Source organism: Lampris incognitus, chromosome 13 (genome assembly GCF_029633865.1).
Source record: "Lampris incognitus isolate fLamInc1 chromosome 13, fLamInc1.hap2, whole genome shotgun sequence".
Taxonomy (NCBI): domain Eukaryota; kingdom Metazoa; phylum Chordata; class Actinopteri; order Lampriformes; family Lampridae; genus Lampris; species Lampris incognitus.
Genome location: NC_079223.1, coordinates 9,000,761 through 9,142,455, shown reverse-complemented (window position 1 = coordinate 9,142,455; position 141,695 = coordinate 9,000,761). Strand labels below are relative to the sequence as shown.

At 45.0% G+C, this 141,695-nt stretch overlaps 9 protein-coding genes and 1 long non-coding RNA gene across 12 annotated transcripts in view; 7 read left to right on the top strand and 3 right to left on the bottom strand.

Annotated features, from left to right (window-relative positions):
- Positions 1 to 1,664: 1,664 nt before the first annotated feature.
- On the top strand, positions 1,665 to 2,694 carry LOC130122864 (cystatin-like). Its single transcript, XM_056291915.1, has 3 exons — positions 1,665 to 1,870; positions 2,079 to 2,189; positions 2,406 to 2,694. Exons 1-3 carry the CDS (start codon positions 1,667 to 1,669, stop codon positions 2,481 to 2,483), a joined length of 393 nt encoding a protein of 130 aa, XP_056147890.1. The 5' UTR covers positions 1,665 to 1,666; the 3' UTR covers positions 2,484 to 2,694.
- Positions 2,695 to 10,220: 7,526 nt separating this feature from the next.
- On the top strand, positions 10,221 to 11,382 carry LOC130122862 (cystatin-like). The gene is made up of 3 exons (XM_056291914.1): positions 10,221 to 10,472; positions 10,681 to 10,791; positions 11,008 to 11,382. The coding sequence occupies exons 1-3, from the start codon at positions 10,269 to 10,271 to the stop codon at positions 11,083 to 11,085; spliced, it is 393 nt and encodes a 130-aa protein (XP_056147889.1). The 5' UTR covers positions 10,221 to 10,268; the 3' UTR covers positions 11,086 to 11,382.
- Positions 11,383 to 15,736: 4,354 nt separating this feature from the next.
- Positions 15,737 to 16,837, top strand: LOC130122865 (cystatin-like). The gene is made up of 3 exons (XM_056291916.1): positions 15,737 to 15,941; positions 16,167 to 16,277; positions 16,492 to 16,837. The coding sequence occupies exons 1-3, from the start codon at positions 15,741 to 15,743 to the stop codon at positions 16,567 to 16,569; spliced, it is 390 nt and encodes a 129-aa protein (XP_056147891.1). The 5' UTR covers positions 15,737 to 15,740; the 3' UTR covers positions 16,570 to 16,837.
- A 27,341-nt stretch (positions 16,838 to 44,178) lies between these two features.
- LOC130122867 (cystatin-like) lies at positions 44,179 to 45,340 on the top strand. The gene is made up of 3 exons (XM_056291919.1): positions 44,179 to 44,420; positions 44,643 to 44,753; positions 44,937 to 45,340. The coding sequence occupies exons 1-3, from the start codon at positions 44,220 to 44,222 to the stop codon at positions 45,009 to 45,011; spliced, it is 387 nt and encodes a 128-aa protein (XP_056147894.1). The 5' UTR covers positions 44,179 to 44,219; the 3' UTR covers positions 45,012 to 45,340.
- A 1,182-nt stretch (positions 45,341 to 46,522) lies between these two features.
- LOC130122898 (glycine N-acyltransferase-like protein 3) lies at positions 46,523 to 51,374 on the top strand. Its single transcript, XM_056291951.1, has 5 exons — positions 46,523 to 46,685; positions 46,810 to 46,917; positions 47,036 to 47,156; positions 47,819 to 47,951; positions 48,169 to 51,374. The coding sequence occupies exons 1-5, from the start codon at positions 46,611 to 46,613 to the stop codon at positions 48,566 to 48,568; spliced, it is 837 nt and encodes a 278-aa protein (XP_056147926.1). The 5' UTR covers positions 46,523 to 46,610; the 3' UTR covers positions 48,569 to 51,374.
- Positions 51,375 to 54,029: 2,655 nt separating this feature from the next.
- Positions 54,030 to 71,554, bottom strand: rrbp1a (ribosome binding protein 1a). 2 transcript variants are annotated; one of them, XM_056291920.1, is made up of 26 exons: positions 71,388 to 71,554; positions 68,013 to 69,123; positions 66,835 to 66,989; positions 66,541 to 66,663; positions 65,923 to 66,075; positions 65,117 to 65,235; positions 64,697 to 64,850; positions 63,381 to 63,519; positions 62,970 to 63,151; positions 62,844 to 62,878; positions 62,684 to 62,759; positions 62,488 to 62,522; positions 62,322 to 62,403; positions 62,172 to 62,212; positions 61,979 to 62,060; positions 61,803 to 61,892; positions 61,621 to 61,713; positions 61,446 to 61,535; positions 61,193 to 61,285; positions 57,988 to 58,083; positions 57,439 to 57,522; positions 57,120 to 57,197; positions 56,383 to 56,466; positions 56,127 to 56,225; positions 54,681 to 54,824; positions 54,030 to 54,551 (listed from the first exon to the last, which is right to left on the bottom strand). In XM_056291920.1, exons 2-26 carry the CDS (start codon positions 69,103 to 69,105, stop codon positions 54,513 to 54,515), a joined length of 3,459 nt encoding a protein of 1,152 aa, XP_056147895.1. In that variant the 5' UTR covers positions 69,106 to 69,123; positions 71,388 to 71,554; the 3' UTR covers positions 54,030 to 54,512. The 2 variants fall into 2 exon arrangements, with proteins under 2 accessions (XP_056147895.1, XP_056147896.1); XM_056291921.1 differs by lacking the exon at positions 57,120 to 57,197.
- Positions 71,555 to 83,528: 11,974 nt separating this feature from the next.
- LOC130122615 (uncharacterized) lies at positions 83,529 to 86,810 on the top strand. The gene is made up of 3 exons (XR_008811247.1): positions 83,529 to 83,575; positions 83,773 to 83,818; positions 86,709 to 86,810. It is a non-coding gene; the product is annotated as an uncharacterized LOC130122615 (long non-coding RNA).
- Positions 86,811 to 97,978: 11,168 nt separating this feature from the next.
- snx5 (sorting nexin 5) lies at positions 97,979 to 109,946 on the bottom strand. Its single transcript, XM_056291661.1, has 13 exons — positions 109,778 to 109,946; positions 108,523 to 108,627; positions 108,291 to 108,401; positions 107,856 to 107,977; positions 107,566 to 107,689; positions 107,053 to 107,148; positions 106,843 to 106,948; positions 106,635 to 106,710; positions 102,966 to 103,005; positions 102,772 to 102,858; positions 100,317 to 100,476; positions 100,138 to 100,223; positions 97,979 to 99,943 (listed from the first exon to the last, which is right to left on the bottom strand). Exons 1-13 carry the CDS (start codon positions 109,811 to 109,813, stop codon positions 99,893 to 99,895), a joined length of 1,200 nt encoding a protein of 399 aa, XP_056147636.1. The 5' UTR covers positions 109,814 to 109,946; the 3' UTR covers positions 97,979 to 99,892.
- Positions 109,947 to 111,196: 1,250 nt separating this feature from the next.
- On the top strand, positions 111,197 to 113,685 carry mgme1 (mitochondrial genome maintenance exonuclease 1). 2 transcript variants are annotated; one of them, XM_056292111.1, is made up of 5 exons: positions 111,197 to 111,780; positions 111,874 to 112,111; positions 112,198 to 112,330; positions 112,439 to 112,596; positions 113,414 to 113,685. In XM_056292111.1, exons 1-4 carry the CDS (start codon positions 111,237 to 111,239, stop codon positions 112,571 to 112,573), a joined length of 1,050 nt encoding a protein of 349 aa, XP_056148086.1. In that variant the 5' UTR covers positions 111,197 to 111,236; the 3' UTR covers positions 112,574 to 112,596; positions 113,414 to 113,685. The 2 variants fall into 2 exon arrangements, with proteins under 2 accessions (XP_056148086.1, XP_056148085.1); XM_056292110.1 differs by having other exon boundaries at positions 112,439 to 113,685.
- Positions 113,686 to 137,247: 23,562 nt separating this feature from the next.
- cfl1l (cofilin 1 (non-muscle), like) overlaps positions 137,248 to 141,695 on the bottom strand; it is an 8,984-nt gene continuing 4,536 nt past the window's right edge. Inside the window, exon 4 of the mRNA XM_056292207.1 lies at positions 137,248 to 138,056. Within this exon, the coding sequence (XP_056148182.1) occupies positions 137,938 to 138,056 (119 nt within the window). The 3' untranslated portion in view covers positions 137,248 to 137,937. The remainder of the gene's footprint in view (positions 138,057 to 141,695) is intronic.

The following is a 141,695-nucleotide window of genomic DNA, read 5'->3' as shown; positions in this document are numbered from 1 at the left end:
AAACCTCGAGTTTACAATGTTGATCATTGGTGTGCGTGCGTTGTGATGACTGCTTGCTACTTGTTGCAAGTGTCTGCGCTACCTGTGCATCGGTTATGTTGAAAGTGTAGGCCCTATGTATGTTGAGAGCTTGTATACGACGCCATTTAATGTAGCCGACTGAATTTTACTTGATGGGTAAGAGGCCTAGTTACAGATGGACTTTTCTGCCTTTGTCTGGATACAAATAAGGCGCTGTCTATGGTGCTGAAACACTACGACAGGTAGGCCTATCTATAGGTGCTATACAACTACAGGTGAAAGGGGGGGGGGGCTTAAACCTGGCCGATGCCCTGGGCCTTACAGCGTCTTAATCCGGCCCTGCTCCCGACCCTCCCGATGTGGCTGTATGTGGATGAAGTGCACATCTAATCCTGAAATACATGGATGACAATAGACAATAGGTAGGTGAAAATATTTCGCATCTGTAGTGCTCTTTCATGGTATGAAACCATACTGCTGCTCGCTAGTCGTCACCTCGCCTCTTAACCTAGCTTCTCGTACTCTTTCCCACATCTTCATACTGTGGCCGATCAACTTTATACCTCTGTAGTTGCTACAGTTCTGCACATCGCCCGTTCTTGAAAATCGGTACCAGTATGCTTCTTCGCCACTCCTCAGGCATCCTCTCACTTTCCAAGATTGTGTTAAACAATCTGGTTAAAAACCACACTGCCATCTCTCCTAAACATCTCCATACCTCCACAGGTATGTCATCAGGACCAACTGCCTTTCCACTCTTCATCCTCTTCATAGCTGCCCTCACTTCCTCCTTGCTAATCCACAGCACTTCCTGATTCACTAACCTCACATCATCCAAACATCCACATAGACACCAAACAATATTCGAAAAACCTGAAGGCTGTAAAACTATTTTGCTGTATGAACCTCTGTTAACTTTTATTTTACCCCTTATTTACTACGTGTAACCCCTGGACTTGTGTTTTTATTGAAGCTATACTGTTTCATCGGGTGTAATCTTTATGGCATTGTGTGCGATTTGATGATTTTGAATTCGTTCAATTTAAAAGTCAAAGAAAGTTAAATCAGCTCATCTGGATACACCGTTTATTGAGAGATATGTTTGGGTTTTTTGTTTTTTGACGGATGTAGATTATGTCTTCATAATCTTTTTTGTTTTTAAGTTTTGTTTATTGGGTTGTGCAAAAAACACACTTTTGTCATCAGAGGATTAACGAAGAGTAAAATAGTATATATTCCCTCCATAAAGATATTATAAAAAAGTGACAATAACATAAGTTTCATCACTCATCTAAGTGACCTCTTCAGTCTAAACTGACTGCAGGTATCCCCACCCTTAAAAACAACATAGAGGCGTAACGACCGAAAACAATGATCCGATTCAGAGTTATAACGGCCATGTGTGCTATTCAAAGTGGATTTTGGAACGTTTACAATCTAAATAGTGAGCGTGCCAACAAACAAAGTAGTTCGGCTGTCTTCGTATTGATCATGTTGTTTCAGAGACGAGCCTCCACCCCGTCAGCAGTCTGCCTATGGAGAGCAGGAATTAGATGAGAGGTCAGCCCACCCGAAATGGCAGATGACGCTTATATAGTACTTCGTCTTCCAACGCTTAACATTTTGCTCCATTTCCTCAGACAACATGAACCCAAAGCTTGTCTTTCCCGTGCTGGTGGCGTATTTGGCCTTTGGGGCGGCCGACTTGGTAGGAGGTCTGACAGATGCAGACATCAATGATCCAAGAGTACAAGATGCCCTGAAGTTCGCTGTGCTCCAATACAACACGGGAACCTACACCTTGTACCTCATTCAAGTGACCAAAGTGATGAAGGCTCAACAACAACAGGTCAGAGTGACAGAATCCCATACTTGCGCTGATCCTGCTGTTGTAGAACACTAATTAAAATTATGTTTGAAAGTCTGTCTCACGTTTAGGCTCTTAGGTGAATTGATTCTAATTGTAGAGACCGATTCACTTTTTATCACGTCGTGAATCTGGGAGACAATGACGGGCACTTCAGGAGCTCTGATTTGCAAAGGTTTTTTCCCTTTAGGTGGATGATGGCATGATGTACCGTTTCACGGTGCAAATGATGAAGACCCTGTGCAGAAAACCCGGTCCTGACCAGCGATGCCCCGTCTACCAAGACCGTAAAAAGGCTCCGGTAACGATTTGCTCCTAGGCTTTTTTGTTTCCTTTGGAAATGATCGCTTTGGCTAAAAGAGAACCACTAGTTGGTAGAATGGTCACAAGAAGATTTTATTATCAATACAGTCTGTTACAGTAGTTTTATTACATATTGAGATATTTTGTTCTTAAGTGGCTACGAGCCTCCGGATACATTCACTCTTAAAACTTGTGTCTATTCTTTTCCCCTTAGCCTTACCAGTGCACATTTGAGGTGCTGACTCGAGCGTGGTTCCATTTTTATGAGGTGAAAGAAAGCACATGCAACTAACGCGAGAACAACAAGAACCATACGGCAGCAGAAAGAACTACAAAACATCCTCTCGTCTGTTCGACCGGAAGTCTCACTAACCTTTTACTTATGTCTCGTAACTTTTAACAACTGCACATGTCCTATGTAGCTTTACTTTCCGCAGACGTATCAACTAACTATGCAAGACAATGCAGATATTAAACCTATTAATAAAAAGATTACTCATGCATCCCATCTGGTCTTAATCGATTTGCATTTTCAAATGAGTTCTCGTTAATCCTTAAACCCTATCACAAATCGCAAATAGAATTAAAGAGCGATTCTCGCATGAACTGGAGTCTGATGTTTCTTTGCCCTAAACTGTCTCTACAAAGTGAATTTCGTGTCGTGTGTGCTCAGTTTTGCCAGTTTACAAATCAATATTTCTGAAACTTTGACCTAATTAAGTTGTGACCTGGTGTTCTTGGCAAATTGTTCTTGGTGAATTCTGTGCTTTGGCACAATACAAGCTGCGTTTCATTCATCATTGAGTCATTATGTCAATGTTGTATTTGGAAAAACAACATGGTGTTGCAGATTCCAGTGCTATGATGATAAAGCTGGTTAGTGTGTACAAGCTTACTGTGGTTTCATCTGTGCCATGTTGGTGGTGATGACGGAGCCCCAGTCCCCACCCTGCAAGTAGAACTTTCAGAACCCGAGGTGCTCCAACAGTGTCAGGAAAACTCTTGCAGCAGCAAGACTGTCAAATCCTGGAGAGAGATTCAAGAAGCATTCATATAGACAAATGCTATTAAAACCCATACATATACGTTCACGCTCTACTTACCTTGTTTATGTGGCGCCTCTGAGAAACCATAGCTAGGGATGGATGGACATATGACCTCAAATGCAAGGCCAGCTTGGGTATCTGTGAGCAAGGGAAGGATCTTGTAGAATTCAAAGTACGAGCCTGGCCAGCCACGGACAAGCATGAGAGGCAACACCTCCTGACCCTCCCGATGTGGTGGCTGTACGTGGACGAAGTGCACAGAGAAACTTCTCAGGAAATTTGGAAGTGATCTGACTAAGAACAGAAGAACTGCGGAAGAAAACGTTATCTACCAGTTGGCATGTTTTTCTCAACAAGACAATTTATCTGATGATGAGCATAAGGAATATTTGCAATCACAAAATTAATTAGATGATATGTATAAAATTAAAGCAGAAGGAACATTTATTAGATCTAGGAAAAGATGGAGGGGCAACAAAATTCCTCTTAGTTCTTAGATCAATTACTAATAGATAATAACGTAGTTAATGACCCTAGAGGAATTGCTTCTTTCTGTGCCAATTACAGCAATCTCTACAAGGCCCAATACTCTGAAGACGCAGCCACCGCTTTTCTTGACTCTTATCCACAGATGATAGGAATTCATGTAATTCTACAACTGATGTCAAGGGAGTTGAAAAAGTGATAGGCAATCTGAAAAATAAAACATCACCTGGAAATGATGGCTTTACAAAATGTTTGCTGAACAATTATGCCCCTTTTTGGTTAGTGGTTGTTTTTTAGAAAGTATACAAAAAGGAGCTCTCCCACCCACCATGACTCAGGGGATCATTACATTAATTCCAAAACCTAACAAAGATCTGTTATTGTTAGATAACTGGAGCCTTATCCTGCTTCTCAATAATGATTATAAAATAGTACACCCACTGTTTGCTGAAAGGTTAAAAGATGTTTTAGATGAGACAAAATCAAGATTCATGAGAAAGCGACACATCACAAATAACATTGGATTGGTTTCAGATTTGTTTGATTATAATGACCTTGTTGATAGTGATGGCCTCATTCTCTTTCTCGACTTTTATAAAACCTTTGATTCTGTGGAACATGACTTCTTTTATAAAGCCCTATCAAAGCTTGGTTTGAGCGACTTCTTTTGTTAAACTATCAAAACTCTTTATAATAACGGTGGTAACTCAATTAAGTTAAAATATGGTACTTCTCCAAGGTCTAACCTTTATCGCAGAGATAGACAAGGTTGTCCCATCTCCCCTTATCTCTTTTTGATCGCTGCCCAACTTCTTGCTACTTACTTATATTTCCAATAGTGAATTGCAGGGTGTAGTGGTTGCGGACAGACAGGTCTTCATCAGCCAACTGGCAGACGATACAACCCTCTTCTTAAAAGATGCTGCTCAAATTCCTCGTGCCTTGGACCTTATTAAGAATTTTTCCAATGCTTCTGGTTTATGTTTAAATACCAACAAATGTGAATTAATGTCTATCAAGACATGTGAAATGTCATGTATATGTGGTATTCAAATTAAGAATCAAGTTACATATTTGGGTGTAAATATTAAAAAAGATGAATCTTTAAGATGTTCTTTAAATTTTGAGCCAATCATTGAAACGACAAGGAACATTTTTTAACATAGGTTACAGAGAGAGTTATCATTAAGAGGGAGATGTCTTCTCTCAAAAGCTGAAGGCATTCCACCCCTAACCTATGTTGCTCTTTCCGTAGCTGTTGAGAATGGAACTCCAAAAAGATTGACAACCCTTTGTTTAATTTTCTATGGAAGAACAAGACACATTCTGTAAAATGAACTGTTATTATGAATACCACTGATTGTGAAGGATTAAACTTTTGGGGTTTTACAACATTAAACAATACATTTAAGATTAATTGGATAAGACAGTTCATGAAAAACACTGAGGGAACGGAAGAGGTAGGTTGCAGGGTTGTGAGGGTGAAACCGTAACATGGAAGCCATAAGGGAAACGTTTTTAAAACACAAACGATGCATCTTTCCTGCCGTAGTAAGGCAAACAACAAGCTACAACCTAATTTTCACCAAAACGAACCGTCCTCTGATCTGGACAACTAACTTTGGTCTCTATATACAGCCGCCTGTGAGACGAGTATACTGGGACTGTCTAAAAGGCGCAGCACTGAAAAGAGATGCTACTATAATATTCAATAACGTCACTCTTATACAAATTAATGTCCCCAAAATCACTTCACACATCAATGGTCTCCTGTTGGTTACACTACACTTAGTTTGTAAAAAATGTGGGGGGTTTTCTGTCACAAATCACTCATGACACTCTTTTCCACCCACTCCACCCTGCCTGCACTCTCTTCTTCACTCCCCGTTACTTTGGACAGTTGACCCCAAGTATTTAAACTCATATGCCTTCATGACCTCTACTCCTTGCATCCTCACCGTTCCACTGTCCTCCCTCACATTAATGCATGTGTATTCCGTCTTGTTCCCACTGACTTTAATTCCTCTTCTCTCCAGTGCATACCTCCACCTCTCCAGGCTGTCTTCAACCTCCACCCTAATCTCACTACAGATCACAATGTCATCAGCAAATATCATAGTACTCAGAGACTCCTGCCTGACCATGTCCGTCAAAGTGTCCATCACCACTGCAAACAAGAAAGGGCTCAGAGCTGATTCTTGCTGTAATCCCACCTCTACCTTGAACCCATCTGTCATTCCAACTGCACACCTCACCATTGTCACACATCCCACATACATATCCTGCACCATTCTTACATACTTCTCTGCAATTCCCGACTTCCTCGTACAATACCACACCTCCTCTCTTGGCACCCTGTCATATGCTTTCTCGAAATCCACAAAAACACAATCTAACTCTTTCTGGCCTTCTCCATACTTCTCAATCAACATTCTCAAAGCAAACATTGCATCTGTAGTGCTCTTTTGTGGTATGAAACCATACTGCTGCTCGCTAGTCGTCACCTCGCCTCTTAACCTAGCTTCTCGTACTCTTTCCCACATCTTCATGCTGTGGCTGATCAACTTTATACCTCTGTAGTTGCTACAGTTCTGCACATCACCGTTGTTCTTGAAAATCAGTACCAGTATGCTTCTTCGCCACTCCTCAGGCATCATCTCGCTTTCCAAGATTGTGTTAAACAACTTAGTTAAAAACTCCACTGCCATTTCAACTAAACATCTCCATACCTCCACAGGTATGTCATCAGGACCAACTGCCTTTCCACTCTTCATCCTCTTCATAGCTGCCCTCACCTCCTCCTTGCTAATCCACAGCACTTCCTGATTCACTAACCCCACATCATCCAAACATCCACATAGACACCAAACAATATTCGAAAAACCTGAAGGCTGTAAAACTATTTTGCTGTATGAACCTCTGTTAACTTTTATTTTACCTCTTATTTACTACGTGTAACCCCTGGACTTGTGTTTTTATTGAAGCTATGCTGTTTCATCGGGTGTAATCTTTATTGCATTGTGTGCGATTTGATGACTTTGAATTCATTCAATTAAAAAGTCAAAAAAAGTTAAATCAGCTCATCTGGATACACCGTTTATTGAGAGATATGTTTGGGTTTTTTGTTTTTTGACGGATGTAGATTATGTCTTCATAATCTTTTTTGTTTTTAAGTTTTGTTTATTGGGTTGTGCAAAAAACACACTTTTGTCGTCAGAGGATTAACAAAGAGTAAAATAGTATATATTCCCTCCATAAAGATATTATAAAAAAGTGACAATGTGGCGGACACTAGGGGCTATGCCTCTCACTCAGCAGGACTGTGAGCTGGGGGCGTGGTTTACGTTCCCGGGCTCGCCGGTGCAGGGTTGTTCCTGCTGCAGTTGGTTTTTGGAGTTGAGGAATAAACATCAAACTCGCATTGGTCTCCTGTGTTTTTCCTCATTCCTTCCACATTGGTGACCCCGAATTGAACATGTTTGGAGCAGAAGAGGAGTGTGAATCCACTTCGGCCACGCCGCCCCAACTCTCACAGCGGGCCGTTCTCACCGCGGCTGTGAAGCTCCCAGAGTTCTGGCAGAGCGACCCGGCCTCGTGGTTCCAGCATGTCGAGGCGCTTTTCCACCTGCGTGGAATCTCCGCGGACGACTCCAGATGCTATCTGGTCGTCGCTGCGCTGGACCAGCAGTCCACACGCCGGGCCATGCAGCTGTTGCGCGCCCCTCCGCAACACGATAAATACGTCGCCCTCAAACATCTTCTGCTCCGGAGGTACAGCCTATCTACCGCAGAGAGGGCAGATAGAATCCTTTCCATATCCGGTTTGGGCGACAGGACGGCTGTGGATCTCATGGACAATATGCTGTCGCTGCTAGGCTCAGACGAAGGTGGGTTCCTTTTCCCGCACGTTTTCCTGCGCCAGCTCCCGTCTCCTGTGCGCGCGGCTTTGGCTAACTCCCCGTGTCTGGCCGCTGGTGACTGCCGAGGTTTGGCTGAGGAGGCCGATCGGGTCCTGCTGGCTACCAGACGGTTCTCTGTGCAGAGTGTGGCATCGGAGCCTCTGCAGCCGACGTCGGAGGACGCGGACACGGCAGTGGTGGCTGAAGTGACTGCCCCTGCGGCTTAAGAAGGCTAACGACCCTGTCGACTGGACTCCCGAACAGGTCCAGGCCTTTGACGGAGCTAAGTGCGCCCTGGCTAACGCTGCCCTCCTCGCCCATCCCACACCCACGGCGTCCATAGCTTTAACAACCGATGCGTCTGACATAGCCGTGGGGGCTGTGGTTGAACAGCGTGTGGCGAATGCGTGGCAGCCACTCGCATTTTTTAGCCGCAAACTGCGGGATAGCGAGCGCAAGTACAGCGTTTTTGACCGGGAGTTGCTGGCACTGCACCTTGCAACCCGGCATTTCCGCTTCCTGCTGGAGGGTCGCCCATTCACGGCTTATGTGGATCATAAGCCGCTGACTTTTGCCATGTCCAAGGTGACTGAGCCGTGGTCTGCTCGTCAACAGCGCCACCTAGCGGCGACCTCCGAGTTCACAACGGACATTCAGCATGTGGCCGGGAAGTCCATCCCTGTTGCTGACTGTCTGTCGCGTGTGCTTGTGTGTCCTGTGCACCTCGGTGTGGATTTCTCCGCTATGGCTGCCGACCAGTCCAGCGACCCGGACGTCCTTGCCCTAAGGTCAACGCGTACCGGTCTCAAGCTAGAGGATGCTGTGATGCAGGAAGGCAGTCCTGCCCTCCTCTGCGATGTCTGCACCGGCCGTCCCCGCCCCGTTGTTCCAGTGGCCTGGCGCCGTCGAGTTTTCGATTCGATTCACTCCCTCTCGCACCCTGGAGTTCGGGCGTCGGTGAAGTTGGTCGGTTCCAAGTTCGTCTGGCCTGGCCTCCGCAAGGACGTCAAGGGGTGGGCAGCTGCATGTGTAGCGGGCCAGCGCGCTAAGGTCCACCAGCACACTAAATCGCCCCTCGAACCGTTTCCGATCCCGGCCAGACGTTTCGACCACGTGCATGTGGACCTGGTGGGCCCTCTACCTTCTTCACAGGGTTTTACGCACCTGCTCACAATGGTAGATCGGACCACCAGGTGGCCAGAGGCTGTCCCTCTATCCTCCACAACATGCTCGGATGTTGCACGCGCTTTTCTTTCCTCCTGGGTCGCCCGTTTCGGCACTCCATCAGATATCACCTCAGACAGGGGCCCTCAGTTCGTGTCAGAGCTCTGGTCGGCACTTGCGCGATCCTTGGGTGTGCAGGTACACCGCACTACCGCGTATCACCCTCAGGCTAACGGGTTGTGTCAACGTTTTCACCAGTCGCTCAAGGCAGCGCTGCGCTCTCGGATGGTAACTGGGTGGATCGTTTACCTTGGGTTATGCTCGGGTTGCGTTCGGCTCCTAAGGAGGACCTCGACGCGTCACCCGCTGAGCTGGTGCTCGGTCAGCCGCTCCGCGTCCCTGGGGAATTTTTGCCTGGGAGTTCCGCTCCTCGACCCCGTCCGGCCGTTTATCCTTTTTTGTCCGACAGCACTCGGGTTCAAGGGCCCGTTCACCACTGTTTTCCGCGGTCGTTCGTGCCTGCGGAGCTCATGTCGGCTCATTTTGTTTTTGTACGGCATGATGCTCACCGCTCGCCCCTCCAACCCCCATACGATGGCCCATTTCAGGTTCTTGAGACGGGTCCTAAGGGTTTTGTGCTAGATATGGGTGGGCGTAAGGAGCGTGTCACGCTTGATAGGCTTAAACCGGCGCACAGGGTGGCAGGCGAAGTTGTGTTTCCGGCCCAGATTCCCCGTCAGGGTCGTCCTCCTTCCAGGACCCCGGCAGTGTCTTCACGGGTTCAGCGTTCTGCTTCTCAGCCGGCTTTGGACTGTGTTTCACCTACTGTTTCGGCTGAGAGACGGCGCAGCCGTTATGGCAGGCTGCTTAAGCCTCCAGTGAGACACTAATTTTCTTTCCAGGAGTCCCTTCTGGGTGTTCGGGGGGGGGGGGCTGTGTGGCGGACACTAGGGGCTATGCCTCTCACCCAGCAGGACTGTGAGCTGGGGGCGCGGTTTATGTTCCCGGGCTCGCCGGTGCAGGGTTGTTCCTGCTGCAGTTGGTTTTTGGAGTTGAGGAATAAACGTCAAACTCGCCTTGGTCTCCTGTGTTTTTCCTCATTCCTGCCACAACAATAACATAAGTTTCATCACTCATCTAAGTGACCTCTTCAGTCTAAACTGACTGCAGGTATCCCCACCCTTAAAAACAACATAGAGGCGTAACGACCGAAAACAGTGATCCGATTCAGAGCTATAACGGCCATGTGTGCTATTCAAAGTGGATTTTGCAATCTAAATAGTGAGCGTGCCAACAAACAAAGTAGTTCGGCTGTCTTCGTATTGATCACGTTGTTTCAGAGACGAGCCTCCACCCCGTCAGCAATCTGCCTATGGAGAGCAGGAATTAGATGAGAGGTCAGCCTACCCGAAATGGCAGATGACGCTTATATAGTACTTCGTCTTCCAACGCTTAACATTTTGCTCCGTTTCCTCAGACAACATGAACCCAAAGCTTGTCTTTCCCGTGCTGGTGGCGTGTTTGGCCTTTGGTGCGGCCGACTTGGTGGGAGGTCTGACAGATGCAGACATCAATGATCCAAGAGTACAAGATGCCCTGCTGTACTTTGCAGGTAATCACAACAGGAGAAGCAACAGCTTGTTCCTCAGTCAAGTGACCAAAGTGATGAAGGCTCAACAACAACAGGTCAGTGTGACAGAATCCCATACTTGCGCTGATCCTGCTGTTGTAGAACACTAATTAAAATTATGTTTGAAAGTCTGTCTCACGTTTAGGCTCTTAGGTGAATTGATTCTAACTGTAGAGACCGATTCACTTTTTATCACGTCGCGAATCTGGGAGACAATGACGGGCACTTCAGGAGCTCTGATTTGCAAAGGTTTTTTCCCTTTAGGTGGATGATGGCATGATGTACCGTTTCACGGTGCAAATGAGGAAGACCCCGTGCAGAAAAGCCGGTCCTGACCAGCGATGCCCCGTCTACCAAGACCGTAAAAAGGCTCCGGTAACGATTTGCTCCTAGGCTTTTTTGTTTCCTTTGGAAATGATCACTTTGTCTAAAAGAGAACCACTAGTTGGTAGAATGGTCACAAGAAGATTTTATTATCAATACAGTCTGTTACAGTAGTTTTATTAAATATTGAGATATTTTGTTCTGAAGTGGCTACGTGCCTCCGGATACATTCACTCTTAAAACTTGTGTCTATTCTTTTCCCCTTAGCCTTACCAGTGCACATTTGAGGTGCTGACTCGAGTGTGGTACCATTTTTATGAGCTGAAAGAAAGCACGTGCAACTAACGCGAGAACAACAAGAACCATACGGCAGTAGAAAGAACTACACAGCATCCTCTCGTCTGTTCGACCGGAAGTCTCACTAACATTTTAACCTTATGTCTCGTAATTTTTAACAACTGCAAATGTCCTATGTAGCTTTGCTTTGCGCAGACGTATCAACTAACTATGCAAGACAATGCAGATATTAAACCTATTAATAAAAAGATTACTCATGCATCCCATCTGGTCTTAATCGATTTGCATTTTCAAATGAGTTCTCGTTAATCCTTAAACCCTATCACATATCGCAAAAAGAATTAAAGAGCGATTCTCGTATGAACTGGAGTCTGATGTTTCTTTGCCCTAAACTGTCTCTACAAAGTGAATTTCGTGTCGTGTGTGCTCAGTTTTGCCTGTTTACAAATCAATATTTCTGAAACTTTGACCCAATTAAGTTGTGACTTGGTGTTCTTGGCAAATTGTTCTTGGTGAATTCTGTGCTTTGGCACAATACAAGCTGCGTTTCATTCATCATTAAGTCATTATGTCAATGTTGTATTTGGAAAAACAACATGGTGTTGCAGATTCCAGTGCTATGATATAAAGCTGGTTAGTGTGTACAAGCTTACTGTGGTTTCATCTGTGCCATGTTGGTGGTGATGACGGAGCCCCAGTCCCCACCCTGCAAGTAGAACGTTCAGAACCCGAGGTGCTCCAACAGTGTCAGGAAAACTCTTGCAGCAGCAAGACTGTCAAATCCTGGAGAGAGATTCAAGAAGCATTCATATAGACAAATGCTATTAAAACCCATACATATACGTTCACGCTCTACTTACCTTGTTTATGTGGCGCCTCTGAGAAACCATAGCTAGGGATGGATGGACATATGACCTCAAATGCAAGGCCAGCTTGGGTATCTGTGAGCAAGGGAAGGATCTTGTAGAATTCAAAGTACGAGCCTGGCCAGCCACGGACAAGCATGAGAGGCAACACCTCCTGACCCTCCCGATGTGGTGGCTGTACGTGGACGAAGTGCACAGAGAAACTTCTCAGGAAATTTGGAAGTGATCTGACTAAGAACAGAAGAACTGCGGAAGAAAAAGTTATCTACCAGTTGGCATGTTTTTCTCAACAAGACAATTTATCTGATGATGAGCATAAGGAATATTTGCAATTACAAAATTAATTAGATGATACGTATAAAATTAAAGCAGAAGGAACATTTATTAGATCTAGGAAAAGATGGAGGGGCAACAAAATTCCTCTTAGTTCTTAGATCAATTACTAATAGATAATAACGTAGTTAATGACCCTAGAGGAATTGCTTCTTTCTGTGCCAATTACAGCAATCTCTACAAGGCCCAATACTCTGAAGACGCAGCCACCGCTTTTCTTGACTCTTATCCACAGATGACAGGAATTCATGTAATTCTACAACTGATGTCAAGGGAGTTGAAAAAGTGATGGGCAATCTGAAAAATGACACATCACCTGGAAATGATGGCTTTACAAAATGTTTGCTGAACAATTATGCCCCTTTTTGGTTAGTGGTTGTTTTTTAGAAAGTATACAAAAAGGAGCTCTCCCACCCACCATGACTCAGGGGATCATTACATTAATTCCAAAACCTAACAAAGATCTGTTATTGTTAGATAACTGGAGCCTTATCCTGCTTCTCAATAATGATTATAAAATAGTACACCCACTGTTTGCTGAAAGGTTAAAAGATGTTTTAGATGAGACAAAATCAGGATTCATGAGAAATCGACACATCACAAATAACATTGGATTGGTTTCAGATTTGTTTGATTATAATGACCTTGTTGATAGTGACGGCCTCATTCTCTTTCTTGACTTTTATAAAACCTTTGATTCTGTGGAACATGACTTCTTTTATAAAGCCCTATCAAAGCTTGGTTTGAGCGACTTCTTTTGTAAAACTATCAAAACTCTTTATAATAACGGTGGTAACTCAATTAAGTTAAAATATGGTACTTCTCCAAGGTCTAACCTTTATCGCAGAGATAGACAAGGTTGTCCCATCTCCCCTTATCTCTTTTTGATCGCTGCCCAACTTCTTGCTACTTTTATTTCCAATAGTGATTTGCAGGGTGTAGTGGTTGCGGACAGACAGGTCTTCATCAGCCAACTGGCAGACGATACAACCCTCTTCTTAAAAGATGCTGCTCAAATTCCTCGTGCCTTGGACCTTATTAAGAATTTTTCCAATGCTTCTGGTTTATGTTTAAATACCAACAAATGTGAATTAATGTCTATCAAGACATGTGAAATGTCATGTATATGTGGCATTCAAATTAAGAATCAAGTTACATATTTGGGTGTAAATATTACAAAAGATGAATCTTTAAGATGTTCTTTAAATTTTGAGCCAATCATTGAAACGACAAGGAACATTTTTTAACATAGGTTACAGAGAGAGTTATCATGAAGAGGGAGATGTCTTCTCTCAAAAGCTGAAGGCATTCCACCCCTAACCTATGTTGCTCTTTCCGTAGCTGTTGAGAATGGAACTCCAAAAAGATAGGCCAACCCTTTGTTTTCTGTCGCAAATCACTCATGACACTCTTTTCCACCCACTCCACCCTGCCTACACTCTCTTCTTCACTCCCCGTTACTTTGGACAGTTGACCCCAAGTATTTAAACTCATATGCCTTCATGACCTCTACTCCTTGCATCCTCACCATTCCACTGTCCTCCCTCACATTAATGCATGTGTATTCCGTCTTGTTCCCACTGACTTCAATTCCTCTTCTCTCCAGTGCATACCTCCACCTCTACAGGCTGTCTTCAACTTCCACCCTACTCTCACTACAGATCACAATGTCATCAGCAAATATCATAGTACTCAGAGACTCCTGCCTGACCATGTCCGTCAAAGTGTCCATCACCACTGCAAACAAGAAAGGGCTCAGAGCTGATTCTTGCTGTAATCCCACCTCCACCTTGAACCCATCTGTCATTCCAACTGCACACCTCACCATTGTCACACATCCCACATACATATCCTGCACCATTCTTACATACTTCTCTGCAATTCCCGACTTCCTCATACAATACCACACCTCCTCTCTTGGCACCCTGTCATATGCTTTCTCGAAATCCACAAAAACACAATCTAACTCTTTCTGGCCTTCTCCATACTTCTCAATCAACATTCTCAAAGCAAACATTGCATCTGTAGTGCTCTTTTGTGGTATGAAACCATACTGCTGCTCGCTAGTCATCACCTCGCCTCTTAACCTAGCTTCTCGTACTCTTTCCCACATCTTCATGCTGTGGCTGATCAACTTTATACCTCTGTAGTTGCTACAGTTCTGCACATCACCCTTGTTCTTGAAAATCAGTACCAGTATGCTTCTTCTCCACTCCTCAGGCATCCTCTCGCTTTCCAAGATTGTGTTAAACAACCTAGTTAAAAACTCCACTGCCATTTCAACTAAACATCTCCATACCTCCACAGGTATGTCATCAGGACCAACTGCCTTTCCACTCTTCATCCTCTTCATAGCTACCCTCACTTCCTCCTTGCTAATCCACAGCACTTCCTGATTCACTAACCCCACATCATCCAAACATCCACATAGACACCAAACAATATTCGAAAAACCTGAAGGCTGTAAAACTATGCCGCTGTATTGGACCCTTATGGCCTAAAAAGAATGAAATATTAACCTCTGTTAACTTTTATTTTACCTCTTATTTACTACGTGTAACCCCTGGACTTGTGTTTTTATTGAAGCTATGCTGTTTCATCGGGTGTAATCTTTATTGCATTGTGTGCAATTTGATAACTTTGAATTCTTTCAATTAAAAAGTCAAAGAAAGCTAAATCAGCTCATCTGGATACACAGTTTATTGAGAGATATGTTTGGGTTTTTTGTTTGTTTATTTTTTTTTTGACGGATGTAGATTATGTCTTCATAATTTTTTTTTGTGCAAAAACACAACTTTGTCATCAGAGGATTAACAAAGAGTAAAATCGCATATATTCCCTCCATAAAGATATTATAAAAAAGTGACGATGTGGCGGACACTAGGGGCTATGCCTCTCAACCAGCAGGACTGTGAGCTGGGGGCGTGGTTTACGTTCCCGGGCTTGCCGGTGCAGGGTTGTTCCTGCTGCAGTTGGTTTTTGGAGTTGAGGAATAAACATCAAACTCGCCTTGGTCTCCTGTGTTTTTCCTCATTCCTGCCACATTGGTGACCCCGAATTGAACATGTTTGGAGCAGAAGAGGAGTGTGAATCCACTTCGGCCATAACATAAGTTTCATCACTCATCTAAGTGACCTCTTCAGTCTAAACTGACTGCAGGTATCCCCACCCTTAAAAACAACATAGAGGCGTAACGACCGAAAACAATGATCCGATTCAGAGTTATAACGGCCATGTGTGCTATTCAAAGTGGATTTTGGAACGTTTGCAATCTAAATAGTGAGCGTGCCAACAAACAAAGTAGTTTGGCTGTCTTTGTATTGATCATGTTGTTTCAGAGACGAGCCTCCACCCCGTCAGCAGTCTGCCTATGGAGAGCAGGAATTAGATGAGAGGTCAGCCCACCCGAAAGTACAGATGACGTGCTGCATAAGACGAAGTACTATATAAGTATAATACTTCGTCTTCCGACACTCAACATTTTTCTCCGTTTCCTCGGACAACATGAACCCAAAGCTTGTCTTTCCCGTGCTAGCAGCGTTTTTGGCCGTTGGGGCGGCCAACTTGGTGGAAGCTTCGATACACGCAGACATCAATGATCCAAGAGTACAAGAGGCCCTGCAGTTCGCTGTGGTCGAGCACAACAAGGGAACCAAAAGCTTGTTCCTCAGTCAAGTGGCCAAAGTGATTAAGGCTCAACGACAGGTCAGTGTGACAGAATCCCACACTTGCGCTGATCCTGCTGTTGTAGAAAAACTAATTAAAATGTTGTTTTGAGGTCTGTCTCACGTTAGTCTCTTAGGTGAATTGATTCTAATTGCAGACACCGATTCGCTTTTTAATCACGTCGGGGATCTGGGAGACAATGACGGGCACTTCGGGAGCTCTGATTCTCACATGTAAATTCTAAATCCACCATTGTCCCTTTAGGTGATTGCTGGCATTTTTTACCTTTTCACGGTTCAAATGGCGATGACCTCGTGCAGAAAAGACGGTACTGACCAGCTATGCACCGTCTACCAAGACCCTGAAAAGGCTCAGGTAAAGATTTGCTCCTAGGCTTTCTTGTTTCCTTTGGAAATGATCGCTTTGGCTAAAAGAGAACCACTAGCTGGTAGAATGGTCACAAGAACATTTTCTTATCAATACAGTCTGTTACAGTAGTTTTATTAAATACTGATATTTTGTTCTCAAGTGGCCACATGCCTCCTAATACATTCAGTCTTAAAACTTGTGTCTATTCTTTTTCCCTTAGCCTTACCAGTGCACATTTGAGGTGCTGACTAGACCATGGTTAATTCATGAAATTCTGATAGGAGACATATGCTCGTAACGAGAGAACAACAAGGACCATACGGCAGTAGAAAGAACTACACAGCATCCTCTCGTCTGTTCGACCGGAAGTGTCACTAACATTTTAACCTTATGTCTCGTAATTTTTAACAACTGCAAATGTCCTATGTAGCTTTGCTTTGCGCAGACGCATTAACTATGCAAGACAATGCAGAAATTAAACCTAATAATAAAAAGATTACTCATGCATCCCATCTTGTCTTAATTAATTTTGCATTTTCAATCGAGTTCTCGTTGATCCTTAAACCATATCGCACATTGCAAAAAGGATTAAAGAGCAATTCTTGTATGAACTTGAGTCTGATGTTTCTTTGCCGTAAACTAATGATAATAATGCATTTTATGTGTGGATGCCTTTCAAAATACTCAAGGACACCTTACAGAACACCGTTAAAAAAAAGCACTGTATCAGACAGCGTAAAATCAAAACAAAGCAGGGTAGACAATAAAAAGTTAACACAACAGATAAGTATAAAATCAACATCTGCACAAAACTCGGTGAAGCGTGGATCAGACTGAATATGCCAGTTTGAAAAGGTACGTTTTGAGATGGGATTTGAAGGTTGAAAGAGAGTCAATGTTGCGAATTTCTTGTGGGAGAGAGTTTCATAGGTGGGGGGCAGAACGACTGAAGGCTCTAGTCCCCATGGTAGTCAAGCGGGCCGAGTGTGTAGTGCGTTGGAGAGCAGAAGAGGATCTGAGAGTGTGGGAGGGTGTGCGAATATGAAGGAGTTCAGAAAGATACGAAGGAGCTAAGTTATTAAGAGCCTTAAAGGTGAGGATCAGGATCTTGAAGTCAATATGGTATAAAACAGGCAGCCAATGGAGTTGCTGAAGAACAGGAGTGATATGATCTATGGAAGGAGTTCTGGTAATGATACAGGCAGCTGAATTCTGGACCAATTGAAGCTAATGACGACACTTGAGGGGAAGACCAAAGAGGATAGAATTACAGTAGTCAATACGGGATGTAACCAGGGGGTGAGTGAGTATGGCTGTGCTTTTAGGTGTAAGTGACGGCCGAAGATGATTAATATTGCGTAGGTGGAAGTGGAAGTATGCAGACCGAGTAACATTGTTGATGTGGGCTTCAAAAGATAATGTGCTGTCCAGGATGACACCCAGACTCTTAACCTGAGGCGATGGGGGGGGGGGAACTATAGAATTGTCAATAGTAAGAAAAAAAAACTATCAGTTTTGGCCAAAGTAGATTTAGTGCTAACTAAAGGGACCTCAGTTTATCAGGAAGTGGTATGAAAACCAGGATTTAATTTCTAGTAGTAAACAGTCAGAAAGGGATGTGAGCGGAAGAGTGGGGGTAGGTTTGGTGGATAGATAAAGCTGGGTGTAATCAACGTAGCAGTGAAATTGAATGCCAAATTTCCTGAAAATGTAGCCAACAGGTAGTAGGCAAATAATCGATAGGAGGGGTCCCAATACAGAGCCATGGGGAACACCGGTAGTAACAGGAAAGGACTGAGATCTCAAATTTTTAAGTAGGACAAAACAGTGTGGCCAGAGAGATATTATCTAAACCAGTCAAGGGGAGTGCCAGTTATTCCAATTGAAGCTAATCTTTCTAGGAGGATGTTGTGTAAGATGGTATCAAAGGCTGCACTCAGATCAAGGAGGACAAGTATGGTTAAGAGCCCAGAGTCAGCTGCCATCAAAAGATCATTAGTGATTTTCACCAATGCTGCCTCCGTACTGTGCATGGAGCGAAAACCAGACTGGAATTGTTCAAACAGATTGTTGTTAGTCAAGTGAACGTGTACCTGAGATGCAACTGTTCTTTCAAGTGTTTTAGAAAGAAATGGTAAATTTGAGATTGGGCGAAAATTATTCAAATTGTTGGGATCTGCACCACGTTTCTTGAGTATTGGAGTTATTGCAGCTGTTTAGAGAGATGAGGGAACAAGACCAGAGGTAAGGGAGGAATGTATGATATCAGTTATTAAAGAGGATAGAGAAGGTAGACAGGCTTGTACTAAATGAGTAGGAAGGGGGTCTAACTGACAGGTAGATGATTTGGATTTGTGAATAAGACCAGATATTTCTGCAACAGTTGGGAGTTTAAAACTAGATAGTGAAGAACAGAGGGGGACATAGGAGGGTGAATAAGATGAACTCTATGCAGTATTGTTTGACGAGGTCAATTACTGATGAATATTTAAAATTTTGGCATTAAAAAAGGTCATGAAAGCATTACATTGAGCGACTGAATACAGGTGAGGTGCGGGAGTGTCTGGTGGCCGTAAAATATTGTTTACCACGGAAAACAGGGTTCTAGTGTTCCCTTCACCTGATCTAATTAAGTTTGCATAATAAGATGATTTAGCTGTGGACAGAGCCTCCTTATAATTAAGTATGTGGTCATTATACATGTCTTTATGAACAACAAGGCCAGTTTTCGTGTAAATGCGTTCCAGGCGACAGCCTTTAGCTTTAAGCTGGTGTAGTGCAGGTGTAAACCAAGGGGCAGAGTGGGTAAAGGAAACAGAGCTGCTTTTTAAAGGAGCGAGATTGTTTAAAATACTATAAAGGCCATCGTTGTAATGAGAGACCAGTTTGTCTGGGGTGGATAAATTGTCTTTCCTGGGGAGGTTATCAATTTCACTAGTGAGAGTAGATAACTCAATCTACTCATATATTTTCGTAATGTGTGTGGTGTGGTGTTAGTGTGTGTTAGTTAGTGTAGATAGCGGGACCGAAAACTAAAGCACTTATGACCCTAATTCTTTTTGGAGGTGGTAGGTATTGTCTCAGAGAGTAAGGGGAAAATCCCAGAAAATTAAAAGTATGCATAATTCTGCATAAATATGCAAAATATGCATTTTCTAAAAATGTCTAAAAACCACTTTTCTCGGCATTTCAGATAATTCTGAGCATTTGGGGGGAGGGAGTTGGAGTGGGGAGGGGGTTTAGGGGCAGGGGGAAGGCGGTTAGCTGGCAGGATGAAGAGGAGGGAGATTTAGACGGGTGGATAACCAAACCGCTACATTGTAGCGGGGTTCTTCTAGTATTCTTAATATTACGGAACGAGATGGAGCGTGACAAATTTGTTTTGGATACTGTTAAATTAACATCGCAAGACACTAACTTGTGGTCGGAAATGGGCAAATCAGATGCATGCAGTTAAGAGGCGCTACACCACAGCAGCAGATCAGATCAACTATGTGTCCTTTAGAGAGCGTAAGAAACTCAATATATTGCTGTAATCCAAAACTGTCCAGGCAGACAAGGAAGTTTCAAAACTTACAGCGACGAACCAGCAACACTAGCCAAGCAGATATACTTACCTGGAGACAAACGGCAGAACAGATGGATCAAGAATCTGACGGACAAGGTACTTTCCCAATCAGAGAAGGAGGTCTTAGCCAAAGGACTGAACTTCGCCATGACACCCAAACAACTACCTATAGTTGACCTCATCACATCCACAGAATAAGCCATAAGGAAAAACAAGCTAACGGGAAACCGAGGCGGAACAGCTTAGATTAAAGGTATCAGCAGCTCTGTCCAATGCGAAACTCCCTCCTTCCAACCTAACCATGGAGGAAAGGAAAGCCGTGACAGCCCTGAGCAAGGACGAAAACATCACTATCCTTCCAGCAGATAAGGGGAGATGCACGGTTATCCTCAACACAACAGACTACCATGCCAAGACCACGTCATTACCAAGTCCAGTTGCACTTGATTCAACTCCTTTGGATAACCATGACCTGGATGAATGAGAACATTCACAGACATGTCCAGGCATGATGTAAAATCCCTTATGAGAGTATTGTGGACATTGTCCATGTATATATGGTAGCGAATTCGGGGGGCAACGTGACCACAGGAACTGCCGCGGCCGGGACGCGAACCCGTATCGCCCGCACCGCAGGAGACATCGCTAACCGCTAGACTAAAGGGTCAGGCCCGCGAGCCAGCGGCCAGCGTGCCTACTTATCCATGCACGTTACAATATTAAAATCACCCAGCAATATTACATTAGGGGATAAAGAACTGTTGAGTGATATTAAATATAATCCGAGTGTATTTTGTATTACTCTGTATGTAACCAATGTATGTAACCAGAACAGAGGGTGAAGAAGACACATTCATGTAGACCAATATATTACAGGTCTCCCACAAGAATGTGGGTAGGGGAGGGGGTTGCCCTCCCCTGGGGCCTTGGGAGAGACACCGTGTCTGGTACGAGGAGGACCCCCTGCTAAGATCAGTAGGTTGAAACAGGATGAGCACTTCTTAAAGCTCAACCACCAAAAGGTCCTATTGATAGGATAATCAAGACCAGAGGTGTCGTAAAGGAGAAGCAGGGGGGTCTATATAACCCACCAGGACACACAAAGAAGTCAGACACACACGACGGATTGGCAGTGTGTCTCCAGATCTGTACTCAATAAAATTATTTTAATCTCCTAAAACGTAGTGGCTGTTTTCTTCACATCAACGGACCCGGGGACGAGGACCACGAAGGTGATTTCTCAACAAATTGGGGGCTCGTCCGGGATGTGAAGAAGCAGTCCTAATTGGACAGTGTGGCTGCCCGCTGACACCTCCCGAGCTTGGGGTCGACCCATAATACGAATAAGGTAAGCAGAACCTGTTTTAACGAAATCTGCATATTGGACTGAATTACTAAATTGTACTAAGCTCGGGAAGGAGAAGGCGACCAGTTTAACAAAAAAGGAGGGGTTGGAGTCCCCTACGGTAAGAGTAAAAAGGAGATAATTTGTAGAAGAGGTTGGAGTCCTCTGTCTAAGATCCTAGGTAGTGGCGCACCCACTCACTCTCTGACGAGGGGGTGAGATTAAGGCTGGGAAAACTCTCCCGGGGAATTGAGGACCCCCAAAGGAGGGAAGCTTAGAGCTCAGTAAGGGTTGGAGTCCCTGAAAAATTGGTTAAATACAGTAAGGGTTGGAGTCCCTGAAAAATTGGTTAAACAGTAAGGGTTGGAGTCCCTGAACAATTGGTTAAATACAGTAAGGGTTGGAGTCCCTGAAAAATTGGTTAAATATAGTAAGGGTTGGAGTCCCTGAACAATTGGTTAGATAGAGTAAGGGTTGGAGTCCCTGAACAATTGGTTAAATACAGTAAGGGTTGGAGTCCCTGAACAATAGGTTAAATAGAGTAAGGGTTGGAGTCCCTAACAGATAGACAGGAGACGTAAAAGGTAGAATGGAAAAAGAAGAAGGAGAAAAAAGCGGGAGCGGACCGCAGTGGAAGTCCCTGCAGAAGCAGAGCGACATACTGATACAAATGATGACGGACCAAAAAAATGAGGGTGCCAGGGCAAAGGCAAGACGAGGGGAGGAAGAACAAAGGAGGTTAGAAGAAGCTATTATATTGGGAGAGAGAGAAAGGCGGAGGATGCCGTTCCGTTGGGAAGGTATTTGTGACGGGTGAAAAGGGTGAAGAGAAGCCCCGGTGGAAGTCCTTACGGGAACAAATAGATGTACTGGTCGGAATAATGTTGAATACTCGGAAAAGAAAGAGTGTGAAAGCAGGGAAAGAAAAAGCTACAGAGGACTATGACACAAAACCATTGGTACCAAACCGCGCCTTGACTGACCCTGACTGACTTTTGTGTTTGACATGACTTGTCTGTGTGTGTGTTCATAGTTTGTTCCGTGGTGTTTGTCCGTCTGGCCATTTTGTGTTGTTTAGAAGTTGCAAGTCCTTGAGAGTGGCTTAAAAGGGGATATAAAAGCTGGGGGAGGTTTTGTTTTGGCTTTTCCAAACCTTTTGTTTTCCTGACAATTGGGGTGTGAGAGGAATCTTCAGAGACCACCTCGTTCAGCATCCTTATCAGACCCAACCCGGCTTTTGTTCTTGTGTGACAAACAACTGGCTTTAGAAAGTCACCAACCTGAAGCATTAATTATTTAAATCCTTTCAAGAAATCTATTTCTTTTCTTTCTGAGGTACCTCATATAAAATGTGATATATCCATTTTGGTTTTTGTTTTTTGTTTTTGTTGCATTGAAAGTTTTTGTGGTGTATTTTTCACGTTAACTTGATCCTGTCCTCACTTCTTTTAGGATTCCCCTAAACTGAAGAAATTCCTGTCCCTGTTTCATTTCCTGAATTGTTAAGCAGAACTCTGTTACGTCCAACGCCACAGCTGCAATATTTTTAATTTTACCTATTCTGTTTTTCTTTCTGTTACTGGGATTTTTTTTAAAAGGATAACTGGGGGGAACCAACTGCCTACCCGCTTCACACCTTGGGGGGATGGATGGGGGGGTTGCCTTGAGAGTAACAGGGACAATGTAAACCACAGTTATGTTGTTTTAAGCTGTTGTTGTTTTCCTTTCCATTAGAAGACACCCATTGGTTTATTTGTTTTTATGTTGACTTTCCTCTGTGTTAAATTGAACTTGTTTTGTTTTTCAACACTAAGGTGTGTATTTTATGATGTTGTTCTTTTTTTTAAAAGAGGGTATTCATTTCTTTGACAATTTCTTGTGAGGAGGACGATTACATTTTATTTGGATATGAATGAAACCTACTGAGTCCTGCGTTTTAAAGGTCTATGCTATGGCCATGTTTATGTTATTTTTACCATGAGTTTGAGCCTCCTCATAAGACTCCTTTTTGGTTTGATTTATTTGGTTTTAACTGATTACATCAATTTCTTTGTATTGTTAATTGAGCATTTCTTTTCTTTGAAACCCCACCTCCCTCTTTTTGGGGCCTTGAAAAGGGGCTTCTTGTTGTTTCATTTGGTTAAGGTGGGGGGCATTTGTTTCTTGTCTTCAAACAGCTCATTGTTTTATTGATTTACAAGATACCTTATGGTTTTATTCATTTAGGTTTATATTTGAACGTTCAGGATCTGAGACAACTATCCTTATCATCCCTCATCTGTTTTAGTTTTAAAGACAATTTATTTCAGAGAAGTACAACATTACAGACTTCAGAACATTTGTAAACAGCTTGGATGAAATGAAAGTCCGATTCATTCGACTGCATGAAATTGTTTTTGGTTTATTAACAACTAACACACAAACTGATCATGTCATACTTTCATTTTTGTCCTTCATGGTTAAATGGGTTGACACAATGTGTTCTTTTCTTGTGTAAAACGAGGGGTAGTGGGAATGAGGAATTGAAATGTGGGAATGAGGAATTGAAATTTAGAATGGTTGTGAGCCTTCTTCTGTACAGTTTTCTTTGATTTTTTTACTTCATAAGAAACAAACGGATACAAACTTAGATCATAGCGGAAGTATCTGAAGAACACTGAATCAAGTTGACTACAAATCTTCAGAATCCTAGAATGACAGTGTTTTCAGTGTTGTGCAGTTTCTCTCTGAAAGTTTTTCCCTGCAGATATTGTCACCACCTGCTCCTCCCCCTCCTCCAGACGGGCTGAGTAACACCCCCACTCCCGTGGTACCGGGTCCAGGGGCCCGGGGTATGCTCCACGGGAAGACAACCTCCCGGCTGGACAGAACTAAGAGCAACCCGCCACATAACGTGGCTGTAGGAGCTGTGTCTGTGTAAGGGTGGTCTCCATGGTGTCCCGGTTAGCTTCCGGGTGAGAGAGGAGGTGAGGGTGGTCTGCTCCTGGCCCAGCCAATCCCCCCACACATGAAGACCCCTCTGGTTGTCTAGATGAGACTACCACCAACTAGCTAGCTCTGGAGACCATAGACTTGGGTTTGGCTTTGAGAGTCCGAAATCGCCTTGCCTCTGTGGAGTCTGTAACCAGTGACAACTTTGAACGTTTAACTGCAGCTGAGTCCACCATCAAAATGGTCCGAACCCAAAACCGGTCTCTGCAGGACCGAATTGACGACCTCGAGAACCGATCTCGGAGGGCCAATCTCCATGTACTGAACATTTTTGAAGGTAGTGAGGCCGGTAGAGATCCGGTGCAGTTCATGTCGGAGATGCTGATGCAAATAATGGGTCCTGATGTCTTTAACTCGCCGAGTCATAGCAGCATCACTTTTCCTGGGTGTCCTGCTACTCCTCACCTGCTGCATCGTGCCCATAGTTCGGCGTTTGATACACGGCCTCATTGCTACTCAGCTCGTGTATTATCACCTCCTTGCCCAACAGGAAGGGGACCTTGTTTCATCTTCCCCTTCTATGTTACCTTTGGGTGTTCAATGATGAACAAAAGGGGGAATTGTGGAGTACAAATAGTACTCCATGTGCACTCCGTAGGTACTCTGTAGTTTTCCACTTCTCTGTGTGTATGAAACTTCTCATACACTGCAGACGACAAATGGTCACTAACACATGAGGGCCTCCCCAGCCTTGGGCAGTAAAGATAACAACAAGGGGTCACTAAAACATGAGGGCCACTCCGGCCTGGGGCAGTAAAAGAATAAATCTACAGACACTCACCAGGCACAGAACATGACTGATGTTTTCCTGCATTCCTTTGTAAGACAACACCTTGGTTAATGCAGGAAACATAGGGTATGACACGACGGACTGTGCTAGAAAACCCCTATCTCCAGTATAGGGGCGGAGCTTATCCTCACAGACTGACTTCTGTGATTATATGATTCTCCATCTGCAGATGCATTAGAGATTTTCTGTTTGCTCCAATATTTGTCCAATGATTGTTCGTCCCAGAGGTTGCTGGGGCAAGAGCCCATTAAGAGGATAAGAAAATCCACAATTTGGTGTCAGAAGTGGGATCTCACGTCGCTCGCCAAACGGACAACCGGCGGACTGATCTTCTCGGGACAAGAACATAGTTACCGATCTCCCAATAACCTAAGAAAGAGAGAGGCGGGTGGTCCATTTGGTCGGTGTCGCTGAGATTCCTCAGCAAAACCCTGGGAGATTCGTCGCACGCATAAGATCATTTAAAAACGCACATGAGGTCGTGCACTGACAATAATGCGGCTGTTTACCCTCGGTCTCGCACTAATAAGAGTGCTGGTAGGATTAAGTGAAAAAAGAAGAAGAAAAAAACAAGGAAAAAAAAGAGTAACCATATACTCAGACTCGGAATAGGGCATGTAGGGGCTGTTCAGATGAATCGAAATCTTTGCCATTGGTGGCATCCTTTTTTGACCGACATGACTAAATACCACGTCAAGAGTTGCCCCATTTGCACTCAGTATAATTCACGCCCCACCATAAAACCTGAGATGGGGGGATTTCCCCTGATCTCTTGTCCAGGACAAGAGGTGGTATTGAATTATATGGATATGGGGGAAGCCAAGAGGGTGAAAGGATACCAGTATTTGTTGGTGTGTGTGGATCAATTGACAGGGTGGCCGGAGGGATGGCCGGCAAAAAAGGAAGATAGCGCCACTGTTATAAAATGCTTGATTAACCATTACATTCCTCGACATGGATTCCCCTCCAAAATCCGCTCCGACAAAGGATCTCATTTCAAGGGGGGCCGACCTCAGAAAGGTCGAGAGCCTATTAGGACTGAAACACGCCTTTGTGACCGTATACCATCCACAGTCCCAGGGCAAGGTAGAAAGAATGAATCAAAACCTCAAACAAAAACTGGCTAAGATTTGTGCTCAAACTAAAATGAATTGGGTTGAGGCCCTTCCCTTGGCACTAATGACGATTAGGTCATCAATCAGGGGACCGGGTTCACCCCATATGAATTAATGACGGGGCGACAGTTTCCGGGGCCAGGGGCGGCCTCAACGGAGGGACTAGAGTCAATGGGGGGAACTAAAAGCACATGTTTTAAAGAATTACAGGCTTTGGTTTCAGATATCTCCCGACAGGTTGGCGAAAGACGCACGCCAGCACCGGAATCCATCCTCCCCCAGGCGCAGTGGATCCTGTTGCGAGCCATTAAGCGGAAGTGGGCGGAGCCCCGGTGGACCGGACCCTACGAGGTGGTAGAGAGGACGTCTCACGCAGTCCGGCTGAAAGGGAAAGGAGAAGTCTGGTACCACTGGAGCAAGTGTGCTGTCGCGGAGGAGCCCGGACGGACCCTAGACGCTATACCAGAGGGCCTACAGGAGGCAACGTCCCCCCAGGAAGCGAGACCAGATTCCAGCAAAGCACCAAACCACACTGTTAGTTTGGAACAGGGTGAGAGTGCTGGTAACCTCTCCCCTAGGTCATAGAGGAGCCCGGCCGGACGATCACAAACCCGGCTAGAAGAAGCCGATTTGGGAGGAATGGTCCAGCAGATCGGCGACCCAGCAGCCTGCGCCATGACGGTCAAAAGAATTCACCATCATGTAGAAACTAGATTTGCGGTTGGGGCTCTGGCCGTGGTGATGTGGCTGACCATGTGCGTCTGGGCTTTTGATTTAACCCAGAGCCGGGCAAAGAGGGACGAGGTAAAAAGGGGGTGTTTGCTCTATGTTTGGGGACCAGTGTTGTACTTTCATTCCCAATAACACCGCCCCAGATGGATCTGTTACACGAGCCCTCGAGGGTCTGAGGGCATTATCGCAGACCATGCATGAGCACTCTGGGATTACCAACCCGTTTGAAAGATGGCTCGCTTCCCTATTTGGCAAGTGGAAGGGTGTTGTAATGTCCCTCCTTCCTTCCCTCGCCATATTTCTGGCTATACTAGTAACTTGCGGTTGCTGCTTCATACCCTGCCTGCGTTCCCTGGTAAACCGGCTCATCATCACAGCTATCGACCGCAAAGACGGGAACTACCGCCCCCTATGATGCCCCTGTTTGTCCTGAACCCCTTAGATCAGGAGTTAGAAGCCTTTTAGTGATCTCCTTAGAGGAGATCAAAAGGGGGAATTGTTGAGTGATATTAAATATAATCCGAGTGTATTTTGTATTACTCTGTATGTAACCAATGTATGTAACCAGAACAGAGGGTGAAGAAGACACATTCATGTAGACCAATATATTACAGGTCTCCCACAAGAATGTGGGTAGGGGAGGGGGTTGCCCTCCCCTGGGGCCTTGGGAGAGACACCGTGTCTGGTACGAGGAGGACCCCCTGCTAAGATCAGTAGGTTGAAACAGGATGAGCACTTCTTAAAGCTCAACCACCAAAAGGTCCTATTGATAGGATAATCAAGACCAGAGGTGTCGTAAAGGAGAAGCAGGGGGGTCTATATAACCCACCAGGACACACAAAGAAGTCAGACACACACGACGGATTGGCAGTGTGTCTCCAGATCTGTACTCAATAAAATTATTTTAATCTCCTAAAACGTAGTGGCTGTTTTCTTCACATCAACGGACCCGGGGACGAGGACCACGAAGGTGATTTCTCAACAGAACATAAGAAGGTTAGAAAGACAGAAAATTCATTTAAGAAATTGTTATTGGGCTTCGGTGGTTGATAAACAGTGGCTAGTATGGTAGTGTAAACTACTAATGTAGCTCCACTCAGTAATCGCAACAAAGCAAGTCTTGGACAGTAACGGGGTTTATTCTTCGGGAACAGGCCAACCCGTGAGACTGGGTTGAGAGCAAATAAAAATAAAAATAAAATGCATACATGTACGTCAATTCTCAATAACTGCACAGATAGTTAACACATTAGCAAATTAGCTAGCATAACAGACAATTAGCAACACAACGTTACCTCGTCAGCTGCTTAGTACTGAGAGGGGCTAAATTCTTCACTTCGTCTGGTCTCCGTCTAGATTATCTTCTTTCCTCAGGTCTCACAGGTAAGTATACAATTAAATCTTCTTGTTATCTTAACTTGTCTTTCTCTTAATTAGCTTTGTCTTGTGTGCTGCTATTTTCTTGTTGTCGCTGTTAGTGCTATTATTTTTGGCGCTTGACATCGAGGTACTACATTCTTAAATTGCCGGTAACAATAGAGCCGCGGAGATTAGTTCCGCCCTCCGTACTACAATATACCATATACAGGTGAGAAGTAGGAACCAAAATTATAATGCAGAAAACAAAACTAAAAACTTAACTGACACTGTCTGCAGTTACACTCCCACCAAATCATTAGTGATTTCTTAGAACGACAGACTTTGAAAGACGTCACGTTGCATAGAAACATGTTGTGTAGTCGGTTCATTCATTGTTCATGCATTGCAATACCACCACGCCACCAGAGGGCGCAGTAGTCTAATGATTGTTGCTGAGTAGTACGGTGCTGAGGGTGATGAAGAAGTGAGATAAAAAAGAAAGGAGTTGAAAACGTACGGTGCTCGTCTCTTGCCTCGTTATTATTTTACAGCTATACTAATGTGATAAAGTCTAGTATAGGACAAAACATTAACTTAAAAAATATACTATGAACCACCTGAACTACTGGTGGAGGGATTGGAGATAAAGACAGCTTTAGAAATGATTATTATACTGTCAACTTAATTCACAATTCTTATCTTTAATTAAGCTGTTAACTACTAGCTTCTACTGTATTTGTATTGGTCTTTAGATATACTAAAGCCTTCAGTCTTCAGCTTCCAACAGTGTAACTGTCTTCTGGATAGGCCTCTCCATGTGAACTGGCTTGGAGATGCGCTTTCCTTTAGAATCCAGAGTTGAATCACTGATGAGCAACTTGAGTCTCCTGACTCTTCCATCCTTTCCTGGGTTCACTTCGATAACCTTTGCCAACTTCCACTGGTTTCGTGGTGTAGCATCCTCTTTCAGCAGAACAATGTCGTTGATCCTTGCGCTTTTGCGGTCTTTAGTCCACTTCTGCCTTTGCTGGAGGTTTAGGAGATACTCCTTTTTCCACCGTGCCCAGAAACTGTTGGCTAAGAGTTGCACTCGGCGCCATCGCTTGCGGAGGTAAAGATCTTCCTTGACGAACTTTCCAGGAGGTGGGGCAAGGATCGTGGATTTCATGGTGAGTATGTGGTTGGGTGTCAAGGGTTCTGGACTAGATGAATCGTTCAGATAATCAGTGGTTAGAGGTCTGCTATTTACAACTGCCATGACTTCGTACAGGAACGTTCGCAGAGAGGAGCAGTCAAGCTGCTTGGCTGACTGTTCTAGGGTGGACGCCAGGACATTTCTGATGGTGCGTATTTGTCGTTCCCAGACACCACCCATATGACTTGAAGCTGGGCTGTTCATGAGGAACTCGCATCCCAATTCCTTGAGTTCTTCTTGATCCATCTCTTTCAGTACCTCAACAAACTCACGTCTAGCACCGACGAAGTTTGTCCCTTGATCACATCTTATCTGGCGGACTGAACCACGAATGGCGATGAATGAACGCAGAGCATTGATGAAGGCATCTGAGGTCAAGTTGTCAAGCGTCTCGATGTGTACTGCTCTGGAACACATACAGGTAAGTAACAATCCATAACGCGTTAACTCTTTCCTCCCTTCCTTGACGTAGAATGGTCCAAAACAGTCGATTCCACAGTAAGGGAATGGAGGCGTGGTCTCCATCCGCTCTTCCGGGAGGTCTGCCATCCTTTGTTGTTCTGTGCTTCTCCTGAGTTTCCTACGGGGTGTACTGCACCACAAGGCAACATCACTAACCGCTCGGCTAAAGGGTCAGACCCGTTAGCTAGGGGCTAACGTGTCTTATTAGTAGTCTACATTAGCCTATCATTATCCATTTCATGCTGAAGCTCACCTAGTCGGTTTTCCTTACTTTCATCGATCTCCTTTAATTCCTGCCTGTATTGTATCAGACCCAAGCATGAGACAGGTTGAGGTAGACTGAACAACGTTTACTTACTCGACTGTGGTATATCGGTACAGTGTGGGGTTCTCAAGGTTACAACGTCACTTAGAGGTACTCTCCAGTACTACAACTTCAATACATCACACTGCCTAAACATGTCTTCACATTCCCCTTGATGCAGTAAACTTCTACTTTCTTGTATTTCCGTTTGTAGCCTATTTATCTGCTCCGTACTGTCATCCATTTTGCGTGTGGCTGTATGCTGTCCTTACCGTCTCCCTTGACCGTCACACAACGTGCTGCAACTCACTGCACTTCAACTGATGATTTTTCATTTATTTAAAAACTCCAAACCACCGTAAGAGCTAGATATAAAGCACAAACAGAAATACATTCACTACACAGCCATGTAGCTTCAAGCGTTAGCCTAGCTTAACATTAGCTCACATCTGTTAACCGATACTCAACTGAGAAGAGCTATGAGGTTCCTTAAGGCTTCAAAATTACACCAAAGCACAAAAACACACAACACAATACAAAGAACACCAACCTTGTGCCTCTTCGGAGGGTGCTAATACAATAAAATTCGACTTAATGAGATTTCATTTCACCGTTAATGTTCCTTCTTTCGTTGGCGATAGGAAATACTAAGAATTGTAAACTACTAATAAGACACGTTAGCCCCTAGCTAAGGGGTCTGACCCTTTAGCCGAGCGGTTAGTGATGCCGCCTTGTGGTGCAGTACACCCCGTATCGAATCCCGCACCGGGCAAGAAAATAACCGGTTACATTGGTGGCAGCGGTGGGATCCGGAAGTGTGCAGATCCTCAGAAGTCTCTTCGGAGCGCGGGAATAATAAAGCGCGAGGGCGCGCTTCCGGGGAGGGAGACGACTGTAAACTACTAATAAGACACGTTAGCCCCTAGCTAACGGGTCTGACTCTTTAGCCGAGCGGTTAGTGATGTCGCCTTGTGGTGCAGTACACCCCGTATCGAATCCCGCACCGGGCAAGAAAATAACCGGCTACAGAATCAATTCGCAATTTCAGAATAAAAGTCCCTCAAAGCAAACAAAACAGGAAATACTGCAATACATATTTAAAACATTAGACGTGCAATAATGTGAATAAGTAGTTGTTCAGCAGGGAAATCTCTTTAGAATTAAACTTGGAATTGGGTTAGCTACACATTCCACTCCTCGTTATTATGTTGTGGAGGGGCCACATGGCACCATCAGGTGGAACAGACGCCCTCTGATCCCCATGCAAGTGTCGGACAGCAGCGCTGAAGCGCCCAGTGTGCTCGACCCATCACCCGAGGATGTACCTGAGACAACAAAGACTGATCAACATCCAGCAGAGACATGGTCTACCCTACCCTCTCACCTGCTGGGATCAGAACCAGGTCAAGGGTTGTTACTAAGCCTCAAAGACTGGACTTGTGAAAAGTTAACTGAAATAAAGAACGATTCCATGCTGATGATATTGTACAAATACTAGTGGTTAAATGGGAAAGTTGTTATACATGGGGAAAATGACAGATACGATGTTATGTCCATAAGGTTAACTGAAAGAGGATGTTCATATGTTAACAAAGCAAGTTTCCTTGTGAGAAGGAAGGTGATTCAAACTGTTTCTGTTTCTGTTTTTTAAACGAGGGCGATGTGGCGTATTGCAATACATGCAGTTGTGAATTGTGACAGTACGCCAGTAGATGGCACTAGAGGCTCAGTTACAGAGCCGTGGTTAACGGACGCACTGGAGAAGAAGAGTACCTTTCGACAGGCGGTTGAAGAACCTTCACCAGAGATGTACGCAATCTTTCAATAAAGCAGCCGTTAATGAGATCCCTACTGCCGTGGTGAATTGTGTTAGTATAAAACACAACACCTAGGCCATCACATGTTGAAACTCTCTCATAACGACAGCTGTCTCTCCCTCTATGTTTAAACTCTACAAGGATATATATCGGGTAGGTAGGGCCTATAACTTCAGGTCATGCCGCGTGTGGCGTGGAGTGGTACTGCAGATACGTATTTTAACCAATCAATCAATCATTCAATCAATCAGTCAAGTTGCATTTTACATTGCGCTTTTCTAGCTGCAACAGCCACTCAAAACGCTTTACGTGTCTGCTATTGTAACAGGATATCACACTCCATAGCGAAGAAATCTGCCAAACAGCAACTGGCTCTTGCTTCCCGAACTTTTTGAAGACGAGATGAACACAATCGATGGTGATCACTCATACCCATGGCCTAAAAGCCCACAACTGGCTCTTGACACACCATTAAAAAGTCCAGAGATGAAGAAAAACCAAAACTGAACCTACGCTGCTCGAGCTACAGAACAGCGTACTGAGCATCTTGCCGGTCATTCGTACAATTTGTCTAATTTAAAGTAAAATTTCGTGGTGTTGAGCGTCCTCTAGTGGTCATTGTTAATTTACATAAAAGTCTGTTGCGCCGGTCACCAATTTAGTTGTTGCAAAGCTGGAGTGTGCAGTTTAGCATTTTCTCTCGGTGAAGTTTTGAGAATGTGAGTTTGCCTGTGAGCATCACACAACTTGATTTGTTGTACACTGATGATAGTTGGATGACAGCTGTATCGTTTTTTAGTTTTTTTTCTGCAAATATTTTAATATGTTTGGCAGAGCTAATATCTTGCTTATTCATGCTAGACTGTTTAGTTAGCGAAGTACCCTAGCTCAGTGTTTCTCAACCGGGGGTCCGCGGACCCCTAGTGGTCCGTGGTGTAATTGCAAGGGGTCCGTGAAAATAAAATATCTTTTAAAAAAAAGATCCTATGACATTTATAGAAATAGGATTATTTTACTCAAATGTGACTGAGACTTTTATCTACCTAAACTATAAAGGGTAACAGGACTTTTTTCTCTAATTACATCTGTTTCACAAGTGTAATTTATTTTATTTTAATAAGAGATCTCGCTCCCGTTTGCGTTGTTAAAAGTTACTGCATACATATTCTGTTGTTACATATATCTGAAAGTTACTGAATACATATTCTGTTTTGTTACATATATCTGAAAGTTAATGAATACATATTCTGTTTTGTTACATATATCTGAAAGTTACTGAATACATATTCTGTTTTGTTACATATATCTGAAAGTTACTGAATACATATTCTGTTTTGTTACATATATCTGAAAGTTACTGCATAAGAATTCTGTTTTGTCAACTATATCTAAGTTACAACTGAAAGCTCTTATTTTTGCCCCAAAGAGTGAATAAATGCTATAATGCAATTTAAAATGCAGTTTCTACTGTTTCTATCAAATTGCAACCCCCCTCCCCCAAGATCAGGTGGAGGGGTCCTCAGGGTAGATCAAAAATACGCAGGGGGGTCCAGGACCCCAAAAAGGTTGAGAACCACTGCCCTAGCTGGTTAGCTGGTCATGAACTTCAAATTGAACTGATATTATCTGCCTGAAAATACTGCGTTTCATTGTTTTAATATTTTACAGGGTTTTTTTTTTATTTGACAATGTGGTTGCTATAGAAATGTCCTGGAGAATATATTATTTCTTTGTGAATGTACACTTTGCTACAGTGTACCTGTAACATGGAAGCAAATAACCACATGTACAACTAATTGTAATCAGAAGTATTTTGTTTCTATATTTTGTTTCAGTTTTACAAAGAAAGGATTCAGTGAGAAAGCTGGATAAACAAGGAAACTAAGTAGAGAACTTAAACTTATTCAAGCCTTAAGTCTTTATTGGATCAACCATGTTACCTATCTGCCTAGTGTGATACTGGAACGTTAGATGAGGACAGAATAGTAAAAAAGCATATTAGCAACAACTCCACCTACACAAGAGCGACTACAACTGCAAGCGTCATGTCTTTTTCATCCACTTGCCATACACATGAGATGCTATGACAAGAGGACACAGACGACCAGAAATCAGTGGCAACAAGATCCCGCTGCCCAGGCTCCAAATCTTCCAAGACTTACTAGTAGGTCTTCTGTCAGTGCCGCAACAATTAAAGCACGAGTTCGAGCGGAGGCTGCGCGGGCTGAAGCGTCCTATGCTGCAAAAGAAGCTAGTGTGCTGAAAGGCACGCCTTGCAGCAGATTCAGCTTGTAAAGATGCAGAGCCACAGGCTGAGCTGCATGCTTTAAACTTGGAGAGAAAAGCAGCGGCTGCCGTTTTGGAGGCTGCTATAGAAGATGAAAAACCATACTTGCAAAGAAGACAATATTCCAGTTCCCTGCTACAGTCCAACTGTTACACAACGCTTTTTCTTTTTTTTAATCTTATGTATTTCATAGCTGAAGACCAGGGGCATGCAGATGACAAAGATGGCCCACATCTCATCACACCTGCAAGGTCTCTGCAGTGGATCACGGGCCAAGGTCACATCCCACTTCTTCCCCCAGAGAAGAAGGATTCTGCTGTAACGATCAAGTTTAACCATGACTGCAGTACAGACTTCGGGCATCACGAAGTCCGTTACCCTGTTGTGTCAGCATGTGCCAAGACTGTTGTGCCACCTGTAAGACGTATGAGGTCGTGTGACCAATTCAAAGAGGTTCTAATGGAGGCTTTTCATCTAGGCCAAGAATTCAACAATGTGTAATGCCATTAACCGCCTGCATTCCGATGTTAAATTACTACCTATAAGTGTTTACTTGATAAATGTTGAGCGCCAACTGCTACCGGATCTTGCCATATTTGGAAAGAGAATTTAGTCAAGTAAACAAAGCCACTGTAACATTGTCTCACCAACATCTTGCTACCCAGAACTTTGGGAAGCCATTTGAGATTATTTTTTTTTACCATGTGGCTTCACTATTGTCAGTAAAAACAAATAATTTTTTTTAAACACATTCATTGTAAACGTGTTGGTGTTAATCTGGTTAAACCCTTGAAAGACACATTTGCATCTAGGGTACAGGATTTAGCACATAGTTCAATACAGCTAAATAAATGTCTCGGCTGTATAGGACTCAGGTGGTCTTGTAACATCAATAGTGGCTCTAAGGCCTGCACATCCTGCTCACAGACAGACAGACAGACAGACAGACAGACAGACAGACAACAGGTGGAAGAATCACTCCAGAACTGGTTGCATCTAGCTCACCGGCAGTGTTGAAATCTGCATCCTCGATTTCCTACATTTAAAAAAAAAGTAGATTTCAAAATAAAAATGTGTCATATAGAAATCAGGGGACATAAAGTAAAACTATAAAGGCAAGCAAGCAGAGTTTAAGTCAGACCAACATGTGAACAGAAGTGACACTATGCTGATGCAAGTATCAACATAAATTCATTTGTTTTTTCAACCTGCCCAAAGTAATACAGGCCTCATTCAGCTTTTGTCCAGTTCACCTCTCAAACAAGGTTATTTAGAGGTTGGCATATTTAATGTAAGTTATATGCTGTGCATTTAACTTACATTATGAAGAGTGAATTTACATACTTACATACTTCAATGGGAGTGATGAAGAAGGACAGGATTAGGAACGAGTATATTAGAGGGACAGCTCAGGTTGGACGGTTTGGAGACAAAGCAAGAGAGGCAAGATTGAGATGGTTTGGACATGTGTGGAGGAGAGATGCTGGGTATACTGGGAGAAGGACGCTGAATATGGAGCTGCCAGGGGAGAGGAGAAGAGGAAGACCAAAGAGGAGGTTTATGGATGTGGTGAGGGAGGACATGCAGGTGGCTGGTGTGACAGAGGAAGATGCAGAGGACAGGAAGAGATGGAAACGGATGATCCGCTGTGGCGCCCCCTAACGGGAGCAGTTAGTAAGCATCTTTTTGAAGTTCTCTGCCATTTGAATTTGGACAAGATTATCTCATTCGTTTATCGGATGCCGATGATTGGAAACCACTTTGAAACATGTTTTTTTTATATGACATAAAATAATAATTAAAAAAAAAACATTAAATTTCCTACCCCAATTTTTAATTACTAGTGTAATATACAGTGAAAAATACATTTGTACCTCCAAGTTTTTTTCATGGTATAACTTTTGAGGGCTTCCTTTACGGTGTTGTAAAGCTGTTTTAAGCCCAATGCTTGTGTCTAAAATCTTTCCAATGAAATGGTGTGAGCATCATTATTCTGATATAGGAACACTGGCCAAAACCTCGGCAGTTGATACCATGTCCGGAGCATCAATAGGATTCTGGAGGAGTCCAGTTGTCCACAGTTGCTGTGGAGACGGGTTTTGCTCTGTTCTTAGAGGATGATTACCCCCACCCACCCTGAAGACATCGAGATCCTTCTGCAGACATGGAAGAAATACATACTGGGCACAGAACAGGTGGATGCTGTCAGAAGGCTCTAGAAGACCTTCATCCTCAAGGCTGTGAAGAATCTCACAGCGCACGTTTGAAACACTCGTCCAAACATCTCGCCAAACACTCTATTCTGTTAAAACATCAAATTACCCTCAAGTTTGTACAGTATATCTGAACTTTCACAAACTATGCGGAAGGCAACATCTGACACGATTAAAGCTACAGAATATTATTAAAAAATAATACCTTTGATTGCGCACACTCTTTCCTGACAGGAAACTTCCCCATCCACAGCCCATGATGGTGAACATGCTTCGGGCTATGCCAACATTTTCCACTCCTTGGTCACCACTCACTCTAAAGAGAATATCACACACATAAAGAAAAAGAATTTATAAGTTGGCCATTTAAGTTTTCCTACATGTGGTGTAGGATGCACATCTATCCTACATGTGGTGTCCTGACCTTCACTGACCTCACCAAATTGTCCAGTTGTTCATCAGTTAGGGTTACTGCATTATGGATAGGCCATTGTCTTGCATGCTCCGTTCCACTGTCCTCTCAGATACACCCAGAACTTTTGCAATGCATGACACTGGTAGGGACATTTCTATCAAGCTCTGTAGTTGCTGAAGAGGCACGTCATATTTTGGCCGTCCCATTTCTCCTTGTAACACTGGCACCTGGCTAGGGGTCAGATTAGAGTTGTCCTCCATATTGACGAGCGTCGACGGCACAGTCAAAGCACTGATGACATCCTGTGGCATCTCAACCTGGCCCGACAGCGACCTAAAAAGAATTATCTCCTGGCTGACCACAAACCGCATAGTCCACATCTAGGGGCAGTCTTTGCGTGACCTGGAAAACTTTCGTCAATAGTCTCTGAAGAAAGTCCCTTCTCAGTTGCTCCTAGAATAAACAAACATCCCTTTACATTATCGTACTAGCTTGATTAAGTTATTTAAGTTACACACACATAACATACATATAACAAACAAACAGCATGCAAGTTATCACATAAGACATGTGAGCAAACTTGGAAGGCGTCTACCATAACCAGGGGTAGACAGTAACAAAGTACATTTACTTGAGTACTGTACTTAAGTACATTTTTCAGTACCTGTACTTTACTTGATTTTGGAAACTTGTGACTTTTACGCCAATATATTTGAAAGACAGATATTGCACGTTTGACTCCATTAAATCTCTGAGGGTTCCCATAAAAATTTTTAAAACAATAATGACTGTCCTGTCAATTCAGTTGTGTTTCCATAGGCATTTCTATAGGCTTTGTATCATAGTCTACAAGCTTTTTACTCTGCAGGTTCTACAAGCAAGTCAGTGTATTCGGTAGGTTGTTTCAGAGTCATTAGGTTCTGTCAATGCATTGTCGCAACAATACAACAATGCATTGACATTAAAAAGAAAATGTATTTTTGAACATTTAAGTATTTTTAAAAGCAAGTACTTCAGTACTTTAACTCAAGTAAAATTTGGACTGAACTACTTCAGAATCAGTAACGATTTACTGTCATCTCAGTCATGCACTTTCATACACAAAAGAGACGAAATTTCGTTTCTCCCAGCCCACAGCAGTGCAACACAAAAGACAAAAAACACATAGCCAAAAGAAAACGACACCACCAAAAACACACAAAAACGGAGAACAAAGAAGAAGAAAAGAAATCACAGTCAACAACACAGTCCATTCAGTAAATATGCAACATGGTTCAAAAATGTCACTGTCCAGAGAACGAACGCCAGCCAGGATGACTGTCGGAACCGCATGGGCTAGCAGTTAGCCTAGCCTGCCCCGCTTCCACGTTCAGTCAGACCACCCTCGGTGTTTCCTCTTTGGGCGCAGCTCCAGGCGGGGGCCGTGGTCCCTGGGCCCACAGGACGCAGCAGACCAGGCTCCCTCAGCCGATCCAACGCCAGTTCCCCCAGCCAGACACCTCCCCCATACTCCACACAACGACACAAACGCAGACAAAAACACTGCACAGTTGACGCCAGGCGAAGCCGCCGCCAGACCGCCCTCGGTGTAATCGGAACTGCCGGTCTGCGTGGGCTAGCAGCTAGCTTAGCCTGCCCTGCATCTGCGTCCTGTCAGACCGCCCTCTGTGTTTCCTCTTCGTGCGAAGCTCCAGGCAGGGCCGGGGTCCCTCGGCCCACAGGACGCAGCAGACCAAGCTCTCCCACCCATCAAACGAAGTTGACGATCACAGGCACAAAATTCTTCACACGATGAATCAAACTCAGACGCAGAGGTAGACATGGATCAGGGTAGTCGGAACTGGGGGAGGCCACCGCAAACGTGAGTTCGCAACACCATTTCCCCACACCTTGCACTTGTATTGTAGTAATATTTGACTAGGAGTATCTATACTTTAACTCAAGTAATGGAGTTGTGTACTTTGTCCACCACTGACCATAACCTAACTTATGTAACGCATTGTAGCGTGCATGGATAAGTAGACACGTTGGTCCTTGACTAACGGGTCGGACCCTTTAGTCGACTGGTTAACGTTGTCACTTGCGGAGTGGGAGACACGGGTTCGCGTCCCGGCTGTCGCATAGATGGCTTCCTTCACCCCTCTTTTAAACCATCTATCTTCTCTGTCCAAAATGTGTACGTTGCTGTCCTCGAAGGAGTGTGTCTTCTCCTTTAGGTGCAGATAGACTGCTGAGTCTTGTCCTGAGGAGTTTGGCCTTCTGTGTTGGGCCATCCGTTTGTGTAGTGGTTGTTTGGTTTCTCCTATGTATAGGTCAGTGCAATCCTCATTGCATTGTACAGCATACACCAGATTGCTTTTTTGGGGTGTGTGGTACACGGTCTTTGGGATGAACCAGTCTTTGTCGGAGTGTGTTGCTGGGTTTGAAGTATACCGGGATGTGGTCTTTGTTAAAAATTCTCCTGAGTTTCTCGGAGACCCCGGAAACATACGGGATGACTGTGCTCTTCCTTCTGTTAATTTTCTCCCTGTCGCTCCCCTGGTTGGTCTTTCTGGAACGTGTTGCAGTTTTCACAAAGGTCCAACTGGGGTAGCCGCAGGTTTTTAAAGCTCCCCTCAGGTGATTGTGTTCTTCCCGTTGGGCCTGAGAGCTGCTGGGCACATTGTCAGCTCTGTGTTGCAAAGTTCTGATGACGCTCAGTTTGTGTTCCAGAGGGTGGTGTGAGTCGAAAAGTAGATATTGGTCTGTGTGTGTAGGTTTCCTGTAAACCCCAATGTGGAGGCTCCTGTCTTCCCCAATGTGGACGTCACAGTCCAAGAAGGGCAAACTGTTGTTCTTTACGTCTTCCCTTGTGGACTTAATGTTCTTGTCCACTGAGTTGATGTGTTTGGTAAACGCTTGCACTTCTTGTGTTTGGATTTTGACCCATTGTGTCGTCCACATATCTGAACCAGTGGCTCGGAGGTGTTCCTCTGAAGGAGTTCAGGGCCCTGTGTTCTACCTCTTCCATACATACGTTGGCTACAATGGGCGATACCGGTGAGCCCATTGCACAGCCGTGTTTCTGTCTGTAAAACTGGCCCCTGAATTAGAAATATGTAGTGTTCAAGCAAAGGTCCAGCAGTTGGCAAATCTGGTCTGGTCTGAGGTTGGTCCTATTGTGGAGGGTGTCGTCCCGTAGCAAACGTTGCCTCACAGTTTCCAAAGCCTCCATGGTTGGGATGCAGGTCAATAACGACGTCACGTCGTAGGATACCATGGTTTCATCCGGTTCCAGTTTTATGCCTTGGACTTTGTCCAGGAAGTCAATGGAGTTTTGGATATGGTGAGGTGTTTCGCCCACTAAAGGGGTCAAGATGTTGGCTATATGTTTGGCAATGTTGTACGTGACCGAGTTTATGCTGCTGACGATGGGCCTGAGGGGGGTTCCATCTTTATGGATCTTAGGGAGTCCATATAGGCATGGAATGTTGTCTTGTGGGTAGAGACGGTGGTATTGTATCCGATCAATGGTTCCTCCTTTCTGTAGTTTCTGTAGGTACTCTATTATTCTCCTCTTGTAACCACTAGTTGGATCACGTCTCAGAGGTTCATCATAGGTGTCGGTGTCGCTGAGTAATGACGTGGTCTTGGCATGGTAGTCTGTTGTGTTGAGGATAACCGTGCATCTCCCCTTATCTGCTGGAAGGATAGTGATGTTTTCATCCTTGCTCAGGGCTGTCACGGCTTTCCTTTCCTCCATGGTTAGGTTGGAAAGAGGGAGTTTCGCATTGGACAGAGCTGCTGATACCTTTAACCTAAGATGTTCCGCCTCAATTTCTGTTAGATTGTTTTTCCTTATGGCTGATTCTGTGGATATGATGAGGTCAACTATAGGTAGTTGTTTGGGTGTCATGGCGAAGTTCAGTCCTTTGGCTAAGACCTCCTTCTCTGATTGGGAAAGTACCTTGTTAGACAGATCCTTGATCCATCTGTTCTGCGTTCCGTTTTGTGTGGGATGTTCTGTCTTTTGTCTCCAGGTAAGTATATCTGCTTGGCTAGTGTTGCTGGTTCGTCGCTGTACGTTTTGAAACTTCCTTGTCTGCCTTTCCTTGATTTCGTTGTGTTGAGATAGTTGGGCTTTCTTGGTGAAATTAGTGATCCTCTCCAAGACTGCACCAGAAAAGTGGGATGTTATTTGCTGGAGTAGTTGGTCAGATTTCTCCTTCAGCCCTTCAATAGTGAAATGGACCTGTCTCACTCTTTCATTCAGGAGTTGATTCTGTGGCATCTCTAGGATTCTGTCTGCTCTATGTCCTTTCATTGTGGTACACAGGCGCAGGCTAGTGGGTATGAGCCTGTGTTGTCTGCATCTCAGATTGAATCCCAAGTGGTTTCTGTAGTCTGCAATCTTCCGAGCCATCCTTTCATATTCCCTCACCATTTTAAGGGTGTCAGACCCAAATTGTTCCGCAACATGTCTGTGAATGTTCTCATTCATCCAGGTCATGACCTGGATGAATGAGAACATTCACAGACATGTAAGGAGTGTCCAGCTCATCTTTTTCAACTCATCTTTTTGCCTTAGCTTACAATTAGTTGCCTTTACGTTGAGTGCTTCACGACCTGTACTGCATGGCGGGTCGGTTTTCTGCCTGAATGAATTTACCAACTACTGTTCTGCCGACGAGATTATAGAGTATAGATTATGATTAATTGATGACTTAATTGATTATGACTAATGACTATTGCAAATGATGTCTTCTCCTTTCTCTTTTTCTGTGTGAATGGTGTCATGTGAGTCTCCCTGGTGTGGACGTGTAACCGCTGGGTTTAGTTAGGTGGAGTGGGTGTGACTGGGCCTATCTCCTATGATAAATAACCTACCGGTCATAGGTGTTGATCTGGCTTCCTGCCTATTCCGCTGTTCCCACTTTATTTGATTGCTCATGGCCACTTCCTGAGTTGAGGCCGACGCCCTGGTGTGCGGTGACTTTGAGAGCATCGGTCTGGCTGGCTGGTTGCGACAGGATCCGCAGGTGTTGCTACAGCCAAGAACATACCGCGGAATATTGTCACTGCATCTTTGCCTGTTTAGAATTTGCACAGAAACTACTGTAGTTTACATGGTTTTAGTGGGCGCTGTCCCTTACATGGTCAGGTTTAAATCTTGCTGTCCTGGGCTCTAAATTGAGGGCTGCTATTATAGTGACAGACGGTCTAACCTCTCTAGTTGGTGGACACATCCAACTTGGGGTATGGGAGTACCTTTAAAACAAGTGATTGTGTGTTTCTTTCATTTGCATGCATTTCATTTCGTGTGGTTTTCCTAATTTTGTGCGATTTATCATTTGTATTAGGTGCCCCTGGTAGTAGGTGGTTGTGGCTGCCCTGGTGGACCTATATAGTAGCCTCTCTTCAGGTTTTATTATTAAATACGGCAGACTTGATGTTTTACAAGATATTGTTCCTCCCTATGATAGATCTATTGCTCAAGTGGTAAATAAGCCAGATCTGTCATATTTACGAAAAACCTCGTCTCTGACTGTTTGTGGTCTGCCTGCACTGAGGGAAACCCCTGTTTAACGGTCAACTTAGCCATTTGGCTTGTACAATACTAAAGGTGTCATCCTTAGGTGAAAGTCCTGAGGTGGCGTTGTCCTTTAAGTATTTCTAACTTAAGGCCCCTGTTGGCCCTGTTACAAACTGGCGTTGTTGGCAGGATCCACAGTCAGAGCCTTGTATTTAATTAGGGGGTGTTTTCTCAAGTTATCTGAGTAGTGTGTTAAGGCAAAGCAGCAGTTGGCACCACGAGGGACGTGTCCATCTGGTTGAGGCCTTCCAGCATCAAGTGCCCAGCTGTTGTACTGAACCATGGCGCTGATCCTGCTACAGATTCGGCAAGACATGTTTCCCCTCAATGTATGGCCCTATGTCATTATAATAATTAGGATGATTTCCCACAGTATCCATTCAAAACATTTCTTACCTGCGCACTGGAGCCAGCAGGTTGTCCCGCTGGAGCAGACGCCCATGTGATCGCATCACAAGGGGATACCACGCTGCGTTCACAGTGCTATGTAGAAGTGGGGAATGTCAACATTAATTGGCCCTTTCACACTTTTGGACTTTCCAGAAAAGTCCAAACCAGATTGCCAGGTGTGAAACCTCTTGGACCAGGGTACAGGGATCAAAGACTCGGTCTTTGGTCCAAGCTCAGGAGGTAGTCTCGGTTCAGACCAAGGTTCATGAATGTCTAATGTGAAATCAAAGGTTCGGACTTTCGGATTAATCATAGCAAGTGATAAAACAAACACAAACAGTAACACCTAGCAACAGCGAGCGCGCCTGGCAACAACGAGCGCACCTGGCGGTGACTACGAGCCAAAAGTTCAAGTCAAGGTTGTTGCATGTGTAGGTGCATATAAATAACAGGTCCGCTGGCATGAAAGCAAAAGTCCTGAACCTAATGACTATAAAGTAACAGATGTGAAAGCACCAGAACCAGACTCTGGTTCAGACCTTGGTTTGGACTTACAAGTGTGAAAGGGACCTTAAAGTGCGGCTGTTGAACTGCATAGTCTGGCATAGTTTATTGCTTTTATATTGCGACTGGTGCCAAGTACGGTCTAAAACAGCTTGCTAAACACAGCTTTGTCACTGGCGTCAGTTTTTTCACTGCCATGAGTAGGGTGTATAGAAAGTGTTGGGTCTTACTTCTCAAAGGTCTAGGTTCCCCGAAGACAACCTGATTGAGGTAGGTCCTCGGCCCTCTTTGCTATGCTGCCACTCATGATTCCACACCCCTCTCAATCGATGCCACGCCCCCCACGCCAGATCAATCAAAATCAATCAATCAATGAAGTTGCATTTTTTATAGCGCTTTTCTAGCTGCAGCGGCCACTCAGATCAGGGCCAAATGTCTGAAACTGAAAAAAAGACGGAAACTTAAAAAATAAGATTTGAAACTAAAAAAAAAAAATTTTTTTTGAATCTGAAAACATAAAATCTTGCAACTGAAAAAAGCGAAGTCCTCAAAAGTTGGAGAAAAACATTTTTGAACTTTTAAAGTTTCAAATGTCGGTTTTTCAACCGCCATTTTATTTTTCCGAGTTATCAAAAAACATCTGGCCCGGGTTTCGCTCCACCACCGCGAGCGCCCCGACCGACGAACCCCGCTCGGCCGGCTTCGTGTTGATCACGTGGTTTCCCAGACCAGCCTCCACCCCGGAAACAAACAACCACGTGATCTAATCTGCCTATGGCGAGCAGGGCTTAGAGGAGCCGTCAACGCCCACCCGGGGCTGCGGATGACGTATATATAGTAGTCGCTCCTCCGACAGTAAACATCTCTCTCTCCGCCTCCTCGGACAAACATGAACCCGAAGCTCGTCTTTCCCCTGCTGGCGGCGCTTGTGGCCGTCGGGGCGGCCGGCTTGGTGGGAGCTCCGATGGACGCAGACATCAACGACCCGAGCGTACAAGAGGCCCTGCGGTTCGCTGTGGTCCAGCACAACCAGTTAACCAACAGCCTGTACCTCAGTCAGGTGGCCAAAGTGATCAAGGCTCAACAACAGGTCAGTGTGAGGACCCCCCCCCACCCCCACACACACTTGCGCGGATCCTGCTGCGCATAAAAACGTCCCGTCTCACGTTTAGTCTCTTAGCTGCACTGATTCTGTGCGCAGACACGGATTCACCCCTGTGAGCTTTTTATCACGTCATCTGAGAGGCAACGACGGGGGGGGGGAGCTCTTGATTCCCGCATGTAAATCCTAAACCCAACATTTCCCCTTTAGGTGGTCGCTGGCCTGAAGTACCGTTTCACGGTGCAAATGGCGAAGACCCCGTGCAAGAAAAGCGGCACCGACCAGCTGTGCGCCATCCACCAAGACCCCGAGAAGGCTCAGGTGAAGATTTGCTCCTGTTTTTGTTTGTTTCCCTTCGGAAATGATGGCTTTGGCTAAAAGAGGCCCCGCTGTTTGGTCTCCCAGTGGTTTTATTAAGTATCTAAATGTTTCGTTCTTAAGTGGCTACGTGCCTCCTGGCACGTTTAGTCTTAACACTCGTGTCTCCCCCCCCCTCCCCCTCAGCCTTACCAGTGCACGTTCGAGGTGGTCAGTCAGCCGTGGCTGAACGTGATCGAGCTGACGAAGCACACGTGCTAGCGAGGAGAGGACAACACGGACCACGCGGCAGCAGGGAGAACTACAACAGCGTCCTGTCGTGCGTTCGACCGGAAGTCTCGCTAAACGCTTCAAGGCGCTCGTCGCGTGAGCGAGCAGGCGAGACGAGCGCAGATGTCTCGCGCGTCGCTTTGCTGCACGCACACGCGCCCACTAACTGTGCAGGACAACGCAGATATTAAACCCACTAATAAAAGCATTACTCACCCCATCCCCAGCTTGTCTTCATTTTGCATTTTCACACCGGCTCTCGTGAACCCCTAAACCCTGTCGCACATGGCAAAAAGAATGAATAAAGAGCGATTCTTGTATGGACTGGAGTCTGGTGTTTCTTTGCCCCAAGCTGCCTCTGCGAGGTGGGTGTGGTGTCGTGTCGTGTGTGTGCTCTCTCACTTCTGCCTGTTTACAAGTCAACGTTTCTGGAAGGGCTGCGGTCCCAAACATTTCTCCAGTAATAACAACCTGGTTTATCCCTCTGGGTCAGGTTGCATCGTACTGCCGGTCTTCTTTTACCGTGGTATAGGAAACACTCCCCGGTCTCTTGTCAACCGGCTGGACCGGGCAGGGTGTGTGCTCGACTCCAAATAGTCTGCACCCTTTCGCGTGGGTGCTGACTATTTACTGGAGAGCCGACGGCACGCGTTGTTGGGGCGGTAGAGCGGCTCGTCAAGTAACCGGAAGGTCGCTGGTTCGATCCCCGGTTCCTCCAGAGAGCGTGTCGAAGTGTCCTTGAGCGAGACACTGAACCCCGCCCCCCCCCCCAACTGCTCCTGGTGTGCAGGTTGGTGCCTTGCACTGCAGCCTCCCGGTACGCGTTGTTGGGGCGGTAGAGCGGCTCGTCAAGTAACCGGAAGGTCGCTGGTTCGATCCCCGGTTCCTCCGGAGAGCGTGTCGAAGTGTCCTTGAGCGAGACACTGAACCCCGCCCCCCCTAACTGCTCCTGGTGTGCAGGTTGGTGCCTTGCACTGCAGCCTCCCCCATCAGTGTATAGGGTGAATGTGAGGCCTACACTCTTAAAGCACTTCGGGTGGATGGTTGGTGGAGTAGAGACGCGCTGTATAGGTGCGGACCACGGGGTCATTTATCTAGGCCCAGGTAACTGACGTCAACAGGCCTTCTCCCTGGCTCCTACATCCCAGAGTACCGGGACGCTGCTCGGCTGCAACGCTGACCGATGGTTCAACAGACTCGTGGCATAAAAAAACAAATATAAAATCTGACGGTTTACACTTTTAACGTTATACACGACCTCTTGTCAACTCGGGTCACACAAGACACAAACTGGGAGCCACATACGTGGCAAGTGATGCGTCCGGTTTGGAAAACAGGAAGTGGGGCACAAACAGGAAGTGGGACGCAAGACAGCTGGGGAACGTTTTGCTTTGGCCCCAAAACTGGATCAAAGTTTAAAGTCCACCCTTTGTCAACAGTTCTCCTTTCCATGTTCGCTCTGAAAGAAAGGGGGGGGGGAGAGAAATCACTGTCGGGATCTTTAGTTGCACCACATTAAAAGCATAATAATAACAACTGAGTTTGTCCACCGGATCCCCTCGTCAAGAGAGTCGAGCCGCGGACCCAAGCATGAAGGTTTTGAGCGTCGGTGAGCTGCACAGCGCCGAGAAGCGTCTCAAGAGGCTCATCCCGGAGAGCCTGACGGTAAACGGACCCGTCGGTCCCCAGAGACCGCCGCACTTCTTTCTCCAGTTTGCAGCCAAAAGCGCGGCACTTTCGTTCTCCAGGACTCAGCTGATGTGATTTTTTTTTTTGGGGGGGGTTTTAGGTTTATGGATTCCTGTACGGTATAAACCGAAACAAGCCGAGCACGCTGGAAGTGGTCGTTGACGCCTGGCCCGACTTTAAGGTCATCATTTGCCGACCCGATTCCAGGGTGAGTTGGCACATTTGCGTTGGAGACATAATGGGGGGGAGGGGGGGGTTCCGATCGTCTTGACCGTGTCTGCCAAACTGTCCCCCTCGTCAGCTACTGCCTGGGTTTTGCTTCACAGAAGAAGGGCGCTCTGGACCACAGGAAACGGGTGACCGTCTACAGCACGGACGCGCAGATCCTGCGGCGCGTGTTGGCCGAGGAGAACGCCATCGACTGGAGCATCCGTTCCTTCCTCGGAGGTGCGTGCGGGGCCGCCGTTTAGTCACGTGGCGCCACCCAGAACACGCGCCACGATGGACGAACGATGATTTTTATATCCGAACACCCCCCGCGGAGTCCCTCTCCATCTTGAAGAAGCCACAAAAAACAACCCCCAGCTCTTTCTCGAACACCTCCACACCTGGTGGGGTTCATATTAAAGACATAAACAGGTAGAATCGTTTCTGTGCACCGCCCGTTGACACCTACGTCCTACCGGACTCGAACCTCGTTTTGTGGCTCTTCCTTGCGTTGTTGCCCCCCCCCCCGACTAGATCCTCGCTTGTACTGTGTATTAACTCTCAGATGTGTAATGAAAGCGTCTGCTGAACGAACCCGCAACACTGGGTTTCCAACACCTAAATGAGCAGCACACGACACACAGATAAGGCCATCACCTCCTCTTAGGTTAATTAGCTACTCTACATGTCAAAGCCGACCCCCCACCGCGCCGTGTAGTGCAACTTCGGTGCAAGTTGCGCTGCGCAATACAAACCCAGCTACTGTGAACAATAGGGGGGTGATTACGTCAAACGTTGACGTCATCTTTTAGCAATTTGTAACCATAACCGCTGTTATTTCAAATAACCACTGAAACTTAAACGGTGTTTTGACAATGGGGTTTTTTTTTTCCTGCCCACAGGATTCAACACTCGCCATGCTCCCATCTTAAAACAAGTGGCCTCTGCCAGAGGCATCGGGGTCAGGTGGTTTACCAACGCGCACCTTATGTATCTGCCGGACTGCAGCCTTCTCCCCTCATCAGAAGTGGACAGGTATATACTATAGAAGCAGACATAGTATATATATATATATATATATATATATATATATATATATACTGTGTGTACCTGTCCTGTGTATGGCCTGCCTCTGCTCATGAAATCATGTCGGCTAAATGGGATCCAACTTGCAGTGACCATCACTTTCACAGAGCCCTTCTCTCTCTCCCTCCCTCTTTCTCTCCCTCTCATCTTTTTCCAAATTCAACAGCGAGACTGAGTCGAGGATATCGCCGCTGAACATTTCCCACGTCGAATTGGTGAACAAAACTTGGAAGTTCGGAGGAGACGAAAACGGGTACAGAACTATCGAAAACCTCATAAGCAACTTTCCTTCGTGCTGCATCACCGACGGCCAGGGCCGGCCCGTGTCCTGGATCCTGGTCTACGACTACTGTGCCATGGGCATGCTGCACACTCTGCCAGAGCACAGAGGGAAAGGCTACGCCAAGGTTCTGATTTGCAGCATGGCCAAGAAACTCCAGGCTCTGGGTTATCCGGTGTACTGCTTCGTAGAGGAGGAGAACGCGGTGTCGCACAGGCTGTTTACAAAACTGGGCTTCATCGAAGACCCCTCTTACAGGGCTACCTGGTTTGAATTCAACTTCTAGCACTTTTTCTTTTTAATGTTGCTTCATGACGGGCAATGCAATTCCAGTGTGTCGATTTCAAGTATGTCCCGGTGTGTCTGAAGCTTGCCGTCTTGTCATAATCAGCCCACGCAGGGCAAGTCGGAAAGTGGAAGGCCGAGGGAGGGAGCTCGGCCTCAGCAAACCCGACAACCGAGCGGCCTGCCGTGCTCTTTCAAGCCAACCCGCATTTTCAGACGGCCGATATGAAAACCCACCAGTCTTCCTAGAACCTGCCTTAGATGATTTATACCCACCTGCAGGAGGACAGGTAGCTCATGCAGTCCAACAGAAACAAAAGCTTAGTCACACACGCCGTGTTCTTAAAAACGTCTTTTCTGTAACTCCGCACACTTTGCAATGCCTCCGTTTCTTTATTCGTAAAAGAAAATGGTGAGTTTCATTAATATTCAATTCCACAATTATAAAACTACCCAGTGCCGGACAGCTGTTGTAATACTGTAAAACAAGAATGTGAAGGAACCATTCTCAGAATGGGAAGTAACAAGTCTCAGAATGTGAAGGAACAGGTGTTACCAAAAATATAACCTTTCCTGATAGGAGTCATGTCAGAACCATGATTCATTTCCATGAATTAAGAGGTTTGCGTTTACTTTTCGTATGGATCACTCGTTAATTATAGGTTTGTAGTCACGCTTTAATGACAGTGATCCAGAGAAAGAAACCCAAAACATTGCAAATATCACCGAGGTCTTGCAAACGACGAAGCTTTTGAGGTTTTACAAATTTGACTTCGGTCCCCGTCACGTCTCCCGCGGTCTCCCGAGTGGGACTCAGCCCAAATCAGCCGACCGCACCTTAATACGTGGGAATAACGGTAGATTTCAGTACTCGGGTATTCCCACGCCCAGGCCTAGAACCCTTCAGTCTGCACTGGCTGACGTGCACAACCAACTGCTCTACTGCAAGAGAGGCGCGAGAAGGACTTTGTCTCAGTAAAAAGAGGCCACGATCGACAAAAGGTGCGACGTTCGGAGGCAGGGATGATTTCAAGTTGTCCATCTGCAATGAGGAAACCCCCTGTATTTAATTAAAAATGGCCAGTTTATGTGACTACAAGGAGTGCAAAAAAAAGAAAAAGAAAAGCTGGACGGTGTATATTGTTGGTTTTGGTAAAGACAAAAGGTGGACAGGGAGTGTCCGAGACACCTGGCTTCAACCTTTCAACCGGCGTGTCAAGCTGCCTCGACACCTCATCATGCAGTACTCCCAACACACTGGCCACATTCACAACACTACGCCGTGTGTGTAATAAGAAATAGATGGAGGTTTTCTTTTTTGGGTGCTCAACCTTTTCGGGGATTGGCACCTATGACACGTCATAGATGCCATAGTGGATGGCGGTGCAAATTTACGTTTGCGGCAGCCTCACCCAGTACCGTCCACGCAGTGTCTTTGTCCACATCTAAGTTTTGTCTTCGTTTGACGATTGGGACAGCTGGCGCTGGATTGGCTGGGAGAGCCTGGTCTGCTGCATCCTGAGGGCCCAGGGACCACGGCCCTGCCTGGAGCTGCGCCCGAAGAGGAAACACCGAGGGCGGCCTGACAGGACGCAGAAGCGGGGCAGGCTAAGCTAACTGCTAGCCCATGCAGACCAGACGTTCCGACAGTCATCCTGGCTGGCGTTCACTCTCCTGGACAGTGATTTTTTTGTTGTTGTTTAGTTTAGAGATATGTGTTCTTGTAGTGTTTCGATGTGTTCTTGTCTGTGTGTTGCACTGCTGTGTGCTGGGGAAAAGACATTTCGTTTCAGGTGCCCAAGTGCATGAAATGAAACGACATACCAAGTGTTACTGATTCAAAGTTGCATGACAGCCGTTTCTCACTAACCCACCTATTGTATGTTAAGGGTTGCCGATTTCTACGGCAACCTCACAGATGAGGAACTCGGTAATGCTGCCAGGAAGTTACAGCGCATGTTCCCGAATTCTGGATACCGCGTGATGCAGGGTTATCTGCAAGCAAGAGGCATCAGGGTTCAAGGTAGTAAAAATAAAATGAACGCATGTGTCCATAAACTGTTTAGTCTTACATATGTCGTGTTTTACCTGTACATGCAGAGACAAAGGGAAAGGTTCACATATCCCCACCCTGATAAACAACACGGCAGCATAATCATCACTGGTTTTGGTTGTTCTGCCACTTTGTTTATTTACAAGGGGGAGGATACCTGCAGAGGTCACTTAGATGAGTGATGCAATGTGTCAATAAACGTCGTGTCCAGATGAACTGACTCGCCTCGGAGCTAGTTAATCTTTTTTTAAAGAAAAGTTTCCCGAGCAGATTGAGTTCTCTTAAGTTTATGCATCACTTTGCAACGCTTTCGAGCCAGCGTGCAAAAACTCGGGTTCTCCAGAGTGTTGATAGCGGTTGATACCCTGCTGGGCCTGTTGGTAAGTAATGCCAGTGAGAAACAGAAAAATAAACTTGGACAAAAGAGTTCAAATTCCCTAAAACCACCACCAGACTAAAGTGAATGAACAGGCCAGTGATCGCATATCCCTTGGAGGCGGTTTTCTTCTCGCCATCAGTTTTAAATTAAACTTGACTAGTGATCAAAAGTTTCTGTCTAATCATGTGGATAATGCACAGACGTTAATTAAACGAATAAACAAATAGTTGGAGACTATTACCAGGCAGATTTCCATAGCTTGTATTATTTCCAATGTTGCCAGAAGGCATTTTTATGATTTTGGCCTATTGAGTATCGTGCTGGCTGAAAGCCACTGTTGTTCTCCAGTTTTCTCTGTAAAACTTGGACCCTCACTAGTTTCACACACTTAAACAGTAAAGAATTAACTGTATGTTGCTACAAAGCCAGCCTCCAAGTCTTTTAATTTCCCCTCGGGGATGAATAAAGTATTCTGATCCTTTACAGCAATAATTTTAAATTAATCATGTTACAATTTAATTTAGCAGACGCTTTTATCCACAGTGACGCACATCAGAGTTAATACAACACAAGCAAGTATCTAGTCAGGAGGTGACAACACAAGTAAATCTAGGTTCAGCTCCGACAGGACATAGTAGGTGTCAACAGGCAGTGCACAAAGGCAGTGTACAGGGTGCATAGAAGCGAATCCCCCCCCCCCTTTTTTGTATTTTTATTAATACCATCAGGTGTGGAGGTGTTCGAGAAAGAGCTGGTCTTAGCTTCTTCTTAAAGATGGAGAGGGACTCAGCGGATCGAATGGAGTTTGGTAACTCGTTCCAACACCGGGGAACTACAGAAAAGAAGAGTCTGGCTAGTGACTTAGGGCCATGTTGTGGCGGAAGTGCCAGGAGTCTTTCATTGGCAGAGCGTAGTGAGCGGGACTGAGTGTGGACCCGAATGAGGGAGTTCAGGTAGGTGGGAGCCATTTTAGTTGTCGTTTTGTAAGCGAGCATTGAGGTTTTAAATTTGATGCAGGCAGCAACTAGGAGCCAGTGGAGGGATATGAATAGCGGAGTGACATGTGCTGTTTTGAGTTGGTTGAAGACCAGATGTGCCGCCACGCTCTGGATCGTCTGCAGAGGTTTGAAAATGCATGCTGGGAGACCTGCCAGTAAGGCGTTGCAGTAGTCACTGCGTGACATAACAAGAGCCTGTGCCAGGAGTTGTGCTGCATGCTCAGACAGGTAGGGTCTAATTTTCCTGTTGTTGTTCAGGGCAAATCGGCATGACAGAGCAATCGAGGCCACAAGAGCTGGTCATCAATCATGATTATTAACAATGATTATCTCATTACAATGGCGCCTATCAAGGGGTGGGATATATTAGCCAGCAAGGGAAGTTGGTTCTTGAAATTGTGTTGGAAGCAGGAAAAATGGGCAAGCATAAGGATCTGAGTGACTTTGATTTGGGCTGAATAAGATGGCTAGACGACTGGGGGAGCATCTCCAAAACGGCAGGTCTTGTGGGGTGTTCCCAGTATGCAGTGGTTAGTACCTGCCAAAAGTGGTCCAAGGAAGGACAACCGGTGAACCGGCGATAGGGTCATGGGCGCCCAAGGCTCATTGACGTGTGTGGGGAGTGAAGGCTAGCCCGTCTGGTCTGATCCCACAGAACAGCTGCTGTAGCTCCCAATTGCTAAAAAAAAAGTTAATGCTGGCTATGATTGACAGGTGTCAGAACACCGTGCATCACAGCTTGCTGTATATGGGGCTGTGTAGACGCAGACCAGTCAGAGTGCCCAAGAAGACCCGTCCACCGCTAAAAGCGTCTACAATGGGCACGCGAGTGTCAGAACTGGACCATGGAGCAATGCAAAATGGCCTGGTCTGACGAATCATGTTTTCTTTTACATCGTGTGGGTGCGTGCGCGTCAGTTACCAGGGGAAGTGATGGCACCAGGACGCACTATGAGAAGGCGGCAAGCTGGCGGAGGCAACGTGATGCTCTTGACAATGTTCTGCTGGGGAAACCTTTGGGCCTGGCATTCACATGGATGTTACTTTGACATGTGCCACCTACCTAAACATTGTTGCGGACCTAACTACACCCCTTTATGGCAACGGTTTCCCTGATGGCAGTGGCCTCTTTCAGCAGGATTATGCACACTGCAAAAATTGTTCAAAAATGGTTTACGGAACACGACCGACAGTTCAAGATGTTACCTTGGCCCCAGATCTCAATCTAAATCCCCCAGATAGCAATCCTATCACGCATCTGTGGGATGTGCTGGAAAAACAAGTTCCAACCATGGAGGCCCCACCCTACAACTTACAGGACTTAAAGGATCTGCTGCTGACGTCTTGGTGCCAGATACCAGAGGACAACTTCAGATGGGTCAGCTGTTTTGGTATATTAGAGGCAGGTGGTTTTAATGTTTTGGCTGATCAGCATGTGTTTGTAATATATATATAAAACTTAGTGAATCTGATGAATTACAGGAACATATTTGAGGGCTGATAGTGAGGAATTTGCATACTTAATCCCTCAACCAGGTGTTGAAAGGATCTTAAATATTTAGGACCAACAATATTTTCTGGAGAATTTTGCTACGTTCAGTTAAACAAAGCTCCAAATGACGCATCATCTAAGAGTGGATAGTTGCAGTTACCTTGTTTGTGCTTTGGAAGTAATTCTAATCGGGTACCAAATTCATCCCCTATATTCCAAATTTGGACTGATTTGTGCAAAAAGGGTGTTGGTGTGACAGAACAGAAAAAGGGGAGAAAAACAGGCGTTTTTTTTTCTTTACCTTCATTTCTCTTTGTCTTCATTGCGATACAAGCAAAAGTACCCAGTGTCAAGTGAAGACGAGAGAGTAGCTTCTGTTTGCTAAATTGATATGGACACACACCAGCAGTTGCATCTGAAACAGCTCCCTCAAATGAAATTCCCAGTACAGAACTTCCAGTTTAGCCAACGACTCGTGCCTATACGTGTACGACAGCAGTCTGAATGTAAATACAGCAAAATCATTGACATGTTATCACGTATAGCTACACTGTAGTTTATTCATTCATAAAAATTCAAATTTTAACAGTTTTGTTGGAAGCCCGCCACAGAAGGTAGCAGGCCCTAATTGCATCGCTGTACCATAAAATGTTCCCATCATTCAACCACATACAAAAGACACATAAAAAGTAATTGCACAGGTTGATGTACGTTTGACGTACAATCAGTTTCCCTTTTAACACTGAACCATGGGGAAATTTTTGGAATATAAGGCAGGGGAGACTCATATCTTCTGACATAGCCAGAAATGTTGATGGAATGTGGACTTCAATAGTTTAGAGCATGATTTCTCCTCTAATTTTACAATGAAATGTTCATAATATCAAATAATTGATTAATTAAGTTGCAACAATTGCAATCAACTACAGTACAAGTAAGAAACGATAGTTTTGGAATGCATAACTAGGGTAATCATAAGGCATATTTGGCAGTTTTGTCTAGTGTCCTCAGTCAGCTTCAGTCTTACACCGATGTTCCTTCCTTCAGTTCCACATACTCTCCCTTGCAAAAAAAAAAAACAAAAAAACAAAAAAAAACAAAGAAATACCGAGTTATGTGTCAAACAGATAAGCAAACCAGATTAATTTAAATGTGGATATTTTTAAGCTGCTATAGAGTCGGACCCCTTACCTTGCTATCCAGGTGCTCCTGTAGTGTTCTGACTGTGTCTCTCTCTTTGGTCAGCTGCTCCTGAGTAACTTGGAGAAGCTGTTGCAGCTTGGTGGCTGCCTGGCCCAGGTCTTTGGACAGCTTCTTCTCCTTCTCCAGACGCTCCTATTTCCAGGAGGAGTAATAAGTCCAAATCAGCTTTGTAAACCAGCCATTCCAAATGGTTCAGAAAATATTTGGACATTAGGGCTGTCAATGAATATCAATCAATATTCTGATTTCGAATCTATAACCAAATTGTAAAAAAAAAAAAAAAAAAAGTGTGAGAATTAATATTCATTTGTGAAAAAAAAAAAAAAAAAAAAACAGCACTACCACGGCTGTCTACTCACAAATTCTAACAAGGGCCTTGGCCACTGCACTGAATACGCTACATGATGGACAGGAGTCACACAACGTCACTTTCACTGGTTGAAAATGAAATTTAGGTCAAGCTGAAAGGAGCGAATAATTCAACAACAACCGTGTGGTAAAGATGGCAGCGAGTTCACAACCCAACTCGGCTGCAGAGAGAGTGATTTTCACTCCAATCAATCTAAAAAGCCCAGTTTGGGAATACTTAAGATTTTGGTCAGAAAACTGAAAAAGTGTGGAACCTCGAGATAGTCGTATGCAAGTTATGTAAGCTACAGTTAGCTTACCATCCCACCACTAGTAACCTGAGGGCAAATCTCGAAAATATGCACCCAAATGAGCATGGCCTGATGTCCAGAACTCCACCCAAACAGCCACGTCTCAACTCATTTTACACCACCCACCACAAGCTCGCTATCTGGAGCACAAGAGGCTTGCACGAAGAAACTGACTTTGTGCAAGGACATGCGGTCCATCAGTATAGCTGATGGGCTGGGCTGTAGCGAGTTCTGTCAGGAATTGGTACCATGGTATTTTGTAATGCTTAGTAGGTATGTAGATCTTTTAAAAGACATGTTTATGTTGAAATAAATATACCTATACAAGTAGTTATGGCTCTTGTATTGGTTTGCCCTCTTATGGACATACATGAATGGGTTTGAACCTTTTTTTTTTATAGAAAGAACAATCGAACATAATTTTGGCCAATTTTGCCAGCCAGATTGGATATGCTAAGAGATAGCCAAGCGATTGTGACCTCTGTTTATAGTCACTTGCATATTCCCATTTGCCCAGTATCAAAACATTCTCTCCCACCTCTTACCATCAGCTTTAACATGATCTTAATAAATAAATATTCTGCAGTAAGTGGACTACCAACTCTATCGAAAAGAAACAATTTGGGCAAGGGCAAACAGCACATGTTAAAGGTAATTCCAATCAGCTCTTAACTAAAACGAACTGTTAGTTAAACATGCCCAGCTAAGCGAGGATGATGCTATTGATTTGACCAGAGGCTTCCAATATCCTAAGGGGTGTTAACCGTTATGGTACCTTAAGCTGGGCGACATCTTCAGTGTCAGCCTGTGGAGCATCTCCAGCAGCCTTCAGGAGATCCAGCTGAGCCTGAAGTTCTGAGACGGTCTTTTGGACCTGGATAATGTGAAGCATTGATTCACATTACAAAATGACTGTTTTCTTTCAAATTTGTTCTTATATTCGTAACTAATGTAAACATGAAACAAGGCCGACTTGGATCTTAACGCGAATTCGCCTAGCGGGAGCTACGAAAGGTAGTAGACTCAGTTACCTGTTCAAATTCTTCACAGACTTGCTGTCTTCGAGCCTCCTCCCCATGGAGCTTATCTGTTGTCTGACTCAACTGACACTGGACCTGATGATACAAACATACGGTCACATGAAATAAAAAGACAAACAAATGCTAAGTAAAAATATGTCTGGATGCAGGCGCTCCTGGCAAATCACTTATCTTACACACAAACAAAAATGCTGTTCAATCTGTGTGCTGTGTTAGTTTTCATTTAAACACATCAGGCAATTTTTTTTAGCTGTTTAGTATTATTTAGAATACATATCTGGGAACTGAAGAGCAGAAGTGAGCATGCCAAGAAAGATGGGAAGCAGTGGTTAGGATCATGTGGAGCACGCTTGGTCAATGCAAACAGTGGTTAGAATAAACAGCTGCTAGGTCTGGGAAGTACTGGACAGATCGGAAATACCACACTATCATCGTACTCTGGCAACTTCCTTGGTGTAGGTCAGTTTTGACCAAGGCTTAAATACAAATGCATGTGGCTGTGCGGCACCTAGTGGAGGATGCATGCAGTTGCAGATCTTTTTGAGGAAAAAAAAAAATGCTTATTAACAATCGAGTCATTCTGAGGGTTTACTGCACATGGACAGTGGTCCAACTTAGTCCTTATGATTGAGAGCAGAACTTTCAGTGCATGCCCTAGTCAATGGCATTCACTGTCCAGTAATCCCTGACCGGAAGTTAAGGGTGCCCTGCGACCTGTGCACCCTGACCTGACTGGGTTGAGCCTCAGCTGGGCCGTTGTGCTCCTGCTGAGCGTGCTTCATGACCTCGCCCAGCTGCTCCCTGACCTGAAAAGGGAAGCCGTTGCTCATCACTGGTTATACAACCTCAATCCTTCCATGAATCCCCGTTGCCTTACGTCTCACTGTTTACCTTACCTAACTTGGCTGTGTCCAGTAAGGAGACATTCCTCCAAACTCCTTACAAAGCCACTTCTATAAACATTCACTTGTACTTTCAAAGATGATCCCAGATGCATGAATACCAACACTTCAGAAGAGGGAAATGAGAGCAGATATGTTGATTCACCTGTGCTAGCTCCTCCTTGTGTGCCTGAGCCTCCTTCTGGGCCGAGTCCAGCTGGCCCTGACACTCAGTCAGCAGCGTTCGCAACTGCATAGAGTCCAAAACAAGGGCAAATATCACCAATGGGTTGACTTTAGTTTTAAATATTCTTCAATATCTGTTCAAAGATTCTACAAAAACGGTAAAACATTGATCATTTGACATCAAATTTATTAAATACTCAAACCCATTCTTCAAATCGACAGCTTTTTTCCAAACCATAACAGATATTATAGAGAGTCAAATCTTTTGACTGTGACTGACCATTGTGACTGCCTATGTATCTCTGAACTACTGCCCTGAAATATTCCTACAAAAACATTTAAATCAAATCCTTTTAACAGCTTATTTGCTGCTGAAATAAAAAAAAGAAAAAAAAATGTCTGGCTTCATAACAAGAGGGCACATGAACACACGTTCAAGTGCAAACCCAAAGACACCATGTTCAAGTATGGCAGAAACTCTGTCCAAAGTTGGTTTTGCCTACAGATGGCCCAGAAACAGTGTACGTACCTGTGTCATCTCCTCTGAGCTCCCCTGGCTGTCTGAGGCAGCAGAGTCGGACTGCTTCTCCAGCTGAGCCTCCAGAAGCATAATCTGCTCCTTAGACTGTAGGAGAAAGAAAAAAAAAGAAGCCACAAAAGAGATGTTTTTACAAACAAAACCTCCACATCTTATTGTCATTACTCCTATGGGTAACATGTGTTAATAATGCCTCCATGAGATTTTAAAAGCCAGTTGTTTTCCCAAGCGAAATCTTTGGCAACATATTCTTCCTCATTGTCCCTCATTTTCTTGCCATCAACAGTGGATGAAAACTTTGCATTAGTTTTTCCTGCCCTCATTTTAATTTAATAGGGAAAAATGGGGGGGGGGGACTTTATAAAGAGGTTAACTTTTTTTTTTTTTTAGCTGAAAACATGTTGGCATGACTATGTGGTGGTAGAAACAATTGCCCCTGTAATAAAGTCAACAAAAGAGACAGCATGACGCTGTTGCTTTGAGGGAGAAAAAGAGAAGTGTGTGTCTTGGTCTCATCTTTCAGGTAAAGCTGCTATGAGAGGTTTTGCAGTTTTGGATTTCTCTTGACTTTGTGCACCCATGTGGACAAAAAAAAAAAAAAAGGAAGAGTTTTGGGGAAGAATAACTTCACTTCCCATTAGCATTGCCTCTTGCTGTACAGATCTACATTCAACCTCGAGTGCTCAAGCATTTTATCTCATGAGAAGAGTGAGAGATTTAGTGCCGTTTTGTCAAAATAGCTGTTTAAAAGACATAGTGATGAGGTAATGTATCTCCAAGGCTCAGCGTTTTTGGTTTTTACCGATTTTCAACGAAAAATACCCAGATTTTTAAACTGATTTTTCACCCAGATTTTATGTTTCCACAGATCAAAAAGTTGTTCCTGTTCGTGTGAGGTTATGTAACAGTGTCCTCTTGTGGCGAAATTCGGCATGCTGGATGGATTTGAAAAATAAAAACCGAAAACACTAAGCCTCATGTCTGTCTAATTGTGGCTATGAGACATAAATCATTTGGTCAGATTTTGCAAGGGAACGCAACCTGAAGGAATTTTTCTTTGGAATAATTAATGGCAACATCTAATCGTCTTGCTGATAGTCTCATGTCATGTCTGTAAATTGCTCCATGGAGAAGTTCCACACCCTTTGGAAGTAGACCAGCCATTAAATAACTGCCTCCGAGCAGGTGGAGTTGACAAATCTGAGAAGACTGCCTGACCCAACATCTACCTTTGACGCAGTAACAAGGGTCACTAAGATAAACCTTACAGACCTGTGCACAGAGTCAGGGCTGCCTTTGGACATTTTGCAGGCGGAGGACAATTGCTACGATGGAACAATGCAACAATTTCTGCAAATTTGATGACCAAAATCTTATTAACTGAAAGATGGCATGTCGGGTGGCTGCTGGATTGCTGAACGCAACAATCAAAATGATCCATCCACACCTGTGCTATAATCAAAGGATGTGCCGTTCCACTCAAGTTTAAGCTGTGCCATCTGAGAGAAGAGGGCAGGAAAGACCACATAAAGCTCCCGCTCTCGTCAAAATGCCCCACTCCCAGTGAAGAGGCTAATCGGGTTCTAGCACCTGGCAATCGTCCCCTGAAACCTGCCTGTACAGCTGAGGGGAACTATTTCTTTTTTTGCATTTGAATGAGTCACAGACTGGTGATGCAGTCAAATGTGTTTGCACAAAGTGGCTGAATACTTGAAGCCACAACCTGAAATGGAGAGCCTGAACATGTTTCAAAGACTGAAGAGGGTTTCATTACAGCACAGCAATGCTGTCTAGTGCTCCAGCAGGGAGACTATAACAGCAGTTCAACATCTGCATTTGAACAGTGGAAGCCGCAAAGCTGCCTGGCACCACTCCTGCCTGCAACTATCTGCCATTTGTGTGCATGTCATCTTGTCCACAGAAGTACAGGGGGTGGCCGTTATAACATAAACACCTAACAATATATCAATGTCAAATGCTAATAGGACCAGGTGTACTTTATGGTGCAAACACTGTTCCCTCATCATGTTCACATATTCCAAGACAATAATGCTCCCATACACACTTCTAAACCAAGTAAAGGGGGGTTTCATGAGCACTAGGATAAAGCCAAATGGGTTCCATGACCTCACCTGTCACCAGGTCTAAACATCCCTGAACATTTATGGAACAAAATATTGAGATTTCCACTTCCTTCATCGTTCAAAGAACTGGAGGTTTTTTTGTTTTTCTTGAAGAATGGTCCCGTATCCCACTACACACAGTTCAAAACTTGCAGAAAAGCATTCCATGGACTGAAAGTAATCTGAATGCAAAGGGTGGCCCTTCTTCTGTAAAGTGGCCTCATGTTCTTTGGCCGTTATACAACCAAGCAGCCATCGAACCCGATGACTCAAAGATGGTAGCCCAACCCATTACAGATCAAACAACGGATAGTCTGGATGTAGGAAAACCGTTAAATACAAGTCATCTGACCATATTACTTTTTTTGCATTGCTCAGAAGGTCTAATTTTTGTGCGACTGGGTACAAGTTATTTCTGAATGACAGCCCTACCACAAATTCTAGCCTTGTGAAGCTTGCGACGTAGTTTGTTGGGGCCGAGTCTGAGAGGTGTCAATTTAATTCTGTGGTAATTTGAGGGTGTAGTTTTCTGATGTTAAGTTAACTATTTTATCTGTCTGTACATCCCTGTCCCTAAGCTTTGACATAATCACTCTGTGAAATGGCAAAAAATAAGAACAAAGAATTTTGCGTCCCAGTTACTTAATCTTCACATTTCCTCCTGGAGGACAACTTTCAGCATGATAGCATACAGTTTGCAAATCAAAAGGTAATTTAACTAGTTATATAACACAACCAACATAATTTAGTGGTACATTAAACTATAACACATAATATCTAACGTATTACTATTTAAATCTTAACTACTCCAACACTGACACCCACCCAACACTTAAGAAAAGCTTCCTCTAGGGGGCAATTACAACCACAAGGCAAAAACCCCACCTGCTGTATGCTTAGGCTATCTGACCTCTTTCCTCCAAACTGAGCCCTCTCCACGGTCTAATAGTGTGTGAGTGAGAGGGTCTACGGTTAGACCGAGGCAGGTGGGCCACCTACAGCGTTGTGTCCAAAGAGGAAACTAAGTCAATACCGCTTATTTTCCAGTGAACATTATGATACACAGTGCTCACCGCCCTCAACTGCTGCTCAGCATCAGCCATCTTGGACTTCCATACTAGCTCCTCCTCCTCCACACTCTTCTGCAGGTCTTTCAGCATCCCTTCCTAAAGGACAGGAGGACCAGATCAGATCAAAATGAGGCAAATAAACTATCCCTGTATATATAGTGAGCAAAACAATGCATATATGCTATTAATGCAACAATTGTAGAAAGAATGCTGAATATATTCTTTCAAATGTCCTAATTGTTTGAAAGTGTCTCACCGTTTCAGCCAGGACTGTCCTGTACTGTTCACACTCAGCCTGCAGTGAGCTGTGGCTCTCCTCAGCCTCTTTCAGCTTCTCAAGTAACTCCTGAAAATAATAAAGTCCATGAGAAACTTTTCCCCCCCCCGCAATTGTACAACCAACTAGTTTACACCATCTTGGATTGGCTCACAGGCAAATCTGTGCTTGTTTGAGTGTCCTGGCTTTGTTGAAGGTGACTGAGAGTCTCATTGGCTTCCTGTGTAAAGACTTGTAACCAGTTGGACTGAAAGGGAAAAACAAACATGCAAATTAGCATCAATGTATTCTAAATATTGTCCTTCTCACTTGTTAAACGCTACACGGGTTTCTTACCTGCTCTGTCTCTATGGAAATGTGTGGGAAAAGAGTCTGCAGGTTTTCTTTGGTTTCAGTTTTAAATGCCGTCAGCTTTGCCGCCAATTCCTAAGATAATAACAAAAAACAATGCATAAACCCCAACTGTACAATCAGACAACAGCGAACAATAAGGGACACTCTACAAGCCTTACATCGTTGACAGCCTTTGATTTTTCCCTGGCCTCTGTCAAGTCTTCTTGCAGTGATGTGAGCAGGTCATCCTTCTGAGTCAGACTGATCAAAAAACAAATAGGACTCAACAGGTAAGACACCAAATCCAGTTGATGCAACACCAACTGATAAAATGTGAAACTGTCAATTTAAATAAGGGGCTGAACTACTTACCTGCTTTGTAGTAGTGCCAGCTCTGCAGAGCTGTCTGAATGCTAAAACAGAAATAAAGTGCAGTCAGTCAGGTCAGCTTTAAATTGAGACAGACACGTTGCTTTGCTGCAGATGTCTGTAATGGCAGAGGCTATGCTAAATCAAGCTTACTGGTGTTTTCTTAAGTAGCTCCATCTCCTCTTTGAGATTTTTAAGTTCATCTTGAAGTGATGCTATAAGGCTGCTGTCCTCACTGAATGGACAAGAGAAACAGTTTGAGTAAAGCGCTGACAAGTCTGAAAAATCAGAATTTGAACAAGTTAGTCATCGACGGTACCTGTTGTTTCTTTGCTCTGGATCGACAGAATTATTCTGCTTGGACAGCAAATAACGTGTGGTTAGCAGGGAAAATGCCCACAGATTTGTAAAAGGGCTTCATCATAAGAAAAGGAAAATCTCCAAGATAATCAGTAGGTGGTACTATTTGAAACTTATCTTTGTGGCAATAATAGAGTAGTTCTTGTGGCACTTACAGCAGCCTCCTGCGTCATCTTTAGCTGTTTCAATTGCTCATCCAGTGAAGCTAATTGGCTGTCCCTCTCCTGGAGGCTGAAATAAGAGGTAAGATTTTAACCAAGAACTGGAATGATTCTGGATCCGAGAACTGTCAAGAAGGGGATATTGCACACTTACCTGAGCTTCAGCTGTTCAAGTTCTGCAGTATTTCCCTGCCAAGTCACAAGCGACAGAGTTCTTTATAAATGCAACCCATGGTCAAGTCAGCCATCAATGGCCATGTTATTGTCTTGAGTCTCTCACCTGGTTGTCGTGCTCCTCCTTTTTGCTCTGACTGGCCTCTAGAAGGGAATTGATGGAGGCCACCTGCTGTTCCATCTGGCTCTTCTCCACCTGTGTTTGCTCTAGCTGGGAAGTGAGGTTGTCCACCTGGACAGAGCGCTCCTTGAGCTCAGCCTCCATGCTGCCCATACGCACCTGGAGTTCTGTGGGGAAAAGGCTTCAGTTAGTATATGAGTATAAATGTATTTGGTATTTACTGTCACCTGCTACACTAAGCTAACAGCCAATCTTTGCAAAATTCTTAACATACTAGTTGAAAAATACTATTCACTACTGAGAGTATAATCAATTTCCTCCCAGTAATGATGTGCCTAAACATCAATCCAAGTCCTGTTCCACTGGGGGTAGTTATCATGCTCCCACTGTCCTGACCTGAGAGGTTGCTGCTGTCCTGTTTGGCTTTCTCCATGCTGGCCTGCAGGCTACCGTTTGTGCTCTGTGCTGTCCTGAGCTCCTCACACACCTCCTCCAGTCTCTTCTGTAATGCCTGCTCGCTCTCTGCGTGGCTGGCCTGATATGGAAATGCACAGATTTTTGTCAATCAACAGGGGGCAGCAGAAGCTTGACAGATTATCCCATCATGTGTCAGCGGTGCAACAGACTGCTTTTGTTTCCTTTGGGAATTGATAAAAAAGCATTTTTTCCCCATTTAGACAAAACAAAAGGACTAAGCATAGTGCTTTACTGTATCCAGTTTTTCTTCCATGCGAGTCATTTGGCTTGAGGGTGATGTGTCTGAGAATGCATAGTTCAGTTTTTTGCACACCAAAGCAATGTCCCCAGGCTGGCCCGATAATCCTAACATGTTTGATTTAAATTGATTTTAGACAACATAGCCATGAGTTGCTGGACTTGTCTGTAAGACTGATTCCCCTAGCAATACCAACGGTTAAACATTGCTGGCGATTACCAGTCTTGGCATGATTACCAGACAGTCCAGCTACATATTCCAATTCAATCTAGGCAACTTCCCCTCTAATGAAAAAGAACTATCCAATTGTAAAAAAGAACAATCAACTTTCAAGCCTGGAACACGTGTCTATTGACCAATAGCCCAAACCATTGCATAACATGTTGATAAGGCCCTAAACCCTTGGAAGAGTTGTGAGTAAATGATTAGACAGACGAGCGCTTGACTGTCAGGTAGTGCTGACTCACTCACTCCACACTAACCAGCAGTTCAGGCGAACAGCGTCAGTGGTGACCATGAAGGCTACAAAGAGACAACAAGGGTTGGGTCATCTATGGCAAATTAATCGATTATGTGACAAAGGCGTATACTTAAATGTCCGGAGGCCATGCGTCAGACCAGATGTGTCAGTGTGTGCCTGCCATTTTACAGACAATTATGAAGGGCTATAGATTCGTGATGCTCGGGCACGTACACATTCCACTTGCCGCTGAAATGCATTTCCTCCCCGAGCCCCATTATTGTGTGGCTGCATTCCAGCCCAGTCAAGGCCTCTGTGATTACAAGGCTATCAAACTTCCCATAACACAGCATTAGAGGGCTGGGGTACAGGTGGGAAAGCCTCGACTTGCCATTTAGAGACTGAACAACTGGCTGTCCAGAAAATACTGGGGAATTCTACTTATGCTGTATTAAAAAGGATGATTTCCAAAGCGAATTCTCATGTACAAAGTAATAGTAATAAATATGATGTTGGGATCCCATGAGCCAACCTTACCTGCAGCAGAGAGAGCTGCTTCTCAGTGGCAGAAACCTTGGCCTCCAAACTCCTCTTGATGTGCTCATCAGCCTGTAGACCCTCATTCTTCTCTTCAAGCTCTTTGGTCAGCTTGACACAGTCCTGACGCAACTTGGCCAATTCTGCGTTTTGTCTTAGGAAGCCAAGGAGAGGAAGTCAGAAATGTCACAGAGTTAATTTAGGCCCCCGGTCAGATTTCACAGCGTCACCATTGAGTTGGTAATGGCACATAAATACAAAAACACCTTTTCTACTGACAAAGCTTCAAACAAATCTCATTATTAAGAACTAAAGTATGTTGTCACAGATCCATTGGCTCTCCTAGTTACTTTCATTTTCCCCCTTCCACACCAATCCAAACATCCTGCACTGTATGTAGACGGGCCAGAAGTCACTCACTTGCTCTCAGTCTGACTTGTGGCTTGGTTAAGAGCGTCGCGGAGAATGGAGTTCTCCTGCTGCAGACGGGCCAGTTGAGCACTTGGGCCTTTCTCAAGCTGGTCCTGCAGGCTAAGGATCTGATGGAGTATTTTGAAGGAAATCAGTAACTAGCCAGCAGAGTGAGTATTCTAGAGACATGAGATTTTTTCCCACATATTTGTTCCAAGTGATTCAGTATCAGTAATTTACATTTTTTTTTACTAACCATATCCTAATTATGCACCTTGAAATGTTGTTTAAATCTGATTATTTCACAGTGACCAATGACTCCATTATTGACTATCTGACTATCTTTTTGACTCATCCTTATCAATACAGATTTAATAGATTTTTTTTATGAATTGGATTGCATTTATATAGTGCTTTTCTAGTTACAACAGCGTCTCAAGCACTTATCAATGAATGAATGCCTCACATTCACCAAACGCACACAACGTACTCCTACACCAATGGTGGTGTCAGGTATGCAAGGTGCCAACCAGCTCATCGGGAGCAGTTTAGGGGTTAGGTGTCTTGCTCAAAGACACTGATATTTTTGCAAGGAGGAGCCGAGGATCAAATCGGCAACCCTTCAGTTATCAGATGACCTGCTCTACCTCCTGAGCTACTGCATTAGCCATCACCTAAACAGACATCCCAATAAGGCGAACAGCTCCCAAATGATTACCTACATACAAACATCAAAACAAAAGCAGGACAACTTATGCACCAGATCTGGATTACATGATGGAAATAAATGACCATATTTGTGTATATGAACTGACCTTTGCATTGAGCCTCTGGGTCTGGGCCACGTGGTCCTGGTAGCTGGCCTGCATGCGCGCTTGCAGAGCAATCATCTCTTGTTCTCGCTTGCTCAGTTGGGAGCTGAGCCTCGTCTCCACACTGGCCACCTTGGACTTTTCGGCGGATAGCTCCTGATTGACAGCAAGAAAGGGGCCGTCAGAAATAAAGCATCAAGTTTCCCTAGTCTCCATTGTTGGGAGCAGAGAAGTGACCTTTAGTCAGTTTGACATGTGCAATCAGGGCCTGCAGCTGGTAAGCTCTGTGCAAGAAACACCAATCATCATTTTGTTCGCTTTAGATTACAAAACTGTGACTGTCTACATGGAAAAAGGCCCTCTGGCAGTTTCAGATTTAAACCATGCTTTTAACTGCTCTTCGACTTCTGCTTCATTCAAGTCCTGTGCAGCTGTTGGAGAGTCGGCAGCCTGATGCCACAATAGCCCAGGTTTGACTGTGATTCACAGTCATGGGTATTCTGTTTGATACGTTTAGTGACTAGGTTTACAACTGTGTAAAGAAGTCAGTGAATTTCAGTCCAGGTTCAAATAAGGTTCACCTTTAATTGACTTAGTTAAACAGAGACAGTGGTTTCTAACCTTGGTAATTTCTCTTAGACGATTCTTGGCTGCAGTAGCATCCTCTTGTTCAGCCACCAGTTGTCTCTCCTTCTCATCCAGCTGCTTCTTCATCATGGCCACTGGGTCTCCTTTCTGTGTGGCCTGAAAATCATTCATACAAATAGAAACAGTCACACATGCAGAGAAGACACAGGCCCGATGGAGACAATCACCCCCTCATGTTTCGTTTCAGTCCACATGCCTGGACATTTTAGCTGGTTTTCAAAGTGCAACAGACACTTTCTCCTTGGAGCTCATAGCAATCTTCCATACCATGTGCCAGGTGTCCTGAATGATGCCAGCATTTTCAGAGAGGATCTCTATGAGCCTCTGGGCCTCTCCCTCGCTGAACACCATGTTACTGACGGTGGACACCAGCGCCTTGTAAGGAAGGTACAATGGGGCATCGGCAGAATCCACCACGGCAGCTAGACAGAAAGACAGCATTTCAATGAAACATGGCACAACACAGCAATACAAACTGACACTAGCAAAAAGAATAAACAAACTCTCATTCAAAGTCTAGGCAGGTTTGACTTTATTTCATGAAGATACTGAACAGAAAAAAATGTTTCTGAGGGTCTCATTAGATGGCCTGCCTTCAGAATAAATTGCCACATTGCCTCTGGAAATGTCCAGATTGCAAGTTCTCCTCTAAGGATGGGGTGCTGGGCTTCTTCGGCTGGCAAAGTGATGGGGCACTGAGGCACCAGGCAGAGACGGCCCTCAGGCAGGAGAAACCCGCCCATTGTTGGGACACTGAGAGGCTTTGTTAGCTAACTAAACACGGCAGTGGTGTTTGGACAGGCCAGCGTGCTCTATGCCCTCCAGAGTTGGAGTGCCAGACGTTAACCACCTCTGCCCACGGGTGCTATTTCCCATGGACACTGCTGGAGGTTCATCAGTGCCAACAGTGCCTCTTAGATTCTGCATAAGCACTTTTCAATTCTATGTGCCATCACTCCCAACTTGAGACGCTTTTTAATCTGAGAACTATACCACCACTGGTGTTATGGCTGATCCACTTCCTGCCTAGACAACCATTTCCTTCAATTCAAAAGGGGAGAGCTAATTTTATCTATAATCATTTAACTTTAGAGTCACGTGAATATCTTGTTGGGGTACTTTAACTATTACACTCCCTTTTAGTTTCCTGCAATCATACTGAGCTTGAGCATTATTTGAGGTTCTTTGTCCTAAATGTCTCTTATATAGTGTTAGAAAAAAGTTTATTGTGTTTCCTTCCATAAACTTGTCCCAACTAGGAACTTCATTAAAAACTCAATCCTGGTGGCCACACTGAGCAGTTCCAACAGTTGCAGGTTCAACACCTCAAAATTTTTACTAACACCCTTTTAGTCACAATTATATTTGTAATAACCATTAGAATCCCTGTCCACGTTATGCTTGTGCCATGCCAACACCAGGTGTTGCTTAAACAATCCACTTACCAGGTTCAGGTTTTTTCTTGGAGGCCTTCTTTTTGGGTTCCTGTGCTTTTGCTGGGGCCACAGGTGCAGAGCCCACCGGGGGCACTGCCATCACTGGGACCTCTTTGGTAACAGTCTCCAGCACTGGGGCAGACTTAGCAGACGCAGCAGACTTGGAAGGAGCTGCGGACGTCTTGGCTGGAGGATGAGAGGACTTGGTCTGGGATGGAGCAGATTTGGTCTGCGATGGAGCAGGGGCTGATTTAACAGCACCAGTAGAGGCTGACTTGGCAAGGGCAGGAGCAGATTTGGCAGGGTCAGAGGCAGACTTGGCAGGAACAGGGGCAGATTTGGCTGTGGCAGGAGCAGATTTGGCAGGGGCAGACTTAGTTGCGGTGGGGGCAGGAGCAGACTTATTTGGGGTGGGGGAAGACTTGGCAGGGGCAGGAGCAGACTTAGTTGTGGCAGGGGCAGGGGCAGCTTTAGTTGTGGCGGGGGCAGGAGCAGCTTTAGCTGGTGCAGGGGCAGGAGCAGCTTTAGCTGGTACAGGGGAAGACTTGGCTGGGACAGGGGCAGGAGAAGAATTGGCAGGGGTGGGAGCAGACTTAGAGGTTGGCTGCGTAGAGGCTGGCTCTACCTTGGCTACCTTTTTCTTCTTCTTTTCTTTCGGGGATGGAGCAGGTGAGGATTCAGCAGGTGCGGAGATTTGGGCAGCAACAGGTGCTTGAGTTGGAATTGATTTAGGCTCAGAGGCAGGGACAGGTTCAGGGGCAGCAGGGGCAGCAGGGGCAGCTACGACTGGGGCAGAAGGAAGCTCAGGTGGTAGGTCAGCCACAGGGGCCTCAAGTATACTCTCTGGCTCGGGGATCTTTCCATTGGGCTTTTCCTCTTTTTTCTTCCCTCGATTCTTCTTCTCAGATGCTTTATCCTTCTTCTTCTTCTCCGAGCGAGCTGGCTGCATCCTGCCCAGCTCTTGACGTTGCTTGGCGAGCGCCTCCTCATAAGAGGTTTCCTTCATGGAGAAGGTGGAGACCAATACAATGCCAAGGGCAGAGATCACCATGAATCCACCAAACACCATAATCCCAAGGGTCTGGGGGTCGTAGATATCCATTGTTGAGTTTTGGTTAACCTGTCAACAGAAAAATATCATTACCAGATTTGGCAATACAATATGGACAGTGCAACAACATCTTACTTTCGTAATAGACAAATGCAGATTATCCGAGACATGATACAGATTAATAATTTACAGATAAAATCTGTTTATTCCCCCCATTCTAATGCCAAATAGAGAAAAACTTCTAAAAGCAAAGTACACCAATACTCGTGGCAAAGAAGTCCTGGTGAAAATGCTGTTACCTAACCCTAAAGGTCTTCCTAATTCTGTGTTTGCTTCAGGTTGTTTCCCAAGAGCAAAGAAAATCCAGGCAATTCATAGGTGGAAAGACTGCAAAACACACTCCAGAAGTAAGCTATTCCAAGAGCCATTATATTACTTGTGTTTCTCTGCTAGTGCAAAATAAAACAGTGAATGCTATGTACCTATTTCAACAGATACAAGATAACACTATGGAGGGCCAGAACAGCCGTTGTGGCAAACGTAATGGCCTCAAGGTGTCGCTGTTATCCCTCTGCATATACTTGCACCTTGTGTTAGACCATACAACAGAGGAAGTCTTGACAGCATAACGTGGCAAAAAGTGGCTGCCTCTCAGAGTGAAAGCCAGCTGTCGGTGTCTCAGGACTTTTAACTACGTTAAACAAGGAGAACACGGCTGAATACAAACAAGCACTGCAGAGTATTTACTCAATATTTACGTTAATGGTTGCATACAGCATACTATGATTGATTGATTGATTATATAAAACATTTACAGTGAATTTGGCCTTCTTTCCCAGTTTGGAAACCACGTATAGCCTAAAAGCTTAGATTTAACTAAACATTATTACTGAGACTAGAATCCAACTATTTCAACATAATGAGGGACAAACTAATAAGACTGTTGGGCCCACATTTCTTTATTATAAGTACTAAAAATAGTTCAGTATGTACGGTTAGGCATGCGGGTGAACATTATCAACTTGATTAGATCTTGAAGTGTGTGCGTTATCTGCTGGCCAGTCACAAACGGATAAGAAAAGAAGCAATTGTCGGTTTTACTGCATATGAGAGTGATTAAAAGCTCTGCAGCGTAAAAGAAAGAAAAGCAAAGCCAATGAAGACTGGCAGCCAGAGCTGAGTTTCTCGTCGTGCAAAAGGGCCCCTTTTTTAAAACGCATCTCACACACGGCAGAGAGTCTGCGCCTGCGGGGGAAGAAAGCTGGCGGAGGGCGAATAGGAAACAACTCGGGACTCGGCACCAGAAACCCCTTTCGCTCCACTCGTACAGCCATGCAGAACTCTAAATAGGGGGGGGGGGGCACGTGACAATAAATCGCTTCAGGTTTTCGAACAACAAACACGTACGTGCGAATGGACACATTGTTTCTTTTTATTATAAACTGTAACCGGGGCGCAAACAATCGAACAACTTTCTCATTCATTACGTGTCAAGGCAGGGAGGAGAACTGTCCCGCCTGCTGATGCGAGATGCCCCCCCCCCTCCTCAGACCGACTTTCTAAAGAGGGGAGGGAGGGGGGGGGGCACAGCTCCTGGTGCTGGTCTCGGATAACGCTCGTCCGCCGTGTAAAAGGCTTCCACGCGAACGCTCGGCCGAGTCGGCAAAGTCCGCGTCTCCCGCGCCCGCCGACGGAGCACTTCCAGCGGCTTGCCTCGCCGACAGGAAACCGCTGCGAACTGCTGGGTTTCTCCACCCTCGGAGGAACAAACTTGCCCAGGACCGAAGCGTTATCTTCGCCTCCTTTCGTCTCCGACCGTCCCCCCCTTTCCCACCAGGGGGGTTGCCGGCTTAACGAGGCTCGATAGTCCCAAGTGTTGAGGTTACATATGGAAGAAGGACGGAAGGGACGAGAGGTTCGGTTGACTCAAGAAAGGGGCCCGACAATACCACGTAGCTCGTTAGGAACGCGGCCGTCTGGGTCGGTACCACACACCCGAGATGCCCCATAGGAGCGCGCGCGGGGTTATTTTGGTTTTTTTTAACACAAATCTTTGATCCGGTTGCTAAGTTCGGTACTCTATCGCAGCTGGATCGCTTAACACGACCCCCATCATCCGACCCAGCTAACCGCCGTCCCCGCACGTTATACGCACCGCGACGCCCCAAAGCTGCGGAAAAGTACACGGCGGACGACGTTTTTAGGCGACTTTAAAACGGCCCCGGCCGAATTACAACTGCCCGCAGTTAGCGGCTGTTAGCTTACCGCGCTAGCTGGCGACGGGGCTAACCGAGCGAAGAAAGAACTCCCATATCCCCGCACTCCCCACCTACCTCCCGGCTGCTGTGCTTAGCTACGAGCGCTTTTTCCAGATGGGGGGGACGAAGAGAGGAGGGAGACAAAGCTTTTTCGGGCTTGGTTGGTGAAGCGGCTCTGTCCTAGTTCTCCGCCGATCCTTGCTCACTCTCGTCCGTCTTCCGAGCCGTGCGGGTCCGGAGGGGAGTCCGGTGCGCTGTGAAGTCGTGGCACTTCGAGCTGGCTAGACGTCGCTGGCCCCGTGCCCCAAATAGCGACCATTATTCAAAGCGGCCGTCCCATTGGCTGATGTGCGTCCAATCAGGACGCGCGGCCGACGGGAGTTGTAGTTCCCTGACGGCGGCGCACGGTTTGAGGCGGATTTACAGAATCCCGTTTGATTCAAACCGCCCGCCCGTGGTTGGATCAACGTTATCTGCTCGGCATAGGCGTTTCTAGCCCATTTTTTTTTGGGGGGGGGGCGCTGCAGCACCCCTACGTTGAACCCCAGCACCCCTAAAATTGAAGAGATTTTTTTTTTTTTACTGTACGTCCACGTTCGATAAACTGAAGAAATGTCAAAACCGTATCCAGTATATGGTTTAAACGTAATGTCACCGGTTATTTTCTTGCCCGGTGCGGGATTCGATACGAGATATACCGCACCACTAACCGCTCGGCTAAAGGGGTCTTATTAGTAGTTTACAGTCGTCACCCTCCCCGGAAGCGCGCCCTCGCGCTTTGTCATTCCGCGCTCTGAAGAGACTTCTGAGGATCTGCACACTTCCGGATCCCACCGCCGCCACCAATGTAACCGGTTATTTTCATGCCCGGTGCGGGATTCGATACGAGGTGTACTGCACCACAAGGCGACGTCGCTAACCGCTCGGCTAAAGGGTCAGACCCGTTAGCTAGGGGCTAACGGGTCTTATTAGTAGTTTACAGTAATATTTTAACAACAAAAATACAGCACACCCCCCCATGCTTCGAAAACGGTTTGATCCACCCACCCCCCCAAATTTATCTTGCCTGGCCGGCCAGCACTCTGGGTGCTCTGCACCCCTAAAGCTCTGATCCTAGAGTCGCCCCTGCTATTCAGTATGAATTCCTTAACCCATCAATATTAATATGTAGCCTATAATGTTGTTTGACTGTTTGACATGCCTGTGTATGCTGTCACACAGGAAGGGGGGCTCTTGGCCACTGGATATTTTGTTCATACAAGATCTGGGGTCAGACCCTCTTTTTACTCTGCAGATAGGCCTACTACCAATTTGTGGCAACAGGTCATTTCACATTGTTTACTTCAAATCATACTAGTCAGTATGCAACCACCCACACCTGCTGAATGTGTAAAAAATGTCACCTGCAGCTCTATCAGAATCAGAAATTCGTTAATTGCCATATGCTTTACATGCACTAGGAATTTAACTTGGCGTTGTTGGTACAGAGAATAAGATCAAATAAAATAAAATAAGTATGTGAAAGTATACACACATGCACACGCGCGCACACACACGCACACACACACACACACACACACACACACACACACACATATAAATATATATATATAAAACCCAGCCACTGAGGATGCACAAGCCAGTGTATTCTAAGTGCCGGTCCCAAGCTCGGACAAATGGGGAAGGTTGCGTCAGGAAGGGCATCCGGCATAAAATCTTTGCCAAATCAAATATGTAAATAAGATTTCCATACCGGAAAGGCCCAGGTTACCGACGATCACCACCAGAACTGTTAACTAGCAGGGTGCCGGTGGAAACTATGCTACTGTTGGGCGAAAGAGAAGGAGAGGGGGAAGGCATGTCCAGAGGCAGCTAGAGAGGAGGAAAGGTAGGCGTGTGGAGGTGAGAGTTGGAACTCTGAATGTTGGCACTATGACTGGTAAAGGGAGAGAGCTGGCTGATATGATGCAAAGAAGAAAGGTAGGCATACTGTGTGTGCAAGAGACCAGGTGGAAGGGGAGTAAGGTCAAGAGTATCAGAGGTGGGTTCAAACTCTTCTACCCTGGTGCGAATGGGAGGAAAAATGGGGTAGGGGTAATTCTGAAGGAAGAGTATGTCAAGAGCGTGCTGGAGGTGAGGAGAGTGTCAGACAGAGTGATGAGTATGAAGCTGGAAATCGAAGGTGTATTGCTGAATGTTATCAGCGCATATGCCCCGCAAGTTGGGTGTGAGACAGACGAGAAAGAAGAATTCTGGAGTGAGTTGGACGACATGGTGGAGAGGGTACCCAAGGAGGAGAGAGTGGTGATTGGAGCGGACTTCAATGGACATGTTGATGAAGGGAACAGAGGTGATGAGGAGGTGATTGGAAGGTATGGAGTCAAGGAGAGAAATGTGGAAGGACAGATGGTGGTGGATTTTGTGAAAAGGATGGAAATGGCTGTGGTGAATACATATTTCAAGAAGAGGGAGGAACACAGGGTGACGTACAAGAGTGGAGGAAAGTGCACACAGGTGGACTATATCTTATGTAGAAGGCGTGATCTAAAAGGGATTGGAGACTGCAAGGTGGTGACAGGGGAGAACGTAGCTAGGCAGCATCGGATGGTGGTCTGTAGGATGACTTTGGAGACCAAGAAGAGGAAGCGAGTGAAGACACAGCCGAAGATCAAATGGTGGAAGTTGAAGAAGGAAGACTGTTGTGTAGAGTTCAGGGAGGAGTTAAGACAGGCGCTGGGTGGTAGTGAAGAGCTGCCAGATGGCTGGACAACCAGGGAGACAGCTAGGAAGGTACTGGGTGTGTCATCAGGACAGAGGAAGGAAGACAAGGAGACTTGGTGGTGGAATGAGGAAGTACAGCAAAGTATACACAGGAAGAGGTTGGCAAAGAAGAAGTGGGATAGTCAGAGAGATGAAGAAAGTAGACAGGAGTACAAGGAGATGCAGCGTAAAGCAAAGAGAGAGGTGGCAAAGGCAAAGGAAAAGGCGTATGGTGAGTTGTATGACAGGTTAGACACTAAGGAAGGAGAAAAGGACTGGTACCGATTGGCTAGACAGAGGGACCGAGCTGCAAATGATGTGCAGAAAGTTAGGGCGATCAAGGATAGAGATGGAAATGTGCTGACAAGTGAAGAGAGTGTGCTGAGAAGGTGGAAGGCGTACTTTGATGGGCTGATGAATAAAGAAAATGAGAGAGAGAAGGTTGGATAATGGAGGGATAGATAGTGAATCAAGAAGTGCTGTGGATTAGCAAGGAGGAAGTGAGGGCAGCTATGAAGAGGATGAAGAGTGGAAAGGCAGTTGGTCCTGATGACATACCTGTGGAGGCATGGAGGTGTTTAGGAGAGATGACAGTGGAGTTTTTAACTAGATTGTTTAACACAATCTTGGAAAGTGAGAGGATGCCTGAGGAGTGGAGAAGAAGCATACTGGTACCGATTTTCAAGAACAAGGGCGATTTGCAGAACTGTAGCAACTACAGAGGCATAAAGTTGATCAGCAACAGCATGAAGATATGGGAAAGAGTAATAGAAGCTAGGTTAAGAGGAGAGGTGACAATTAGCGAGCAGCAGTATGGTTTCATGCCACGAAGAGCACCACAGATGCGATGTTTGCTTTGAGAATGTTGATGGAGAAGTATAGAGAAGGCCAGAAAGAGTTGCATTGTGTCTTTATAGATTTAGAGAAAGCATACGGCAGGGTGCCAAGAGAGGAGGTGTGGTATTGTATGAGGAAGTCGGGAGTTGCAGAGAAGTATGTAGGAGTGGTGCAGCATACGTATGAGGGAAGTGTGACAGTGGTGAGGTGTGCGGTTGGAATGACAGATGGGTTCAAGTTGGAGGTGGGATTACATCAAGGATCGGCTCTGAGCCCTTTCTTGTTTGCAATGGTGATGGACAGGTTGACGGACGAGATCAGGCAGAAGTCTCCATGGACGATGATGTTCGCGGATGACATTGTGATCTGTAGCAAGAGTAGGGTGCAGGTGGAGGGGAGCCTGGAGAGGTGGAGGTATGCGCTGGAGAGAAGACGAATGAAAGTCAGTAGGAGCAAGACGGAATACATATGCGTGAATGAGAGAGAGGACAGTGGAATGGTGAGGATGCAAGGAGTGGAGGTGATCAAGGCATATGAGTTTAAGTACTTGGGGTCAACTGTCCAAAGTAACGGGACGTGCAGGAGAGAGGTGAAGACGAGAGTGCAGGCAGGGTGGAGTGGGTGGAGAAGAGTGTCAGGAGTGATTTGCGATAGAAGGGTACCAGCAAGAGTTAAAGGGAAGGTTTACAAGATGGTTGTGAGACCAGCTATGTTGTATGGTTTGGAGACAGTGGCACTGACGAAAAGACAGGAGGTGGAGTTGGAGGTGGCAGAGTTGAAGATGATAAGATTTTCACTGGGAGTAACGAAGAAGGACAGGATTAGGAACGATTATATTAGAGGGACTGCTCAGGTTGGACGGTTTGGAGACAAAGCAAGAGAGGCAAGACTGAGATGGTTTGGACATGTGTGGTGGCTGGTGTGACAGAGGAAGATGCAGAGGACAGGAAGAGATGGAAACGGATGATCCGCTGTGGCGCCCCCTAACGGGAGCAGCCAAAAGTAGTAGTAGTAGAATATATACGTATGTATATATATATATCACATTGGCAGCTGATAATAATAATAATGATAGATTTTATTTGTGGGTGCCTTTCAAAGCACTCAATGACACCTTACAGAACACAGTAAAAAACAAGTAGCACTGTATCAGACAGCGTAAAATCAAAACAAAGCAGGTAGACAATAAAAAGTTAGTACAACAGATAAGTATAAAATCATCATCTGCACAAAACTCAATGAAGCAGGTATCAGACTGAATATGCCAGTTTGAAAAGGTACGTTTTGAGATGGGATTTGAAGGTTGAAAGAGAGTCAATGTTGCACATTTCTTGTGGGAGAGTTTCATAGGCGAGGAGCAGAATGAGTGCGTGACCCGTGAAACAAGCTTGTACTGAAATGCATTAAAGTTTTTTTTCCTACATCCATCCAAATATTCTGCTCCTCGTTTGTTGAGCACTTTTATCTACACCATTGATGGTTTCCGGAAAAAAATGCTACATATAGTATATAGTATGTGTGTGTGTGTGTGTGTGTGTGTGTGTGTGTGTGTGTGTGTGTGTGTGTGTGTGTGTGTGTGTGTGTATGTGTTTATATATATATATATATATATATCAACACGATACAGGAAAAAAGATTTTAATGCATAGAAGTACAGGCCTGTTTCGTGCATCTCGCATTCCGCTCCTCATTAGTCAAGCACTCAACACCATTGATGGTTTCGGAAAAAAAAAATGCTATATATATATATATATATATATATATATATATATATATATATATATATATATATATATATATATATATATATACACTCACTGGCCACTTTATTAGGTACACCTTGCTAGTACCGGGTTGGACCCCCTTTTGCCTTCAGAACTGCCTTAATCCTTCGTGATATAGATTCAACAAGGTACTGGAAACATTCCTCAGAGAGTTTGGTCCATATTGACATGATAGCATCACGCAGTTGCTGCAGATTTGTCGGCTGCACATCCATGATGCGAATCTCCCGGTCCACCACATCCCAAAGGTGCTCTATTGGATTGAGGTCTGGTGACTGTGGAGGCCATTTGAGTACAGTGAACTCATTGTCATGTTCAAGAAACCAGTCTGAGATGATTCGAACTTTATGACATGGCGCGTTATCCTGCTGGAAGTAGCCATCAGAAGATGGGAACACTGTGGTCATAATGGGATGGACATGGTCAGCAACAATACTCAGGTAGGCTGTGGCGTTGACACGATGCTCAATTGGTACTAAGGGGCCCAAAGTGTGCCAAGAAAATATCCCCCACACCATTACACCACCACCACCAGCCTGAACCGTTGATACAAGGCAGGATGGATCCATGCTTTCATGTTGTTGACGCCAAATTCTGACCCTACCATCCGAATGTTGCAGCAGAAATCGAGACTCATCAGACCAGGCAACGTTTTTCCAATCTTCTATTGTCCAATCTTGGTGAGCCTGTGCGAATTGTGGCCTCAGTTTTCTGTTCTTAGCTGACAGGAGTGGCACCCGGTGTGGTCTTCTGCTGCTGTAGCCCATCTGCCTCAAGGTTCGACGTGTTGTGCGTTCAGAGATGCTCTTCTGCATACCCCGGTTGTAATGAGTGGTTATTTGAGTTACTGTTGCCTTTCTATCAGCTCGAACCAGTCTGGCCATTCTCCTCTGACCTCCGGCATCAACAAGGCATTTTCGCCCACAGAACTGCCGCTCACTGGATATTTTCTCTTTTTCGGACCATTCTCTGTAAACCCTAGAGATGGTTGTGTGTGAAAATCCCAGTAGATCAGCAGTTTCTGAAATACTCAGACCAGCCCGTCTGGCACCAACAACCATGCCACGTTCAAAGTCACTTAAATCACCTTTCTTCCCCATTCTGATGCTCGGTTTGAACTGCAGCAGATCGTCTTGACCATGTCTACATGACTAAATGCATTGAGTTGCTGCCATGTGATTGGCTGATTAGAAATTTGCGTTAATGAGCAGTTGGACAGGTGTGCCTAATAAAGTGGCCGGTGAGTGTATATACACACACACACACTCGGACGTCACCCGGGTCAACAAGGTTAGCGTTAGGTGTTGGGGAACCAGGGCACCCTGATGAGAAATAGGCTACTGGAACAAGACATTCATAGACAAGGGCCGAGAACCTGGAATTGATGGAATGCTACCATAATAGCAGACCCCTGGAGAGGGGTTATATGAAGCGTATGTGGGAACTGTGGACCAGTAGGAGATCTACTTCCAGACTGACTTAGAAGCAGCTAGTGGCTCAATGCTCAGACATCAATAGAAGGAAGGTACTGTCATGACCTGAGATGGAGGGACTCCTTGAACAGGATGACCACACAGTTCAGCACCCCGAATGGCCACCCAGTAGGCAGGATATACATGAGGACAGACCCCAACCAGCTGAAAAAAATCCTACCAGCCATGACAGCTGAAGCCACTGAGGTTCAAATGAGAATCATGGCCAGACTAAAGACAGTCAACCCCCGGACACGGCTTCTATGACTCAGTGACAAAGTACCATCACAAAGTCTGCTTGCGGATGTGAACACAGCCTTACGCAACATCTCAACTGCCACCATAACAGAGACCAATAAGCTTGTATATGCTCAGGATTATACTGCAACTATAATCCTGGAGAAGCCTGGGTACAGGATTTGGAACACGGGTCACCAACAGTACCCTCCATGGAAGAGAAGGCTGGAAGCCAAGCTCAAAGTAGCATGGAGAGATGTTAGCCAGTTAACAGAGGTGCAGAAAGTTGTGATGAAAGACAGGCCCTGGATGAAGAAGTAGAGCAAGCTGTCTATAAGTGAGGCCCTGGAAACTGCCAAACAAAGACTCACAGCTCTGGCCACCAGGCTGAAGAGATATGCTAGAGAAGCAGAAGCCAAAAGAGTAAATGGTCTGTTCCTCAAAGAACCATCCAAAGTGTACTCTCAGCTGCAGAATAACAAGGGAAAAACATCAGACCCACCCAGAGCAGAGACTGAGTGATACTGCAAGGATATATATGGGAAAAGGAGACATTACACAACACCAATGCCCAGTGGCTGGTGGGCCTAAGAGAAGACCACATCAATATCCCAGAACAGGAACCAGTTATCATTACAGTGGCTGACATCCAATGACGAGTCTCAAACATGAAGAGGTGGACTGCGCAGGGCCCTAACGTGATTCACACCTACTGGCTGAAGAAGCTAACGGCACTCCATGAAGGCCTGTCAACACAGTTGAACCAGCTGCTAACATCAGGGTCTCACCCTGACTGGCTAACACAGGGCAAAACAATACTGATCACGAAGGATCCCCACAAAGGTACAACACCTTCAAACTACTGGCCGATAACCTGCCTCTCCACAACATGGAAGATCCTGTCAGGCATCATAACAGCTAAGCTGAAGGGGCACATGGGTCAATACATGAGCAAAACTCAAAGGAATTGGGATCAACACCAGAGGTTCAAAGCATCAGCTACTGGTTGATAGAGCATTCACCCAAGACTCTACCAGACAGACCAACCTAAGCACAGCCTGGATTGACTACAAGAATGCATACGATGCAATGTCCCACACCTGGTTACTGGAGTGCTTGGCACTATACAAAGCCAACAGCACACTAAAAGCTTTCATTAAGAACTCAATGTGGCAGTGGAAAACAACACTAGAGGCCAACTCAAAGACAATCACACAGGTAACCATCAAATATGGCATATACCAAGGTGATGCATTGTCTCTGCTGCTGTTCTGCATAGGCCTGAGCCCCCCCTTAGTCAGATCATCACAAAGAGTGGATATGGATACAGCCAGGTTCAGAAGTGGAGTTAACATCAGCCACCTCCTATGGATGACATCCAGCTGTATGCCAGGAATGAGCGAGACATTGACTCGCTGAGCCACCTCGCCAGGATCTATAGTGACAACATCGAGATGTCATTCGGACTGGACAAGTGCGGTCAAATGGTGGCAAAAAGATTAAAGGTGGTGAGCACTGAAGGGGTTGAATTACCAGATGGCAGGATAACAGACATACAGGAAAGTTACAAGTACCTGGGTATTCCACAGGCAAATGGAAATCAAGAGGAGGCAGCAAGAAGGTCAGCTACAGCCAAATACCTACAGAGATTGAGGCAGGTCCTGAGGAGCCAGCTCAATGGGAAGAATAAGATCCAAGCCATCGACACATATGCCCTACCAGTCATCAGATACCCAGCTGGAATAATAAGCTGGCCAAAGGAGGAGATAAAGGTCACAGATGTCAGGACATGGAAACCCCTCACAATGCATGGAGGGTTCCACCCGAAGTCCAGCAGCCTGCAACTGTACGATAAGCGAAAAGATGGGGGCTGAGGGTTAGTGGGTGTTAGGGCCACTATCCAGGATGAAACAAGGAACATCCATGAGTACATTAGAAAGATGCCCCCCCCAGGATGAACTGCCGAGGTGAGTACCTCAGGCAGCAGAAGACAGCGAGTGCAGAAGAAGAAGGAGGAGGAGGGGGGGGGGTATCATGGAAGATCAAGCCCCTCCATGGGATGTACCATCGACAGACAGAAGATGTAGCCGATATTGAAAAATCCTACCAGTGGCAAGAAAAGGCTGGACTGAAGCACAACACAGAGGTGCTGATCATAGCAGCACAAGAACAGGAACTCAGCACCAGATCGGTTGAGGCTGGGGTCTAACACACCAGACAAGACCCAAGATGCAGGCTGTGCAAAGACGCCCTGAGACAGTCCAGCACTAAGTAGCAGGGTGTAAAATGCTAGCTGGGAAAGCGTACACTGAAAGGCATAACCCAGTGGCTGGACTAGTGTACAGGAATATCTGATCTGAATACAGACTGGAAGTCCCCAAGTCCAAATGGGAGACACTGCCAAAGGCGGATGAGAATGGCAGAGTTGAACTTCAAATTTCAGACTGACAAGCAGATGCTGGCTGACCAACCCAACCAGACATTGGAGAGAGGCGAGATTTTTTCTATAAAACAAATATATACAAATACATGCTATATATATAGAAAAAAATAAAAACACAAAAAGTAAGTCTGCCAGTGGGGGGGGGGGCTGCCAAGCTGTGACAGCTTCATTTCTGCTTCAGGTAATATCTTCAATATGATACAATATCATCCTTCCTATAAGCAAAACCTGCACAAGACAAGTCTTTATGCATGCTCAATAATCCAGGTAAGAAAATCACAGAAAGTTGAACCAGTTCATCGTTTGAATGGGGAGTCAAAATGGCCATCTATGTGACGAGGGGACAACCATCCCTCACCCGCGGGGGGGGGGCTAGTTTATTTTTTCTCTTTTACAATAGTCCTTTATCTATGACGCGCTTTGAGATCCGTCCCCGCAGACGAGAAGGGCTATACAAACCCTATTATTATTATTATTATTACATCTGTCGCCATTTTACAATCACTTTTATGCTTTGTGAGTCTTTGTGGACCATCCTACAGGAAGAGCCGAACTTTATTTGGGCTGTGTTGCTGTAAAGCCCCTTGAGGCAAATTTGTAATTTGTGTTATTGGGCTATACAAACAAAATTGACTTGACATAATCACAGTCACTGTCATGATGGTAGAGGGGGTGGAGTAGCGACCGGGATAGCTCGGAAGAGTGGGGTAATTGGACAGGTACAACTGGGGAGAAGAAGGGCAGGGGGGGATTCTGATAAAGACATATTGCTATGTCAAACATCACATTTGTGTAAGCTGTCCTGGTGATTAGTTAATGAAAAGGCAGTTCTTCAATTATTATGGTACTTCCCATATTCATTGGGAAAGATAGGATATCATTACTTGTTACTGCAATGAAAAGTTAACGTCAAATCCTTGGTCGATGAAACACCACGTGTAGGTGGCTTACCTACTTGAGCAGCATCACATTCCTGTGTTGTGGTCAGGAGTGGTCAGTACTGTGTTTGTGAGGGTCCTTGACACTGATTTTCCACAAGCTGCCTAAACAAAAAAAACAAACAGGTTTCTTAAGTGAAGGTAATGGAGAAGACTTCTAAGTTGTTCTCAAAGCCATGCAACTACATCTCATGCATCTTATTTATATTGCTTTAGCCTTATTTCACACGAAACGTACCTCAACGTCATGCACTCAAAGTGGATGTAAAAAGTCTCCACCCTCCTGGTAAGATGGCAGGCTTCTGTGATATGAAAAAAAAATGAAACCAAGGTAAATAATGACAGAACTTTATGTTTTGCACTTTTTTTTGGACATTGCAACCCATAAAATGTGAACAAAAATTTTAAGCAGAAAAAAAAATGAAACGTACAAAACTTACAATAACCTGGTTGCAGAAGTGTGCACACCCCTACTTTTGCGGAAGCACCTTTTGATTTGATTACGGCACTCAGTCTTTTTGGGCAAGTCTATCAGCACGGCACATCTTGGCTTGGCAATATGTTCCCACTCTTCTTTGCAAAAACGTTCTAGATCTGTCAGATAGCGAGGTCGCCTCCTGTGCACAGCCCTCCTCAGATCACCCCACAGATGTTCTCTCGGGTTCATGTCTGGGCTCTGGCTGGGCCATGCCAAAACGTTGATGGTCTTTTGGTGAAGCCAAATGGACGTATGCTTTGGGTCGTTATCGTACTGAAAGGTGAAATTCCTCTTCATCTCCAGCTTTCCAGCAGACGCCTGAAGGTTTTGCTCCAAAATTTGGGGCTATTCCTGATTCCGTCCACCTTGACTAAAGCTGAAGGAAAGCGACCCCAAAGACTGATGCTGCCACCGCCATGCTGTTCTTCTGGTGATGTGCTGTGTTGTTTTTGCGCCAAACATACCTTTTGGAATTATGGCCAAGACCATTACACATTTTCCCACATGGTTTTGGGAAACCGGATGTATCTTTTTTGTTTTTTGTTTTTGTTTTTTCACATGAAAAGGCTTCCATCTTGCCACCCTACCCCATAGCCCAAACATGAGGAATACAGGAGACTGTGGTCACATGTAGGGAACAACCGATACTTGCCAGAAATTCCTGCAGCTGCTTTAATGTTGCCATTGGCCTCTTGGCAGCCTCCCCGACCAGTTTTCTCTCGGTCTTATCAATTCTGGAGGGACATCCTGTTCTTGGTAATGTCACTGTTGTGCCAAATTTCCTCCACTTGTTGATGACAGTCTTCACTGTTCTGTGGTTTATAGAACAGAAGAACAGAAAACACTTTGTACATACACACCATGAATTAATTCTTGCATTGAACTCATCCTAGCTGTGTAGCTAGGAGTAGTGGGCAGCCACCATGCAGCACCCGGGGACCAACTCCAGTTATTTCTTCCTATTGCCTTGCTCAGTGGCACAGACAGGAGTATTACCCCTAACACACATGTCTTTGATGGTGGGAGGAAACCGGAGCACCCCGAGGAAACCCGCGCAGGCACGGGGACAACGCGCAAACTCCACACAGAAAGGAACGTCTTGCTGTGAGGCAGCAGTGCCAACCACTGGAACCACCGTGCCGACCCTATCTAATGCCTTGGAAATGCTCTCGTACGCCTCTCCTGATCGATACCTTTCAACACTGAGATCCCGTTCATGCTTTGTGAGCTCTTTGTGGACGATGGCTTTTACAGTTGCATGCAGCCAAGAAGATGTCAGGAAAATCCTACAGGGACAGCTGAACTTTATTTGAGGTTAGTCACAGTCACATTAATTGATGGCAGGCGTATACTAACTACTATTTAATATGAGCTTGAATGTGATTGGTTAATTCTGAACACAGCCACATTCTCAGTTATAAAAGGATGTGCGCAATTCTGCAACCAGGTTATTCTAAGTTTTGTATTTGCCCCCATCCATCCGTTATCTGAACCGCTTATCCTGCTCTCAGGGTCGCGAGGATACTGGAGCCTATCCCAGCAGTCGTTGGGCGGCAGGTGGGGAGATACCGTGGGCAGGCCGCCAGGCCATCACAGGGCCCACACACACACACACACACACACACACACACACACACATTCGTACCTAGGGGCAATTTAGTATGGCCGATTCACCTGACCCATTCACCTAATTTTTTCCCTAAAATGAAATGTTTCTGTTTGATTTTCACTTTATATTTATAGGCTGCAATTTCAAAAAAAAGGTGGAAAAAGTTCTGACACGATTTACCTCGGTTTAAATTTTTACGTCACAAAACTTGTCATTTTAACAGGGGTGTGCAGACTTTTTATATCCACCGTATGTCACTTATGACCACAACAAAGAAACCAAATCATTGTTGTCATGATGGTAGGTCCTGGGTTTGAACCCCGGGGTAGTCCAACCTTTGGGGTCATCCTGGGTCGTCCTCTGTGTGGAGTTTGCATGTTCTCCCTGTGTCTGCACGGGTTTCCTCCGGGTGCTCCGGTTTCCTTACACAGTCCAAAGACATGTAGGTCAGGTGAATCGGCCGGACTAAATTGTCCCTTGGTGTGTGTGTGGGGCCTGGTGGCCTGTCCAGGGTGTCTCCCCGCCTGCCACCCAATGACTGCTGGGCTAGGCTCCAGCATCCCGCGACCCGAATTTGGATAAGTGGCTTGGATAATGGATGGATTATGAGGTAGAAATGAAAAAGATAGATCAAATCAAAGAAGGTTGAATTTGTTAATCTGGATACAATGTGACCATTAACGAGAGTTACAATGGCCATGTGTACTATTCACAGAGGGTTAGGGAATAGTTGCAATCACAGCATTGTAAGATGGTGACAGATGTACTCTTAGCGCCCCCCCAGTTCAGGGATGGTCGTTCCCTTTTTACATGGCCTCTTTGACTCCCCGTTCAAACCAGTGTTCCTCCCTATCAAGGATGTGCACGTCCTCATCCTTGAAAGAGTGGCACTGGCCGGTAGATGGTGTAGACTGTGGAGTCCTGGCCTGACGTGTTAGCTCTCCTGTGTTGTCTCATCCTCTTGGCCAGTGTCTGTTTAGTTTCCCCAATCTACAAGTCACAGCAATCCTCCTGGCACTTATCAGCGTACACTATATCGCATCATCTGTCACCATCTTACAATGCTGTGAGTGCAACCATTTCCAAATCCTCTGTGAATAGTACACATGGCCATTGTAACTCTAGTTAATGGTCACACCCATATTTGTATATGAAACTAATCGTTGACACGCCCCAAATATAGCAATTTTTAAATATAGGTTAAAAAATTATAAACTTGTTTTTTCTTGATTAATATGATTATATGAGCCAAAAAAAAGAAGTTTTTAACAACGTTCATAGCCAGGGTTCCCCATTGTCAGGTACAGAGTTTGTACAGTGTAAATGGATGTCTATTGATCCTTTAATGGGATGAGCTACGGTATCATTGGTGAATTAACTGTGAAGCACTTTGCGTGGCTGTTGCAGCTAGAAAAGCGCTATATAAAACGCAACTTGGCTGACTGACTGGAAAAACATGTCTTTTTTTTGTGCCTATGATTGAGTATTAAAACTTGCACCTTATTCCTTCTGCACGTTCATTCTGGAAGTAGATCTCTACTCACTCCCGGCGGGGAAGGGACTATGTTTTTATTCTATTTTCGTTTTTCTACTTTGCATTGCCTGTCTTTTAATTATATTACTCTTTTTAATTACTATTTCAAAGTACATTTTATGTACTTTGTAATCTTTTAATTATATTTCATATGTTTTTTCCTATTTGTTTTTATTTACTCTCTCTTAATGATAGTTTATATATTCCTTTTCTGTTTTTATGTGTGTAAAGCACACTGCATTGCCCTGTGTACGAAATGTGCTGCATAAATAAACTTGCTTGCTTGTTGGTGTGGGTCGTTATGCCACTGTCTTGCTTATAAGGGTGGGGACACCTAAGGTCCGCTGAGATGAAGAGGTCACTTAGACCAGTGGTTCTCAACCTTTTTGGGGTCCTGGACCCCCTGCGTATTTTTGATCTACCCTGAGGACCCCTCCACCTGATCTTGGGGGAGGGGGGTTGCAATTTGATAGAAACAGTAGAAACTGCATTTTAAATTGCATTATAGCATTTACTCACTCTTTGGGGCAAAAATAAGAGCTTTCAGTTGTAACTTAGATATAGTTAACAAAACAGAATTCTTATGCAGTAACTTTCAGATATATGTAACAAAACAGAATATGTATTCAGTAACTTTCAGATATATGTAACAAAACAGAATTCTTATGCAGTAACTTTCAGATATATGTAACAACACAGAATATGTATTCAGTAACTTTCAGATATATGTAACAACACAGAATATGTATTCAGTAACTTTCAGATATATGTAACAAAACAGAATATGTATTCAGTAACTTTCAGATATATGTAACAAAACAGAATATGTATTCAGTAACTTTCAGATATATGTAACAACAGAATTTTTATGCAGTAACTTTTAACAATGCAAACGGGAGCGAGATCTCTTATTAAAATACAATAAATTACACTTGTGAAACAGATGTAATTAGAGAAAAAAGTCCTGTTACCCTTTATAGTTTAGGTAGATAAAGGTCTCAGTCACATTTGAGTAAAATAATCCTATTTCTATAAATGTCACAGGATCTTTTTTAAAAGATATTTTATTTTCACGGACCCCTTGCAATTACACCACGGACCACTAGGGGTCCGCGGACCCCCGGTTGAGAAACACTGACTTAGACGACTGATGACGCGTATCTGTCAGTAAATGTCACTTGGGAACGAAGTCTGCCTTTTTCTCACGTGTTTCGCAGATCGACGTTCAACCAATGATACGCCTTCTCCCCATGAACTGAGTAACGCCCTGCATGCCTTTTCCCGATTATCTTGATTGTGCCCAGGTGTAGTAAATTGAGAGACTCCTTTAAATGAGGAGACCAAGCAAAGCATCCACCCGACGAGGGACGATTAATCCAACGAACGGGAAGGCGCTCCCTGAAGAGGAGACCAGATGCCTCGGACTGATAGAACTGGGATGAGTAGCCTACATGGAATATAGGAATCCTTGCAGCATTGGATTATAGGAACTTTTTGGACTACGGATCCAGAAACACTGTTTGGAATGTTTTGTAGCCTATAGGAAAGCCACAAAAGATACTATTTTTATGGACGTATTTCAATGGACAATTCTTTTAAACGGTTTTTCTACTTTTTCCTTAAATAAATTGCTATCTCAAGAAATACCTGTTGTCGGTCGTCTGTCCTGAAATTGCACTGGGGCGCAAAAGAACTTGAGCACATCGATTGTGACATTCGGCGTTGCGTCGGCAGGACGCGCGGTGCTTTTCAGGAAGATAGGTAATCAGGAAGGACAAAACATTGCAGCTCCCCAAACAAATACAGTGTTAATGCCATGGATGATGGGAGCACCATGGGTGCCTAAATTTAAAGGGGTAGACAATGCCGCTTCTTATGCTGAATGGCAAGACCAAATTCAATTTCTGATTCCATCACAAATGTTAAATCCAGAACAACAGCTGGATTGTGTGTTGCATGCCTTAGAAGGTGAGTCGAAAAGGGAGATCCTGATTCTACCTGCTGTTGACAGAGCTAATGTGACTCAAATTTTTAAGTTTCTCCAAGAACTGTGTGGGCCAGGTATACCAGCAGCTTGGCTGAGGACCCGTTTTTTTTTTTTGGATGCAAACAAGGGGAAATGGAGGCCATTCACAGCTATACTCTTAGACTGAAGGAGCTGGCAAAGAGAGTAGAGCAGAACACAGGTGAAACATTAACGGACACTGTTCTACTTGAGACTTGGCTACAGGGGTTGGTGGCAAGCTCGGTCAGCCAAGAACTTTACAAACAACTTCGCCGTGCCCCTAACATTTAATTTGCCGAGGCTACTCGGGAGGGCCAGGCCTTGGAAGGAAGTGGCCGGACATCTAAGGGGGGAAGCACAGTGTGCTGCGACTGGCTACCAAGCACCTCCCAGGCCTATCGACATGGAGAAGTGGAAGAGGGAAGTACGAGCGGAACGACTGACCGAAATGCGAGGTGAAATGAAAACCTTAACTGACACCTTGTCCGCAGAGATTCGTACCCAATTACAGGCTGTCCAAGTACCCAATAGACTACTAGGAGAGCGTGGTACTCCAAGGTGGGGTGACAGAGCTGCCCCAAATTACCAGTGGGACCAGAGGGGCCGCCCTATCTGCTATCTTTGTGGGAGAAGTGGTCACATTACAGCACGCTGTCGTCAAGGTGAGCATGCACCGGCTTTAAACTATCTCCCCCAGCCACTGTAGGGCAAGTGGCTGGGCCCTGTCCTTCACCCCAACCCCCACCATTATCCTCAACTCTAGTTGGAAACTGCCCATCAGTAGAAATAGGAGGTGTCACTATCCCATGTCTATTAGACACAGGATCTCAAGTAACTTTGTTTAGTGAATCTTTCTTTCGGAAGTGGATTCAAAACCAGACACGATACGACCCAAAAGACGTTGACTGGCTTACTTTGAAAGCTGCTAATGGGCTGTCGATCCCATATGTAGGATACGCTGTCTTGGATTTTGAGGTAGGGGGAATAAAGATCCCCCAAAGGGGAGTGGTTCTAGTAAGAGATGATTGTCTGGGAAGCGATCAGGGAGTGTTTGGAATGAATGTGATCACTGCCTGTTGGCAAAAACTCTTTGGAGCTATTCCCCTTTAACATGTTAAGTTTCAGACCACCATGAGATCTGAGGCCCGGAAGGAGTGGGAGAAGGCATTTACCCTCTGCAACAAAGTTCAGGAAGCTGCAAGAGGGGAAGAAGTACGCCGTACCGTCCGCCTCCGGCCACAATCACCAGTCCTTATCCCCCCCGGAAAGCGAGATGGTGGTATGGACTGAGGTACGTGGCCCTGCTGTAAAACAACCATTTTGTGGCTTAGTGGAAGGGATGCAGGATGAAGCGGAATGGCAGGTTGCTCGGGCCTTGGTCCATATTGAAGGGCATCATTGTCTGGTTAGAGAAATGTTAACCTGTATACTGTGGAGCTCCCTCAGGGCCAGCCCCTGGCTACCATCTATTCCATCGATCCAAAAGACATTAGAGGAGAAAAGGACATTACCCTCAACCTAAAAGAGCCCCACACCATGGAGGTGGGAGTGACCAGTACGACCCCCAAAGCAGCCAAATCAGCAGACACCGTACCAGCGGAAGTCCTGAAGGGGGAGGATCTGACCCCAGCTCAGGCTGAACAACTCTCGGACCTGCTAAAGAGATGGGCCAAGGTGTTTGTGTGCCATGAGGAAGACTTTGGCCGTACAGATGCAGTACTCCACAACATCCCCACAGACACTGCCCCACCTATTAGAGAGAGGTTTCGCCCGATTCCTCCAGCCCTCAATCAGGAACTGCGCAGCCTTCTGAAACAGATGCTGGATGGAGGAGTAGTGCATGAGAGCGCCAATCCGTGGGCTGTGCCTATTGTCCTAGTAAAAAAAGAAGAATGGTACGTGGCGTTTCTGCGTCGACTACAGAAAGCTCAATGCAGTGACCCACAAAGATGCCTATCCCCTCCCCCGGATTGAGGAGTCCTTAACCACCCTAAAAGGGGCTGCCTGGTACTCCACATTGGACCTTGCTAGTGGTTACTGGCAAATGGAAGTCGAGACCGTGAGAAAACGGCTTTCACCACTCCACTTGGGCTGTTTGAGTTTGAGCGGATGCCATTTGGACTCTGTAATGCCCCAGACACATTCCAGAGACTAATGCAAAGGTGTTTGGGGAACCAGGTAGGAGAATCGCTGCTCATTTACCTTGATGATGTGATTTTCTATTCCCTAGATTTTGAAACTCGTCTAACTCATTTGGAAGAGGTGTTTGAGCGTCTCTGGAGCCACGGATTGAAACTACAACCCTTGAAGTGTCACCTGTTCAAAAAACAGGTGTCTTACCTTGGGCATCTGGTGGGCAGTCAAGGGATCACACCAGACCCTGGTAAAGTCAATGCAGTAAAGGACTGGGTGACCCCTACCACTGTCAGTCAGGTAAAGTCATTCCTTGGCTTTGTAGGGTATTACCGGAGATTCATCCCCAAGTTTTCCATGATTGCTGCACCGCTCCTTGAAGGCCAAAATTCCAGCTCGAGAAAAACCAGTGTCCCTGTCCAGTGGTCCCTAGAATGTCAGACAGCTTTTGATACAAGGAAGAGTAACCTTTTGCAACATCCTGTTTTAGCGTATGCGTACTTCTCTCTCCCCTTTAGACTCATGGTAGATGCTAGCGTCCGTGGGCTGGGGGCAGTATTGTCTCAAGTCCAGGATGGAGTGGAAAGGGTCATCGCCTACGGTAGCCTGATCCCGACAGAGCGAAATGACCAAAACTACAGCTCATTTAAGCTGGAACTGCTGGGACTAAAATGGGCAGTAACTGAGAAATTTAAACCTTACCTGTGGGGCTCCAAGTTCAGTGTATACAGACAATAATCCGCTTGTCCATTTGCATATAGCTAACCTTGGGGCAATTGAGCAGCGTTGGGCTGCAAAGTTGGCAAATTTCCAGTTCGACATAAAGTACCGGCCGGGAGCTCACAACATCAACGCCGACGTCCTCTCCAGGCTCCCAGAGCAAGAGGGCGAAGAGATCCAGGTCCATGCTGTTGGAGGGACCTTAGTAGACAGGCTTTGTGAACAAAGTGAAGAGACACCCATAGCCCAGGCTGAGGGAGGGATGGTAGTAGAAAAGGACCCCCCAAACCTATGGCCCTGGAGCATTTGGCAACAAGCCGATGAGGCGACACTACCACCAAGCACTACAACACATGGGGGCAGAGAAGACCCTATCTGCATTACAGCGGGCTTTCTTTTGGCCAAAAATGAGAGCAGATATCCAAGAATAGACTGGCCAATTTCAACAATGTGTGGTGAGTAAACCTGGGCCCTCGACTCATGTGCCCATGATGCCAGTAATCACTAGTACCCCGATGGAAATGGTGGCTATTGATTACCTGTCCCTGGGTCGCCCAGGTGATGCATGTCCCTACTTATTGGTGATGGTCGATGTATTCTCCAGATATGCCTGGGCAGTGCCAACAAAGGACCAGACGGCTCACACCACAGCTCGGGTACTATGGAAACATCTCTTCCAAACTTTCGGCTGCCCATAGTGTCTCCATAGTGACAGAGGGGACTTTTGAGTCAGCGGTGGTCAAGCAGCTTTGTGAACTATATGGGGGTACAAAAACCAGAACTAGCCCATACTGGCCACAAGGGAATGGGGCTTGTGACAGGATGAACCAGACACTATTGACTCTGTTAAATACATTGAGCATTGAAGGGTGGAACACTGGGAGGAACAATTACTCGCTATTCGACAGGCCTATAATAATGTCCGGCACAGTGGCAAACGCCTGTCGGGGAGGAGCCAGACCAGGAAAACACGGCCACGCCCTGGGCTGGATGGGAGTGGTTCAAACAACCTTAGGTTGCACATCGAGTGGTTCAACCATTAGAGGTGACACCCCTGCTTCCCCCGGATATAGAACCAGGAGTGCCCCCCACTCGCCCTGAAGTGGCCGAGGACAGTCCCAGCGGTCCACTAGAGGGCAAAGACCGCTAAAGTACCAATCATAGAACGCTAACTTAGGTTGCCGGGACGTCAACTCTCAAAAGGGAGAGGAGTCTCACTTGGTGACGAAGTCTGCCTTTTTCTCACGTGTTTCGCAGATCGACGTTCAACCAATGATACGCCTTCTCCCCCATGAACTGAGTAACGCCCTGCATGCCTTTTCTCGATTATCTTGATTGTGCCCAGGTGTAGTAAATTGAGAGACTCCTTTAAATGAGGAGACCAAGCAGGACCTGGTAAGAACGAGAGCAGCCACGGTTGGCTGTCGCAACCGCCTACCCGGAATCCCGCATCCACCCGACGAGGGACGATTAATCCAACGAACGGGAAGGCGCTCCCTGAAGAGGAGACCAGATACCTCGGACTGATACAATTGGGATGAGTAGCCTACATGGAATATAGGAATCCTTGCAGTATTGGCTTATAGGAACCTTTTGGACTACGGATCACCGAGCATGAACCAAGACAGATCAAACACGTTTTACTGCATTGCATAGTGAGTATGTAACCCGGAGAGAGAGCGAGCGTGTGCGTGTCTGACATCCTGCAAACACGAACCCCCTTGTCTGGTCTCTCACTTTACCAGTGTTTAAGCCGTGTACCTCATCTACTACAAACAGACCAGTCAGTAATTTGACCATCATTTGCATTTCCGTGTAGTATATTCATTCTTGTTTCTCACATCTGAACCACACATTCTCACTCAACACACCATATGACTCATTTTGAGCTACTGAAAGTTAAACATTCACCGCAGTTCAGTCCATAAACCCTTGTTAAGCTTGTTATGAACCCTTCCAACATCCTGTCGTTAGACAGGATGTTGTGTTGCTGTAAAGCCCCCCGAGGCAAATTTGTAATTTTTGATGTTGGGCTACACAAATAAAATTGACTTGACTCCAGAAAATGCATTAACCCACTGGCATTGTTTCTGTTGGGAGCTCACCTTGGCAGGATAGATAGCCATACGTTGGACATATTGATATCTGCTGGTGACCTATAAAACCTAACATTACAACGGTATACTGTCAGCAAATGGGACATTACAATTGCCCTAAAGAATTTCACTTCATGCAGAATTATCCAACAAACAATGGAATTCATCAAGGGGGCGGATTACTTTCGTAAGAATCTGACCAGTTTTAGGGCTTGTGATATGGAGTAAACCCTCTATTCGATATGGGATACGCTACAACGAAAGAGAAGGTCGTTTTATGGGATGCATCAGCATTTGCAAATTATGCCCCAGGTTTTACGAGCACCTGGGAAAAGCCTTTTTGCTCTGTTCTCCTGCAGCTGACCTGCAGGTGCATCTTCTCAGCGTTTCCCACAGACGATGCACAGTTTCTGTTTGAGCAAGTATTCACGCTCTCGCCTCTGGGCGTCTTCGGGGGGGGGGGGGGGTTGTGTGCATCCAGCCTTTACTTCCCAGCTCAACAGCCTGCTGGTGTCTGAGGTACAGTGACGGGCACAGTCACAGGGATGCAGCGGCTGTACGGGACTCAATTTTCAACACCAGAAGATCTATGTTTTTGGTGGTACGAGTATCTGCACGCTGAACTAATCTGAAATCTGTGGATCCTTTTCAAACGGAACCAGAGCTACCAGCGCCGATGCGTCGCCACCACAGCTGAGCTTTAGCCAGTGATGTCGTACGATCTGTAGGCTTAGGCCCTCTACGCGCTCGGGCCGCAAGTTCCCAATCGTACTTGGCCAATCAGCCAATCACGCCCCTCTTCCGAGCCGTCCCGGTCGCTGCTCCACCCCCTCTGCCGATCCGGGAAGGGCTGCGGGCTACCACATGCCTCCTTTTCACCTGACGGTGGGGAGTTTCACCAGAGGGACGTAGCGCGCGGGAAGATCACGCTCCCCCCAGTTCCCCCTCCCCCCTGAACAGGCGCCCCGACCGACCAGAGGAGGCGCTAGTGCAGCGACCAGGACACATACCCACATCCGGCTAGTGCGTCTGTAGGGACGCCCGACCAAGCCGGAGGTAACGCGGGGATTCAAACCGGCGATCCCCGTGTTGGTAGGCAACGGAATAGACCGCTACGCTACCCGGATGCCCTTGGGCAACGTAACTTTAACCAAAACCCATTTTATTGGTCAAAGGAAGTTGACTCAGCTCATCCGGACAACAAACGTTGTGTCCGGGTGAGCTGATGCAACTTTCTTTGATTTTCTTACCTGGATTATGGAGCATGCGTAAAGACGCTTTTATTGGTCCAAAAAAGAAAAGAAAAGAAAGGTCACACTGATGTTACACAACACGACCCTGGAGAGAAACAGAGAATGTTGAATTGAGGATATTTTCATAACTTTTGCTCTCAGGCCTTATTTGCTGTGATAGCTATGCACCTTCTGTTTGGAATAACCAGTGTAAACTACTAATAAGACACGTTAGCCCCTATCTAGCGGGTCTGACCCTTTAGCCGAGCGGTTAGTGATGCCGCCTTGTGGTGCAGTACACCTCGTATCGAATCCCGCACCGGGCAAGAAAATAACCGGTTACATTGGTGGCAGCGGTGGGATCCGGAAGTGTGCAGATCCTCAGAAGTCTCTTCGGAGCGCGGGAATGACAAAGCGCGAGGGCGCGCTTCCGGGGAGGGTGACGACTGTAAACTACTAATAAAGACACGTTAGTCCCTAGCTAACGGGTCTGACCCTTTAGCCGAGCGGTTAGTGATGTCGCCTTGTGGTGCAGTACACCCCGTATCGAATCCCGCACCGGGCAAGAAAATACCCGGTTACACCAGCTTGGGTCTGAGAGAGTGTGTGTGTTCGTCCGTATGACACTGGCGTTTGCATGCGTGTATACATGTGTGTTAAACATTGAGAGAGCCTGACATGTACTATCAGACAAACACAGCAAAGGAAGAACAGGTTAATTATTGATGAGCAGCTGCTAATAATGTCTTCAAAAGCACCGAAAATGCACAGGACTGTTCTTCTCACCAGATAACCAGCGCACACAAATCAGTACAGTGTGCCCGGGGGTCGATAACGTATCTACAGATTAAGCAAAATAAGTCTTTCAAATAAACTGATAAAGTGTATATAGGAGACTATAACTCTATTTCAAAGACAGCTTTTCTCTTTATTTATATTTTATTATTTATAAGTAATTCTATATTGTATGTTACTATATATTTATATTATTTTGTTATTTATATTATATAATTACATATATTATATTGATATAATTAGATAAATTATATTTAATTATTATGGAAACAATAGTGTTATATTTGAATCACAGAACTAAACCAATTTTATTATAAAATTGACTCGACTGGACTCTTTGGTTTTATTTCTGTGATTCGGAGGTAACGATATTATTGTCATTATAATTAAAACAGCAGCCACCTAAAGAAAAACAAAGGTGTGTCAAAACTGAGCGCCAATATTTTTCTGGTCGACGCGGCTGTACGTGAGACAGGCAGCGGGACACACCAAGACACCGGTGTACTGATCGAAACAGTTCCCCGTGGTGAGTTAATGCTTGGTACGCGGATGTACACGAGTAGTAGGGGAACCGTAACAGGCCAGCACGTAGCAGCAATTAGTTTGTGGAATGCTGTCAGACGCATTGGTTGGCTTAATGGGCGATGGCAGAGTAACCCATCCACTCTGTGTGATGTGTCAGGAGTTCATTGGTCCTACCTAGTCTGCGATCTCAACCAGTCACTGAATTCACAGAACCTGGAGGTCACCTTGACAGGCTGTGCAGTATTGACATTATTGACAAACCAAGCAAACACGCACGGGTTACGCGGCGTGTACACTTAATACCCATCCTCAGACTTTGTGCTCGGACTTCCCACCGAGTCCAAGTGAACATTTAAGGTGTTCACCTTCAGTAATGTGAGGACTGAATCCGTGACGTAGTGGCAAACGGTTGATAAATGCCGAACTCCCCTCAGTGGGCCCAGTGACTGCAAATGTGCACAGAAAGACGTGGCAGCAGCCCAGCAAACAACAGAACGTCCCCAGCACGTCCTCCCCGAACGTCCGACAAATGTCAGTGTAGGGTTTTCATTACGTCACGGGGACGTTATCGCGGGACGTCCCCGTGACGTCGCGAGGACATTACAGGGACGTCAGGGGAAAGCCCTCTAGACGTCCCCGCGACGTCCTGGGAACGTTATTGCGCGACGTTCAGGGAACGTCCCGGGAACATTACAGGGACGTCAGGGGAAAGCCCTCTACGTCTCTGTGACGTCCCGGGGACGTTATTGCGCGACGTTCAGGGAACATTACAAGGACGTCAGGGGAAAGCCCTCTAGACGTCTCTGTGACGTCCCGGGGACGTTATTGCGCGACGTTCAGGGAACATTACAAGGACATCAGGGGAAAGCCCTCTAGACGTCTCGGGGATGTTATTGCGCGACGTTCAGGGAACATTACAAGGACGTCAGGGGAAAGCCCTCTAGACGTCTCTGACGTCCCGGGGACGTTATTGCGCGACGTTCAGGGAACATTACAGGGACGTCAGGGGAAAGCCCTCTAGACGTCTCTGTGACGTCCCGGGGACGTTATTGCGCGACGTTCAGGGAACATTACAGGGACGTCAGGGGAAAGCCCTCTAGACGTCTCTGTGACGTCCCGGGGACGTTATTGCGCGACGTTCAGGGAACATTACAAGGACGTCAGGGGAAAGCCCTCTAGACGTCTCTGTGACGTCCCGCGGACGTTATTGCGCGACGTTCAGGGAACATTACAGGGACGTCAGGGGAAAGCTCTCGTCCAGCGACGCCCCGGCCGGGGACGTTACTGTGGGATGTTATTGCAGGGACCTTAGGGAAAAGGTCTACTAGACGTTCTTGGGACGTCACGGGGATCTCACAATAACGTCCCCGTGACGTAATGAAACCCCTACACAATGACATTTACTGGACGTCGGAGAGGACCTTCAGGGACGTGCGTGGGACGTTCTTTTGTTTGCTGGGATGGTGGTTTGGAGATAAGCACCGTCACTGTACCTCACCTCAAAAGGGTCGTAGATAGGAACCCAGGCTGAGTGTGTGTGTGTGTGTGTGTAAACGGCCAGGTTCAAACCCCATGCCACCACCCCCTTGAGGAATTGAGCCCTTGAGGAATTGAACACCTGCCAACTTCAGAGAAGGTGTTTTGTTGGGAACCTTGTGTTCGTACCTCCATGAGGGCGGCAAAGGGAAAGGATGACCAAGAGCATCACACGTCCAAGCTGGGCAGCACTACCTACTGAGCCTGGAATTTTAGCATTGTAGCTAAGACGGCCAACGGTACTCACAGGCAGGGATTATTTTTTTTAACCTTGATTTACCCAGGGTATTATGCAAACCATGTGTGCCGTTTTTTCAGCAACGCCCTGCACATTCACACTGCTGCATACATCCACACCTGGGAGCTGCCCAGTACGACCACAATCTTCACTGTTGAGTTGGTTGAGGGTGAAGTGCCTTGCTCAAGGGCACATCAGCCGTGGGTATTGAGTCGTGGGTTCGTTCATTCCCTCCCCCCACCAACATTTTCGGCCAATTACCCCACTCTTCCGAGCCGTTCCGGTTGCTGCTCCACCCCCTCCGCCGATCCGGGGAGGGCTGCAGCCTACCACATGCCTCCTCCCATACATGGGGTGTCGCCAGCCGCTTCTTTTCACCCGACAGTGAGGAGTTTCGCCAGGGGGACGTAGCGCGTGGGAGGATCACGCTATTGCCCCCAGTCCCCCCCCCCCCCAAACAGGCGCCCCGACCGATCAGAGGAGGCCCTAGCGCAGCGAACAGGACACATACCCACATCCGGCTTCCCACCCGTGGACACGGCCAACTGTGTCTGTGGGGACGCCCGACCAAGCCGGAGGTAACATGGGGGGATTCGATCCGGCGGTCCCTGTGTTGGTAGTCAGGCTGCCCTGATTTTTAACTGCAACACCAGATGTCAAAACATTAGTATGAAATGTCCTTCTATGAAACGCATATTCAGCATTTCCTTTGGTATGCCCTTAGACACAAGAATAAAAGAAGTTTAAGGGGTTTGTGTTTTGATGTCACCTATTAAGTGTACAGAACATGAGTACTCAGCAAGTACTCTAGGAAAATCCATCATTCAGTGTTGAAAATCAGTCTTTTGGTGCAATTCCGTGTTTGCCCATGGCAAACACAACGTCAGAAGCAAACAAGATACACACTCAACATGTATAATGATAACTGCTTCCAAGTGTATTCTTTTAATGGACGAGTAGGCACGTGTTTGTTTCAGGACGTGCTGCTCGTGAGGCGGATGACGTGGTGCGGATTTTGCTGGTGGCAAATCCCACGGGCATTCTGGCATTTCCTCTTAGCCTACCTGATATAACAAATGTCCCATCACAGGATCCGTGAGGGTCAATGGATTTACCACAGATCCATACGCACCACATTTAAACAGTCCAACCAAGAGACAGGACTCGGATGCAATACACAACATCACCACCGCCACCTAGTGGTATGAAGACTCCCCTTCACTGGGGTATTTTGTTGATACAGCCAAAGTCAAGTCAATTTATTTGTATAGCCCAATATCACAAATTATAAATCTGCCTCAAGGGGCTTTACGGCAACACAACATCCTGTCCTTAGACCCTCGCATCACATAAGGAACAACTCCCTAAAAAAAAACCTTTAACTGAAAACAAACAAAAAGATATAAACAAAACAAAAACTCACGTCTGGCGGAAACGCTCCGCAACCCCACAAAACAAATACAGACCGACAAAGAGACGTGGGAAAGTAGGTTTTATTCAATGTCATTACTACAAATTTATAAAATGCTAATCTTCAATAAGAAAAACATTATGTCAAATCAATCACACGGCTGGGGTCCATTAGAAATACATTCAATTATACAAAAACTATTTCATTTTAACCCTCCGCTGAGTTTGGTAATGATTGCCAAGTTTTTTTCTTTTTAAATCTTAGTGTATTGCATCTTAAGTCTTTTATATTCAAAAAGGAAACACGGTTGAAATATCACAGATAAGTTTTCTCGCAGACAAACAGACCAGCAACAGAAAGGCAATTTTCAGCAAAATAACAACGCCAACAGCTTGTAATTGTCCACTAATGAATGTATGGAAGAAGGTGATTGGTAGAGTTGTGGTGAGTAAAGGAGCTGGTTGAGGCCGAGTGTGTGTCACACCGCACCACACCGAAAAGCTCGTCAATGCAAAGGCCTTACGGCTGCAGCAAGACAGCCCAAATCTAAGACTCCAATACCACAGACTGCAGAAATGTAGACTTATCTCATCCATTAAGTCTTTTTTTTCTTTTCAATATGCTAGTCGGTACAATTGTCCATGCCAATAAGCTCCAGTAACTGTCTTGCTCACTAGTTCTGTAGTAATGTGTACGCAACATCAATGTCAACATACAGCATGACAGCAACCCAGGCTGCAGACCACTAATGGTTATTAAACAAGCTTTAAAGTGATGAACGACACCGGTCAGGGCTGAGGAAAACCATGAATTTCTCCATGCATCAGCAGTGATCTTGTCAGTATTTTCTTGTGTAAATCTTTCAAGAAAAGTGTTTCTGAACTTGGTTGTTACCAACTACCAGGAATGTATGGACAAATCCAAGTGCTCATTCCTGAGGCACAATGCAGCGTTTTTGAATACACAAGAATCTTTCTGTTTTTTCAATGTCAGTGAAGAGCCCTTCACAAGTGGTTTAGAAAAGTCTGGCCTGGTTGGACACCAATCTCAGAGTCCAGGAATGCAGAACATGAGGACATTTTTTCCAGGCACTAGATTTTCCCCTTGTACACTGCATATCTTCTATCCAAAACAGTTCCATATGGGAAACTGTTCCCTACCAAAAAAAGGGGGGGAACAAAAGGCTAGAAGAAAATCATAAACAAGATTATGGCTAAGGAATAAGGGAAAACACATTCTCTTTGCCCATAAAAAAGTAATGCAAACACATTCAAAATGAAGCCAATTCAAATGGATTAGGCTCTAATGCTACTAATATCTGCACTTAACCTTTTGTGAAAAAGCGAGAGATTAAAACACACCTTTATACAATGAAGAAATGACCAACAGGCATCGCCACCTTGGCATCTGCTTCAGTTTTGAAAAAAGGGGGGAAAAAAGAGAGAGGAGGAAATCGACATTTATAAAAAATACTAATACTCATGATACCAAAATATGGAAGACCTTAAGGGTGCTGGAAGCCTCAATCTCCAGAATCAATCACATTAGGTTAGTATTCCACAGCTCACAGAGAGCACAGATCAGGGACCGGGGGAAAGAGGATCTGTAAACACGGAGGCATACTGCTAACAAGAACCTTGTCTTGTGGAGGTTTTCAAAGTGGCATCTGATCCTTGGTGTAGAAGCAGGGATAGGTCTTGGATTCAGGTACAGGCAAGAAGGCCCAAGAGAGGTCAGGATTCCCTTTGCAAAGTCTGGACACTTGGTGGTGGTAAAACAGGAATGCCTAGAAACGGGTCAGTTGCTCTTGAGCAGGTCAATGCATCCCTGCAAGACAGCCACGTTGTTCTGTGGAGACACAAAAGTAGTGATGTTATTCTGAAAAATTATTTCTTGGAAGCGCTGTTACTGACAATTGCTTGGGATCAAGTGCCGCATTTATGCTGTTGAACTGCATCAATATTCTCAGCACTGTCCACCCTCCTCACTCTAACTACTGCACAAAACAAAACATGCAAAAGTGGCTCTGTTGTAATGCTCACCTTGGCATGTTTAATCTCAAGCTCAGCCATCTCTATTAGGTTCTTCCTGAAGGCCACAACACGCCTGCCCTTGAAACTCGTTAGTTCTGTGGGGGAAAACATCAGTTAACTGAACAGTATTAACTTGTTTTTTGAAAAAAAATGATCTGACCTTGCCAAACCTGCATGGACGCACACACCTCTCTTGCCAGACTCAGAGAGCTTGTCAAACTTCTGCAGGCAGTGTTGCTGGTTTTCCTCTGCCTGGGGAATGTCCTTGCACTTCAGTCGAGCCTTATCCAAAGCTTTGTTAGAATTCTCATAGTCAGCTAAGGCCCGGGCTCGCCTGTATAAAAGGTCCTAACAGACACACCACACATGATGGACTCAAAGTCAGTGACTGTTAAAAAACACTGAGGGAGGGTCAGAACTTTCCTGTCACACTTTGGAGACATATTGCAAACAATGATCCAGCATCCCCGCGACCCTGAGAGCAGGATAAGCAGTTAGGATAACAGATGGATGGACAGACACATGCTTGGCATACCATTCGGTATCAATGTAAGTGAACACTCTTTTTGGCGTGTCTTTGCCCACTTTATGTTTTGCCTTTTGCTGAATTTATTACCAGGGCAATAAGTTTTACAACACAAAAGAAAAATCCTATTTTCTGCTTATTAAAAAAAATCGAATTAAAGGTTTACCACCTATCTAAAATCGCCTCATTTTTTTCAAAACCAAGTCAAAGGAAACATTCTCTGTTGTGTATACATGAGACAGGTTGCAGTTACAATGTAGTTTTAGATACTCGATCTCATCATCAATATTTGTTTTCACTTTACGAAAAGACGAACAAACTCCTATTATGAATGCCAGTGTTGCATACTTCTCTCCAAACCCAAGGACTCTCAACAGATTAACCCTTTAGGTTGCACTCGTGTGAACTATGCCTTTCAACAGCAAATGCAAAGTCAATCAAGGAGAGGCATCCTTTCTTGCTGCTCTGGGTAATGAGGACCACATATTCCTCTTCCCTGGTGTCTACTTTGACTCATTTATGAAGCTATTTCAACAAACAGGTTTATCATGAAGGGCTTTAAAGAAAACAAAGGACAGGAAATATGCTCGTAATAAGAGCAGGGCTCGACTTTCACGGTCGTCCAGTTGTCTCTGATGGCTAGAACTTCCATGGGGCAACCAAGATGGAACATTTTAGCCATCCTTCTGGATGACAAGAACCAGCCGCTGACACAAAGTTTTAACAAAGTTATAGTTAGCATCATATCTGCGAGTTATCCAAAATGTCAGTGTTTATTACCTTTTAATTTGTAAGGCAGAACATATTTGCTTGGTGTCTTAAAAAACAGGAGCTGCAACTGCATGTTTGCTCAGCTTTCAGTGGAAAGTTTTCGATTGAGTCTTAGTGATTACGAAATGTCATTCTGACTTCTGGGTTTTCATTCACTCGCATTTCCCGTCACATCCCAAGCTTGAGAAACAAATTCAGCCAATCCCCAGATGAGAAAGTAGTTAAACTTGCCTCCCAAATTATGTTACTGTTCTCAATAAAACATCCCGCTTTGCCTACAAAATGTATAGAATCACTTTTGAGTTCAACTTATGAAATCAACTTTGTGATATGCATTGTGTTTTTAAATTTTTTTCCAAGTCCAACAAGTGGAAGTATCTGTGGTTTCTGAAAACATCAAGTGTCGCGTTCCAATTGTTCAACTGAGCATTTGACTTGAGTCATTCAACTGGTGCTTGTGGTTGTACTCTTCTTTCATATATATCATGTATTGACCATTACTTTGTCGCTTGATGTCATTACAAATTATCAGAGCAATACAAAGATTATTCAAAACACTGTATATTACTGTAAATAAAATAATGAAGCCCTCACTGTGGTGGCTCGGATCAGTTTTGTGTGGGACGACCTCAACTCTTGAGGGATAGCCTCAAAATGAGCTACTCGTTGTCCAATGTACAAATAGAAATTTTCCTTAAAATTTACCACTGCAAAGGGTAATAAAACTGTGAGGCAGACCTTAGAACAGGCACATATCAACAGAGCTGTGTTTTGTGAAGAGGAAGTAAGTCATGTACATCTATATAGTGTATGTTTGTATGTTCGCTTAAAATTCCAGAAATACTCACTGTAGAACAAAAAGAAAGGTATCTTTAGTATCAACACTTTCCAAGGATTGCACAGTTCAAAAAATATTTCAAAAACCAAGTAAAAATTTTGATTTATTTGCAAAAGAGGCATTCCAACGATGCTTTGTGGAGACTTCCGGCAAATCCTTCCAGTGGTCAAGGGAGGCACTACACCTAACATTGTCAATGCTAGCCTGAAGGCACATTATGTGGTTTACCCTGAGGCGCTTGAGCACTGAGCGATTAATACACACATTGGCAAAGAAGCTTGATGAATGGATTGAAAATTATGACATTTGATAATTTTCGTTAATAAGATTAGTTTATTCGGCATTAATTTATCACATGTATCACATCATAAATTATCCTATATTTCATCATCAATTATATCGTGAAGATCAGATCGTGTTGGTTGTTTTGGTGACAACATTTTCCCCGGGAAACACCGGGTATCTCTGCTAGTGTCTTTCATATAGAGAAGAAATAAAAGCACCTTACCTTGGCTGCTTGAATGTCTCTCATGTAGTATCTTAAAAGTTCAGTGAGCTTCAGTTCCTGGTCAGATGCCACTCTACCCTCCACTTTCTACAGGGCAACACATGAAGAAATAGCTACCATAACGCGCCTACAAATGGGGGGAGGGAGTTACAGGTTCACACAATACAGAATTCATCAGATGAGCATCTACTTACCCGGAGCTTCTCAAACATGTCTGCAAACTTCTCCAGGTGTCTGAGGAAAAAAAGACAGGTGTGAAAGCAGTGAGATGAAGAAATTACACCAATCTATGAGAACACATTAATAATGATTCTCATACTTTCATAATCATTATTTGTGACAGTCAACCACATTATATATGGCAGCACACCATACAGTCCCCCCCACGTGACTGACTTGTTCACATCCCACACTCCCTTCCAACCTCCATCTCTGCCTATGGTGGCACCCCACAGTACTGTCCCCCCCCCACCCCGCTAGCTCCCCATTCTGGCTTCATCTGTCATTAACCCTCTCATCAGGAGTTTTCCCCATACAGACTAGTATTAGGCACGAGGCCTTTCGTCCACACAATATATCTAATGGTAGAAACAATAACAACCTAATATTTGGAGCAAATATCTGCAATTTATGTCCTATTTGCTGTATTCCCATTTCTTTTCCCTTTGCTTTGACACCAAACAATTTTGGCCACTTGAATGTGAGATCTCTTGGAAGTCCTTTATCATTAATGATTCTACTGTTTCTAATGAGCTGGACTTTATGATTACTGCGATATGGCTGTCCCCAGGGGACACTGTTCCCGATTGAGGTAAGACCCCCCTGATTTTGCATATTTTCATATTCCCGGGCCCTCTGGAAGAGGAAGTGGCCTAGCTGTTTTTTTATAAGCTAGGGCTTAAGTGCCATTCTGTTACTTTTGGTAATTTTACTCATTTGAGGTTTTAAGTTTCTTGATCACTGTCCCCCCCCCTTTACCCTGCATCTTAATGTATAGGCCCCCTAATTCAGTTAGTTTTATTTCTGAGTTTTCTGCGCTTCTATCCATTGTCATGCCTAAATATGACAGGGTGCTTATTCTTGGTGATTTTTATATTCATGTATGTTGTCCTTCCCATTCCCTCACCTCACATTTTTTAGATCTTACAGATACTTTTAACCTCACTCAATCAGTTAAAGGGGCCACACATTCCAAAGGTCACATCTTAAGACCTTGTACTCTCATCTGGTTTTTCCCTCGTGTGTCTTAATCTAGTGGATATGCTTGTAACCTACCATAAAGCTGTTGTTTTTAAAGTTCCACTACACCTCTCAATTCCTAGTCTCTACCTACCACAAATTCTCACATTCTCAACATTGGTTCTGCAGTTAAATTCTGTGATGCTTTTAATTCATCATCCTTTAACTCCAATATTTCAATCCAGATGCACTGTTACATTCATTCAGTGCCTATCCATCCTCAACCAAACTGCACCATTTAAAACTAGGAAACAAAAATTAAATAACCTCTCCTGGGTGAACGATCACACGAGCCCTCAAAAGACTGTAGAAAAGCTGAAGGACAATGGAAGTCCAACAAATCTGAAATAGCACGCAACACCCTTAACAACCAAATATTAATTTACCAGAAAGCAGTTAAGGGTGCAAGATCAGTTTACTTCTCCAAACTGATATCTAGAAATAACCACAACCCTAACTTTAGGGTAATTGATTCTGTTATTAATGGTCCCTTCACTTTTTCTGAACCTGATGTTGGGACTGTCTGAAAAATTTCTCATTCATTTTGTAAATTAGGTGGAGAATATCAGGTCCCAAATCCAGCCTGACCCTTGCATTCTTTCCCATGTTTCCAAGTCCCATGTTAATTCTGCCTCTCTTACCCAGTTTCAACTCATTACAATTTCAGTGTTAGGGAGTAAAGTCTCCCATATGAACTCCTCCTGCTGTAGCTTAGATATCATCCCCACTAAGCTGCTTGAGGAAGTATTTTCCAAATTTTCAATAATTCTTTAATAATTTGCGATGTGGCGACACCTGGGAACAAGCCGAAAGAAGAAGAAAAAGATGAATTCTCTGGCCTCTGGTTATTTTCCAGACAGTTTTAAGCATACTATTTTTCACCCATTGCTAAAAAAAAACAAAACAAAAAAAAAAACCTAATTTGGATCCCCTGTCGTTAAGTAACTACAGACCAATCTCTAAATTGTCTTCTTTATCTAAAGTTCTGGAGAAAGTAATTTCATCTCAACTGATATCTTTTATGAATACTAATAGTGTTTTTAACTGTTTCCATTCTGGTTTTAGAGCACGTCATAGTACCGACAGAGCTCTTGTTAGGGTTACTAATGACCTACTGCTGACTGCAGACAGAGATGACTGCTCCATTTTAGTTCTTTTAGACTTAAGTGCTGCCCTTGTCACAGTCAATCATAGTATCCTCTTATATTGCTTGGAGACTTGGGTAGGCATCAAGGGCTCAGCTCATTTTATTATGCTCATATTTCTCCAACAGAACTTCTTCTGTTGTTCTAGGTAACTCTACTTCCTCGATGGCTCAGTTGAGTTGTGGTGTCCCCAAGGCACAGTTCTTGGCCCCCTTCTGTTTTCTATATACATGCTGCCTCTTGGCCAGGTTATTCAATATCATGATGTGTTTTACCATTTTTATGCTGACGACACTCACTTATACATGCCAGTAAAACCCACAGATCCTAGCAAATCTCACAACTTGTCTCTCTGATATTAAATCTGGGATGTCTGAAAATTTTCTTAAATTTAATGATGATAAGTCTGAGGTCATTCTGTTCGATGCCCCAAATCCCATCAGCCCTTCCAGTACTAATCTTGGTGGTCTGCCAAATAGTATTAAGCAGACTACTAGGAATCTAGGGGTAATATTCGATGCTAGCCTGTTTTGATAAAGTCAAAAATGTTGTTCAGTCATGTTTCTTCCAGCTCAGATTCCCTAAAATTAGGTCATTTTTATCAATTGTTGATCTACAAAAAGTGGTATATACTTTTAAATATTCTTGGCTTGATAATTTCAATGCACTTTACTCAGGTATCCGCCAAGGCTCCCTCCACCATCTCCAGTTGGTACAAAACACCGCTGCTTGACTCATTACCGGGACAAAGAGTCATGATCACATCACCCCTGTACTTACCTCCCTACACTGGCTCACTGCTAGATTTCGAATTGTTTTTGAAAATTTATTGCTCACTTTTAAGGACTTAAAACAGTCTTGCTCCTAAACTCATCTCTGATTTATTGACCTGGTATGCGTCCTCTCGACCATTAAGATCCACAGATGGAGCCCTGCTGCTTATTCCCAGGTCACGGTTTGTCGCAAAGGGTGATCAGGCTTTTGCTGTTAGAGCCCCCACACTACGGAACTCTCGGCCTACTGAACTCAGACACACTAAGTCTCTAGCTGCTTTTAAATTGTTTCTTAAAACTTTTTTCGTTTTGAAAGCTTTTGGAAATGTTTGATATTTGCTTTTATTTATTTGTACTGTTTTTATTTTTATTCCTATTTATTTGGTCTTAATATGACTTTACCTCTTCTGTGCTCATATCCTTTGGTCTCATTTTTGCCTTGTCTGGTTTTATTTCTTTTGTAAAACACTTTGTAACATTGTTAAGAAAAGTGCTATATAAATAAAGCTTATTAGTATTATTAGACAAGCCCAAAAATAAACAGATTAACATGCTTCTTGTGCTGCCTCTGCACACTTACTTCTTCCACTGGAACTGCCTATCCTGATGTGCCACTTTGACAAATAATATTAAGCACTGTGGCAAACACTGCTTACCTGCGGATTTAAGCTTGCATGTTAAAGGTTAGATATCATAATAAACTCACTTTTTCAGAGCTGTACTATCCTCAGCAGATAGAGTGTTCAGAGTGGCAGAGATCTGAATGTAATCATCAGCAACATCTGAAATTAGAGAGAATCAGAGCTAAATAAATGCCAATTATAGACCAAGCGAAGGTCAATTTGAATAGGTCTACATCTGCCAAAATGCAATGTGGAATACTAACATATATATATATTTTTTTCCTTGCATACTTTTGTGTGCGCGGGTCATTTTCTCCGCTTTGGTGGTAGAATCTTTTATCTTGTTGTAGTAATCAAGCAGGAAAGTCTTCTCTTGCTCAAAAAAGTCATCAACTTCCTGCAAAAGAAACACAATAACCGAAAAGTAATCCACGTAAAAAGCCATAAACATCCTGTTCCCATGCCGTCACCCCTATCAAACAGATCATTTGGAGCCCTCACCTTTATCCCAGAGATAATGACTTCATCAGCTGACTTCACCATGTTCTTGAAGAACCCTCCAAACATTTCCTTGGCATTTTTTCTTCGCACACTGAGCTAAAGGAGCAGTTGTAAGGTAAGAAAAAGTCTTCAGTATCATAAAACCAAAAAGAGGTATGCAAATTACTTGTAAAATGTAACATTATTCACTTGATGGTAAACCTTTCTTATCATACTACCCTTTTTTGTCTCATCATGTAAAAAATGACTTAGTTTTCACATATTACATAGCTTTTACTTAACTGTAGCCTTATTAAAATGTTTTTTTTTATTAACTCCAGTTAATCAGCTGGGCTCCAATTGATTAACTGGAGCCCAGCTGGCTCCAGTTAATCAACAGCACTACTGAACAAGACTAGATAGGAATTAAAGCTGATCTAAGCAGGATGTAGGCTGTGAGTAACAAGTCTCTTGCACTTCCTCCCCCTCCGATGGACAGTCCGGGAAAGGAAGTCAGCATTATGAGGAACTCACATCCTGGTCATACTCCAAGAAAATCTGGAAGTTTCTGTCCTTGCTAAGTACAGGGTGAGAGGACAATCGCTGCAGGAAGATTTCATGGACTTGGACAGTCTTCTTAAATACTGCCAGATATTCACTAAAGGAAAAAAATAAACACAGTTTTCCCTTGCAACAAAATGTCAGTGAGCATGCGCTCACAAAGACCACGGATGATACTGTCAAGAAACAGACTATTCATGTAGAAAATGTTGCACTGAAATATGGAGTTAGGCCTGACTGATGACAATATATGCCAAACTCACGCCTCTAGCTCCTGCTTCATCTTTGAGTACTCCTCCTTGGTCATTGTGGCTTCACCTTCCCCTAATTTGTGCATCTTCTCTCTTGGGCTCTCAAAGTCAGGCTTTGGGGGAGCTGGTGGAATCTTTGCAAACCACAAAAACACAAGTTAAATATACTGAAAAACAAACAAACAAACAAAAAAGTTGCCAGGGCAATTCTTAATGAGAAATACATAAAAGCACTCAATCTAGAGAAACTCTGAGTGCTGTTCGTGCATGTGTATTTGTACTAACAAGATAAATCATAAAAGTCCCTAAGCCATCATGTTATGAATGACTTGAATCTCTTCCATTGTCAGTCAGTGCACTCGATCTAACACATAAACAAACGCAAATAAACAAGTGATATTGCAGGCTCTTGTATCGAAAGTTGTATATATTAATAGTCAAACTCACTATGAGACCAGCATAGTCCTCAGTCTCAACCAGAGTGTCATGCAACCAGATGAAGTCTTCATGCTGCCTAGGCACTGAGAACTCTGGCTTCTGGAAAGAGCTAAGTGTGGTCTGAGAAAAAAGTTTGTGTAATGACAATCTTTGAAGGCAATACCTACCAATATACAATTCGACATAACGAGATTGAGATGCTGTATTGGTGTGAATATGTTTGTGTATTGGCTTTTTTTACCTTTGTATGGACTGTAAATTTGACTTTGTCTCTTTCACAGAGTGCATCAGGAATGTCAATGAGAAGAGTGGTGTCATTGTTTAGATCCACTGACACAGAGCGTGCCTGGGGAGTAGGAAAAGTTGCTAGATGATCTATGAATTAAGTGCCAATGCAACTGAAATGCACACAGATTACAACATCAACCAGAGTGTTACTGCCTGTGGATGTTCAAAATTTTCTCCTCTTTGAAGCACTTGAGCAGGAAATCATGCAGTTTTTGGAAGCCTCTTTCTACCCCCCCAAAAAAACAAAACGAAAACAAAACAAAAACCTAACTTTAAAATATGAATTACAGGCTGTAGTTTGGGATTTGAGGACATAGAACATGTTTAATACATGCATAAGTGATTAACACTGCTCTCCTCGTTCTTCTTGATAACGATGCACCTCACACCAGATAGACATCATGACTGGGGGGAAAAATGTTTACAAACTTTTTAAGGGCTATGCTGACAATTTTCATTAACAAGTTCACACACACAAAAAAAACTGCATAAGCACTAAAACGTATGACCTTCCCAAAGCGAATCTCAGGCTCTACATTTGCTTTCTCGTCGGTTTTCTTGGCGGACTGGGTTAACCAAGTAGTTCAAACGGTAGCACTGCGAGCAAGTGAGCTAGGTCCGGCTGCAAATTCAGGTTTATGCAGCACTTTTGGACTTGGCTTGGTTAAACCTTCGGAGGCTGGTTTTCGTTGATGACTAGATCGGTGCGAGCAAGATATTTCGTTATCTATCGTTTTCCTGGACATGCATTACAAAGCTGTTGTCTTTGCTACGCCGCGGGGTTGTTGTCCGTGAGCAGAAGGGACGGACCTTGTATACAGTTCCCCTTGCCAGCTTTCGTCCAGTGACACTTATTGTTCAATCCTGTAACGACGACGATGATGATGTTAAGCTAACGTCGCGTCAGGAACTTTGCTCGGATTCTCTGTGTCCACCTCAACTGTTGAGTCGACAGTTTTGGCTGCTCAATTTGCCACCCTGCCAGCTAACTCAATAACTTCACGCATAAAGTGTCACTCGTGTGCCAGGGCACATAAATGTCATAATTAAACGCGAGTTTGTCTTATGCAGACCAGCAGCAGAAGTTCACAATCGTTTAAACTACTTCGTCTTACCTCGCTAGGAAGCCAGGGTTAGCTGGCACTAGCTTGGTTAGCTCTTGCTACGCTGCAGCTAGTTGAGATTTGTTACGTCCAGGTTTAACTCACCTTTTCTTTATTGCTTTCATCTAAAGTGGACGTCATGGCGGACGGGGTTGAACTCTAGCGGGGAAGCCTGTTACGTCCGGAGCCAGTTAGCCCGATCGAAAAGCGACTAAAACATGGGAATTATCTCGGCAAGCTAGTTAACGGTAGCGAGCAAACTGTCAAATCGGGGTTTCCTCGCAGCCATTTCCGGTGACCGTGTAAGTCCCGCCTCGGAGGGATTTTGATTGGACGCTGTCAAATTTAAGAACTCAGCGATTGGCCTTTCCCCAAATCAATCATATTGCTCCGCGATTTCTGCGTCTTAATATGCCCTTTGAGGCGTGAGACGACGGTGCAGCGAGCTGTCTCTTCTTCGGCGTCTCTTGTCTGTCTTCGCGCACCAGTTTGTATATTTGCAGGGCAACGGTGGCCTAACGTTAAGACCTTCCCGAGGAAACGCGCCGCGAAAGGGGGTCCGTTCCATTCTCGAGTCGACGGGCGCACGGACTCTTTTCAGCGGCACACAAGCGTACAGACGCTCCATTCCTACACGAGCAAAGCGAACTACAATTCCCAGCCGCTACAGGTTTCGCATACTGACAGCTAGCTCGGCTGTTAGGGGGGGGGTTGTTGCGCATGCCCAGTACAGCCGATGCTTGGAAACCAGTAAATAGCTCAGCAAGTACTGCCTTTACACTTCACTTCGAAATCCACCCAGCTATTATTCTCAAACAAGCCAGTAATCGAATTAGTTTATCTCTTATCCTTTGTCTTTGTTATGGAACCCGAGCTTGCAATAAAGTTTCGAGTTGAATATGACAGTGGTTCTCAACCTTTTTGGGGTCCTGGACCCCCCTGCGTATTTTTGATCTACCCTGAGGACCCCTCCACCTGATCTTGGGGGAGGGGGGTTGCAATTTGATAGAAACAGTAGAAACTGCATTTTAAATTGCATTATAGCATTTATTCACTCTTTGGGGCAAAAATAAGAGCTTTCAGTTGTAACTTAGATATAGTTAACAAAACCGAATTCTTATGCAGTAACTTTCAGATATATGTAACAAAACAGAATATGTATTCAGTAACTTTCAGATATATGTAACAGCAGCATTTTTAATGCAGTAACTTTTAACAATGCAAACGGGAGCGAGATCTCTTATTAAAATACAATAAATTACACTTGTGAAACAGATCTAATTAGAGAAAAAAGTCCTGTTACCCTTTATAAGTTTAGGTAGATAAAGGTCTCAGTCACATTTGAGTAAAATAACCCTATTTCTATAAATGTCATAGGATCTTTTTTTTAAAATGTGTTATTTTCACGGAGCCCTTGCAATTACACCACGGACCACTAGGGGTCCGCGGACCCCCGGTTGAGAAACACTGGGATATGACGTCATTAGCGCGTCATATTCAACTCTAGTAGAAGAAGAAGAAAAAGAAGACGAAGAAGAAGAAGAAGAAGAAGAAGACGCGCGCAATGGGTAGAATCGCCGGCGTGAGTTGTTGGCCGCTGCTCAGATGCGTTGAACACGCAGCGTTGCTCGGCGGCGCCCTTCGCCGCGCTGCAACCGCGACGAGACGCCTCTCTGCTCGTCGCGTCCCGGGCTCGCCGGAACGGGACAGCCCGTACAGCTCCGTCGACAGCGAGCGCTATTCTTCTCTCGTCAAATCCGTCGTGTCGTCGCGGCAACGCTCCCCGAACCCCGAGGCGCTGGCCGAGGAGGACGAGCGCATCTACGGGCCGGTCGTGAAATCTCAAACGGCCGCTGCGACACCCGGGGATCGAGTGCCCAAAATATTCCACCCGTTCTTAAGCGGCCGTGGGACCGTGCCTGCGGCGTCCGAGCCCGGGCCACCGACCCGGGTTTTGCTGGAGAGGGGCCCGGGCAGGTCCGCGGTGCCCAGCGTCACCCGCATACTCCAGCAGACGATGTCCCCTGAGCAAAGGTTCCACCTGCAGAGGTGGAAGAAGAGGATGGTAGCCGAGCTGGGAGAGGACGGCTTCGAGGAGTACACTAAAAGTAAGCTGTGTTAACTTGTTGTCGGCCCGCTCGTTGGTGCCAGTCGCCAGATTTCCCTTTGCCTGATCAGCGTGACCCATTTTTTGAATCAAGACATATTTAGATATGGGTCGCTCTTCCATGCTGCCGTGGAGGACGTCCTCGCGTCAGAAACGACGGGGAGGGGCGCAGATCCCGCAGAGGCCCCCGGACGTCCAGCCGAGGTGGAGGGATACATGAAGAGCATCTCCGGCGTAATGGAAGAGGTCGACGGCGTGAGAGCCATCGAGAGCACTGTGCAGCACGGGAAGCTGAATTACCTGGGTATTGTAGACTGTGTGGCTCGATACAGGTAAGAGTCCCGGGGGGTTAGTGGGCGGGCGTACGGTCTGGATCCCTCGTTTTTCCGCTCTTCCACGCATGCACTTTTGTCCTCAGGGGTGTGCTGTGCGTGATTGAGTGGAAGACCTCCGAGAAACCCAAGCCCTACCTGAGCAACACGTACGACAACCCTCTTCAAGTGGCAGCTTATGCTGGAGCGTTGAACAATGACGACAACTACAAATACCAGGTTCTGTGTGTATGAGATGAGTTCATGATGAAACATGACTTTGCTTCCTTCTGCTGTAATCTGTTTTGTTGTCTGTGCTTGATTTTTTTTTGTCTGCCTTGTCTGCAGGTTGAAAACGGACTGATTGTGGTGGCTTATAAGGATGGCTCACCTGCCCATGCTCATCTGTTGCACTTGGAACAGATTCTAGAGTACTGGAAAAGGTGGTTGGTCCGCCTGGAGAAGTTCACTGAACAGACATGAAGGAAAATGCATTGCTGTCAAAGGTATTATTTTCACGTCAAGGATGTTTTCAAGGTTGCCAGGGTACACCATGACACCGGTGGATCAGTGACTGTGTCATTGCTGATGTTTATTGAGCCACTGCAGACACCGTTACTGAGGGAACTCTCAGTTATACAGGGTGAGGGCCCGCGAAGCGATGGTGCTGGATGCCAGCTACACCTATGTGGTCTTATTGCATCCTCGTCGTGTTGGTTAATAAACCAGGTTATGAGTACTAACCCTGCGTCATTCATGAGAACACGAAACAACACCCATGGTGGATGCTGTCATTGTTGTTTTTCTGGAAATCAGTGTTATTGTTTTTGTTGTTTTGTCGTTTTTAATTTTATTGCTTTTATTCCTTTTTTTTCTATTGAGTCATTGTGAGATAGATATTGAGAGTGACACTCTGATGTGTGAAAAACCAAGTTGGATGTTTTCAAGGTTGCCAGGGTGCAATACTCTGAACACCGTGACACCCATGGTGGATGCTGTTATTGTTGTTTTTCTGTAAATCAGTGTTATTGTTTTCTTTGTTTTTGTTGTTTTATCGTTTTTATTTTATTGTTTTTAGTTTCTATGGAGTCATTGTGAGCTAGATATTAAGAATGACACCGATGTGTGAAAAACCAAGTTTACTATTTAGGTTTATGAATTGAGCATTAGAGAGGGGGCAGGACATTATAAGTAGTAACTTCCTTCTGCTCCTTTTCGAACATATAACATTTGTTGGCTTCTCTATTGACAATTCTTGTTGAATTCTTCTGGTCTTATTTTTATCATTGTTTTTTTTTTCTTTGTTGGTGGCTGGTGTGGCAGAGGACAGGAAGAAATGGAAACGGATGATCCGCTTTGGTGACCCCTAGCGGGAGCAGCGGAAACTGATAGTAGATTTTTTTTTGTTGCTTTATTTATGCTTGGTCATTTTTTCTTTGATTTAGCATTTTCGAGATAAAGACGTTTGATTTGATAGAAGTATTTTTTTCCTGCAGATCTTGGGAGGAAACATGTTTTTTTTTTATCCTTTTAAAATTTTTAATTGTACGAGCTTTCATATCATGCTTAATAAAATCCAAGCTATTAACCATAAATGAATGTGTTAATTTTACTGGGATCCATATGTTTGCATTTATGTACATCATGTTTTTTATGGCATTTGGCTCCAAAAGTAATTTGTATTTGAAAGCCACTACATTATGAGCCAGAATTAATTTCCGTTCAGATTTTGATAGAAGTTAACATGTATGATTGCAAGTGTGACGCCCACTAAATGTATGGTCACACTTTTGTGATATACTGCAGTGTTTCTCAACCCAATCCTCAAGGACCCCCTATCCTGCATATTTTCTTTGCAACCCTGAATAGGTACCTATTTGTAGTTATTCAGCCAATCAGCAATGACGTTTGTCAGACGTTGCACACCTTACATAATTAAGTGCTGTGAGATGATTGGTCGAATAAGTACAAGCAGGGCTACCTATGCAGGGTTACGATGAAAATTTGCAGGATAGGGGTTCCTTGAGGACTGGGTTGAGAAACACTGATATACTGAATTGTTTCTTTCTTGAATATTGTGTTTGATTTTTAGTCTACCAATATTTTCACATGACTGCTGCTCTAGTGTTCACCTCCATGGGGGCGCTGTCCGCGGGAGTTTTTGCTACGTAGCGTAGAAAGCCGCCGTCTTGCTTCAGATGCTGACGAGCCGAACTGGAGAAGCTCGTTGTCGCTCCCCGTTATTTCTAGTTTCTCCTGTTGCTAAAAGGTTGGTGAATAAACGCTCTTGTGTAATGGTTTACGAATACACCAAACATGTTAACCCTCGATGTTGGTGTAAAAAGAAGGTGTAATTTAAATATGTCGAATGAAGGAAAGTATACATCGCGCTACTCAGATGAACGGGGCTAGAGCAGTTAGCAAGTTGTAATGGACGTCAATGGGACAAGATGGCCGCCCGCACTCTAAGCTATTTTATGTTGGGTAGAGGCTACTTCCCGTCGACGCAGAGAACGGAAACGGAGTAGAGAACGGTCAACTGAGCATGCGCGAAATGCCTCCGCCGCGCCTCCAGGCGCTAGGATTCTAGGAAGACCCGCCCCTACTCTGCGTCTGATTGGCTAACTTTAACCCTAACCCTAACCTTAACCAACCGAAACAACGGAGGCGACGAGGACTTGCGCATGCTCAGTTGACCGTTCTCTGCATCGACGGGAGCTAGCCTCTACCTTTTATTTTGTGTAGCTTAGTGATCCAAAGTCGGTCATATGAACGTATTTTACAAAGTAATGGCTCCCGGTCTTGTCTAAAAAAAGGTGCACAGGTAACCACCGTTGTAGCAGGTCGTGGGAGTATGTTTTTGGTGTGACGTTAGTGTGTAAATGTTGGCTAGCTCTGCGTACTTCCTCGCCGGTCACTGTGATGTTAAGCTGGGTTTCTGTTCGTAGCTAAGCATGCTGGTTAGCTGGTACGCCAAACGCTGGTTAGTATTCTGTTTTAACGCTTTCATTGTTTTAAGAAGCTAAAATACTTCTTCAGCAGTAGTCAGTTTTATCTTGTTTCATTAATTTGGATGAATCTAATTCAGTGGTTCTCGGAACTTTTTCTGTCATGCCCCACCACCACCACCACCACCACCCCAACAAAATGGTGACAAAATGGGCCAAGTTTAACTTTATTTAAATAACATCAAGATCATGAACATTGCTTTCACTTTTCTTTCAGTAATTTCTGTTCTGCAAATAACGAGTCCAAGTTCCACTTCAACTTCATCAAACCTCTTTTTGTGACATTTGTCACTAGACTGCTCCATTAGTCTGCTTTTTCAAAAACAGAAAAACGAAATAGATTTTAAAAATCACTTTGCTAGAACAATAACAATAAAGTTCAATCTGTGCAAAAACAAATGCAGATATTTGGGGAAAATTATGAGCAAGTCAATTTGTGAGAGCTCAAGTCTTGTCACTGCATTAGTGGCTTCAATGAGTCTGTTTTGCACATCTTTTCAAAACGAGGTTGCAGGCTTGATACTGCCTCTCAAGTCATGCTCAATGTTGAGCTTAGATCTGTACTTCGTTTTAAGTGAGGCAACAGCAGAAAAGCCCATCTCACAGAGATAGGATGCGGCAAAGGGAAGCAGATTGCCCAGAGCCTTCTGTCCTATGAGTGGATACTCCCTCTCCACACCAAACCAGCATTCACTCAGTGTCTGAGCTCAGCTTCAGGGTGTAGACAGATGTTATCTCGATGAACTGATCCTTTTCAGCAGAGCTAAAATCAGCAGGTGCTGCTGCATGGAATAGATCTGTCACCCAGTCGTACTGAGCACGTTTGGGAAGTTTTTTTTCCCCCTCCCGAATTGTATCCGGACAATTCCCCACTCTTCCAAGCCGTCCCGATCTCTGGTCCACCCCCTCTGCCGATTTGGGGAGGGCTGCAGACTACCACATGCCTCCTCTAATACATGTGTCACCAGCTGCTTTTTTTCACCAGACAGTGAGGAGTTTCGCCAGGGGGATGTAGCCCAGTTCTCCCTCCCCCCTGAACAGGTTCCCCGACCGACCAGAGGAGGCTCTAGTGCAGCGACCAGGACACATACTCACATCTGGCTTCCCACCCGCAGACACAGCCAATTGTGTCTGTAGGGACGCCCGAGCCCGACCAAGCCGGAGGTAACACGAGGATTTCTGCATTCCCTCTTTGGGAACATTTTTGAAGGAATCCTTTCAGGGAAGAGATGTGCTCCTTAAGACAATAATCACTACTATGGTGGCTCCCAAATCACTGGTTTCAACAAATTCACTCAGATTCTCAGAAATCAGCATTTCCTTGATCAAGTCGCCTGCCACTCATCTCAAGCTTTCGAGCTGATCTGTCTGCCACATGCTCGTCTCTGCCTAGAAGCTGAAGATTTAATTCACTCAGCTTTCCAAAAATATCGCTGAGATAGGCCAGTTTCATCAGAAATTGTTCATCACTAAACTTTCTTGCACCTTCATACATACGCCCCTCCAGAAACACCCGAATTTCCTCTTGAGCTCAAAGACTCGTGACAGCACCTAGCCTCGCTGTGAAACAACACAGCTGAATGTTCAGCTCCCATCTCCCTACAAAGTGCAGAGAACAGCCACGCTCTCTCAGGGTTCTTGTTTTGATGTAGTCGACCACGCTAACAACATCGGTCAAAACCTCGTTTAGGTCAGGGCTAATCTGTCTTGATGCTAGCACTTCTCTGTGTATGACACTGCGACCATTGTGCATTTGGCGAGACCCTCTTGAGTAGTGCCTGCAATCCCTTTGTTTTCCCTGCCATGGTCTGTGCACCATCCGTGTAAGCGCCTGCACAGTTCTCCCATTTCAGCCCATGTTCTGTCAGGAAACAAGAAGCCGAAAGAGCTCATCAGCTGCCGCTCTACTTGGGACGTACTTGCAAAACAGCAAATCATCACACAGTGACTCTGATGTGACAAAGCGAACATAAGCTATAAACAAGCAGTTTGGTTTTTTTTGTGGGGGGGGGGGTGCTGTTTTTTTGCTTTTTTTTTTTTTTTTTTTTGCTGCCTGATTACCATCAGCAAAGCACTTTGTCTTGTTTGTCTTGGAAGCATCGCCTGTCATTCTTTTCGTCCCTGTCAAATATCTCCCCATTGATTGTTCCAACGTGAAAAGGAATCCGACGTCAAAACAGTAGTTTGCACTGCATTCCCTCAGACACCCCCCCCCCCCCCCCGCCGTGCGCCACACACTTTGAGAAACGCTGATCTAACTGAAAGACATGAGACTAGCACTCATGAGAGCTCGTGTAAACGTTCATGACACTGAATGTATTGTGCCTAGTCTAGGCCCACGGCTATAGTTTGTTGCCATATGGAATGTGTAAGCTATCTTTAAAGCTAAGGTAACTAAACATTTGGATTGATGAGAATGCATGGAATGTATAGGCTACTCGTTTATTACTATTCAGTTTATGGAGTATATGTGAAACCTGTTGCAAGGAAAATCCAATGTAATTATTTTTCTACAACTGAGAATTTGTACAGATACCAAAGACAAATAAGAGGGGGTGTCATGTGCATATACAACAGGCAAGGGAGTCGTGATTAATGCCGTGCTTTATTCAGCCATCTGCTTGCAGTACCGAGTAGAACAATCCCAGAATGCCCCAGTACAGAACCGCACTAAAACATATTGTTGCGTGCCCCTCCTCTTACGTACACAGCAGGGGGGGAAAAGGACTTATTATTTAGATAAAGAATGCTGACGAGCAGAACTGAAGAACACAGAAAACGACATCCCTCCTTTGTTGTTTCTCTTTTCCCGTTCCCTAACAGGCTGTCCACAATTACCTGTTCATGGGATCTCAACCCCCTGGGACCTGTAACACAAGCTAGTGAGTTACAGGTGGGGGGATGGTGGTACGGTGGTGCAGTGGTTAGTGCGGTTGCCTCACAGCAAGAAGGTCCTGGGATCAAGCCCTGGGGTAGTCTGACCTTCGGGGTCATCCTCTGTGTGGAGTTGGCATGTTCTCCCTGTGTCTGCATGGGTTTCCTCTGGGTTCTCCGATTTCCTCCCACAGTCCAAAGACATGTAGGTGAGATGAATTGGCCATACTAAATTATCCCTAGGTGTGAATGTGTGTGTGTGTGTGTGTGTGTGTGTGTGTGTGTGTGTGTGTGTGTGTGTGTGTGTGAGCCCTGTAATGGGCTGGCAGCCTGTCCAGGATGTCTCCCCGCCTGCCGCCCAATGACTGCAGGGGTAGGCTGCAGTATCCTCGTGACCCTGAGTAAGGATAAGTGGTTTGGATAATGGATGGATGGATGGACATGTGGGATGATAAGGTGGCCAGATGGAGAGAGCCATGTTGGGAATTTTTGCTAGGACACCGGGGAACCCCCTACTCTTTGCGATAAGTGTCATGAGATCTTTAATGACCACAGTGAGTCAGGACCTTGGTTTAATGTCTCATCTGAAGGACGGCATCTTCTACAGCACAGTGCCCCTGTCACTGCACTGGGATTTTAGGTTTGTTGTTTTTTTTAGGACCAGAGGGAAGACTGCCCCCTACTGGCCCACAACACCACTTCTGGCAGCAACTCAGTTTTCCGGGGAGGTCCTCCATCTAAGTACTAGCCAAGCCCATACCTGCTTAGCTTCCGTCATTTGGCAGAGCCAGAGTACATGTTGGTATGGCTGCCGGCCATACCAACATGTTAAGTGCAATTAAGAGCAAAATTACATCATTCTGAGAATTCTTGGGCAGTTGGGACCATTTTCCTACTCTGAGAAGCTTGATCACTACAGGCTCTGGTCACAATTCAGATAGCTTGTGTGGCCATTTGTCTGTTAGCAGTTAGCAACTATCACATCGCTAGCTCTAACAGGCCTAGTCAAAATTAATCTACAGCATATTGCTGTTTTGAAATATCTCCTGAATAGCTTGTGCTTATTCCTCTTATCTTTATAAATAAAAATATAAATCTGGTTTGTGTCTGTTCAATCAGGCCAACATGAGATGAGATTCATCCAGAGAGTTTATTGAGGGCGTCCGGGTAGCCTAGTGGTCTATTCCGTCGCCTACCAACATGGGGATCTCGGTTCGAATCCCCGTGTTGCCTGTGGCTTGTTCGAGCGTCCCTACAGACATAATTGCCTGTGTCTACGGGTGGGAAGCCAGATGTGGGTATGTGTCCTGGTTGCTGCACTAGCACCTCCTCTTGGGCGCCTGTTCAGGGTGGATAGCGTGATCCTCCCACACGCTACATCCCCCTGACGAAACTCCTCACTGTGGGGCGGCTAGCAACACCACATGTATTGGGGGAGGCATGTAGTAGTCTGCAGCCCTCCCCGGATCGGCCGAGGGGGTGAAGCAGAGACCAGGGCGGCTCGGAAGAGTGGAGTAATTGGCGAAGTACAATTAGGGAGGAAAAGGAGAAAGAAAAAAAAACTATGCTAATGCTATTGCATCTATTCGCCCATCCCAGTTGTATTTCTTAGCTGGTACTTTTCTCACTAGTGCTCCCCTCTATTGTTGTGTGGTGAAACATTGTCACGCTCTCTCTATTCCTTTGACCGTTTGATTTTTTTCTATTTCTGCAGGATTCTCTATCAACGATTGCCTTCACCAGATAATTGTGGCCCGCTAAAAGTGAACTAAACCTCACCAATGACTTTCGCAACTATGTTGGCTGTTTGACCAGCTTGGGGAGTCCCTTTTCAGTGAGTTTTGTTCCTTATATCCAGGTATTCACCACTTTAGATTATGTACAACTCTGAGGATGCAGGGATCTAAAATAAAATGTCTTTCGCAATAGTCCCCTTATAAAAAGCTAATAAACCATTTTTTGAGATGAAAACATGTTGTTATGGGCCTAAGATGGCAGAACTGATTGCCCTGGTGTTACATTTGGTGTTACATTTGCATCACATGGCCACATTGAGGGAGAACATCCTCTGTCCACTGTCCTCTACATCTACACCCCTTTATGTCCTTTATACATGGACACCACCATCACTGTCCTCTGCATCTACACCCCTTTATATTCTTTGAAATGAGCATGGAGTTAAGGACTCATAGGTTACGTCATCCAAAAAGGTGCATTGCTAAGCCGTAGTCTTTGTACTGACTTTATGCTTTCCATCCTTATTGGTTTAATCCGTCACTGGTATAGAGCAACTCTGATGCTGCACAGCTGAAGAATCTGGACAGACGCTTCATACACACCTTGGCAGTCTTCTTATTGTAATCTGCATATTCTTCAGTAGCTATTAAAAAAGTGTTGTGTGCATTGCTTGATCAAGGCATACTTCTCTATATGGAAAATTTCTTTTGGCTGTATTTTTTGTAAATGTTTCTGGTTAATTTCATTGTTTCCTGAAGAATGAGAATATCCACGTCATCTTTCAAGTTCATCACATACAAGTTACACAATGCAGTCAGTACAATGAAATACTTACTTTCGTCTGCTCCCAACAGTCAAATTTAAAAAGGGAGGTGGATAAACTAAAAAAGATACTCAAGGTAAAGTGGTCCAAAAGGACAAAATCCTTACAATTAGAATATAGCTTTTAGCTATTTTTTATAAGATGCATATCCATTGTCTTCTATGGTAGAACAAGACGCATATTCATTCATTCATCATCAGCCGCTTCTCGAGGGTCAGGTCGTAGTGGCAGCAAGCTAAGTAGGGCACTCCAGATGTCCCTCTCCCCAGCAGCGCCCTCCAGCTCCTCTTGGGGGATCCCAAGGTGTTCCCAGGCCAGATTGGACATGTATTCCCTCCAGCGAGTTCTGGGTCTACCCTGGGGTCTCCTCCCAGTTGGCTGTGCCCGGTAAACCTCCAAAGGAAGGCGCCCAGGAGGCATCCTAATCAGATGCCCAAACCACTTCAACTGGTTCCTTTCGAACATCATCGTCTCCATGGACGATGATGTTCGTGGATGGCATTGTGATCTGTAGCGAGAGTAGGGTGCAGGTTGAGGAGAGCCTGGAGAGGTGGAGGTATGTACTGGAGAGAAGAGGAATGAAAGTCAGTAGGAGCAAGACGGAGTACCTATGTATGAATGAAAGGGAGGACAGTGGAATGGTCAGGATGCAAGGAGTGGAGGGGACGAAGGCATATGAGTTTAAATACTTGGGCTGAACTGTCCAAAGTAACGGGGAGTGCAGGAGAGAGGTGAAGAAGAGAGTGCAGGCAGGGTGGAGTGGGTGGAGAAGAGTGTCAGGAGTGATTTGCTACAGAAGGGTACCAGCAAGAGTTAAACGGAAAGTTTACAAGATGGTTGTGAGACCAGCTATGTTATAGGGTTTGGAGACAGTGGCACTGATGAAAAGACAGGAGCTGGAGCTGGAGGTGGCAGAGTTGAAGATGCTAAGATTTTCACTGGGAGTGACGAAGAAGGACAGGATCAGGAATGATTATATTAGAGGGACAGCTCAGGTTGGACGGTTCGAAGACAAAGCAAGAGAGGCAAGCTTGAGATGGCTTGGACATGTGTGGAGGAGAGATGCTGGGTATATTGGGAGAAGGATGCTGAATATGGAGCTACCAGAGAAGAGGAAAAGAGGAAGGCCAAAGAGGAGGTTTATGGATGTGGTGAGGGAAGACATGAAGGTGGCTGGTGTGACAGAGGAAGATGCAGAAGATAGGAAGAAATGGAAACGGATGATCCACTGTGGCGACCCCTAACGGGAGCAGCCGAAGGTAGTAGTAGTAGTACTGCCTTTGCTGCTCCAGGTAAGTTTTCTTTATTAAGGATTGCATATGAACGTAACTCACTCCACGGCAGTAAGTAACACTAGACAATGAAGATTTTGCTTCCTGAACACTTTTTGGTGTATTATATGGATTTTGGGCTACCGATCACAAAAATCCCCCTAAAAATTTCCCATCACATACTGTTTTGTAGATATAACTTCTTTTTTTATTTATTTCCCGTCGTATTTTAAGTCTACTAGTATATTGCCCACAAAGCAAGCTGTTTTGGTCAGTCCACACATGCCTGAGCATGCACTCAGTGTAGGTGCTATGCAAATGTTGTCTTAGGCATGCATGCCTGGGAATGCTTAGTCAGGTTAGATGCTGGCATACTGGCTATAAAAGCTGCTCAGATTTACAGATGCTGTTTGGATGCATGTTGATGCACATGTTCTTCAGGCAATAGCATAGTGAGTATACTTAACAATAGGATTTATTGTCTTCAGGAAGATTTAATACAGCAATTTCTTGTCAATGTTGCAACAGCTGCGATACATGCGATGGATTTTACTGTTTGAGAAAGATGTTTCCAAGAATAACTGATGCCAAGATTAAGGAAGGCTTTTTTTTTGGGGGGGGGGGGGATTTTTCCCCTCCCTTTTTCTCCCCAATTTTATCCGGCCAATTACCCCACTCTTCTGAGCTGTCCCGGTCACTGCTCCACCCCCTCTGCCGATCCGAGGAGGGCTGCAGACTACCACATGCCTCCCCCGATACATGTGGAATCGCCAGCTGCTTCTTCTCATCTGATACTAAGGAGTTTTGCCAGGGGGACATCGCGCTTGGGAGGATCACAGTATTCTCCCTAGTTCCCCCTCCCCCCTAAATAGGCACCCCGACTGACCGGAGGAGGTGCTAGTGCAGCAACCAGGACACGTACCCACATCCGGCTGTCCACCCACAGACATGGCCAGTTGTGTCTAGGGACGCCCAACCAAGCTGGAGGTAACAGGGATTCAAACCAGCAACCCCCGTGTTGGTAGGTAATGGAATAGACCGCTACACTACCCTTTTGTAAGCTGTGTTGAGGGAAGTGGCACAATACCAGACAAGTGTACGAGAAAAACTAATTTTTAAAATGACCCCTTCGTTATCATAAACTACTGCAGCTGATAGTAATGTGACAGCATGTTACAGCGTGAACTTTAGATTTTAAACAAAGTCTTGACAAAAAAATGACAATTTTTCACGCGGCTGAGCTCAACTTTAAAAAAAACTTTTAAGTGCTCTAATCCAGTTGATGTTCAAAAATAACTTTCACAAACTAGTCAATTTGCGGCAGATCTAGATTCATAATAATAAAACCACACCGAAAAATGTGCTATTCAAATATAAAAGCCAGCAGCTTCTAATAGCTGTAGAGAGGCTCTGCTCAACCGAAGTTTATGTAATAAGTGTGGAGTGAGTCAGTTCCATACTGAACTGTTGTTGTTTTGTCAGATATGATACAGGATTATGGACGAGGGTCCATATTGACAGATGCATTTGAAAGTAGATTATGACAAGCCTCACAAACAACATGTTTCCCTTGGCGTAACAGTGTCAGTGCATTTCCACAGGACTGGCACCCACACAGTGGTTTGTGCTAGTCCCAAACAGGCCTGGTGCAATCAGTTAAATACATGCAGTAAACCTGCTGCTGGTTGTCTTTCTTACCTGAGAGGAAAAGGTAGGTTTGCAACTGGAGGCATGTTCAGTTATTATGTCTCCACCTACTTGACTCCACTTGGGTTCTTTTCTACGGAAATACGGTTGCTGTTAACTGTCTTCTCACTGTGGCTAGTTTCTTCAACATCATAAGTAAAAATAGTGATTGCTTGCCAAAAAATTTTCAATCTCTGACTTGGGTTTTGCTATTTATTGGCTTTTATGTTTTTTGGATGATTCACATCAAATACAGGGAATATTTAAATTTTAGGTCCTATACTCACAAATTCACAATCTGTTGAAGAAATTCGATGTTAGTGTTCACCTGGTATCTCAGGTTTTTGGTTTTATTCCTTAAACGTGCCTATATGGAGAAATTGGCTTTGAGGCAGGCTCTTTTGAAAGGTGTGGATTTTTTGGGGGTTTTTTTTTACTCTGTAATGGAGACTGCCCTACTTCAGACTTGTTCTTGGAGAATGTCCTGAGGCGGTTTTGCTTGCGCTAACTTGCTTGGCCTCGAGTACTTACAGGGGAGATATACCAATGGAATGCATTGTGTAAGACATGTTGGGATTTAGCATATTGCATGGCATAGTCCAGAGATTTTGGGTTTTGTCTTTTCATTTCAATTTTGAAACCAAGATATGGTTTCTGCATTATTTACAGATGCTAAGAAAATTCTCAGATTAATTGCAATGTGGCCTAACATGAATGTAAAAGAGACCTATATTCTTGACTAGCAACAGTACAAGCAACTGACTTCATTAAAGTAAGGATCACAACTGTCATGTCCTGAATAGATTGAACATAAATGTGACTTAGCATAATGCAAGGATTGGCAAAAGTTTGACATGTTGACCAAAGAGCAAATGCCTCAAATAATATTTTGGGCTCTATTTTTGTGTTGGTGCAGAGCTGTAAAATCAGGATGACTTGAAATTTCCTTGAGCACAAGATGAACTTTTCCCACTTTTACCTCTTTGGTAATTTTTTTGCATGAAAGGAACCTGTCTGCACTGAGATGGGTGTGATGGTGCTGCTGGGAGTGTTAATGCAGTTCCACTGGCACAGTATAATTTTAGTATCCAGTTTGGCTTGCAATTGTCTCCACCTACACCGGCTCAGACCATGTCTAAGTGTAGATGCAGGTGCAATGAGCTGTTCTCGTACAGTGGTCTAGGCAAGGACGCATATGAACATTTATCCAAATGTACATTTAATGAATATTAGCCTAAGTAATTGCCAACCTAACTTGACAAAATAAATGCATCTGGTCCAATCCACGAGTACAAACTGCCTGTACGAGAGCCCATGGATGCTTTTAGGGCTTTTGGCACAAGTTTCAAGTCAAGTCTCAAGTCCCAAACATTGATAAGATCAGTATGATCATCTATAATGGATAGGCATTACACCTAGGGCTCCCTCTCTGTAGAAACCCCAACCAATCAATCCATTTTAGACAGGATAGTCTACTACTACTACTACTTTTGGCTGCTCCCGTTAGGGGTCGCCACAGCGGATCATCCGTTTCCATTTCTTCCTGTCTTCTGCATCTTCCTCTGTCACACCAGCCACCTGCATGTCCTCCCTTACCACATCCATAAACCTCCTCTTTGGCCCTCTTCTTTTCCTCTTCCCTGGCAGCTCCATATTCAGCATGCTTCTCCCAATATACCCAGCATCTCTCCTCCACACATGTCCAAGCTATCTCAAGCTTGCCTCTCTTGCTTTGTCTCCAAACCGTCCAACTTGAGCGGTCCCTCTAATATAATCGTTCCTAATCCTGTCCTTCTTCGTCACTCCCAGTGAAAATCTTAGCATCTTCAACTCCGCCACCTCCAGCTCTGCCTCCTGTCTTTTCGTCAGTGCCACTGTCTCCAAACCATATAACATAGCTGGTCTCACAACCATCTTGTAAACCTTCCCTTCAACTCTTGCTGGTACCCTTCTTTAGCAAATCACCCCTGACACTCTTCTCCACCCACTCCACCCTGCCTGCACTCTCTTCTTCACCTCTCTCCTGCACTCCCTGTTACTTTGGACAGTTGAGCCCAAGTATTTAAACGCATGCCTTCGTCACCTCCACTCCTTGCATCCTGACCACTCCACTGTCCTCCCTCTCATTCATGCATATGTACTCCGTCTTGCTCCTACTGACTTTCATTCCTCTTCTCTCCAGTGCATACCTCCACCTCTCCAGGCTCTCCTCAACCTGCACCCTACTCTCACTACAGATCACAATGTCATCCACGGACATCATCGTCCATGGAGACTCCTGCCTGATCTTGTCCGTCAACCTGTCCATCACTATTGCAAACAAAGGGCTCAGAGCCGATCCTTGATGTAATCCCACCTCCACATTGACCCATCTGTCATTCCAACCGCACACCTCACCATTGTCACACTTCCCTTGTACATATGTCACAATTCCCTCGTACATTTTAGATAGGATAGTGTTTGGTGGAATTAATAATGTGATATAAGGAGGACCCAAAGGCAAAGGACTACACTAAGTGCAGTTTATTGTTGTATCTGCTTTTACATAGGTCAGCTGCTCTAAGTCCAGTGATTGTGTAGAGTTTAATGGATGGCATAAATGCAGAGACTACCGGCGCCCTTTTGGGAACCCAAGAACATCTTTCTCGTTCCAGGGGGGAATTGACAGCAATGATGCGCACAGCAGTGATTACTGCTTCTTGTATTCACCATCAATGTATACACGCCCAAGTGTGCCAGTGTTTGTGCCCAGTTTCACGACAATAAAGCCCTTTTTGTTATTTGAAACACCTGGAGTAGAAGTCTCAAGTGAGGTGTTGAATCTGTGTTAGAAGGTGGGACTACATCACTTTATTTTCTAAGTAACAGTTTACAGTATGGTTGTTACTTTTTATGATATTCTGATAGAATAATCAAGAGTGATACTTTGATATACTGTTATTTAGAAATTTAGCCCTAGAATGCCACATCTTCAGCATGCTCCTTCTGCTGTCCTGAGTTTAAAATTAGGATTGGTTCTTTAAATCTACACATTTTGTTCTTTTAATACACCACAAAGGAATACATCTAAATATACACTCAAAAAAAAATTTTTTTTTTTTTGCATCAACTGGTTCTATGCAACTTTAAGTAACTTCTAAGCAACTTGAATCAATATGTGCTCAACGGAATTAGAAATTACTAAGCACAGTTGAGTGGAACCAGTTGACATAACATTTTTAAGTCAATCTTACGTTTAATTTTTTTGGAGTGTGCAGTTGCTGATTTACAAGAATCAGATCTACTGCTACTAGTATCATTGGCTGCTCCCGCTAGGGATCGCCACAGCGGATCATCCGTTTCCATTTCTTCCTGTCCTCTGCATCTTCCTTTGTCACACCTGCATGTCCTCCCTCACCACATCCATAAACCTCCTGTTTGGTCTTCCTCTTTTCCTGTTCCCTGGCAGCTCCATATTCAGCATCCTTTTCCCAATATACTCAGCATCTCTCCTCCACACATGTCCAAGCCATCTCAATCTTGCCTCTCTTGCTTTGTCTCCAAACCGTCCAACCTGAGCGGTCCCTCTAATATAATCGTTCCTAATCCTGTCCTTCTTCGTAGCTCTCAATGAAAAGCTTAGCATCTTCAATTCTGCCACCTCCAGCTCCTCCTCCTGTCTTTTCATCAGTGCCACTGTCTCCAAACCATATAACATAGCTGGTCTCACAACCATCTTGTAAACCTTCCCTTTAACTCTTGTTGGTACCCTTCTGGCGCAAATCACTCCTGACACTCTTCTCCACCCACTCCACCTTGCCTGCACTCTCTTCTTCTTACTTTGGACAGTTGAGCCCAAGTATTTAAACTCATACGCCTTCGTCATCCCTACTCCTTGCATCCTCACCATTCCACTGTCCTCCCTCTCATTCACGCATATGTATTCCGTCTTGCTCCTGAATCTCGCTACACATCACGATGTCATCCGCAAACATCATAGTCCACGGAGACTCCTGCCTGATCTCATCCATCAACCTGTCCATCACCGTTGCAAACAAAAAAGGGCTCAGAGCCAATCCTTGATGTAATCCCACCTCCAGCCTGAACCTATCTGTCATTCCAATTGCACACTTCACCATTGTCACACTTCCCTCATACATATCCTGCACCACTCCTACATATTTCTCTGCAACTCCCGACGTCCTCATACAATACCACACCTCCACTCTTGGCACCCTGTCAAGAATCAGAACTTACAAGAATCAGATAACTGTGTGAAAAGGGAACTTCAGAATTCAATTTTTACTAGTTTTGTAGAAGTTTTCAATCTGCTGATGAAGTAAATTGTCAAATTAACTTCAAACACAACAACTCATGCATGTTTGCATCTGTGTGTCTATATATGTGGTGACGTTCTTTGATTTCCAACTCCAATTTCAAAGGACTTTTCTATAATTCAAAGAGAAAGAGGGCACTGTAAAAAGATATATGTTGTTAGTGTATTTTGAGAAATAAAATAGACAAAATCTCATCAATCCAATCAAAAAAAAAAATTACATTTCGTAAAGGTGATTGTGAAATTTAGACAATCCTTCTTGTTAGTTGTTTCATACCGTGATGCTGTTGTTGCAATTTCTGGACAGTTTACACTTTACTGGAGACATGTGACTTCATAGGGAAAAAAGCTTTTGAAAATCTTTTCTGGATTTTTTTCTCAATTTCATATCTGTTCTCAAAAAATATCAAGAGTAATCCCAGAATTGTTTCTTAATTATTCACATTTAATTCTCGAAATTAGATTTTATTTCTTGAAAAACAACGTATTTGTTTTTTCATGCCTAGCCCTAAAACTCTGTCAGTTATCAGACTAGTATGCTACTGTATGGGCCAGTTTCCTGGACATACAGTTGCAATCAAAATTATTCAACCCCCATTGCATACTAGGTTTATTGGCAAAATGTACAATTTTTCAGCTGTTTGCAATAAGCAAATTACACAATAACAGTTTAGATAGTTCAATAAAACTAATTACAAGGGTTTTATCCAAATTCAACACAAAATGTTACTTTTAATGACTACTGCAGTCTCAAAATTATTCAGCCCCCTGAACAGAATCCCTCATAAGAGCACACATTTGGAAATCAGGTGTTGTCTCAAGCACACCTGATGCAGCTAATCAAGGGCTTCATTAGTTGCATCAGGTGTGCTTGAGATAGAACACATCAAATACCTGGACTGGCTTGGGGTTTGATGATGGTGACATTTGATTGCATGTTAGAAATAAATATGGCAAAAACACTGACTGTTCCTAGAGATACAGTTGGAAGCCTAGTTCGCAAGTTCAAAGTTAAAGGAACAGTGGCTACACTCCCTGGATGTGGCAGAAAGAGGAAGCTATCAATGGCTGCCACAAGATTTCTGAGGAGGCAGGTGGTCAAAAACTCTCGAGTGACTGCAGAAGACCTGCAGCAAGACTTGGTGGCAGCAGGCACTGAGGTTGCAGTTTGCACAGTAAGGCGCATACTAAAACGCTGAAGGGCTCCATGCCTGAACTCCTAGACATACACCACTACTGACCCAAAAGCACAAGAAAAGTCGGCTCCAATGTGCTCAAAACCATATAAATAAGCCAAATAGGTCTTGGGATTCTGTTCTGTGGAGTGATGAAATAAAACTGGAACTTTTCGGGCGTATGGATCAGCGGTATGTCTGGAGGAGGAAGAATGAAGCATACGCTGAAAAGAACACCCTGCCTACAGTGAAGTATGGCGGTGGCTCGGTGATGCTCTGGGGCTGCTTTGCTTCCTCTGGCACTGGAAACCTGCAGCGTGTGGAGGGCAAGATGGATTCAATCAAGTATCAGGAAATCCTAGGAGAAAATGTCACGCCGTCTGTGAGGAAGCTGAAGCTTGACTTTCATTGGACCTTCCAACAGGACAATGATCCCAAGCATACCTCAAAGTCCACCAAGGCTTGGTTTCAGAAGAAGTCCGGGAAGATTCTAGAGACAGCCGTCACAGTTGCCTGACTTGAACCCCATAGAAAATCTCTGGTGATATTTGAAGAAGGCGGTTGCAGCACGCAAACCCAAGAATATTAGTGAACTGGATGCCATTGCCCATGAGGTATGGACTAAGATTCCTCAGGAACGCTGCCAGAAGCTGGTGTCTGGCTATGCATCATGTTTGCAGCAGGTCATAACAGCAAAAGGGTGCTCTACTAAGTACTAAAGACGCTTGTCATGAAGGGTTGGATTAATTTTGACTGCAGTAGTCATTAAAAGTGGCACTTTGTGTTGAATTTGTCGAAACCACTTGTAATATTAGTTGTGTTGAGCTATTTAAATTGTTCTTGTTTGATTTGTTTATTACAAACAGCTGACAGTTTGTAAATTTTACCAGTAAACCTAATTTGCAGTGGGGGTTGAATAATTTTGATTGCAACTGTAGATTAAACCTCATCTAGTTAATGAAAATACCCTCCAAGATACAGATGACTAAAAAGGGTAACACTTTAGTATGGGGAACATAAAAAAACTTAATTACTAGTGAATTAGTAATGATCAAGATGTCACTTTAGTATGGGGAACATATTCTAAGTAACAAAAACTAAATTTACAGTAATTTAACACTATGAACACTTGTAGTTTTGTGTTTTGTTATGTAAGAACAGACCATATTCATTAAGTGTTAGTAAGGGAGAATAACTCTTCTTGTGGTACTACCACCTTATAAAGGCCATACTAAGCAAAGCATATTGAGATGGTACTACTAATAAGCAATACTTCTGAGGTTATAGAGGGAAAACTCATAGTTAATGGCTTACTGGTTGTATAATAAGGCCATGCAGAATAAGGCATTAATGAGTACGTAATAAGGATCAATTAAGAGCCAATATGTTGCTAATTTGCATGCTAATAAGCACCTAATTAATGGCGACTACGTTCCCCATACTAAAGTGTTACCCTAAAAAGGTACATGCCCATCTCCTTTCTTGTACATCAAACTTACATACAAAGACACTCTTGCAGGGGCGTCCGGGAGGCGTGGCGGTCTATTCCGTTGCCTACCAACATGGGGATCGCCGGTTCGAATCCTCGTGTTACCTCCAGCTTGGTCAAGCGTCCCTACAGACGCTGGATGTGGGTTTGTGTCCTGGTCGCTGCACTAGCACCTCCTCTGGTCGGTCGGGGCACCTGTTCAGGGGGGAGGGGGAGCTGGGGGGAATAGAGTGATCCCCCCACGCGCTACATCCCCCTGGCGAAACTCCTCACTGTCAGGTAAAAAGTGGCTGGCGACGCCACATGTACTGAAGGAGGCGTGTGGTAGTCTGCAGCCCTCCCTGGATTTGGCAGAGGGGGTGGAGCAGCGACCGAGATGGCTTGGAAGAGTGGGGTAATTGGACGGGTACAATTGGGGAGGGGGAGGGGGGTAAATAAATTAAAAAAAACACCCTTGCAAGCTCAAAATTTCCACCCTGTCTCTTTAAAGCAACGAGACAGTAAATCAACTAAGTAGACTGGGAAAACATTCTGATGAGAATTATTATTTTATTTATTTAGACAAATTCAGCCGGCTTCCTCAACATGACTAAAAGGAATTGATGACTAACCCTTATCAAAACAAAAGTCTACCCATCATTATGCCTTAAAGGCAACACAATTGTGATTAAAAACTGAACCTGGTAACTGATTTATGTGTTTACAAAATAGATAAAGAATTATTATGAAAAAAGGGATGAGAGCCGGGATATACAAATGACTCGCTTACAAACAACAAAGTTGCATCTAAAAAAACTGTGAAAGGTTACCTTAAAGTTGAGCAAAACCCTGAATTTAGGGCAAGAAATTCTCAATACTTTCAGAGTATTCAGATTCTTCAGAGATTTGCTGTGTCAGTCTCCTCCTCGTGCAGCTTCTCTGTTGTCTGACTCCACCAACACTGGACCTGGTGACGTGACCATAGAGGCACACACATGAAACAAACAGACACAGGCGTGTTAAGTACAAAGACGTCTGTCTGTATGTCAGCATACGTGACAAAGCATTTCTCATTTTACACACAGGAACACACACAGCATGCTGTTCAACCTGTTTGCCGTGTTAGTTTTTATATAAATCCACATCAGGCAAAACATTTTTTTTAACTTTAATATTATTTATAATACATATCTGGGAACTGAAGAGCAGAAGTGAGCATGCCAAGAAAGGTTGAAAACTAGTTAGGATCATGTGGAGCCCACTTGGTCAGTGCAAACAGTGGTTAGCAGAAACAGCATATGGTCTGGGAAGTACTGGATAGACTGGAAATACCACTCTTGAAGTGTGTCATCTGTTACACAATATCTGTGTACTTCAACTTCCTTGATGTAGGTCATAGTTTTGATCAAGGCTTAAAACACTATTGTGTAAGTCGGCGGTGGTGTAGCGGTCTAAGCATCGGCTTTGTGTGGATGCAGTTGCCCGCTGGGGGCCGGGGGTTCGCGCCCCGCTCTCGTCACATCCGGCTATGGCCGGACTCGATGAAGCAGCAATCACTGGCTGTCTTCGGGAGGGGGCGGAGTCAGCTGGTGTTCGTCACTTGACTGCGTCTCTGGGTGTGTCGGAAAAAAAGCGGTGGTTCGGCCTGGAGTCGCCTTGTCACGAAAGTGGGGAGGCGTCTCCTTGGAGACTGCCGGCCGGAGAGATGCAGCTGGCGAACGCATGCAGTACGAGGGTGGGTGTCTGAATTAAAACAGGGATCGATTGGCCACTAGATTTGGAGAAATCAGAAATAAATTTATAACAATCGCTTCACCCCAAGGCGCTTGGGAGGTTGCGCCACTGTCGTGCCTGCCATTGCTAAGCAACCAGCAGCGGCGCACTGCGATGACGCACGTTGTCGCGACGCGAAGTCACAAGCGGCCTGCGGCAGCCTTGTTGATTTGGACATTTCCTGGAGAGAAGTTGTGGTAATTTAGCAGGAACCCTCAACTAACTTAACTTAAGAAAAAAAGTCAAAACAAAAATTTAAGGGATTTCCACCACCGTAAATCCCTCATAGTAGCAACACTGCTAGATTTGTCCTTGGCTGGAAAGGGTGAAGCCAGTCCTGTTTAGCTGGTTGGTTGATTATTCTCACATGACTTGCTGTGTGTGTGACACTCACAATTGTGTTGTCACAATTTAAGTTATTGTGTTTAATATATTGTTAGTAGGAGCCGGATTTATTTCATTGTTACGTAGACTTAAGTATTTCTAATGTATTGCGGCTGCAATACGTCTCCACGCCACAAGGGGGCGCGCTGGTCTGGCAGAGTATTGCGTTTCTATAAGTGTGTTGCAGCGGGCTCGTGCCTTCAGACGTCACCAGGCTGCTCAACAAGTCAACCACGTCTCCTGTTTTATACTTTCTTTCTGTTTAAAACAGACCCACTTTCCCGTTATTGGCCCCGCCCCCTTACCTGGCACCTGTAACACTTGCTGCGTTGGGAAAGGCTGCTAGTTTTCCATCTTGGTGCTCCGCAGTCGTGCACGAAAAAGCAAGAATGTCACAATGGACGCGTACCACGACAGCGCCACTTTTGGTTTTAAGCCTGCTTGTTGCGCGTCCCTATTGAAAATAATTAATTCATGCGCGCAAAAGACGCAACATCTGAATGGCCTGCCTCCTGATGATAGATCCCCCCCCCCAAAAAAAAATTATGCTTATTCACAATTGAGTCTTTCTGTGGGTTTGCTGCATAAAGACAGTGGCCCAACTTGGGCCTCATAATTGAAAGGGAGAAGGTTCAGTGCATGCCCTTGTCCATGGCATCCGCCGTCCAGTAATCCCTGACTGGAAGTGAAGGGTGCCCCGTGACTTGTGACCGGGCTCAGCCTCAGCGAGGCAGTTGTGCTCCTGCTGGGTGTGCGTCATGACCTCGCCCAGCTCATCCATGATCTGAAAAGAGCTGTTGCTCGTCACGGGTTACACAACCTCCATCCTTCCATAAATCCCCTTTGCCTTACGCCTCCTTACGTAGCTGGTTGTGTCCAGTTAAAGAGACATTCCTACAAGCTCCTTCAGATAGCAAATCCAAAAAACATTCTCTCTTAGCTTGAAAGAGGATCCCGGATGTGTGAATACCAACACTCAGGAAAGGAGAGACATAAGAGTAGGTATGTTGCCACAGAAAATTGAATCCGTTCATCGAGACACAATGTTTATGGGGAGAAACAGCTGTGCACAGATCAGTCAAGCTCGTGGCTGAAGGTGATGTAGCAAACGTTAACATTACCGCTGCGACTAAGCAAGAGAGTGATCCACCCACTGCCAAGCAGATTAAGCTGGATTCATGACACAATAAACACTTTGTCCAGATGAACTGGTTCAACTGTCTGTGGTTTTCTTATCTGGATTATTGAGCATGCATCAAGACAGTGGGTATGTTGATTCACCTGTACTAGGTCCTCAGTTGCATGAGCCTCCCTCTGGGCTGAGTCCAGTCTGAGTGAGTTAACCTTTAGCTTTACAAAAATGTTCTAGATCAATCAAATTGCAAGAGCATTTACTGTTCACCGCCCTCTTCAGGCCTTCAAACGGACTCCGGTCTGGGATTTGGCTGGGCCTTTCCAAAACGCTGATCTGCTTTTGGCGAAGCCGTTCCTTTGTTGGTGTGGATGTATGTTTTGGGTCGTGATCATACTGAAAGGTGAAATTCCTCTTCATATTTCTAGCAATCACCTGAAGATGTTGCGCTGAAATCGACTGGTACAGTGGTGCTTGAGAGTTTGTGAGCGCTTTCGAGTTTTCTATATTTCTGCATGAATATGACCTAAAACAGCGTCAGGTTTTCACACAAGTCCTAAAAGTAGATAAAGAGAAGCCAGTTAAACAAATGAGACAAAAATATTATACTAGATCATTTATTTGAGGAAAATGATCCAATATTACATATCTGTGAGTGGCGAAAGGATGTGAACCTTTGCTTTCAGTATCTGGTGCGACCCCCCCCCCACCACCACCACCACTTGGTATATATACCAAGTCCAGTTGCACTTGATTCAACTCCTTTGGATAACCATGACCTGGATGAACGAGAACATTCACAGACATATAGCTAGGCTTGAATTTTCTTCATGTGAAAAGGCTTCCATCTTGCCACCCTACCCCACAGCCCAGACATGAAGAATGCAGGAGATTGTTGTCACATGTAGAGAACAACTAGTACTTGCCAGAAATTCCTGCAACTACTTTAACGTTGCCGTAGGCCTCTTGGCGGTCTCTGTGTCCAGTTTTCTCCTTGTCTTCTCATCAATTTTGGAGGGACGTCCCGTTCTTGGTAACATCACTGTTGTGCCATATTTTCCTCACTTGATGATTGTCTTTCATAGTATATCTAATGCCTTGGTAATTCTTTTGTACCCCTCTCCTGATCAATACCTTTCAACAATGAGGTACCGTTCATGATTTGTAAGCCCTTCGTGGGCAAAGGCTTTTGCAGTTGGATCCAACCGAGATGATGTTGGGAAGATTCTGCAAGAACAGCTGACCTTTATCTGGGGTTAATCACAGTCTTATAGTAGGTTGCAGTTTCAAAAAAAGTGGGAAAAAGTTCTGATGATTTATGTTGTTGTTGTTTTTTTTTCCTTCTCCCCAATTGTGCTTGTCCAATTACCCCGCCCTTCTGAGCTGTCCCGGTCTCTGCTCCACCCCCTCTGCCCCTCCAGGGAGGGCTGCAGACTACCACATGCCTCCTCCGATACATGTGGAGTCGCCAGCCGCTTCTTTTCACCTGACAGTGAGGAGTTTCACCAGGGGGACGTAATGTGTGGGAGGATCATGTTAGCCCCCCCCCCCCAGTCCCCCGAACAGGTGCCCCGACCGACCAGACGAGGTGCTAGTGGAGTGACCAGGACACATACCCACATCCAGCTTCCCAGCCACAGACACGGCCAATTGTGTCTGTAGGGACGCCCGACCAAGCCGGAGGTAACATGGGGATTCGAATCGGCGATCTCCGTGTTGGTAAGCAATGGAATAGACCGCCACGCCACGTGGCGGTTTCATTTTTTTTAAGTTGCAAAAACCTGCCATTTTAACAGGGGTGTGCAGACTTTTTATGTCCACTGTATATTTTAACACAACACTGTGGAGAGGGAAATGTACTGAAGAATGACGATAAAGGGATCTTGTGTTGAAGAGGGTATGTAAAAAGCGATAGGCACCGCAGCCAAAGGCCCAGATGAATAGCCCCAATTTGGGACTCTGCTGGAGGTTTTACACTTCCTGCTGAATCCCGAATTGGGGCTAAGCAGCCAGCCGATTGTCAAAGGTGCAAGATCATTGCTGTGCCACTGGGTGCTAGCTAGTGGCTGAACCCACCATCTTGCTGTTCATGATGGTAGTCATCAATAGTCATGACTGAGTTTGCAGATCCAGAGGGGGGAAAAAAAAAAGTTTTTTCCTTAATTCATTCATGATTTCAGGAATATAAGGTCATAGAAAGACATATTTTCTTTTCCGCCATGTTGTAATATTCTCCAAACCACAACAGAAAACGACGTCTTACCGAGCTCATTTGATGAAAGTTTCGTTAACCTCGGCTCATTTGACTCAGCTGAGCCTGGTTTTAACACTCGTATCGCTCCCTCCCTGCAGGTGGCTTCAGATCTTCTGGTTGATGGAACATCTCTGTTCCTGGAGGATATCTGGTTCTGCTCTGCTGTAGTTCCCCCCCGTAGCTTGCCTGTTTTTAAAAGCAGATTTACTACCAGGGCAGACCCTGCGGATGATTTCTTTTACCAGTTGTTTGAGAATAACACTAAATAATGGGTGATTTATTTATTTATTTATTTATTTTAGCTTGAAATGCTTGGCAGCAAATTGATCAACAGAATAACGTACGGGGAGAAAACTTGACCTCAGACTAGCTAAGCGACATGTTGCGCCCGCCACAATAAAGAGTGAAAATCCAAAAGGTACGGACAATAGTATAAAGCAGCTGGAGTTAACCTGAACCCGGTACACACAACTGATTGTAAGGAATGAGCGCAATGTTTCTGTCAGTTGTGCAGTGCTCTTTCAAAAAATTGATATCAGGTCCAACCGTGTGCTTGGCCCACTTTTTAAGTCAGACTGGGGACTAGTTAGTTCTTTTACATGTCATTCTTTTAAAGGGTCATACATGCCCCCCCACCCCACCCCACCCCACGTTTTCTCCCCAATTGTCAGTTGTACCCGTCCAATTACCCCACTCTTCCGAGCCGTCCCGGTCGCTGGTCCAGCACCTCTGCCGATCCGGGGAGGGCTGCAGACTACCACATGCCTCCTCCGATACATGTGGAGTCGCCAGCTGTTTCTTTTCACCTGACAGTGAGGAGTTTCACCAGGGGGACGTAGCACATGGGAGGATCACGCTATTCCCCCCAGTCCCCCCCCCCGAATAGGAGCCCCGACCGACCAGAGGAGGCACTACTGCACCAGCGGCCAGGACACATAACCACATCCGGCTTCCCACCCGCAGACACGGCCAATGGTGTCCCAATGGTGCCCCAATGGTGTCCCAATGGTGTCCCAATGGTGTCCCAATGGTGCCCCAATGGTGCCCCAATGGTGTCCCAATGGTGTCCCAATGGTGCCCCAATGGTGCCCCAATGGTGTCCCAATGGTGTCCCAATGGTGCCCCAATGGTGTCCCAATGGTGTCCCAATGGTGCCCCAGGCATAGAATCATTTTAACCACAATAGAAATATCCATTGAATTGAGATGGAAAGTACAGAATGTAACCCCCCCCCCCACACACACACACACACACGAGTGTTACTTGTATTGTTTTATTTGACAGTATACTTCGGCAGCAGATTGAAAACTGCTACAACACTGGTAGAGGGTGTTTCGGTGTTACCTTACAAAGTGCCCGCTTTTTTTGTTAGTCAACAATTGTACTGTACATTTAGATGTGTTCTTTATCGGTGCATTAAAGAACAATATATTAATTCAAGGAACCGATCCTAATTCAAAGCTAGATGCTGCTGGAGGGGTGTGTTGAACATGTAGTATTCCGAGCCAAAAAAAATTACAAAAAGATTCTAAACAGCATAATTGTAACGAGTGCGTCACCCTCGTCAGTCTATCGCAATGCAATGACATGTGGCGTCTGAGGAAAACAAAAGGTTCCGTCGCGACAGTGACTGGGAAAGTCTACTAGATAGTTAGCTCAACGGAAAAACTAAGTGTGCTATAGAAGGCAGTTGTTAAAAGGTGAAGACAATACTGGATATTTAATGAACTAACTAGTGGGACTGGAATGAAAGCAGAATGCATGTTGGGGCTCTGAGTTTGGCACCGTCCAGAGGGATGACTTTGTGTTTAAAGCGATCCGCGAGGGCAGATTCCATTCAGAGCCTGTGCCTACTGTATATGCGCCAAATAGGAATCCATCTACACGTGAAACTGGGGGGGGGGAAAGTGGATGTTATTGTGAGAGGATTCCATGTCACGAGGGATTCTACAGGTCTCTCCCCTCGAGCATCGTTATGGTGTCTTTCCCGCTCCCCAGTTTCTCCACAAGAGCCGTTTCATCCTTGATGTCCACGGTGTCGGTCACATCCCATGAATGCTTGACCCCTTTGAAAGCACAAAAAAACAGTCATTTTAGTCATGCAATGTCTTTTTTAATTCGAACCAGCTCTCTGCGATGTGCCGTTCCAGTCAGTGTTCCTGGATGCAAGGCAGAGAGACACCCTGAACGGGTCACAGGTCCATTACAGGACACACACACACAAAGACGAGAGTCTCTGCCGTGTTGGCAAAGCTGCAGATTTTACAGTATGTAGAAAAAAATAGATGTTTTTCTGGGCCAAGGGTGCATTTCTGGGGCCAATAGCTTTTTTTGGGGGGGGGGGGGTTTCTCCCCAATTGTATCCGGCCAATTACCCCACTCTTCTGAGCTGTCCCGGTCGCTGCTCCACCCCCTCTGCTGATCCGGGGAGGGCTGCAGACTACCACATGTCTCCTCTGATACTTGTGGAGTCGCCAGCCACTTCTTTTCACCTGACAGTGAGGAGTTTCACCAGGGGGATGTAGCGCATGGGAGGATCACACTATTCCCCCCCAGTCCCCCCCGAACAGGAGCCCTGGCCGGCCGGAGGAGGCGCTAGAGCAGTGACCAGGACACACACCCACATCCGGCTTCTCACCTGCAGACACAGCCAATTGTGTCTGTAGGGACGCCCGACCAAGCCGGAGGTAACACGGGGATTCGAACCAGCGATCCCCATGTTGGTAGTCAACGGAATAGACCGCTATGTTACCCGGATGCCCCGATTGGGGCCAATAAATTTCTTGACAAAATTATTTTGCAAGTCTGTACTTAAACTTGTGAACGTGTATCTCAATCTGTAATGTGTAGTCCGGTTTGTTCACATGTGTAAGAATTTGAAGATGCATACTTAACCCCTTTATTAGACGTCAGTGCATAGTCTTTACATTATTGGGTACGTTTGACTCTATACAGAGGGCAACTCCATAGTTTTTATCATTTATATTGTTGAATCTGTATTTGTGGCTGAGATATGTGTGTGGGTTGGCTTGCATTTGTATTTTTTTTTTGTGACACACACACACATTGCTGCTGGAGGTAGTTGGTAGTGGGAGTTGATGTATGCAATGAACTTGGTGGCAGAGGATTTGTGGGGACGAATGGCCACAAGAAAGAGAGAGCGAGAGAGAGAGAGAGAGAGAGAGAAATGTTTAGTATTTGTGGATGAAGAGATTTGCATTTAACAATCTTAACAGATTTGTGAATTATAGCCTTTAAATTATTTATTTATTTAGTTGGACCCCCCCCCCTTTTCCCACCAATTGTACTTGTCCAATTACCGCCCCCCTTCCGAGCCATTCCGGTCTCTGCTCCGCCCCCTCTGCCGATCCGGGGAGGGCTGCAGACTACCACATGCCTCCTCCCATACATGTGGAGTAGCCAGCCGCTTCTTTTCACCCGACAGTGAGGAGTTTCACCAGGGGGACGTAGCGCGTGGGAGGATCACGCTATTCCCCCAGTTCCCCCTCCCCTCTGAACAGGCACCCCGACCGACCAGAGGAGGCGCTAGTGCAGTGACCAGGACACAGACCTACCCGCAGGCACAGCCAATTGTGTCTGTAGGGACACCCGACCAAGCCGGAGGCAACGCGGGGATTCAATCCAGCGATCCCCGTGTTGGTAGGCCACGGAATAGACCGCCACCCAGATGCCAGCATTTATTTTTTCATTACGTACACTACCGTTCAAAAGTTTGGGATCACCCAAACAATTTTGTGTTTTCCATGAAAAGTCACACTTATTCACCACCATATGTTGTGAAATGAATAGAAAATAGAGTCAAGACATTGACAAGGTTAGAAATAATGATTTGTATTTGAAATAAGATTTTTTTTACATCAAACTTTGCTTTCGTCAAAGAATCCTCCATTTGCAGCAATTACAGCATTGCAGACCTTTGGCATTCTAGCTGTTAATTTGTTGAGGTAATCTGGAGAAATTGCACCCCATGCTTCCAGAAGCAGCTCCCACAAGTTGGATTGGTTGGATGGGCACTTCTTTGAGCAGATTGAGTTTCTGGAGCATCACATTTGTGGGGTCAATTAAACGCTCAAAATGGCCAGAAAAAGAGAACTTTCATCTGAAACTCGACAGTCTATTCTTGTTCTTAGAAATGAAGGCTATTCCATGCGAGAAATTGCTAAGAAATTGAAGATTTCCTACACCGGTGTGTACTACTCCCTTCAGAGGACAGCACAAACAGGCTCTAACCAGAGTAGAAAAAGAAGTGGGAGGCCGCGTTGCACAACTGAGCAAGAAGGTAAGTACATTAGAGTCTCTAGTATGAGAAACAGACGCCTCACAGGTCCCCAACTGGCATCTTCATTAAATAGTACCTGTTAGAGCCTGCTTGTGCTGTCCTCTGAAGGGAGTAGTACACACCGGTGTAGGAAATCTTCAATTTCTTAGCAATTTCTCGCATGGAATAGCCTTCATTTCTAAGAACAAGAATAGACTGTCGAGTTTCAGATGAAAGTTCTCTTTTTCTGGCCATTTTGAGCGTTTAATTGACCCCACAAATGTGATGCTCCAGAAACTCAATCTGCTCAAAGAAGTGCCCATCCAACCAATCCAACTTGTGGGAGCTGCTTCTGGAAGCGTGGGGTGCAATTTCTCCAGATTACCTCAACAAATTAACAGCTAGAATGCCAAAGGTCTGCAATGCTGTAATTGCTGCAAATGGAGGATTCTTTGACGAAAGCAAAGTTTGATGTAAAAAAAATCTTATTTCAAATACAAATCATTATTTCTAACCTTGTCAATGTCTTGACTCTATTTTCTATTCATTTCACAACATATGGTGGTGAATAAGTGTGACTTTTCATGGAAAACACGAAATTGTTTGGGTGATCCCAAACTTTTGAACGGTGGTGTATATCTGTCAGTTATGACAGAAATTCCTCCCATACATTTCTTGATCTAATAGTTGAGAACTGAGAGCTCGTCTTTGTTAATCATGGGGCCGACGGATTGAATGAAATTGTTATGTGGTTCACAGCAAATCCCATATATATTCCCACTATATATATATATATATATATATATACACACACACACACACACACACTATATGGTACTTCCTGAGAAGCCAGCTCAATGGTAGGAATGAGGGGAGTACATCACGATGATGGCCCCCTAAGACAAACTGCTCAGTGAGCACCTCAGGCAGCAGAGGACAGAGGGTGATGAGGAAGAAGAACAGGAGACATTGTGGCTGACCAGTTCCCTCTAAGGGACGTACCATCGGCAGCTAGAGGGAGTGGCTGACATCAAGAAATCCTACCAGTGGCTAGAAAGGGCTGGTCTGAGGGGCAGCACAGGGGCTCTTATCATGGCAGCACAAAAACAGGTACTCAACACCAGATGCATAGAGGCAGGGTTCTACCACAGCAGACAGGAACCAAGGTGCAGGCTGTGCAAAGACACCCCTGAGACAGTACAGCACTTTGTAGGAGGGTGTAAGATGCAGGCTGGGACAGCATACACTTAGAGTTATAACCAAGTGGCTGGGATAGTGTACAGGAACATCTGTGCCCAGTACAGACTGGAAGTCCCCAAGTCCAGATGGGAAACCACCAAAGGTGGTTGAGAACAGCAGAGCTAAGGTCCTGTGGGACTTCAAATTCCAGATGGACAAGCAGGAGCTGGCCAACCAACCAGACATA

Coding starts and splice junctions, on each gene's coding strand:
- LOC130122865 (XM_056291916.1), top strand. CDS start 15,741: ATGAACCCAAAGCTTGTCTTTCCCGTGCTAGCAGCGTTTTTGGCCGTT. Junction 15,942..16,166: donor TGATTAAGGCTCAACGACAG/GTCAGTGTGACA, acceptor TTGTCCCTTTAG/GTGATTGCTGGCATTTTTTA. Junction 16,278..16,491: donor AAGACCCTGAAAAGGCTCAG/GTAAAGATTTGC, acceptor TTTTTCCCTTAG/CCTTACCAGTGCACATTTGA.
- rrbp1a (XM_056291920.1), bottom strand. CDS start 69,105: ATGGATATCTACGACCCCCAGACCCTTGGGATTATGGTGTTTGGTGGA. Junction 66,664..66,834: donor TTCAGGACACCTGGCACATG/GTATGGAAGATT, acceptor AATGATTTTCAG/GCCACACAGAAAGGAGACCC. Junction 54,825..56,126: donor AAGATGTCGCCCAGCTTAAG/GTACCATAACGG, acceptor TCCTGGAAATAG/GAGCGTCTGGAGAAGGAGAA.
- LOC130122898 (XM_056291951.1), top strand. CDS start 46,611: ATGAAGGTTTTGAGCGTCGGTGAGCTGCACAGCGCCGAGAAGCGTCTC. Junction 46,686..46,809: donor TCATCCCGGAGAGCCTGACG/GTAAACGGACCC, acceptor GGGGGGTTTTAG/GTTTATGGATTCCTGTACGG. Junction 47,157..47,818: donor CATCCGTTCCTTCCTCGGAG/GTGCGTGCGGGG, acceptor TCCTGCCCACAG/GATTCAACACTCGCCATGCT.
- LOC130122864 (XM_056291915.1), top strand. CDS start 1,667: ATGAACCCAAAGCTTGTCTTTCCCGTGCTGGTGGCGTATTTGGCCTTT. Junction 1,871..2,078: donor TGAAGGCTCAACAACAACAG/GTCAGAGTGACA, acceptor TTTTCCCTTTAG/GTGGATGATGGCATGATGTA. Junction 2,190..2,405: donor AAGACCGTAAAAAGGCTCCG/GTAACGATTTGC, acceptor TTTTCCCCTTAG/CCTTACCAGTGCACATTTGA.
- LOC130122862 (XM_056291914.1), top strand. CDS start 10,269: ATGAACCCAAAGCTTGTCTTTCCCGTGCTGGTGGCGTGTTTGGCCTTT. Junction 10,473..10,680: donor TGAAGGCTCAACAACAACAG/GTCAGTGTGACA, acceptor TTTTCCCTTTAG/GTGGATGATGGCATGATGTA. Junction 10,792..11,007: donor AAGACCGTAAAAAGGCTCCG/GTAACGATTTGC, acceptor TTTTCCCCTTAG/CCTTACCAGTGCACATTTGA.
- mgme1 (XM_056292111.1), top strand. CDS start 111,237: ATGGGTAGAATCGCCGGCGTGAGTTGTTGGCCGCTGCTCAGATGCGTT. Junction 112,112..112,197: donor GACTGTGTGGCTCGATACAG/GTAAGAGTCCCG, acceptor TTTTGTCCTCAG/GGGTGTGCTGTGCGTGATTG. Junction 112,331..112,438: donor ACGACAACTACAAATACCAG/GTTCTGTGTGTA, acceptor CCTTGTCTGCAG/GTTGAAAACGGACTGATTGT.
- snx5 (XM_056291661.1), bottom strand. CDS start 109,813: ATGACGTCCACTTTAGATGAAAGCAATAAAGAAAAG. Junction 108,402..108,522: donor AATTTACAGTCCATACAAAG/GTAAAAAAAGCC, acceptor CTTTTTTCTCAG/ACCACACTTAGCTCTTTCCA. Junction 103,006..106,634: donor GATAGTACAGCTCTGAAAAA/GTGAGTTTATTA, acceptor TTTTTTCCTCAG/ACACCTGGAGAAGTTTGCAG.
- LOC130122867 (XM_056291919.1), top strand. CDS start 44,220: ATGAACCCGAAGCTCGTCTTTCCCCTGCTGGCGGCGCTTGTGGCCGTC. Junction 44,421..44,642: donor TGATCAAGGCTCAACAACAG/GTCAGTGTGAGG, acceptor TTTCCCCTTTAG/GTGGTCGCTGGCCTGAAGTA. Junction 44,754..44,936: donor AAGACCCCGAGAAGGCTCAG/GTGAAGATTTGC, acceptor CCTCCCCCTCAG/CCTTACCAGTGCACGTTCGA.